Source organism: Lithobates pipiens, unplaced genomic scaffold (assembly GCF_037356315.1).
Source record: "Lithobates pipiens isolate NorthernLeopardFrog02 unplaced genomic scaffold, aLitPip1_a1.2 Scaffold_8, whole genome shotgun sequence".
In the NCBI taxonomy this organism is placed as follows: Eukaryota; Metazoa; Chordata; class Amphibia; order Anura; family Ranidae; genus Lithobates; species Lithobates pipiens.
Genome location: NW_027507903.1, coordinates 656,308,120 through 656,452,298, shown reverse-complemented (window position 1 = coordinate 656,452,298; position 144,179 = coordinate 656,308,120). Strand labels below are relative to the sequence as shown.

The 144,179-nt window shown below is 45.8% G+C and overlaps 1 protein-coding gene across 1 annotated transcript; it reads right to left on the bottom strand.

The window, feature by feature from the left end:
* Positions 1 to 26,767: 26,767 nt before the first annotated feature.
* LOC143961741 (asialoglycoprotein receptor 1-like) lies at positions 26,768 to 127,684 on the bottom strand. The gene is made up of 12 exons (XM_077471080.1): positions 127,600 to 127,684; positions 117,212 to 117,292; positions 112,595 to 112,711; positions 101,234 to 101,272; positions 54,902 to 54,982; positions 48,669 to 48,740; positions 46,603 to 46,674; positions 44,938 to 44,976; positions 40,269 to 40,337; positions 38,791 to 38,942; positions 30,298 to 30,404; positions 26,768 to 27,679 (listed from the first exon to the last, which is right to left on the bottom strand). Exons 1-12 carry the CDS (start codon positions 127,631 to 127,633, stop codon positions 27,532 to 27,534), a joined length of 1,011 nt encoding a protein of 336 aa, XP_077327206.1. The 5' UTR covers positions 127,634 to 127,684; the 3' UTR covers positions 26,768 to 27,531.
* Between the last annotated feature and the right edge of the window lie 16,495 nt (positions 127,685 to 144,179).

Sequence of the window (144,179 nt, the reverse complement as noted above, 5' to 3'; positions counted from 1 at the left end):
AAACGACAGACGGTCACTGGGAAAGGGACAACCAGTGACCACCTCAAATGATCTGTCCCATGCTAAGGTAAACAGGGTATTCACCCACCGGTCAACTAGAACACTCCCAAAAGAGAATGGATTCTCCAAACAACACGTAGCACAATTAATTGGAGGAAAATGCCTACTGTCATGTCGGATGAATGGTGTACCGGTTGACATGTTGATGGATACAGGAGCTCAGGTCAGCATTGTCGGGAAGGCATGCTTAGAAAAGTTTCTACCCAGCGTCTCCATTAGGCACATACAAGATTTACTTTGTGATGACAACTTATCCATTACAGCTGCAAATGGTTCTCTCATTCCATTCATCGGATGGATTGAAGTCTGCCTGGAATTCAAAAGTAGTGGACATGGAAACTCAGCCATTTATGTGCCAATGCTGGTGAGTGACTGCTGTAATGACAATCCAATTCTTGGGTTTAATGTTATCGAAGAATTGATCAGAGAAAACCGTGACCGACCAAACAGCACCCAAAACCTGACTATCTTGCTGAGTGAAGCTATGAAAGTAAGACAGAGTGTAGCGAATAACATTGTCAATGCTGTCAGTCAAGCAACTGACCCAGGAGAAATATTCGATAGTCGTATGGTCAAAGTGGGGAAGAAGGGACTCCAGATTAAAGGAGGCGAGCTCTGTGAAGTCAAATGTAGAATTAGAGCGTGGCCGAAAGGAGGAATCATGCCATTTGAACCACTTCCCAAATATCCAGTCGAGGAAGGACTTGAACTATTTCCTTCAGTGGTAGATGTGCCAAATGGGTTTTCTAAACTGGTGAAGATACTTATACTGAACCGTGCTCAACATGACATCTACCTTCCACCCAGAACAGTACTGGGTACCATTTCTCCAGCAGCTGAGATTCTACCATTGTCTCCAAACAAAGACGATGGAAAGAGAATTGACCAGAAGAAAGGGGTGTTTCATGTAAACCAGTTGAATCAAGTGGACACTGGAAATCAGCTACCCACTAACAAATCTGTTAAGTGGCACCCACCTGTCAATTTGGAAGATCTCTCAGAAGAAGAACAGGAGATAGCGAGACAAATGTTATATGATGAATCAGATGTCTTTGCTCGAGATGAGGGAGACATAGGATGCATCCCTAACCTGAAACTGAGGATAAATCTGAAAGATGAAACTCCTGTCCAGAAACGCTACAATTCGATACCAAAACCCCTATACAAAGAAGTGAAAGAATATATCCAAAACCTTCTTGACCGAGGTTGGGTAACAAAATCTTCTTCCGCATACTCATCACCAGTTGTTTGTGTTCGAAAGAAGGACAGTAGCCTACGACTATGTGTTGACTTTAGGGAGTTAAACCGAAAGACTATCCCAGATAGACATCCACTACCCAGAATACAAGATCTGCTGGATAGCTTAGGAGGATTTACGTGGTTCTCAATCCTGGACCAGGGTAGTGCGTATCATCAAGGCTTTGTGCATGAAGACTCCAGACATCTGACGGCTTTCAGCACCCCCTGGGGACTCCTGGAGTGGAACCGTATTCCATTTGGATTAACGAATGCCCCAGCAGCTTTTCAGAGATGCATGGAGAATGTATTAGAGGGCATCAGAGACAAATGTTGTTCTCCATACTTGGATGACGTACTTTGCTACTCCAAAACTTTTCAGGAGCATGTCAATGATATTAGGCAAGTGCTTAGTCGAATGCGTGAGCATGGTATCAAACTTAGACCGAAGAAGTGTGAACTCTTTAAACGACAGATTCGATACCTTGGACGAATGGTGTCAGAAGAAGGCATAAAAATTGACCCAAAAGATCTTGAAGCGGTATTACATTTGAAAAGGAAAGAACCAAAAACAATGGGAGGAGTCAGATCTTTGTTAGGATTCCTGAGCTACTACAGGTCCTTCATTCAAGATTTCTCTCGACTTGCTAAACCACTGTATGAACTTTTGCAGAACACTGAGAAAGAATCTGCTACATCCATCCCCAAAAACAATCGGATGGAATCTACAAAGAAAAACGGGAACAAAGCACAAGTGCCATCTAAAACACTGATTCAATGGACACCCAAACATCAAGCTGTAGCATCCAGACTGGTGGACATGCTAACCAATCCACCAATTCTAGCATACCCTGATTTTGACTTACCCTTCGTCTTACACACTGATGCTTCCAATGAAGGCCTAGGTGCTGTACTATACCAACGACAAGGAGAAAAACTTCGTGTTATTGGGTTTGGCTCCAGAACATTGACTCCAGCAGAGCGCAATTACCATCTTCACTCTGGTAAACTTGAGTTTTTAGCTCTCAAGTGGGCAGTCTGTGACAAATTCAGAGATTACTTGTACTACGCTCCAACATTCACCGTTTACACAGACAACAACCCATTGACATATGTATTGAGTACTGCCAGACTGAATGCTGTGGGTCATCGCTGGGTTGGCGAGTTGGCTGATTTCCACTTCGATATCAAGTGCAGGCCAGGTAAACAGAATGCAGATGCAGATACACTGTCACGATTTCCGGTGGAACTCACGAAGAATCTGAGTGAGTACACAGAGCTTGTACCATCTGAGGTTGTGTCAGCTATGTGGCAAGGGAGCAAAGCTGTTGACGAAGAAGAGGCATTATGGGTGGCTTCATTGACTCTTCACTCAGAAAGTGATGTGGCCGAAGAATTGCTGAAAGGACAGACAATCTGCCCAATGACTCAGGAGAATATCAGAGCATTACAACAAGACGATACCAACATTAGAGAAGTGGTCTGGCTTAAGGAGAACGACTGGATTCCAAACCACAAAGAAAAGGAGAGTATGACCAGCAAAACAAGACGTTTGATACATGAATGGAATAAACTCAGAGTCGATGAAGGAATCCTCTACCGACACTCTGGAACCCGAAAACAGCTAGTTCTACCAGAAAAGTTAAAACCATTGGTCTTAAGAAATCTTCATGATGACATGGGTCACATTGGTACTGACAAGGTAACCCACCTAGCACGTGAACGATTTTACTGGCCATTTATGCAAAGAGACATTGATGAATATGTGCTGAAGAAGTGCAGCTGCATCAAACAAAAGCGTCCAAATATCACAGAAAGAGCACCTATGGGTTCAATTACTACCAGTTCACCTTTGGAGTTAGTATCCATTGATTATCTTCACTTGGAGAAAAGCAAAGGAGGATATGAGTATATACTTGTAATAGTTGACCATTTCACACGCTTTGCACAAGCGTATCCAACTAAGAACAAATCTGGAAAAACGGCGGCAGAAAAGATCTTTCAAGATTTCATACCACATTTTGGCTATCCAGAGAAACTCCACCATGACCAAGGAAGAGAATTTGAAAACAACTTATTTCAGACATTGCAATGATTGGCAGGGATTTCTCATTCAAGAACTACTCCATACCATCCACAGGGTAACCCAGTGGAGAGACTGAACCGTACTTTGTTACAGATGCTTCGCACCTTAGAGGAAGAGAAAAAGTCAGATTGGAAAGAACATCTTCCACATATGGTTCATGCATACAATTGCACCAGGCATGAAGCCACAGGATACTCGCCATTCTTTCTATTGTATGGAAGATCTCCTCGTTTGCCAATTGACCTAATGCTCAACCTAAATTTGAAAAAGGAATCAGAAAGTCAACCAACATTTACTCAGAAATGGGCATCTAGAATGCAAGAAGCTTACAAAATCGCATCCGAGAATAGCAAAAAATCATCTGCTAAAGGGAAGAAGTACTATGACAAAAAGATAAAAGGAGCACCTCTTCAACCGGGTGATCGGGTCTTAGTACGAAATCTCTCTGAAAGAGGAGGACCTGGTAAACTTCGTTCATACTGGGAAGAATCAGTACACAAAGTGGTAGAAAGAATCAAAGATGGGCCTGTGTACAAAATTCAGCCTGAAAGTGGTAAAAAGACTATTCGAGTACTGCACAGAAATCTTTTACTACCAGTAAATGACCTACCAATTGAAGGACACATTCCAAGAGTACCGATGAAACAAAGACAATCAAGTAACAGAAAGGATGCCAGAATGGATGTGGACCAGGAGGAGGAATGTTCAGATGAAGAAAGATGGTATTATCCTTATATACCAGAGACTACAGAAAGTCATGATTGTATTGTGTCTCAACCAAACTCTCAAAACGTACAGAAAATCCCATTAAGAGTTTCTGCTGAAGAGTTCTATCCTACAACTACCACACCCAATCTTGAACAAGAACAAAATGATGGAACAGTAGTTGGCGACCAAATCTGGGCTACAGACATGGTGGGACTAGACACTGCAGAATTACCCTCATTAAGTCAAGACTTACCTGTGAACCAAGATATGCAAATGGAGAATGATGTTGATGGAGAAGACTCAACTCCTGTCAGAAGATCTACCAGACATGTTAAGCCTAAAGAGATCTTTACATATGACACACTAGGTCAGCCAAGATACATACCAAGTCAGATTCACACCATACAAACTCCTACAATGCTAGCTACTCCCATGACATGCCAGGTAGTTAACGTAGCTCCTTGGTGGCAACACGTACCTATTTGGGTTACTTAAATCAATAAATAGTGTTCAGATACCAATTGAGTTTAATGTCGGGAGCCATTAACTGAAGGAGGGGAGAGTGTGACAGACTGGGGTTTATATGGTCACAAAACAGACACCCCAAAGCAAAGTACATATTCATTTTTTTTTATATTTCTAAACATATCCCTTCTATTCTATTAATAACCAGTAGATGGCAGAGAAGGTACACAAACAGAGTCTATATAAGGCCACACACCATGTGACTGGAAATTAAACTACTTCCAGCCATAAAGTCAGTGGTCATATCTCATGCTGTTTGTGTGATTCTTTGCAGGTATGTACTCTAAATTGTTCCTAATCTGTATTAACCTGTGATAGAAAGATTCCTAAACATCTTGAGCAGATGCAGAAAAAGTCTCAGCAGATTTTATGCTATAGTTTTGCTGTAATTAGAAGTTTAGAACAGCATGTGTCAGAAACAAGTGAAAAGTGCATAAGAACATGAAAATACTGCATTAGTCAGAACAAATGTCTATGATAAACACTAAACCTTTCTAAATAGGTATATTTAAACCTGATTTATTGAAAATTGCATAGATTTATAGAAGCACATGTTTTCTGTTATTTAATATAGAAAAAACCTATTGTATGTAAAGCTTATGTATTGCATCATACAGACATGCAATGTGCACCATCTAGTGGTTAAAAAAAGAGTACTACCATGAAAATATTTGTATTAAAGCAATGCATTGCTAGTATGATTATTGCACACTTAAAGTGTACCAGAGAGATAAAGATAATTATCTATAACACTGAAATAACAGGGATATATATGTTATTAAATATAGTAATGTTCATTGTTATAACTACGTTTTAAAATACTTTAGTTAAAATCGGTATTATATATATTGTTAATGTTTATAAACATGTGACTATAAAAATGTAAAAGATGTATTGTTATGTAAAAATAAAACTACTTCCAGCCATAAAGTCAGTGGTCATATCTCATGCTGTTTGTGTGATTCTTTGCAGTCCACGCCAAGCTGATCACCTTATCTCATCGCGTCTACAATCATCGGCTCTCTTAATTCACATTTTGAGGCCGGTAACACTTACATGACATATATCCTCTTACTTTATGTTACAACCCCCCTCCCCCCACGCCCCTCCCATTTAGCATTTAAATTTGCCTCCATCATATGACTATTATCAAAGCCTGATGAAGGAGCATGCATGCTCCGAAGCGCCGCTTATCCCAGCCCGTCTCCTGAGGACACAGACTCCCCGAAGATTAGATCAAGGGCACTACAGTGACCAGCACTACCCCGACCACTCTGACCATCCCGAAGAATTCCATGGAATGGGCTAAGCCACTAACCATCGGCCAAAAAGTCAGATGCTGTGAACCCTGCACTATATCCCTGCGAGTTGTGCCTATGGACATACGGATGAAACATTGTATCTAAGATGTGCCTTTACACCACTCATCTAATGTGAATGTTTTTAAACCGTTTTTAATAAATTTGAGTAACTTTATTGCTGCACTTTAGAGGGCGCCGTCTCTTTCTCTATTCATTGTGCTCTCAACCAAGCCAATGGCTGATGTCATAACTGATCACATGTGCAGAATCAGGGCAGTTGTAGATTAAACAGAGGCCAAGATGGCGGCTTCCTTGGTTGAAAACGATTGGAGGATTTGCTTCCACTGTAAGGATTTAGTTTCAGCTACAGATCGTCTCTTCCAGTTTATCCTCTGATACAGCTGGTCATGACCGGCGAAATCAGTCAGGTTTCCATTCCAATCTGTTGGACCCCCAGCACTCCAAGGAACCTCCTCAAACTTTCCATGAACCGGATTGGATTGAGCCTATATCATGGCATTTACAAGTACTCTATGTGACTCTGCAACTTATTGAACTTACTATGGATGGCTATATTACCTTTATTTACTTGATGTGTGGGTATTCAGCTGGTGCCACTATGTATACATCATGCCTCATGGACTTTTATGTCTACAGTAACCTTTGATGAAAGCTTATACAGCTGCCTTTTGGGAAGTACACATCTAGAATTTGGCACATGGAGGAGTTATGTTCCTTCATATAACTTTAGGACACCAATAGTTACTTCTGGTGGAGTCTTCCAGCATTTTGTACCCTTACATATACAGAGCCCATGGAAATATATGCAATATTTGATGCCCAGGTCTGGGATTTTCTAGACTCTACCTTACAATATTGAGGATGTGGACTATGCGTATTGGTTATATCCAAGCCTATGTCTTTATGGACCTTGCTTTGTGACACTTTGCTTCCCCTCCTGGTCGTATAGGAAGTAGGTCCTGAGACCTGATTGACTGGAAGTCTGAAGACTCCCTGGCCAATCCTGTCTCAGGTCTCGCTTCCTGAATGGTCAACAGAAGAAGCAACTGCCCCCTTTTTTGAAGCCAATTCGATCCTCAGGCTCTAATCATGTGCTTCAAAAAAACAAAAAAACATTTGACATCCATGCGTTTTGCACCCTGCATTTAGATTAGGGGCCGGGCACATGGATTAGGAGGGCAGCACCCCCGCGCCCCTAATGGAGCGTCTGGCACTGTTACGCACCCTTTAATGTGATTTTGTCAGGATTCTTGCCTCCCTCTGTATTCATTATCTACAACCTATCTCATTCCATCTCCACATGTTTAGCTTCCCTCATTGCTGCGGACAAACACGATTCTACATGTTGTGTAATCTGCATCCTCAATATCTGTTGTTTTCTTCAGAATCTTCTTAGAAGGTTTCGCCCCCCTTACTGTATTTCAGTTTTAGGAACTTAAAAATGCCGCAACAAACAGGAAGTGTGTGTACTTCTATATATTATTACTGCTGACTAAACTAATATACTATTTTTTTTTTTAAACATTCTTTATGTTATTTTTTTCAAAAAATGATGTTTAGATTGAAACATAATGAAAATAATACTGCTCATGTACATAAAGGAACATCAATGAAAGTTCAATTAAGACAGACGCATGAATAGTGAAAGCTGCAGTATGAATACGAGAAAGTTGGTTGAGTATGTTAGAAATAATTAAACATTTGATAGAAAGCAAATTTTGCATGTTCGCGATTCGCCAAACTGGCGGACTTCTGCCGCTGTTTTCGCGGCGGACATATGCGTTTACATTGTGAAAGAACTTTGACCCATGATAACAGATCTATCATGGGGTACAGGACAGCCAATTGAGACATTTCAGCACATGGACAATTGGACATTCCCGCTATCTTATAAATAGACCTGATCTGGCGGCCATTTTACATTCTGTCTTTTATCAGTATAGAGAGAGGTTGCTGTGCGGAGCAGTGTGATTGACTGTAGTGACACAAATCACTAGCTATTAGGTGCACAAAAGTCCTTTAAGGACTGGTATAGGTGTACAGTATATAGGGTTCTGGTGCACTGCTGCTGACTGCTGTGCTGCTGTTTGCTGAGTGCACTGCTGACCGATTCTGCAGCTGTCTTTTGTCAATGTAGGGACAGGACGCTATGTGGAGCAAGGACAGTCAGTTTAATCACTAGCTATTACTATTTTAGGTCCACAAAGGTCCTTTTAAGGACTGGTATAGGTGTACAGTATATAGGGTTGTACACGTATAATATACTTTCTATCAAATATAGAAAGCCTATTATATTTGAATGCTGACCAATTCTGCAGCAGTCTTTTATCAGTGTAGGGACTGAGGGACAGTCTGCAGATCACTAGCTACTAGGTCCACAAAGGTCCTTTTAAGGCCTGGTATAGGTGTGATATTTGGTGTGCAGTATATAGGGGTGTAATACATGTATAAAATACTTGCACATATAGAAAGCATAGTATAGTGCATTTCCACTGTGCAGCATTGTGACTGCTGAGCGGTTCTGCAGCGATACTACAAAGAGTGACAAACGCAATAAAAAAAAAGTATTTTAACTGGTGTGATAGACCAGTGGCCCCCAAAAACGGACATATTGAAGCGGGGTGTTATATACCTTCTCCCACATACATACTGCACTTCTCTAGAGACTTTTGTAACAGGGTCATTTAAAAAATGACAGGCAGAGGAAGAGGCGGGCCCTTCCGCAGGGGTGGTAGGGGTAAGGCAGGAGCAACAGACTTGAGCCAAAGTGGCAAATTGCAGAAGGTGCGTTCGATTACGTCAAAGGACGCACCAGACTTTTTTTGAGTGGCTCACTCAGCCTTACTCTTCTGCACCCTCCTCATCCTCTCGATCTGCACCCTCTTCACTCTCTGCTGTGTGCACCCCCAAATACACTACCACCACCACCACTCCTACCACATACCTTCCGCTTGAGTCACAGGAATTATTTTCCGATCCATATCAATACATTTCCGATGCACAGCCACTCTTGGCATTGGATCAAGAAGAGGAGGTAGCAACAACCGCCACTCAGCAGTCTGACCACAGTACTAAGATCAGCCCAAGGAGGAGGTTGGTTCCCGGTGTTGCTGCCTACTCCGACATCTCTAATTATAGCGGTGGGGAAGGTGACATTGATGATGACGTGTCTAGTGATGTCACGTGGGTGCCCACAAGAGAGGAAGAGGAGGAGAGTTCAGAGGCCATCAAGCATGTAACCCGTGGCACCAGTGTAGATTTGGTTTTACCTCCACGCATTGCATGCAAGCCTGCCTCTTCTTCTCCTCCTCCTACTCCATCCTCCTACCTCTCCTCCTCAGCTGACTCCTCCTTTTCTGCTGCTAGCGTCTCTAATGCTGCGCCGCCCAAGCTCCCCAGAACCTATTTGACATGCCATGCTGTGCTCCATCTGTTGTGCTTGGAAGCCAAGAGCCACACTGGTCCTGCACTCCTTTCTTTTGTAGGTGCACAGTCCCAGGAACTCAGCACAGGGATGGTGGGAACCTCACATAAAGGGCACAGCAGGTGTACAGACCTGGGAACTAAGCAAAGGGATGGTCAGAGCCTCTCATAATGGGCACAGCAGGTGTACAGACTAATGAACTCAACACAGGGATGACAGGAACCCCTTATAATGGGCACATCAGATATGTAGACACAGGAATTAAGCACGGGGAGAGAGGTAACCCCCCATAATGGGTATAGCAGGTGTACAGACCCAAGAACTAAGCAAAGGGATGGTGGGAACCCCTCATAATCAGCACAACAAGTATACAGACCCATGAACTCAACACAGGGGTGTCAGGATCCCCTCATAAATGGGCACATCAGATATGTAGACACCGGAATTAAGCACAAGGATGGTGATAATCCCTCATAATGGGCACAGTAGGTGCACAGAGCTGGGGACCCAGAGTAGAGATGGTCATCATAAAGGCACTAACAATGTATAATATTGCTATATGAGTATAGAGTATATGTATTTCTATTTGAAGGAAAGGTTTGAATTAAGCCAAAGCAGGTGAGATTGAATTGCCCACACATACAGTAAATGGTTACTAATAATTATAATTATAATGCACTGGGATCTTATATCATCTATAGCCACTGATTGACTTCCATTATGGAAACCTGTTATCCCCCACTTACCAGATTGCTAGATCAGCACTGGAGGAAATGATGACATTACACAGATACTCCCAAGCCTGTCTGTGGTCATCTATCAGAGGAATCCACATCTCTTCCTCTAATCTGTGGTTAACCATCCTCATTAGTTATGTCAGAGTCCTGGCTATTTGCCATGATACTTCTATCTACTGCAATTGTGGAAGTATACCATTTAAATAGAATTGCATTAGAAGCCTGAAAGAAAAAACAACATGTGATACATGTAGAATAAAGATCTGGGGCCCCGGGCATGTACAGACATTTTATGGCAGTTCAGCATCGCAGAGTGTTGGACATTGTATATTATTGGTACAGATAGTAGTAGATGGTCACATTAAAGTGGACTTCTGTAATGTTGAAAACCTTTTGTGGCTTCTTCATGTCACTTCTTCAGTTCTAATGAGTGTCAGGAAGATACCCCAACATTTATATGCACACATGTAGCATCAACATCTTTATCCAATCACCATGGAATGTGTAGATGTTGATTGCCCAAGAACATGATAGAAAGCACGAAGGTGGGACAACCATCCTCCTCTAGTTACAGAATCCCATCTTTTGTGTCAGGAATAGGGGTGAGCCAAATATTCCTGGGTTTGGTTAAAATTATTTCTTCTATACCAGGCCCTTATCCTAGATGAAGGTCTACTATAGATGTTAATGAGAGACCCCTCACAGACAACAAAAAAAAAGGGAAAATGGAATCCAAAAGGATCAAAAGATCCAAGGGACCTCTAAAGAGGCAGGAGGAAAAAAATCAGACATGGAGTTTCCACCAGAGTCTGCTATATGATTGACTAAAGTCTTGCAGATGTGGTTGCAAGCAAAGAACATCCTCAGTTGTGTAGTAATGTTGGGCACACCCTTAACACCTTTGATGTGTTGCTTGAACATGACTGCCCACTTTACCCTGTCCTCCTTGAAGCCCCAGGTGAAGTTCAACACCGCTCAGTCAGGGCTGGCACAAGGGGTAGGCAGGAGGGGTGGCTGCCCTGGGCACTGTGGTATCATGTGAGGTGGGAGGGCACTGTTAGGAGTTTGAAAGGGAGGTTTTGGGGGGGGGGGGCAGCAGGGGGTAAGAATTGTCCTAGGAGGGGAAATGTAGGTGTGTGTGTGCTAGGAGTGCTAATTCAGGGGGATATGTTTTAGGAAGGGGGATGGGGAAAGAGGATTTGTGCTCAGAGGGGGAATGGGGGATTTTGTGCTAGAGGAGGTGATATGGTGGGGGGGTGGAATTATGCAAGGATGGGAGATTTTTTCAGGGGGAGGATTTGTGCTAGTAGGTATGATTGTGGAGAATTTGTGCTAGGAGGGGGGATTCTAAGGAATTTGTGGGGGATAGGAGTACTTGGAGGGGAAATTTTAGGGTTATAGGATTCGTGCTAGGAGGGGTGTTTTTTTTTTGGGGGGGGGGGATTCGTGCTGGAGGATTTGGAGGATTGAGGGCAAAGATTTGTACTGGGAGAGGAAATTTCAGCAGAGGGTGGATTTGTACTGGAAGGAGGGGAGTTTGTGATTAGGGGCTAATCATGCAGAATCATGCTCAGTTTTGAGCAATTGGGGATTTTTGCTGACACATAATGTTCATGCATCTTGGGGGGGTCAGTTTGGCATGTTCGCCCTGGGCTCTGGGTGACCTTGTCTCAGTACTGGCACAGGCATTGTCACAGGGGGCCAGGTCCTCGGCAAGGTGCTGCAACAGAGGGAGGATCTTGCTGCTGAGTACCTGAGTACCAGCTGAGTACCAGTACCTTCAAAGGTGAGTTTTCTGAGGCTCCACAGTGTGAATTTCTGGTTCATTTTATCAATTTCTTCTCCTAAAACAACATATGCCCTCACCTCCAAACCAGAAACCAAGGATTTTGATATAATATGCTCGGATGTTGAAAGTAGGGATGACCCGAACACCCCCCGGTTCGGTTTGCACCAGAACTTTCGAATGGAACGAAAATTTATGTGCACTTTAGAACCCCATTGAAGTATATGGGACTCGAACGTGCGAAATAAAAAGTGCTAATTTTAATGGCTAATATGCAAGATATTGTCCTAAAAAGGGTTTGGGGACCTGGCTCCTGCCCCAGGGGACATGGGTCAATGGAAATAATTTTTTTTTAAAATGGACGTTTTTACGAGAGCACTGATCTTAATGATGATTAAAGTTAAAAAAAAGTGAAATATTCCTTTAAATATCGCGCCTGGGGGTGTCTATAGTATGCCTATGAAGTGCCACGTGTTTCCCATGTTCAGAACAGTCCCTGCACAAATTGACATTTAACGGAAAAAAAAGTCATTTAAAACTGCTTGCGGTTTTAGTGCAATATGGATGAAAATCATTGAGAAAAATGGCATTGGTAGCCCCCCCTACCTATTCCCAGCCCCTTTGGGTCTTGTATGTATATTAAGGGGAACCCCGTACCCATATTAAATAAAAGGAAAGGCGTGGGGCCCCCAGGCCCTATATTCTCAGAACAGCAGTATACAGATGGTGCAAACAAGATAGGGACTATGTAGGTTTGTTATGTTAAGTAGAATCTGTTTGTAATTTTGAACTGGTACATTTTTAAAGTGTAGCTACAGTCAAAAAATCTATTATTAAGATTTTTGGAAAACATAGCGAAGGGTTATCACCCCTGTACAATTTTTTTTGGCGTCTGTCTTTTTTCATCTCACTTCCTGCTGTCTCCTTCCATTTGCCAGTAGGAGACGTTTGTAAGTTGGATGTTTGAAACTATGGGTCTGCCCTATATGCTCTGCAGAAATGGGGGCCTAAGGTGTTGTTGTTGCCACAACACTGTAAGCCCTCAAAATGACTCTTGGTGGTCGCTGGAGCGCCCTGCTGTGAAAGATTATATCAAGAATTGTAATTACATGCCATTATTGAAGAGTGGTAGAAAAATTGGGGCTTTGGTGGTTGTGGTGGTGGTGCTGGTGCTGGTGCCACAACACTATAAGTCCTCACAGTTACTCTTGGTGGACGCAGGAATGGGCCCTGCTGTGAAATATTATATCAAGAATTGTAATTAAACGCCCCTGTTAAACAGGGACTGAAAAATTGGGCCTTAGGCACTGCTTGCTGGTGCTACGACACTGCAACCTCTCCCAGATACTCTAGTTGGAGTGCAGGAATGAGCCCTGCTGCTAAGCATTGCATCAAGAATTGTAATTACACACCCCTGTTAAACAGTGACTGAAAAATTGGGCCTTAGGCACTGGTACTGGTGCCACGACACTGCAACCTCTACCATATACTCTAGTCGGAGTGCAGGAATGAGCCCTGCTGAAAAGCATTGCATCAAAAATTGTATTACATGCCCCTGTTAAATGGGGGCTGAAAAATTGGGCTAGTGGCATCACCCAGAACCATAAATGTTCTTCCAAGATATCAGTGGGATCATTGAGGAGGAAGAGGATAGTCAGTCAACATAACAGAACAGTCACTCAGCATCAGCATAGGCAGTCTTGAAGGGATGTGACATTTCCAAAAAAATGATTTGGTTACATCAGCTTCAGGTGCTTTGTAGCTGGTGGTGATCCAAGACTGATTCAACTTTATGAAGGTCAGTCGATCAACTGAGTCGGTGGACAGGCGCAAACTGTGATCGGTTACAAAGCCACCAGCAGCACTGAAACTGAAGGTGTGTTCCGAAAGAACGCTGGATGCAGGACAGGCCAGTAGTTCAGTTGTATACTGTGAAAGCTCTGGCCAGTGATCCATCCTCAAGACCCAGTAAGCCAGAGGAATTTCGATGGGAAAGGTGTCCAAGTCTGACCTTGCCCCTAGGTATTCCTGCACCATGTAAATCAGATGATGGCGATGGTTGCTGGAACCGATCATACCTTGGGGCTACAGACTAAAAAATTGTCTGAACGCATCCGTCAGACGGCCACCTTCTCCACCGCTCCTTCTGTGACTGACTGAAGCCTCAGCAACACGTTGTCCAGGACCAACCTTTCTGCAAGGCCTCCCAGAGATGTCTCATCCTTTACTCCCTCTGTGACGGAAAGATAAGGTCCTCAACCTTACCCTTGTACCGTGGATCAAGGAGAGGGGCCAGCCAGTAATGGTCCCTCTCCTTGATACGAAAAATACGAGGATCCTTCCGCAGGCTTTGCAGGATCAGGGAGGCCATGCAGTGTAGGTTAGATGAGGCATTCGGTCCGAAGTCCTCTGGGTCACTAAGGACAACATGATACGCAGCCACCTCCTCCCAGCCACATAGAAGTCTATGGGTTTCTTAGAACTGTAAATTATCCCTAAAAGACTGCTGCTGCTGATGCTGAGTGCCAGGCTCCACCTCCATGCTGACACAATCCTCCTCCTCCTCGTCCTCTTCCTGTGTGATGGGTGGGAAAGCAGGAACACTGTCTGGATAAAGAGGGCCTTGAGAGGAAAGAAAGTCCTCCTCTTCCTGCACTGTTCTGCCTCAAGTGCCCTGTCCATTATTCCCCGCAGCATATGCTCCAACAGGTGGACAAGAGGTACAGTGTCACTGATGCATGCACTGTCACTGCTCACCATCCTTGTGGCCTCCTCAAATGGTGACAGGATAGTGCATGCATCCCTGATCATGCCATATGTGGTGAGAAAAAACCAAGCTCCCTTGACCCTGTCCTGGTGCGGTAGTCGCACAAGTACTTATTGATGGCCCTCTGCTGTGTGAGCAGCCGCTGCAGCATGGCCAACGTTGAGTTCCACCTGGTGGGCATTTCACATATAAGACAGTTCTTGGGCAGGTTCAACTCCTTTTGGAGCTCAGCCAGCCGAGCACTGGCTTTAAATGATTGGCGGAAATGCACACAGACTTTCCTGGCCTGCCTCAGGACATCCTGTAAGCCCAGGTACCTGCCCAAGAACCACTGCACCACCAGGTTAAGGACATGAGCCACACAGGGCACATGGGTCAGTAGTCCCTGTTGGAGGGAGGAAAGGAGGTTGATGCCATTGTTGCAAACCACCATTCCTGGCTTAATATGGCATGGCATCAACCACCTCTTGGACTGCCCCTGCAGAGCTGATAAAATATCTGCCCCAGTGTGGCTCCTGTCCCCCAAACAAACCAGCACAAGTACGGCATGGCATCTTTTTACCTGTGTACTTGCGTAGCCCCTTGAATGCCTATGGAGCACCGCTGGTTCCGAGAACAGAGCACAGCACAGTATACACCTGTATCTACCCTTTATTGCTGGTGTTCTATAATAAATACATCCGCAGGAGTTAGTGGGTGTTGTGTGCCTCCAGCACAGCACAGTATATACCTGTATCTACCCTTCATTGCTGGTGTTCACTAATACAGCCATCTGCAGGAGTTAGTGGGTGTTGTGTGCCTCCAGCACAGTATACACCTGTATCTACCCTTTATTGCTGGTGTTCTATAATAAATACATCTGCAGGAGTTACTGGGTATTGTGTGCCTCCAGCACAGCACAATATTCACCTGTATCTACCCTTTATTGCTGGTGTTCTATAATAAATACATCTGTAGGAGTTAGTGGGTATTGTGTGCCTCCAGCACAGCACAGTATTCACCTGTATATACCCTTTATTGCTGGTGTTCTCTAATATAGGCATCTGCAGGAGAGACACAACACCCACTAACTCCTGCAGATGCCTGTATTATAGAACACCAGCACTACATTTTGTTTTCTGTATCTTGATATCCATTTTTCCACTGGAACTTAGTTTACTTTATAATTTTCAGTTTGTACATGCCAATGAACATGACTAATAGTTTGTAGCGCTAATAGGAACTGTATATATGATAGGTATAGAATTATCCTGTAGATATAGAAGTATACACCCGGTTCCAAAATATTATGCAAATGATATTTTTCTCATTTACCTAAATAATTGATGTAAACAATGTCTCCCACCCTTATAGATCTTTTGCTTGAGGATGCTCCAAAGGTTCTCAATAGGATTGAGGTCAGGGGAGGATGGAGGCCACACCATGACTTTCTCTCCTTTTAACCCCATAGCAGCCATTGATGGAGAGCTATTCTTTGCAGCATGATAACGAGCATTGTCATGCATGAATATGATTTCATTATGGAAAGCATAGTTCTTCCTTCTGTGCCAGGGAAGGAAGTGGTCAGTCAGGAACTCCACATACTTTTCACAGGTGATCTTTACACCTTCTGGGACCCTAAAGGGACCTACCAGCTCTCCAAAATCTGACTCCACCACTGCCTTGCTGTAGTTGCATCCTTGTTGAAACAGGGTGACCGTCCACCAGCCATCTATTACTACATCCATCTGGACCATTCAGGGTTGCACGGCACTCATCAGTGAACAGGACTGTTTGAAAATTAGTCTTCATGAATTTTTCTGCCCAATGTAGCCATTTATGCTTGTGAGCATTGGTTAGCAGTGGCTGAATGGAAGGTTTATGCACAGTTGCAAGACTCTGGAGGACTCTACACATTGATGTTTGTGGGACTCCAGAGGCACCAGCAGCTTCAAATATCTTTTTGCTGCTATATAATGGTGTTTTAGCAGCTGCTCTCTTTATGCGATGCTTGGAACTGGCAGAAATATTCCTCAATGTGCCTTTATCTGCATGAAACCCATGTTTGCTCTGAATCAGCTACAAATCTCTTAGTAGTGCGATGATCACGCTTAAGTTTTTGTTAAATATCAAATGTTTTCATACCTTGTCCAAGGCATTGAACTATTTCACTCTTTTCGGCAATAGAGAGATCCTTTTTCTTCCGCATATTGCTTGAAAATGGTGCTCTGCCTAATAATGTTGAACACCCTCCTTTAGTAATCTAATAAACACAGGTGTCCGAGATTGTCTTCAGTGATCAAAAGAGCCCTGAGACACAATGCCATCCATGAGTTAAACTGAAAAACTAAATATTTAATCTTTGTGACACTGAAATAGAATTTGCATAATAACTTGGAACATGGTGTAGACATCTTTCCTTTTGAAGGGTAGATAGAATAGGCTTAAAATGGTGGTGGGAGTAGATTTTTGTTTTGACTGTGCTTACACTTTAAGCCCTATTTACACCTGAGCGATATTTGGCTTGAAGATTGAAATTCAATGCTTTGTGCCCCGAGCCTACCCTTTTTTAAGCCAATTAGAGCCTCAGGCTCTAATCATGTGCTTCTACAAAAAAAATATGGAATCCATGTAGATTAGGGGCCGGGCACATGGACTAGGGTGGCTGCGCCCCATGTACCCCGCATGGATGGGCTGCCATTAGATTCCGCAAAGGTCATAACTGTTCTTAGTAATATGCAGTGGAAGGACAGTTACATTGCACAATCATCGGTTTGAGGCAGTTGACATTTTCCTTAGAAGGAATACCAGTTTGGTACCTTTTCAGAGAAATTTTGTTTTGCAACTAGTGCCATTTGCCATCATACATACTTATTTTTGGTTCTGTGGCTCTTTCTATTTACAGAATAAAGTAGTATCCATGGGCACAAAGTTTGCACCCAGCTTGGCAAATTTGTTCATGCCTAAGTGGGAGGGGGATATTGTCTTGGGTGCCATAGGCCAGAACATATCGCCTGGAGGAGGTACATAGATGATGTCCTCCTCTTGTAGGATGGTGATTTACAGTCATTGAATGATAAACACCTATCTAAATGAGAACACTTTGGGGATCATTTTACAGCAGGAGACCAGTAGTGTGAGAATGCACTTTCTAGATTTACATATAGAAGTGAGGGACAGTTCTATTGTTACTATCACTTACTTCAAGGAGACGGATTGTAAGACAGCTGTATTAGCCAAGGAGGTTGTCATCATCCCTCCTGGCTAAGGTCTGTCCTGAGGAATCAGTTCCTCAGAATCAGACATAATTGTGCTCTTAGGGAGGACTATCTAAAACAGCCCTCAGTATTAAGATCTAGATTTACTGATGGGGATATAGGATCAATGGGCTGGATAGAATAATTTCTGATGTAGGTGATTTGGATTGGGCCAGCATGTTGAGAGACAAGTCTAAGATAGGGAGATATTAACACCTTTGGGTTTTTGTTTATCACATCTTACTCCAATCAATACTATGACATTAAAACAATTTTCCATAGACAATGGATGGTTCTAAAGAATGACAAATGTTTGGGTCCTAAAATTCCTGATTCTCCCCCAGTGGCCTATGTAGCTCCCAATGTGATTGATAACCCAATAGGACCACCTTTCTTCAAGAATTAAAAGCCTATTTCCATTGTTGGAGATGTGTTGTCTCCAATAGATTGGTGTGCAACTTTCAGCCGTTGGTCACGCTCTACAACTTATGATATCAAAAACATTTACATTATTACTTAATTCTCCACAAATGTTGTATATCTCATTCAATGTCCTTGTGGCCTTCAATATGTGGGCTGCACAATAAGAACTATGCAAGTTTGGATAAAAGAACACATAGGAAATATCAGACATGGGTTCTCTGGACATAGTACGTCCAAACATTATGCATATTAGACATGTGCAGTTCATTTTGTTCCAAATGAATATTCAGACAAATTCTTTGTTATTCGAAAAAACACAGGGGATAGTGATGCTGTCACTTGGTATGAAATGATAAAAAAATGTCTATTCAAGCACGTCCTTGTCATAAAATTCTCAGTGCAGATGAAAAGGGTAAAAACTATAGGGAAATGGGAGAGAGAACGAAGAAACAACCTATATATTAATTAACAAGTCCGTGCACCAGGGCAAGCCTTCAGGAGGAAGTTGAGAGTAGACTCCAGAACATGCAAAAAGAACAGAAGAGGCTCCTCCAGGTTAGAGCCAGTTGCATTTAATATATATATACAGGTGCATAAATCCACTTACATGTAATAAAAGAGATTTCCAGCACAATGTCCTCTTAATATGGCCTCCATCCAGCGCTTTTTAGCCTGTTTGCAGAAAATCCATGTGTGAGGAGTCCTGTCCAGCAAGATTTCCTGGATGATCCATGGGAGCTGGGACCGAGGCTTGGCTCTGGTTAGCGGTGGAACGCAGGCATTCCACCGCTACTACTGCACGTGACATCTCCGCGCCTGACACCTGCGTTCCACCACTGACCAGAGCTAAGCCTTGGTCCCAGCTCCCATAGATCATCCAGGAAATCCTGCTGGACAGGACTCCTCACACATGGATTTGTGCAAACAGGCTAAAAAGCACTGGATGGATGCCACATTAAGAGGTCATTGTGCTGGAAATCTCTTTTATTACATGTAATTGGATTTATGCACCTGTATATATAATAAATTCAACTGGATCTTACCTGGAGGTGCCTCTTTGTTTCTTTTTCTTTGTTATTCAGAGATTCGGATATATTCAAATACCTAAATTACAGCATAAAGTAAGATTAGCGAATGTTCTGAATACCAAAACGAAATTTGTCTGAATTTCCAAGATTCAAATTGAAATTTGAATAGAATTTTACATTGCATTCCATTCAAATTCGAACTGTAAACATATTTCTGAAATCAAAGACTGTGTGTGTTATTTGAGTACAATTTTGAAATAACATTGTTTTTCTTAAGCCAAAGGTGTTTTAAATAGTCATTGGAATCATTTGATTAAGATTTTTCTTTTGCTTGTTCACTTTGCCGCATTCGAATTGAAAAAAAAAAAAATCAATTCAACCAATTCAAAATGTATCAATTTGAAAGTTTTGAATCGAAAAAAATTGGTAAGTTCGAAGAAAACTAAAAAAAAGACGAATTCCAAATACAATATACAAACGAAGCCTGAATACGAATTCAACAAATCAACTGAATTTAACGAAAATGGATTACTGAATCTAAACAAAGTTGATTTTTCTACAGTCTGCAATATCCCCAGAAGATGGCACTGCCTTCAAACAATTCATTGTTTATACCTGTTCTTTAATTATAGCCAAACACTCATGAAGCTGTTTCTGGTGGATATTTTTGCTTTATCTTTTAGTATAATTTGTTTATTTATATGATGTTTGGCTGTTAATCAGCTCCGATCTTGAGTGTTCCGGTTTTGTGACCAGTGGACTGTCATATTTTCTACCTATGGAGCACAGTGTGGGTCATGTGACCGGTAGTTTGTCACGTTTTCAGCCTATGGAGCGCAGTGTGGGTATCACGTACTTGGTGCTGCAGGCTAATAGAGAGAGGGCTTCCCTAAGTTCCAGAATCCCCTGAAAGTGAGAACAGGAGGAGTCAGGCTCAAAGTCTCTAGAAACGCTCTCTTGTGTTCCTGTTAAAGGCTTGCTTGGCTAACATTCATTTTGGCTCCAGATCCTGCTCGCTTTTCAAATACGCTAATCTCTGGCTCCCTGAAATGTTGGCTTGTCTGACTATCAATTACAGTTATTGAACTCTGGCTATGTTTTGACTATGTTTACTCTGTTTACCTTTTTTTTATTATTATTAAACAAGTGTGATTTAATTGTACTTCTGTCTCAGTCTGATTCATGGCTTCTGACAGTAGGCAAAGGCCATGAATTCAGAAGATTCAGTCAATCCACTTGTTGGTAATAATTTTTCCAGATTGGATGAGCAGGATCACTGCATGGATCAGTTTGCCATGGCGTTACAAACACCCCTGAGTTGTGCGGAGGGTCAGGAGGAACGCTCTTGGGTCTCATCCTCAGACATGCATGCCCCTGTCCTACTCCATGATTTTCATAGACATTTTCCCCTCAAGCCTAGTGGTCCTCCGAGGGGGAGGGGTCATTGAGGAGGGGGTACTATCAGGGCTGGGCTCAGCCCTTCCTTCTCAAAGCCGGCCACTCAGCTGTTGGCTAATTGCCAGCTCCTATCTCTCCACACTGACTGACCTGTTGATGATATCCTGATTGTCAGTCCTGCCTACTCAAGTCGTCCAGATGATCTCTGCCTTCGCCTTGGTCACATCTCTAGAGCTGTACCTTTTTTTTATTATTATTAAACAAGTGTGATTTAACTGTACTTCTGTCTCAGTCTGGTTGATGGTTTCTGACAGTAACTTGACATTTCTTTCCATGAGTGATCGGGGCTGCCCGAGAGTGGAGTGTGGAGGTGTGGTGGAGTCCATGGATAAGTTTCTACTTCAGTGCCCTTTAAATATAGAGGTGTAAAAGAGGGTGGAGAGTTATGCAGAGTGGGTGTATGGGGCATTCCAGACTTGTCAGGATTATGATTTGGAAACACTTTCTTTAGTTAGTCTAGTAGTCAGTTATTTCACGTGGAGTGCACAGTGTCAGTTAACCTTATGGAGTAAAATCCTCCCTGTCGAAGTGGTGATGCAGGACATTCTAGGTGAGGTTGGGAAGATTCAGGCTCCTCAGAAAGACAGGTGGCAGCAGGAGGCCTGGATAAGGGCGTTGAGGAATATCAGGACTCTGTAGCTGCTACCTGTTGATCTCGGGGTGTGTGGGCTTTCTTTCTATTCTAGTTTCACTCCCCTAGATTTTCAGATCAAATATATTGTTGATAAAAGGCTACATGCATGGTGACGGTGATGTTCCTTAGTCTGGCTCTCCCGTAGTGATTATGTTGTATGCAATTTGGTTTACACCATTTATTACATTCTTGTTTTTTGGGGGTTTTTTTCTTGCTTTTTTGTTTTGTACAGTATTCTGTAAATTTGTTTTATTTATTTATTATGGTTGTATTGTATATAAGTTGTTGTTTGTAAGATTTTTCAATAAACAAAATTAACCCCTCATAATGCGCACAAGGGATTTGCAGGCCCAGAAACTCAGCACAGGGATGATGGGGACTCTCATAATGGGCAAAGCAGGTGTACAGACCCGGGAACACAATGTCTAATATTGCTATATAATTATTATTCATTTTGGGAGAAGTTTCCATCAAGTCAAAGCAGATAAGATTGAAACTCCAGCACATACAGTAAATAGTTAATTACGATAGTAATGTATTAGGATCTTATATTATTCTTTCCAATAACAGCCAATGATTGACTTCCATTATGGAAACCCAGCCCTTCTGTAGACATCTGTCAGCAGAAGCCACATCTCTTTCTTGGGTCTGCGGTTAACCATCCTTGGCAGTTATGTCAGAGTTCTGGCACTTTGCCGTGATACTTCTAAAACCTTCAGTTGTGGAAGTTCAGAGATTACCGCAAGAAATAGAATTCTGACAAATATAACAACATGTGACACTGATATAGAATATGATTTCTTCCCTCTTTCCTTCCCCTTTTTTTATTTTATTTAAATGTGTGTATATTGAAAAAGTTTTTGCAAGACATAAAGAAAACAAATACGTTACAAACAATCATTATTGTCATCATAATCACAGCATAGCAATCATCCTTGAGTGGGCTTCATGTTACCAAAGGAAAAGAAAGGCACATAAAGATAACAATAAGGGGAAGGGGGGGGGGGGAGGTACACCACGGATCTGGATACAGTAACTGCATAGTGATAAAACATGCAAAGGAGGTAGGTGATATAAATACTGAGGTGTAACCGCAGTAAATTGCCCTAGGGGCAATGTAACAGGATATGGATTCCACTTTAAATGAGGAGTTGTCCCAGGAATCCCATATCTTAGAGAATTGGGGCAAAAAGTCCTGGACCACTGCCGTCATATGCTCTATCCTGCGTATCTGTGCAATGGTTGAGACTAATTGGGTTTGGGCAGGAGGAGCAGGAGACAGCCAGTGGGTAGGTATTACTCTCTTGGCAGCTAAAAGAATAAATGCCATCAGTTTCTTGGCATGTTTAGGTATACCCGGGACCGGGAGGCCCAATAAGTAGTGGGCTGGGTTCAAGAATATCTATCTCCAACACTGATTGGAGCAGGGATTGAACCGAGGACTAGAAAGGTATAATTAATGGACAATCCCAAAAGATATGGTAATGCGTACCCACATCGTGCAAACACCTCCAGCATAATCGGGATAGCGAGGGGTCATATTGTACCAAAACATCAAAACCTTGTAGGCTGTCTCTCTCTGCTCCACGCACCTAGAGGCTTTAGAAATGGAAGTCCAGATCTCCTTCCCTTTGAGGAAGAGATAAAGGAGTGGGTAAAGTCTTGGCCCACCTCCGCATGTAGAGATGAGATTCTAATTCTCTATTCTGGGTGGTGATGAGTCATGGAGGATCTTGTATATAGAGGATATGAGATCTTTCTGGTAATTCCTTCCCCTTCTTATTGGTAATAGTTCTCTTTTTTTTAATTTTGGTTCTACAGGGGAACAATGTCATACTAAAATGGGTAGCGCTCATGTCAATCCATCAACATATAACACGCGTTTATATAATTCCTCATATAAGTGAAAAAAGTCCAATCAAGTGGTTTATGTGAGGGAATCAAATTCCTTATAGGTAAAAGTTCCTTATATTTGTGCACCACACACCCAGGCTTGTCACCGCATCAGAAGAAACTTGTCCCTTTGGGGTTAAACTCACCAGAAATCTGGCGTCACAAACACATGTTACAGTATGTCGCCACTGCTCCATAAAGAAAATATGTCCCACCTTATTCATATTGTAAGGGATGTTTACATTTCTTGTAATAGGAATAAAAGTGATAAAAAATTTTAATAAATAAAGGGATGGTATAAAAAGAAAAACATAGAAATAAAATAAATAATAAAAAAAATAAAAATAAAATAAATCACCCCCGTCCCCTTGTGCTTGAATACAGAAGCGAACACATATGTAGTTTGCGGCTACATATGTAAACGGCGTTCGCACCACACATATGTGAGGTATTGCCATGAACTTTAGCTTGAGAGCAATAATGCTACCACTAGACCTCCTCTGTAATGCGAAACATGTAACCTGTAAGAAATTGTAAACCATAGCCTGTGGGGATTTACATATTGGCTACACTCCTGTATAATAATAATAATAATAGTAATATTGTGTTTTTATTGCATTTAAAGTGTTTTTTTTAATTGCGATTGAAAAATTGCTGCGCAAACACTCTGCGACATTTTATTCTTTAGGTTCTCTGCTAATATATATATATATATATATATATATATATATATATATATATATATATATATAGCACGTTTACTACAGTTTATATGAGTGCGTTATTATAGGTTTACTGCAGTAAATTTAAGTGCATTTTTGCATGTTTAACACAGTATAGACATTGGCTGAACGACCCCCGGTTTGGTTTGCGGCAAAACTTTCTAACATTGAAAGAGTTTGGAAAAGGATACTGAACCCCATTGAAGTCCTGAGGGACATGTATCAAAGAACACAAAGTTCGTAAAAAAAACTATTATTTTTAAATGAGCAGTGATTTACTATGTCTTAAAGTGAAACCACAAAAATGATAAATATCAATAAAAATGTAAAATTCCTTTAAATATACAGTAGTATAGTCTGGGGAGCCCCCTTAGTCTGCCTGTAAAGTGGCACATCTGTACCGTGTATAGTGTAGTGTATATAATTAAATTTTACCTGCCAGCTTTCTTTATTTTATAAGAAATGGCTTGAGGAGCCAGTCTGTATGATGAGGCCACAATGTAGTACACTCGGAACAAGATTAGAGATTTTTTGGATTAAGTCTGGTGTCTATTTTGCTGACTTTGGATAGAAGTAACAGGTAGGGAACAATGGGTGTGTTGGTGGTGCCTTCACACAGTAACCCTACAGAGGTACTCTTAATGAATAATTGGCCTTGCTGTCAAAAATTTAAATGGCATGCACCTATCAAACAGGTGTGGAAAAATTGGTACTTGGGTGTTAATTATGCCCATAAAACCTACACCAACAAATTCTTCCAGATGGCATTAACACCCACAAAACTAGGCAGCCTAGGCAGTCTTTCAGAGATTCCAGATTCAGAAAGCACTTAATCAGTGAAATCAGCATCAGGGGTTTACTAGCTGCTGCTAATACAGGACTGATTAATTTTGATAAATGTCAGCTGGACCATGGAGTCTGTGGACAGACGAGCTCTCTTACCTGTCACAAAACCTCCAGCAACACTGAATGCCTATTTGGAAAGCCCGCTTGATGCAGGGCCTAGCCTAGCAGCATACTGGGCACGTTCTGACCAGTGGTCAATTCTCATGACTCAGTAACCCAGAGGATCATCAACTGGAAAGCTCTCCATGTCTGTTTTCGACCCTAAAAAATCTCCCACCATATGATGCAGACGTTGCCGATGGGATGTGGAAGCTCACAGCCCTGGATGTTGAGGACTAAAAAAATTTAAATGCATCACTGAGGTGGTCCTCTTCTCTACCGCTCCTCTCTTGACCAACAGAAGCCTCAAAACTATGTTTTTCCACGAGACTGTAACCTACCAGAGTTTAGAAAGTCGTTACATAAACTCCTCTTTAAATCTGGTGCAGCTGTGCATGGTAGCAAATCAGCTTCTAATGTTGACTTGTTCAATTAAGCTTTGATAATAAAACCTAGAAGCCGAGATACATCAGATTTTGCACATCAGTTTTAGTAAATCAATTTCAGTGAGCCTTATACTAGGGTGAGCAAGCATCTAGTTTGATCATCATACCATGTCGTAAAGACGGGGGACTCAGTGGTGAAAAACCATCTATAACTAAGTATTATTGTTACATTTTCCAATATTACTAAATGTGTTATCTTTATATGTATGTAGATGGGGTGCAGCATGATGCCACGGTAATAACACACACAGTCTTAAGTGCGATGAAAAGAATTTGTATTGAGATAATGCAGAGACAGTTCACAATAAACCCAGTGGGAAGATGGCCCAACCGGGAACAGTCATGGGTCCCAACAGCTTGTAGAGAGCAGGTTACAGCCTTACTAACAGAACCTGTTAGGGGGGGCAGAGTCTCTTGCCCAAGTGGGAAGATGTCCAGAGACATCTACACTTTCCCTCCTCACCTGGAACTTTTTCCTGCCACTAGTTCTATCCCTAACCTGTCCCATCGCTATCCACTCTCAAATGAACGCCAAACCTGGGTGTCAGAGCCTAAAATAGGCTCTGCCTGACCCATGATGGCTGCTGGAGTCACATGGGGCAGCAGCATCCAATCGGGTAGCTTTCCCAGTGACCCAGGAAACCATAGAGGAACCATGTCCCTCTTGACTTCCTCTTTAGCTGCAATGCCATTGCGGGGGGGGGGGAGCGCCACCTGCAGAGGAGAAAATAGACTGCTGCACCTGCCTACATTTACTGCGGTTCACAATAGTAAACACTGAATAAATAGATTTCATTTACAAAAAAATGGTTGTTTAAAACAGTAATATTCACTGTTATAAGCAATCATAGTGTGTAAAAAAAAATCCCGATCACCTCCCAGAGTACTATAGTGTAACTATGGTAACACTGGGTTGTTCTGGTCACAAAAATTTTCTATGTAGTATGTAAAAATAAAAAAAAATTGTGATTTTTTTTTTTTTATTTCTTCATTTTCTCAAAAAGTTTTCATAAATTACAACTTCAAAAAACTTTCCATGCCTTTTACTAAATACCTTGGACTGTCTACTTTTCAAAAAGGGGTCATTTGGGGGGTATTTGTACTGTCCTGATGTCTTCAGGCCTTAAGAAACGAGATTGGCCATCATAGTTGCCATAGTTTGTGATTGTGAACTCTATAACTTTCCTATGGACTAAATAATATACACTGATTTGTGTTATTTTCACCAAAGAAATGGAGCAGAATACATTTTGGCCTAAATTTATGAAAAACGATTATTTCTTTGCAAAGTTTTATAACAGCAATGAAGAAAAACACATTATTTTCCAGAATTTTCCATCTTTTTTTTGTTTATTTAGATAAAAGTAGAAAACGCAGTGGGGATAAAATACCCCCAAAAGAAAGCTTTATTTATGTGAAAAAAATGATAAAAATTTCATTTAGATACAGCATTGCATGACCGCACAATTGTCATTGAAAATGAGAGAGCGCTGAAAGCTGAAAATCAGCCTGAGCAGGAAGGGGGTGAAAGTGCCCTGTATCAAATTGGTTAAAGACCTTGTCCCCTCTGGCAAGTTACCCCCCCCCCCCCCCCATGTTGATAACATGTGAAATGGTACGTCTCAAGAAGGAGGGTGACTCACTGGTTTGCATGCAGATCACCCTAGATAACACCCACATGTGATGCTGAGCCTCCATGTTTGAAAGAACTGAAATTCAGTGAATGACTTATGGTGGGTCAGGGACACTCAGGCTGGAGAGAAGAGACCTAGGTGACACTGGACCTCCTCCAGCCAAGAAATCAGGCAGGGCTCTATCTGACTCTTTGTAGCTTCTAATGCACATTGTGAGACGCTCATAGCATGTGGTGAAATACAAGACCCTATACAACTGTGCAGGACTAAAGAAAAGGTTGGAAAAACAGCAGATTGGACGCTCTGAGATCCGTCAATTCTAGAAGAACAACAAGTCCCAGCATATCCTGCAGCATTTTATTATACAGTAGTATATTCTATATGGCTGTAGTATGATGGAGGAGCAACAAAGGTACAGAAGATAAAGATATAAGGTGTCCTCTGGTGTCCTTCAGTCCATATCAGAAGATCTTCTTCTCACAGATGTACTTTATTTTTTGAAAACAGTAACCATCATTCCATTCATATCCACTCCTTAACTCAGCACAGTCTTCCCCTCCTCCGAAACCGTGATCCTGCCAATCATCGGGCTGATCCTTCTCCCAGAACCTGAAGGACAGAAGTGACAATAAGGGTTTAGACCAATACAGGAACTGAGCAGAACTGGGACCTCAGAAATGCTAAAAAATTAGATTTAAAAGGTGTGAGCCCAACAACTGTGATCGGCTGCAAGAGAATTGACCACACACTACAATTCAATGGTACAATCTACTAAGGTTAGATCAGTGGTGGCCAACCCCATTCATACATAGCCCCTAGCTATGTGATGTGTTCTTCCTTCCACCTCTTTCCCTGATTGAATATGTGAAGTTTTCTCCTCCAGGTCCTTCATGTGAGAAGTTCTTCTCCTTCACTCCTTTACCTATTGGTCTATGTGAGGAGTTCTTTCCCTCATCTCTTTCCTACATTGGCTATGTGAGGAGTAGGGATGAGCCAATAGTTTGGCTTAAACCTAGGCTGTTAGAGTGTTTGGAAGAATGGGCAAACGTTTGGTCCCCTCTGCCCTGGGAGCTGAGAATCATCTATAGAAGTGGTATTTCTACAGCTTCTATATATAACAGCTTCCTGCTGTCAGTGGTTCCTAAAGAAGCAGCAAGCGCTGGTGCCCGCTGCATCCCTAGCAACCATCTCTGGCATCTTACTCACATGGGTAACAGCAACTGTCATTGGCCATATTTTGTCAATGATGTCACTACTTTGCCCTCCCCTTCCCTTATATAGCTGATGACAGCTCAGGGAACTGTCATTCAGCAAGCAGTACCATTGGGATTAGTCATGTACATGAGGTCAAACCAGTTTTTAATTCTGACAAGCCAGCAGGCGTAGGGCATCCTGATTGATGATGGATTTACAAGGAGAGGCTCTTTTTTGGGTATTTTAATTTTTAAAAACAGTTAAACAGTTAATATGCACCACCTACTCATTGAGGGGAGGTGATATATGTATGCCCCCATATTTTTAACAGGCTTACAAATTCTGATGAGCTCCCCACACAGACCCCCACAACCATTGGCAACGGTCATGAGGAATAGACCCTTATCTTCATCAACATGAGGATTAGGTGCTTTTCCAGAGGGTCCTCCCTGGCATGGCATCCCTCCAAGTTAAGATCATGTGGTCTTGCATGGCTCAGGAAGGAGAGAAAAAACTGAACCGGGGGGCGTTCTGCCCATCCCTAATTAAGATAAAAAAGCCTTCTGTGTGCAGCAGCCTCCCTCAGCCCCCCTAATACTTACCTGAGCCCCATCTCCAACCAGCGATTTTGTAGGAGTGTTTTGGCTGCCTGGGACTCTCCCTCCTCATTGCCTGAGACAGATGTATGATGCTATTGGCTCCTGCTGCTGTCAATCAAAGTCAGTCAGCCAATGAGGAGAGAGAGGGGCGGGGATAAACAATGCCTCTGTGTCTGCCCCCTTGTGGGTGCACTCAACAAGAGGAAGGGGCCAGGAACGTTGATAGGGGACCCGTGAAGAGGAGGATCCTGATCTGCTCTGTGCAAAACCATTAAACAGGGCAGGTAAGTATGACATGTTTTTTATTTTTAAAGAAAAAAAATGAAACTTTAGTATCACTTTAAGGATATGAAAGCATTTCCAATAGGATCCACAGGTTTCAGGATACTCACCTTTCACTCACACAAAGAGGCAAGAGGGTGAAAATCAAGTACATCGATCAGGAGAAGAGGCGACACCCCGCTGGAACCTTTTATTACAGAGTCAGTCCCTCTACCCAGCCCCCCACTGGTATGTTCTGCTCAAAAGGGGTTCCTCATAAAGACTGACTCATAGATTATTAATAAACATGCACTGAGGCCCTGCCACTGGAAAAATGATTGAAAAACGGCACAGGGTTCACACATGTGCAGAGTGCGGGCCTCCGGAGTGTGGATTTTGAGCTGAGAAAACGATTTTTACAACTTTCCCGGGATTTTGGTATTCCTGAACGTTTGGAGATGTCAAAGTGCCTTGGGAGAGAAGAAACCTCCAACCCAGTGTCTGGGTTTTGTTGAAGACCAGCAGGGTGTGTGTGAAGGACTGAGAACATTTCAGGGCTCCAGCCAGGAGGGAGGTGCGCTCCCATTCTGGAGACAGGGCTTCACCTTAGGAGACAGGTGTGAGCCAGTATCTCTGTGTGCCTTAATGAGGAGCTGTGTGCCTTAATGAGGAGCTGTGTGCCTTAATGAGGAGCTGTGTGCCTTAATGAGGTGCTGTGTGCCTTAATGAGGAGCTGTGTGCCTTAATGAGGAGCTGTGTGCATTGATGGGATTGAAGATATGTGCATTGAAGAGACGTTGGTCTGAGGGACACATTACTAAGAGCAGAAGTACTGCTGAAGAAAGATCCAGGTGGCTTAATATTTTTTGCCTGTTTATGCTGTGAGCTGGGAAAGTTTATGGACTTTACATTAATCTGTTTTTATAAAAGTGGGCTACCAGGCCCTTAAACCTGGCATGGACTTCACTAAAAAAACACATCTACCCCTGATTCTTATCACTCCATTTCATTATTGTTTTCTGGGTGGAAAGTATTGTACAGCACTGGGTGGAGTGAATTAAAGTCTTAACAATGTGCTCAAGGATCCATCGGTGTGCCACCTTTTCAGATCATTTTGCCAGATCTTAGAGATATGTGAGAAGGATTCCGATATTTGAGGTTTCTATGTCTTACTTTGGAGTTATGTCATAAGGCGTTCCATCCACCCATCTCCAGGTTCCATCCGCATCTGTTAGACCGATCCACAAGGTTTGTTGGTTTGCGATCCCACGCAGAAAATTCTTAAGAAAGACAAAATATAGAAGTTGTTAGAAGATGAATTATACACACAATGGCTGATTAGGTCACATGACAGTTGGGCTACCTTTATATTTTAGGGTTTAGGTAGGAAACTGGGGAACCGGGAGGAAATCCACTAAAATGATGAGAACACGTCACACCCCAACACAAATGTAATCTTCCCCCGGAGGCAACGTCATGGTGGGAGTGGGAGAATTATCGTTTTATCTCTGGAGTTAATCCCCTTTTTAATGCCAATATTCTGTTTGCTTTGTTAGCAGCAGCTTGGCATTGCATGCCATTGCTGAGCCTATCATCTACTAGGACCCCCAGGTCCTTTTCCATCCTAGATTCCCACCAGAGGTTCTCCCCCCAATGAGTAGATTGCATTCATATTGTGGTGTTGAGTGTTTTTCATATATCTCAGCAGGTCATCATCAAGCGTGAAACCCAGAGGAAGCAATTTTTTGTGAAACGCGTCAGGTCTATATGCTTCTTTGTACAGTATTTTACAATTGCTACCTGTTTGATGTGACCAGTTTATTCTGTTGACTTGATTTTAACCACTTCCCACCCGGCCAATGCATATATACGGCCGGGTGGGAGCCGTCTACTCCTGACAGGCCGTTCAGGAACGTCCTTCAGGAGTAGCGGGATCGCGCGCGCGTGCGCTCACGCAGCGGCGCGATCCCGATGTGCTCGTGTCACCCGGACACGGCACATCTTAGATCGGCAGGAGGGCTCTGTGATTGGCCCTCCTGATCACATGACGGCCGTGTCCAATCACGGCCGTCATGTGATGTAAACAAACAGCCGGTTGCTAGGCAATCGGCTCTCCTCTCCTCACACGGAAGTCACCGCTGAGGAGAGGAGAGCAGAACGCTGCAGCCGGCTGATGATCAGTGAGTATGGGCTGCTTTTTACAGCTTTTTACTCACTGATCATCAGTGTAGTGTAAACACACAACCCACATATGTCCCCAAAACACATATGTCCCCAAAACATACATGTCCCCAAATAATAAAAACACATGTCCCTAATAATAAAAACATGTCCCCCACATATGTCCCACTAAAATCACATGTCCCAATGATTATCTGCACACATATGTACGTGATCACCTGCACACATATGTACATGATCATTTGCGTACATATGTCCGTGATCACACAAACCAATTATTATACACTTAACGAAATTTTTTTTACCAAAAACATGTAGCAGAATCCATTTTGGCTTAAATTTATGACAAAATTTGATTTTATTGGATTTCTTTTCAAATAGAAAAAAGAAAATATTGTTTTTTTTCCAAATTTCCGCTATTTTTGCGCTTATATCGCAAAAAAAAAAAAACGGAGTCGTGAATAAATAACACCAAAATAAAGCTCTATTTGTGCGAACAAAATGATAACAATTTCATTTGGGTACAGTGTAGCATGACCGTGCAATTGTCACTGAAAGCGCTAGAGCGCTGAAAGCTGAAAATTGGGCTGGGAAGGAAGGGGGTGAAAGTGCCCGGTATTGTAGTGGTTAATGATGGTACTATGGTTTTAAGGAATTTGATAATAAAATCAGTGATTGTACAGGCAGAAGGTGCATTCTATGCAACAATGTTGCAATAGTGTCTTTGCTGCCCAGGACTCCCCTCCTCATTGGCTGAGACAGCAGCGCAGCACCATTGCCTCCCTCTGCTGTCAATTAAAGGCAGTCAGCCAGCCAATGAGGAGAAAGAGGGGTGGTGCTGGGCCACGGCTCCATGTCTGAATGGACACACGGAGCTTTGGTTCAGTTTGGGAGCTGTCAGGAAGGCTCTGCCAGAAAACAGAATAATAGCAGTAGACAAATCCCTGTTCCCCGAATATCTGGAAGAAGAGGCGCATTAGTGCGTGGTAATGCACGAACGTATATGTGCATGTCCGGAATTTCAACAAATATGTGCGTGCGTGCACACATGTGCGCGGAGCATCTCGGGACAGGTAAGGGCGCCAAATGGGCTATTTAAGCTGGATCAGTACCCAGGATCAGTGCTGTCTCATCTACAGTGTTCTGTGATTTGTCCTGTTCCCTGTTATCTGCTTCTGCTTGAAATACAATCAGGTGAACAAGTTTGTTGCGCTTAAATGAAATGAACAGTAAATAAATAATATAAACAAACGAGTCCAAGAGTCACAAACGTGCCACGATAGTGAAAGTTTCAATGCTGTGCCACCACTTTGTGCGACCACCACCATTCATGCCCCCCATCCCCCATGGTAGACTCTAACACAATTAAAGGCATTCATTGACTATGGCCTCCTTTTCCACCCAGCTGCTCAATTCATCTATTCATAGAAGCTATACTACAGCTTCTATGAATGGAACACCAACTATGAATGGATGGGGCAGACCTAACAATCATCCACTTATCCTCCATTCAGAGATCATTTCCCATTCATGGAATAAAGAGGTTTTTTTTATTACTCAGGTGTATTGGTAATACTTGAACCATGAAGCCAGAAGGATATCCATAAGAAAGTTGTTTTTTTTTCCCTAAAGGAAACCTATAATTAGAGAAGAATGTAGGTTTTCCTTGCTGACCTCCTAAACATGCCAGTGGCCTGGCTAGAACTCCATCCAAAACCTTTTCTTTCTACTTTTTAATATACTGGGAAGGAACCAGAACCTCCATCAAGTCGTCATTGTAACACTAAAAGAGATGAGGAGCACTGGATTGCAGTGGCGGCCGATCCATTAGGGGTACAGGGGCACCGCCCCCCTAATCAATGCGCCCGGCCCCCATCTCCAATGTCTTCATGGACCTTCCTTTGTGCACTGGTCCAAATTATTTGGTGGAGTGAGGATTATGGTGTGGGGCTTGGCCCGTTTGTTCCAGTGAAGGGAACTCTTAAGGCGTCAGCATACCAAGACATTTTGGACAATTCCAAACTTTGTGGGAACATTTTGGGGATGGCCCCTTTCTGTTCTAACATGACTGCACACCAGTTCACAAAACAAGGTCCATAAACACATGGGTGAGCGAGTTTGGGGTGGAGGAACTTTACTGGCCTACGCAGAGTCCTGACCTCAACCCGATAGAACATCTTTCGGATGAAATAGAGTGGAGAATGCAAAACAGACCTTCTCATCCAACAACAGTGCCCGACCTCACAAATGCTCTGGAAGAATGGTCAAACATTCCCATAGACACACTTCAAAACCTTCTGGACATCGGAGACTGCAAGTCAAGCTTTCTCATCCAACATCAGTGCCTGACCTCACAAATGTGCTTCTAGAAGAATGGTCAAACATTCCCATAGCCTCCTAAACCTTGTGGCCAGCATTCCCAGAAGAGTTGAAGCTGCAAAGGGTTTGTCAATTCAATATTGAATTACGGACTAATGCTGGCCATACACTATACCAAAAATCGGCTGAGTGGGCTTTCGAAAGACGAACATACGTTCGTGGGAGCAAACGATCACGCCATCAGGTAAGTAACGATTTTCGAACAATAAATCGTTTGTGAACATCAATGTATCGTTTTTTCGTGCATTTTTTTTCATATAAAATGGAAGTGTCAAAATGTGTTTGACCTCTGCACTGTGGCTTCCTGAGGTTCACGTATACGCACACAGGATCAACGTACGTTCGTCAGAACGAACCCTGTGTGTAGTAGAGATCTACTGCCCCACTAAGGATGAGCCGAACACCCCCCCCCCCCCCCCCGGTTCGGTTCGCACCAGAAACTGTGAACAGACTTCATGTGAACTTTAGAACCCTATTAAAGTCTATGGGACTCGAACGTTCAAAATCTAAAGTGATAATTTTAAAGGCTAATATGCAAGTTACTGTCCTGAAAAGCATTTGGGGACCCGGGTCCTGCTCCAGGGGACATGGATCAATGCAAAAAAAGTTTTAAAAACGGCCGTACCTGGGGGGTGTGTATAGTATGCCTGTAAAGGGGCGCACGTTTCCCGTGCTTAGAACCCTGGATTACCACCGCTGGAATCTTTTTTTCATTTTTTTTTATTTTTAATAAAGGACTTTTTCAAAAGTGTGTTTGTCTTTTTTAACATTATTTTACACTTTCTTTGTGAAATGGTAGTGTCATGGTTATGCAATAGAGTTCGTCTGCTTACCTGTCTCCATGTGTTCATTGCTAGAGACCAGCTGACCCTCACCTGACCTGACCCTCACCTGACTACTTTTATAATCCATCCTCTGGCATGGCTCCACCCTAGCTCCTATCAGACAACTAAATATTAACCTGTGCACTACAAGCCAATCCTGCTGATCAACCTTTGTGTGTTAGCTTCCTGTTACCTGCCGTGTGCTCTTCTACTGTTTTCCGTTGCCGACTTTGGCGTGTCCTTGACTATCCCTGTTTGCCTGTGATCCTGACCTTTTGGCGTGTCCCCGACTATTCTTGTCTGCTTGTGGCCCCGACCTTGGCTTTGTCCCTCACCATCCCTATCCTCCTGTTGCCTACTGTGGGTGTGAGCTGGGGGTCGCGACCTGGAGCCAGTTGCAGCCAAGTCCATCCTCACCACTCGAGGCTCTGGTGAACACCTGCTGGCTCTTAGACTCCGCACCCCAGGGAATATTACGCTCTAACCCGGTGGGATCCATCTTGGTGTTCTGGCAGCCCTGCCTTCCTATCACCTTGACCCCCGTCCGCAGCAGTCAGCCGTAGGGTCCACAACCTTGCGGTGCACTCCTAAACCCTATGATGTGCATCTGTCACCTGGGCTCTAGGTGACCTGACAGGTAGGGGTAATTTTGTACCCCTTACCAATTCAAAAGGGGGGGGGCCGGGAAATGGGGGTCCCCTTGTTAAAGGGGGATTCCAGATTCTGATAACCCCCCCGCCCGCAGACCCCCACAACCAGGGCCGCTGATAGGGCAGTACAACCAGCCCTGTTGTACCAGGCCCAGCCAGCAGGGGGGGTCCGAGCAGATTTCTAGCTAAAAAAAACAATTTGCTAAATAACTTTATTAACCTGCTTCTACTTGATTGGCAAGGTATATAGTACCTTTCTGGGCCCCATCAGGTTAATAGAGGGGCCCAGGAGGTGAGAGAAGAAGAGGGACTTTTTCTCCATTTTCAGGTGGAGGCATACAATCCCTGCTCTGCATCTGTGTACCTTGTGCTCACGGTATGCTTTCCTGGGTGGATGGATTCAATTATAATGCGGCTCCCTTCTCTCAATAAGTGCCGGGCTGCTGCAGCCTGAAGGAGAGGCTGAAAGAGGCTGAAAGAGAGAGTAATCTACCTGGTCCCACAGGCAAGCAATTCCCCTACACACATCACATCACACACACTGACACACATCACACATCACACAGGCTGAGGCTTAGTCCCCTGACTCCCCATTGTGTGCTCATGGTCATTATGATGATCAGGGCACAGAAGGTTCTCTATGGCTCTGTCAGTGTAACATGCTGTGTGGTGGTGACTTTCTTAATATATGGCTGTACTGTGTGTTACACACTATATAACAGATCACAGCCATAAGAAAGTCAGCACCACACAGTCATGTTACACTGACAGAGCCATAGAGCACCTGCTGTGCTTTGATCATCATAATGACCATGAGCACATGGTGAGATGCTGCTTTACACATGTGATGGGGGGAAGGGACAGTAAAAACACGCAGCCAAGATGCATTTTTACTACCCCCAAATCACTCCCCTTTAAGATTTTTTTCACCCAAGCCTTGCAATCAGGTCTGCCTGTCAGTTTTTCCTGTGGACCAATGGGTACAGTAGCTGTGTATGATGGGCACAGTGGCTGCGTTTGATTGCACGGTAGCTAAGTTTGATGGCACAGTAGCTAAGTTTGATGGCACAGTAGCTAAGTTTGAGGGCACAGTAGCTAAGTTTGATGGGCACAGTAGCTAAGTTTGATGGCACAGTAGCGGCAATTGATGGCACAGTAGTGGCAATTGATGACACAGTAGCAGCAATTGATGGCACAGTAGCTATATTTGATGGCACAGTGGCGGAAATTGATGGGTACAGTAACTGCATATGATGGCACAGTGGCGGCAATTGATGGGTACAGCTGCATATGATGTTCATATGATTTTCAGTTTGTTTGCGCCCCCTCATAAATTTTGAGCACCACCTGCCACTGATGTGGAATGATTGAAAGCCCCATGTAGGTCTACAGGAGTCCAGATATGAATTGACTTATAATAATGGTTATTAAAGCGGAGTTCCACCCAAAAGTGGAACTTCTGCTCATCTTATTCCTCCCCCCTCCAGTGCCACAATTGGCACCTTTTGAGGGGGAAATGGGGGGGTAAGGTATCAGCTATTCTTTTCCACTTCCAGGATTCCCTGCCACAGAGCTGTGATGTCACCATGGGGCTCCCTCCTCCTCCCATGGCCCCTGGGCCAAAAGGGGAGAGAAGCGTGGTCTCGCGCATGTGCAGTAGGGTTTCCGGCGTGAAGCTGAAAGGCTACACTGCCGGGTTCCCTTACCCACAATGGTGGTGGAGCACCCAACAGCTGATGGAAACATCTGCTGCGGGTGTCGACATTGTTGGACTCCAGGACAGGTAAGTGTCCATTTATTAAAAGCCAGCAGCTGCAGTATGTGTAGCTTCTGGCTTTTAATGTTTATTTTTTGGGGGGGCGTAACACCACTTTAAAGGTTCACCTTTTGGAACATCTTACATGTTTCAGCTCCTGCCACCTTTCCCCCAGATTTCGTTACAGCATGGGGTCAGGGGCGGAGCCAGGTGTGGGGTTGTGGGTGGGGCCAAGGGGCCCTGTCAGGTACGCTGTATGGGGCCCCGTGATTTCTAACAGCGGCCCTGCCCACAACCACCAGCCAGGGTTGTGGGAATGAGGCCCTTGTCCTCATCAACTTGGGGACAAGGTGCTTTAAGGGGTCTGTGACCCCCAAAGCATCCTCCCAATGTTGAGGGCATGTGGCCTGGTACGGTTCGGGGGGGGTGATCTCTCGTCCCCCACCTCTTTTCCTGCGACCTGCCAGGTTGCGTGTTCGGATAAAGGGTCTGGTATGGATTTTTGGGGAGAACTCCACGCCAATTTTTTTTTAATTTGGCGTGGAGTTCCCCTTAAAATCCATACCAGACCTGAAGGGCCTGGTAATTAAATTTGGAGGGACCCCACGCATGTTTTTTTTTGTTTTTTTTTTATCAATGACTTTCAATGAGTGTTCTCTGTATTACGGGGAGCCGACAATTCATTATAGCCGCGAGTGATTTTAAATTACTTTTTTTCCTGCAGAAATGACACTTTGTGCAGGGACAGTTCTAAGCACGGGAAACATGCGCCCCTTCACAGGCATACTATACACACTCCCCCAGGTATAACATTTAAAGGAATATTACACTTTTATTGTTTCACTTTAATGATTATTAAAATCACTGCTCCTGAAAAAACTGCCGTTTTTAAAAGGTTTTTTTTGCATTGATAGGACCCGGGTCCCCAAACCCTTTTTAGGACAATAACTTGCATGTTAGTCTTTAAAATTAGCACTTTAGATTGTGAACGTTCGAGTCCCATAGACTTTAATAGGGTTCTAAAGTTCACACAAATTTTAGGTCTGTTCGCAGGTTCTGGTGCCAACCGAACCGGGTGGGGGGGGGTGGTCGGCTCATCCCTAGTGTTTAGACATAACAAGTCAAATATGTATGAACATTTTTAGATAATTTAATTCGTAACTTCGGATAAATTTGGATTTGTTACATTCACTAACAGACAAATTCGAAAGGAAATTCCAATACCTATAATTTAATAGTTAGTTATTATTTAGAATTAAACAGATTTTCTTTCTTTTTTACTGATTTTTGAATTTCCGAATTTCCGAAAAATCCGGAATTCCGAAAATCCGAAATTTAGAAATCCAAAATTCGAAAGTTCGGAAATCCGAGAAACAGAAATTCGGAAATTCAAAAATCCAAAATTCAGAAATCTGAAATTCAGAAATCCTAAAATTCTAAATTCGGAAATCCGAAAATCCGAAAATCGGAAATTCAGGAAATCTGAAAATTCTAAATTCAGAAATCCAAAAATTGGAAATTTGGAAATTCAGAAATTATAAATTTTTTGGAAATTCTAAATTTCGGAAATTCTACATTTCGGAAATTCTACATTTCGGAAATTCTAAATTTCGGAAATTCGTAAATTTCGGAAATTTTGAAATCCGGAAATTCAGAAATTTCACAAATTGAAAAATTCGGAAATATGGAAATTCTGAATTAATGAATTTGTAAAAATTTGTTAAAAAAACGAGTTTGGAATGAAAAGAATTGCACATGTCTAAACTGGACAATCTCTTCCCAGGGTGAGGCTGGGAGCATAATAATCAAATACTGCTGGCAGTGATGTGATCAGACAGTGGGACTAATACAATAGGAAGTGTATATCTGTGCATACCAGCTCTCCCTCGCCATTAATGACCACCAGGTGGGCCCCCTTGCTCTCGCAGTCTTCATTGGTGTCGTTCCATGTTTTTTTGTCTGAAGACAAGTAGTAACAGCTGAGTCCATAGTGTCTCCATCCCTCACTGCATAATGGATTAGAGGAGCCTGAGGGAGCAGGAAAGAGGATTAGGTGGGTGACGCTGGATTGTTATGGTTATAGCCGTACAGTTTAGCCAAGATGGTAAAATTATAATAAAAGGGGATCAGGCACAGCATGCAGACATACATTTTGTGGGGGCAATGGGGGTACTCTACTACATGCCAACATCCCTTTATCACTAAAAAAAATATGTAAATTTCCCTTAATGGGATTTTAAAGGACACTTATTATCGCAACACATTGATTTAAAATGATGTAATATTTTTATTAGTACAACATCATACAAAGATTTAAAAACATATAAGTACGGCATAAAATATTACTTTGTAAACGTCCTAGATCAGTGACGGTGAACCTTTTTTTTGAGCCGGAGTGCCCAAACTGAAATAATAAAGTTGGTTTTGTGTTGCAAAGTGCCAACATGGAGATTCATGAGAGGGGGTCTGAGCAAAAGAGAGGGGGGTGAGAGAGAGAGAGAGAGAGACAGAGAGAGAGAGAGAGACAGAGAGAGAGAGAGAGACAGAGAGAGAGAGAGAGACAGAGAGAGAGAGAGGTGAGAGAGAGGGTGAGAGAGAGAGAGAGAGAGAGAGAGAGAGTGAGAGAGAGAGAGAGAGAGACAGAGAGAGAGAGACGGAGAGAGACGATGTGAGCTGCGCACCATGTAGACCAAAAGAATCGGATAGGCTGCACACCCACACAAATGCATCGGTTCAATCAGTTTATTAAAGCATCATAATACCACTGGATGGGTAGAGGAACGAGGTTGAGACGTTTCACATGATTTTGGTTTTGACAAAGCACTTAAATCGTGTGAAACACGTCAACCTCGTTCCTCTACCTCTGCCTGTACCATGCAAGAAGTCAGGGGGCTGTGGGGGGGGGGGGGCAGTAAATAAAAAAAAAAAGTTTGTGGAACAGAAAAACACTGCAACAAAATATTTACAATGCTTTTTTTTGGTGAGTTTTTTTACCTGCATTTTTTAAATTGATAACAGGGTCTCTTTAAGAACCCAGGAAAGTAACTGGAACTCCCACTTAGAGGAGGCTCAGCTTCCCTTTACACTGGAATTACAGCATTGGGATGGACTTGTTCCAAGGTGAGGATCACCCCACACAACCCCCCTGATACAGGGCTCCACATATCATTTTGAGGTGAAATATTTTTGGAATTTTTTTCTGATCCTTTTTGTGATGTAAAACGTACAATTATAACTCTAGTATAACTTATTGAGGTTTTAATCTTTATCTGGACTTACAAAGGTGCGGCCATCAGTAGATGTATTGTGGACCCTTGGAATATTTTTGGATGAAATAATTTAAGATAAACTTACTTTTCTGGAGCTCTTCTGCCAATTTCCCCATAAATCCCAAAATCCTCTGAATGTCGCTGGAAAAAGAAGCTGAAATACACAAAATGTTAGGAGAGAGCTGGCCTCCTTTCATACCAGAGGTCTCCAAACTACAAGCTACTACAAGATTGTATCTAGGGGTTAGCGGTCCCTCACATTCCTACTGTCTTTATTTCTACACAACATCCACCCTTCCTGGTCCCCAGTGCAGGTTCCTCTGGTTACATTGTCAGTATACAGTCATTGGTTGCTAGGGCTGCTAGTGTCCTAACAACCAATAAAGTGCTTGCCCCAGCATTTACAGGAGGACCTTTGTTCCTCCATAGACCTGCTACATCCGCACTCCCGGGCTCTCAGGCTCCCAGCCACCCTGTAATTGTGTGAGGTTATGCAGTGTACACATGATCCGACTTTCCAGCAGACTTGGTCCTGTGGACTAGGTCTGACGGACTTCAGGCAGAGTTCCGACGGACTTCAGGCAGAGTTCCGACAGACTTTCAAAATAAACAGATTTGCTCACACACGGACTAAAGTCTGTTAATTTTAAACGTGACTCCAGGTACGGCGGGACTAGAGAAGGAAGTCAATCTCGTTGATTTCATCAGCGGGGTTGACACCTTGTGAGCCCCGTCGCCTGGTATGGATTTTAAGGGGAACCTCCTATACTGGAAAAAGGCGTGGGGTCCCCCAAAGTGTGGGGGTCACCTCAAAGTCCATACCAGACCCTTATCTGAGCATGCAGCCCCTTAGGAAGGGGGTGGGGTCAAGCGAGCGACCCCCCTCCTGAACCGTACCAGGCCGCATGCCCTCAACATGGGGGTGGATGCTTTGTGGAAGGGGGAGCCTTGTGGCCCCCCCACCCCAAATCACCCTGTCCCCATGTTGATGAGGACAAGGGCCTCTTTCCCACAACCCTAGCCGTTGGTTGTTGAGGTCTGCGGGTGGGGGGCTTTTCGGAATCCGGGAGCCCCCTTTAATAAGCTTCTATTTCCCTCCTTGGTCATCTATTGCCTTGACTACTGCAAATCTAACCTGCCAACCACTCTGTGTTTCGCTACTCCTCTCTGTCAATCCCTCTACTGACTCCCGCTCACCCAACAAATTCAATTTAAAATACTAACAACAACTTACAAAGCCATCCACAACTCTGCCCCCAGGTACATCACTAACCTACTCTCAAAATACCAACCTAATCGTTCTCTTCATTCCTCCCAAGACCTCCTGCCCTCAAGCTGCCCCATCACCTCCTCCCATGCGCTCATCCCCAGGACTTTTCCAAAGCATCCCATTCTATGGAACTCCCGACTCCAATCTGTCCGATTATCTCTTATTCTGTTTGCTTTTAGACAATCCCTGAAAACCTTCCTCTTTACAGAAGCCTATCCTGCCCACACCTAACAATTGTACTTTTATTTTCTCCGTCTGTTCATTCCCCACAGTTATTACCTTTTTGTATCACTTGACTCTCCCTCCTAGATTGTAAGCTCTAATGAGCAGGGCCCTCTGATTCCTCCTGTATTGAATTGTATTGTAACTGTACGGCCTGCCCTCACGTTGTAAATGGTTGCCTAAACTGTTGGCGCCATATAAATCCTAGTAATAAACTGAATGTATCTATGGACGTACTTACACCAACTCAGTGCTCTATTACTATTAAGTTAAAACAGGCAACTAACCAACAATCAATCAAAATGATCGTTAACATAAAAAAGCAGCCACTAAAATAATGAATAAAACCTAATAAACTAATAGTATCTAGTCCAGAAGCATTGAAAAAAGCACCTTCCAATATTAAAGTATCACTCCTGTCAATCCATATCTTGACCGGCATTCATATGTTAAAGCATATGAGAAACATTTGAATGGCATAAGGGGGTTAAAGTTTGGAGAGTAGATGGTGATCCTAGTTGATAATAAAGTGTGCACCGTACACCAAGATCTTCACCACGTGGGTCACTCGCCCCAAGGGTTCAAACTCACCAGCAAGAGCAAAATCACAAGCCTTGGTATAATCAGAGAAGTGTCATCCAAACGGCAGGTAGGTTAGGGATGCAGATCACTCCATGGATAGTCAGACATGATCTGCATCTCTAACCTACCCGCCATTCGACATTTCTCTGATTATTAGGGATGAAACTGATCACTGAACAGCGAAGATTGTGCGGTGTTCACAGCAAATTTGAAAGCCACGGAACCCCGTTAAAGTCTATGGGACACAAACATGAAAAACGAAAAGTGCTCATTTTAAAAGCTTATATGCAAGTTATTGTCATAAAAAGTGTTTGGGGACCCGGGTCCTGCCCCAAGGGATATGAATTAATGCAAAAAAAAGTTTTAAAAACTTCAGTTTTTTCAGGAGCAGTGATGTTTTTAATGTTTAACGTGAAACAATAAAAATTAAATATTCCTTAAAATATCTGTCTGGTGGGGACAGGGGGCGTCTATAGTATGCCTGTAAAGTGGTAAATTTTTCCCCTGTTATGAACAATACCACAGCAAAATTACATTTCTAAAGGAAAAAATGTCATTTAAAACTGATTGCGGCTGTAATGAATTGCCAGGTCTCAGCAATGTATATAGAACTCATTGAAAAATGGTTCCTCCCCCAGTCCATTACCAGGCCCTTTAGGTCTGGTATAAATATTAAGGGGAACCCCAAAACAAAATTTAAAAAAAAATTGTGTAGGGGACCCCCCAAAATCCGTAACAGGCCCTTCAAGTCTGGTATGGATATTAAGGGCAACCCTACACCAATAATATATATATATATATATATATATATATATATATATATACATACCAGACCCCCAACAGGGGTCCCCCTGTTGTAATTATTAAAAAATAAATAAATAAAAATGTCCCACAATTTAAATCCATCTCACGCTGCCCGACAAGCCAAAAAAAAACTGCAACAGCTCCGCTGGCCTCATCCCCACAACCCTTGCCCGGTGGTTGTGGGGGTCTGTGGGTGGGGGGGGCTTATCAGAATCTGGAAGCCCCCTTTAACAAGGGGACCCCCAGATCCCAGCCTACCCCCCTATGTGAATTGGTAATGGGTACATTGTACTCCCACCATTTCACCAAAAATAGTAAAAATGACAAGATCCACTTTGGGACAAGTCCTTTATTTAAAAATCAAAAAATAAAAGTGTCCCACAATATAAATCCATCTCACGCCACCCGACAGACTGAAAAAAAAAAAACTCAACAGCTCCGCCTCCAAAAATACTCAACAGCTCCGCCTCCGCCTCCACTCAACGAGAGCCTCCATGGGAGGCTCCCGCTGAGTGAAGCTTCTTCTCCATAACAGCTGTTATATAGCTGAGGGCGGGGCCATCCATTGACATAAATGGGTGACCCCACCTTCCTCTGATGTCGCGTGGCATCAGGGGGGGCGGGGTCACCTGTTTACGTCACCGGGTGGGCCCACCTCAGCTTTATAAGAGCTGTCATCGAGAAGAAGCGTGCAGTGATCGGGAGCCTCTCATGGAGGCGGAGCTGTTGCAGTTTTTTTTATTTTTTCAGTCCGTCAGGTGGCGTGACATGGATTTATATAGCGGGACATTTTAATTGTTTAGATTTTTTGTCCTAAAGTAGCTCTTGTCATTTTTACTACTTTTGACACTTTTTTGTAAAATGGTAGGGGTACAATGTACCCATTACCAATTCACATGGGGGGTGGGATCTGGAGGTCCCCTTGTTAAAGGGGAGCTTCCAGATTCCGATAAGCCCCCCACCCGCAGACACCCACAACCACCGAGCAAGGGTTTTGGGGAGGAGGCCCTTGTGCCCATCGTCATGGAGACCAGGTGCTTTGGGGGTGACTCAAAAGCACCCCCCTATGTTGAGGGCATGTGGCCTGGTATGGTTCAGGAGGGGCGCTCTCTCCTTCCCCCCTCTTTTCCTGTGGCCTGCCAGGTTGCGAGCTCAGATAATTGTGTGGTATGGATTTTTTTTTGGGGGGGGGCCTACTCCTTTTTTACTTATTTGGCGCAGGGTTCCCCTTAATATCCATACCAGATCTGAAGGGCCTGGTAATGGACTGGGGGGGGACCCATGCCATTTTTTTCAATGAATGTTATCAATATTGCCGAGACCCGACAATTCATTACAGCCGCAATCAGTTTTAAATTACAATTTTTCCTTTAGAAATGTAATTTTGCTGTGGGACTGTTCTAAACATGGAAAAAATGTTGCACTTTACAGACACACTATAGACACCCCCCAGGCACAATATTTAAAGGAATTTTTCATTTTTATTGTTTCACTTTAAGCATTATTAAACTCACTGCTTCCAAAAAAAACAGCTGTTATTAAAACTTTTTTTTGCATTGATACATGTCCCCTGGGGCAGGACCCGGGTCCCCAAACACTTTTTATGACAATAACTTGCATATAAGACTTTAAAATGAGCACTTTTGTTTTTTCATGTGCGTGTCCTATAGACTTTAATGGTGTTAGTCCAAATTTTTTGCCTGTTAGCAAATTCTGGTGCGAACCGAACCTGGAGGGTGTTCGGCTCATCCTTACTGATTATATCAAAGCTTGTGATTTTTCTATTGCTGCTGGCTATATAAATCCTGTATAATAATAATAAATTGTATCTATCTATCCATTCTAATATACAGTACATTGAGCATGAAATAATTACCCATGACTTCATATGGTAAATTAGGATTCTCGTCACAATCTGAGAAAGAGAGGAAAACCAACATCAATTAGTATGATCAGGTTTATCATTATACGCCTCTCTTATTCTACATACATTCGTTTAAGATGCACCCACTACATTGCCCATCTCTTTTGGGTTCACATTGTTTCTGCTAAAGAGAAAAATCCACCAGTTTGAACTTTGATCCTAGGCATTTAGTCATGTGACCATATTGGGATTCTGGAGAAGCGGTTTCTACACGTAATACAATGTTTCAGGACTGTTACCATTTATGGAACATGGTGGACCAGGCAGTAGAAATCCTATTTGATAAAAGGTCTGCTTTCAAGCCCAACTCTAGTTTAATATCAAAAATAAAATAAAATGAAAAGCATCTCTGGATATTTCCCTTGCAGTAATAATTATAGTTTCACAGTTTTCCAGATTGAATGATGTCCAGTGTCGCTTAACCCACTTCCTGTGAACTAAGGGTGTCAAAGTCCTACCCCTTAGTGGGTATGCCATCCATGGGTTCACAGGAGCATGCTGCTGAGGGCAACACCTTGTCATTGTAAGGTCTGCTCTCTGCAGCATTCAAGATTCACCCAGTGATGAGGACAGACTAGGAACCAAGAGGTCAGAACCCACCCTCTGCTGAGGATAGAAGAGGAACCAAGAGGTTAGAACCTACCCTCTGCTGAGGACAGAAGAGGAACCATGACGTCAGGACCTACCCACTGCTGAGGATTGAATTGGATCCATCATGTCATGGGTCTGTGACATCAGGACCCACCTACTTCTGAGGACAGAAGAGAACCCATGAGTTCAGGAACCACCTACTGCTGAGGAATGAAGAGGAACCATGAGCTTAGAGCCCACTTTCTGCTGAGGACAAAAGAGGAGCCATAAGATCAGAGCCTACTCTCTGCGGAGGATAGAAGAGAACCCATGAGGTTAGGACTCACCCACTGCTAAGGACAAAAGAGAACACATGAGGTCAGGGCCCAGCCACTGCTAAGGACAGAAGAGGACCCACCATGTAATGAACCCACCCACTTCTGAGGACAGAATAGGAACAATGATGTCAGGACCCACTTCTGATGACAGAAGAGAACCCACAAAGTCAGCCCCCAGCTACTGTTGAAGGCAGAAAAGGACCCATCATGTCATAGATCCATCACATCAGGATCCACCCACTGCTGAGGTCAGAAGAAGACCCATGAGGTCAAGACCCCCCCAATGCTGATTACAGAAGAGGAAGGAACTGTAATGTCATAGACCCATGATGTCAGGACCCACTAACCGCTGAGGACAGAAAAGGACCAATGAGGTCAGAATCCACCCACTGCTGAGGACAGAAGAGGACCAATGAGGTCAGGACTCCCCCACTGCTGATGACAGAGGAGGAACTGTAATGTCACAGAGCCATGATGTCAGGACTCATGAACCACCCACTGCAGAGGAGAGAAGAGGACCCATCATGTCATGGACCTGTAATGTCAGTTTTTTTGTTCTTAAAATTCCCCTAATGTGTTTGATATCTGGATATATCGTTCTACAAACAGACAGAGAGAGGCTTTGTGGTATCTACATCCCGTTTGCACACTGTGGTGAAAGGTGGTTTGATGGGTAAGTGTTCCAGTGATTGGAATAAGATAATCTTACTGGTTGCTGTCTGGACTTTCTCCAGGTTCCTCACAGCTCTCCGAATGCTCTGAACTTCACTGGAATGAGAACCTGTAATGATAACAATGGTGGCTCATCTCAGATTACTGCAGATCTACACCCCAATACACCCACAGAACATTACACAAAACTTCATAGGTGCCTGATAATATACAGTTAACCGCTAATAAAATGATACAAATGCATTCACAAAAATTTTTTAAAGTACAGCGCATGAGAACCACACCCGGCCTATTTACAGAATCCACAATGTAGAGGCAATAAAAAATCACTTGTTTCACAGTATAACATTGACTTTCCCACCCTAGAATAGATACCAACCAATCAGGAAACAGTTCCTGAGACACGGTTGGTCAGGGAATCTTAGGACTCTCTGGCCAATCGGGTCTCAGTTGGGACTAATTTCCTGTCCGGCCTGAAGGAGAAGCAATGGAGCGAGGAGCTTCAGCCCGGATCCATGTCTGCCTGATCTGCCTCCTTCCCAAGGTAAGATAAGGTTGTTAACGTCCTCAGGAAGCGAATGCTTATTAAAATCAGAGTGAAAATCAAATAGATGGTGTTGCGCTACCTGAACTAGATATAAATATAGAGAGCCTAATACTGGAAGAAATAAAATCTAGCTATAAATCAACTAGCCTATCTTAAATAAAAATTAAAGTGCCTTGTGCTATGAAAAATAGTGACCAGTGTATTAAAAACTTAAATTCCAGAAATCATGTGTTTATATATCAACATAGGTAACTCTAAGTAAAAGGGGAAAAATATTCCATAAAGTGCAAATGTCTTATGTTAAAACGTGCAATTCATAGTGCATGATTACAAAAAGTTGGTAAAATACAGTCTTTAGTGAAATTAAATAAAGTGCCAGTGATTATTAGTTCCGTAATCTTCTTAATAATAAAAAAAAAAAAATAATTAAATATTCTTAATAATAAGAAAAAAATTAAATATGTATATAAGACAGTCTATATATAAGCTGAAATAAGTGCTCAGTGACTTGTTCAGTGCTTCTCAAAAAGAAAAACAGGTGCCAGCAATCGTGTTGTAATTTCTGTGTCTCCAGTATACACGGCACACTAGGTAAAATGGCCCCTTACCTTACTGCTGTAAGGTAAACAGCAAATCAAGCAGCAAAAACAAGGGTCCAGGGACTCTATCCCAATTCCTAGCAGGTGGATATTGGTCCCCTCAGGTAGGTATTTTTCTCTCAGATAGTTTCCATATAGATCTTTGGCTTCAGTATAACTCCCAGAGGTCTCATAGGAAAGATAGAGGTACACTCGGATGGTGAAGTACGTTCGTAAAATTTATTATAACGATATATAAGAAGAGGTACTCACAAACATACGATAAAATACAGCTTTAAAACCGGACGAGCATTCCGCTCGTGTATGCGAACGTCACTTCCGGTATCCTCGTTCGGGAACGAGGATACTAATAATCACTGGCACTTTATTTAATTTCACTAAAGACTGTATTTTACCAACTTTTTGTAATCATGCACTATGAATTGCACGTTTTAACATAAGACATTTGCACTTTATGGAATATTTTTCCCCTTTTACTTAGAGTTACCTATGTTGATATATAAACACATGATTTCTGGAATTTAAGTTTTTAATACACTGGTCACTATTTTTCATAGCACAAGGCACTTTAATTTTTATTTAAGATAGGCTAGTTGATTTATAGCTAGATTTTATTTCTTCCAGTATTAGGCTCTCTATATTTATATCTAGTTCAGGTAGCGCAACACCATCTATTTGATTTTCACTTTTATTATCTGGGGGTTAGGGTTCATACCCCTGTCGGTAGTTTGCTGCAACCTATCCTTTTAAATAGCTTAGGCCCTTGAGGACAGCGCGGGGATACCTTAACCCAAATTACCTTATTAAAATCAGTATCACGCTATGGATCCTTTTGTATTTTTTTATATATACCGCCTGAGTCTGTGAAGGGGACGTATTATCCTGTGTATGAAAAAAAGTATATAAAATTCATTTGGGTAAAGTATTGTAATATTGTAATATATTAGAGATACTCACAGGAAATGAACATTAGGAGGATCCCCAGGATCAGTATCACCCGGTGAGGTGTATTCTTGGCAACCGGAATCTCTAAAGACAGAGAGGATAGTGAATAATCCTGCGTGTATCAGGCGGTATAATAATCCTACAGAATTCTTATCTCATGTAAAGACATTTTAAATTCATCCCGGATCATCTGTGTGCTCGTTCCCTGCATACAAATCTGTAATCTTCTATTATAACTGTATGTAGCGCTGGCTCCTGATGAGCAGGTTTTTTTCAAAGTTACATTTCTTGAAACCACAGTTGGGTTTTGGGACTAATTTGTTTTGGAACTAATTTGTTAAATTTCTGGTTTCGGTACCAGTCCAGCTGGGTTGCACTGGGTTCTCCTTGGCCACAGGTGTCGCTGTCACCGCCGGCAAGGTTAGAAGCGCAGTCTAGCTGGGTGTATTGAATGCCACTGATTTCCCTCGGATCCAGCCCAGTGGGAGTGTTCTCCTGCTGTGCATTCTGGGGGGTGGTATTTAAGGTACTGACATCACATGCTTCAGGGTTTCCGGAGATTATTTTCTGTCTGTCTCCTGACCAGCCCCCATGGCCCTCCTGGCCTGGGGTGCGGAGCCACTCATTTCAAGTCTTGGGGCTGGCAAGCCCGAGGTGACACAACTGCAGGGACAAGTCTGAATGAAATTCTGGGCCTATTGATCCAAAGGTGGTCGGGTGCCGTCTCATCTGAAGGGAAAGGCCTGGCAACTGGAAAACCCCAGGGGAGGACTCTCCAGGAGAAGGCCGTGCACAAGGCTGGCTTCTCTGAAGGAGTCTGGAGGCTAGGTTGAAGGACGCTACCTGGATCAACACTCATACGGTATCGCCGGATCGGCTGGGAGATACTGGAACTGTATGATAGCTTTTCCAATTTGTCTATGTCCCTCAGTAACGCTTAAGTGTGTATCATGAGTTTGTGGCAGAGACTTTGTCAAACATCCTACGCTCAAGTGTACTTCACAAGTCTGTGGCAGAGACTTTGTCAAACACCTTACTGGCTGCTAGGCCTAGTGAGAGGAGGTCTATCCGGGGGGTTGTATGATCCAGTTGTGAAACGGTCTTTATTCTCTGGATTTTCTATAAGGACTCCATTGTATTTTTTGCAGTCTAAAGTACCCGAACTCGCTCCTAACCCTCTATCCTTATTGAAAGACTCTGTTTCTGCTTCAAATAAATAACCCTAAAGAAGATTCAGTGTCAGTTTCCACATTCTTTGGGCCATCTACCATGGGAACCCCCAAGATGGAGAAGTAAACGGGAAGGTAACGGTAAGCCCAATAAAACCAGCAGCTCCTTCGGGGGTCAGTGCTACATGTATATATCTATATTTATATCACATCTATCATTTAATAATCTTCCACTATAACCGTATATTTAACTATCACCTCATGTTATTTCATTATCATGATATAGCCAAATGAGAGTGTAGGTTCTGGTTCATACCCTGATACTGTATGTCTACTACATGTCCTACTACTGTATGCCTAATAGATGTCCTAATACAGTATGTCTACTACATGTCCTACTACTGTATGTCTACTACATGTCCTTCTACCATATGTCTACTACATGTCCTACTACTGTATGTCTACTACATGTCCTACTACTGTATGTCCAAAAAAATATTGTCTTATGATGACTAAAAAATATTGTTCCACAATGTCTAAAAATGAATGTCCTGTGATTTCCAAAAATAATATCCTGCAATGTCCAAAAACAATGTCCCACTATGTCCAAAAATAATTATGTCCCATGTTGTAAACAAAAAATGTCCCAAGATGTTCAAAAAATTATGTCTATGATATCTAAAAGTTAATTGCCCTTAATGTCCAAAAATAATATCCCACAATGTCCAAAAATAATGTTTACGACGTCTAAAAGATAATGTCTCAAGATGTCCAAAAATAATGGCCCTTGATGTCCAAAAAGTATGTGTCCTGCAGTCCTACACAGTCTACAAATAGTCCCACGATGTCCAAAAATAATATACTAAAATGTTGAAAAAAAATTATGCACCAAGACATCTAAAAAATAACGTCCTATCATGCCCAAAAATAATGTCCAAAAGAAAGTCCCGCAAAGTAAATGTCCCAAAATGATTTTTTGCCACTGATCCTCTTACTGGGAATGACAGCAAAGCTTCAATGACATCATAGTGGTTCTTGGATGCTGGTGACCCCCGGTGTCCTAGCAAACAATGATGCATCCCTTTTCAGCTGAATGGAAACAGTGACGCAGAGGATGCTGGCTGACATCACTGAACAAATATTACCATGTGGTGATATTTGGTCAAGGACATCTACAAACATCCCCAGTCCAACTATCTACATTCAGATGAATGGGGGCAGGGATGCTCCATTGGTTGCTCAACCCCTGACAGCCACAGTGTCCTGGCAATCACAGACCTGGATGGGAAGCTGTCACTCATTAGTGGCAGTAGTAATACCGCTACTAATGAACACCTTCCTTGTGAATCAGGAGGTTCACAGCCATGGGTGAAAAAGTAATTTAGTTGACCTGTTAACTAAAACGCAAGGAGCTAAAGTTTGGGGCAAAACCTGCATTGCTACACACCTGAACCTGTATCTCTAATTGTGAGTGTCAGAAATAAGATCTCCCACAAGCCTGTCATTTGTAGGTGGTAGCAGCTTGGATATTAGTGTATGTGTGCATTGTGGGAACTTTGAGATTTCCACTGGGCTGGCCAATTTCCAAGGAGGAGCAATGGACGGCAATGCTTCCTGCATCGTTTTGCACCTCCTTCAACTAAGTATCCCTCAGGATCTAGGGATATATATATGTAGCACTGGCTCCTGATGAGCAAGCGCTATTGTTTTTCAAAAATTAAGTTGCCTGAAGCCACAGTTGGGCTTCAGGATAATTTCTCTAAATTTCTGGTTTCAGTACCAGTCCAGCTGGGTTGCACTGGGTTCTCCTTTACCGTAGGTGTCACTGTCACCGCCGGCAAGAGAAGAAAGTCTAGCTGGATGCATTGAATGCCACTTATCTCTCAGAACCAACCCAGTGGGAGTGTTTTCCTGTTGTGCATTCTGGGGGGTGGTATTTAAGGTACCAACGCCATGTTAGGGGGGATTATTTTCTGCCTGTTCCCAGCTCTGTGGCCCTCCTGGTCTGGGGTGTGAAACTATGCATTCTGTGTCTCGTGGCTGGCTGGCCCGAGGCGACGCAACTGAAGGGATAGGCCCGAGCGAATTTTGGAGCCTACTGATCCAGGGATGGTCCGGTGCCATCTTATCTGAAGGGAGAGGCCCAGCAACTGAAAAACCCCAGGGGAGGACTCTTTCAGGAAAAGACCGTGCGCAAGGCTGGTTTCTCTGAAGGAGCCTGGAGGCTTAGTTGAAGGATGCAATCTACACTCCTTTGGCATCGCCTGGTCGGCTGAGAGAAGCTGGTACTGTATGTCAGTTCTTTAAATTCATCCCAATCTCTCAGTAATGCTCAAGTGTAACTTACAAGTCTGTGGCAGAGACTTTACTGATCATCCCACCGGCTGCTAGGCCTAGTGAGAGAGGTCTATCCGGGGGTTGTTGAATCCAGTTTGTGGAACAGTTTTATCCTCTGGATTCTTCTAATACCTTCACCCTGCAATTGAAGTGCCTGAACTCACCCTTAACCCTCTACCCTTTATTAGGAGACGTTGTCTTTTTTCTAAATAAATAATCCAAAAGAGCATTCAGTGTCAGTTTCAACATTTTTAGGCCAGGAAGCAGGTGAGGTAACGGTAAGCCCAAATGAAACTAGCAGCTCCTTCAGGGGTCGGTGTTATATATATATATATATATATATATATATATATATAGTGACAGTATTACAACACTCTATCAAAGACTTTTTCTTGCCCAGGGTTCTTGCCCAGGCAGGTTGAGGCGATCCGAAGGGGTTTAGGTCATATGGAGGAAACTGGAGGAAACTGGATTGGATCCTGCAGCCCGGAGACTTTGTAGAGACTTATGAGGGATGAACTCTCCAATCCCGGCTCCGTGTGTTTTGAGCAACCAGCTTGTGCAATCCTATTTTGTTTTGGGAGAGACTGGCCTTCCCTAAGGAGTCCATATGACTGCAAGGGGGTAGCCAGAAACACGTGTCCAGTTTTAGAGGGTACTGTCTGGAGGAACAGATAAGAGTCTATGTTTGAGGCCACAGCAACAGAACTGCAAAAACAAACCAGGAAGCTGCTAATAATTGTTTGTTTGCTGAACAATTCCCAATACCCCCAACCAGGGTAACATCTGTGTTTTTAATAATAGTGGTCAGGAAGAAGCCTTATCAGAAGAGTCCTTATGATCTCTACACTTGAGTTCATTTCCCAAAAAATATGTACAGTGGTGTGAAAAAGTGTTTGCCCCCTTCCTCATTTCCTGTTCCTTTGCATGTTTGTGCCACTTAAGTGTTTCGGAACATCAAACCAATTTAAACAATAGTCAAGGACAACACAAGTAAACACAAAATGCAATTTGTAAATGAAGGTGTTTATTATTAAAGGTGAAAAAAAATCCAAACCATCATGGCCCTGTGTGAAAAAGTGATTGCCCCCCTTGTTAAAACATACTATAACTGTGGTTGTCCACACCTGAGTTCAATTTCTCTAGCCACACCCAGGCCTGATTATTGCCACACCTGTTCACAATCAAGGCATCACTTAAATAGGAGCTGCTTGACACAGTAAGGTCCACCAGAAGATCCTTAAAAGCTACACATCATGCCGAGACCCAAAGAAATTCAGGAACAATTGAGAAAGAAAGTAATTGAGATCTATCAGTCTGGAAAGGGTTATAAAGCCATTTCCAAAGCTTTGGGAATCCAGCGAACCACAGTGAGAGCCATTATCCACAAATGGCGAAGACATGGAACAGTGGTGAACCTTCCCAGGAGTGGCCGGCCACCCAAAATTACCCCAAGAGCGCAGCGACGACTCATCCAAGAGGTCACAAAAGACCCCACAACAACGTCCAAGGAACTGCAGGCCTCACTTGCCTCAGTTAAGGTCAGCGTTCATGCCTCCACCATCAGGAAAAGACTGGGCAAAAATGGCCTGCATGGCAGAGTTCCAAGGAGAAAACCACTGCTGAGCAAAAAGAACATCAAAGCTCGTCTCAATTTCTCCACTACACATCTTGATGATCCCCAAGACTTTTGGGACAACATTCTGTGGACCGATGAGACAAAAGTGGAACTCTTTGGAAGGTGTGTGTCCAAGTATATCTGGCGTAGAAGGAACACTGCATTTCATAAAAAGAACATTATACCAACAGTAAAATATGGTGGTGGTAGTGTGATGGTCTGGGGCTGTTTTGCTGCTTCAGGACCTGGAAGACTTGCCGTGATAAAAGGAACTATGAATTCTGCTGTCTACCAAGAGATCCTGAAGGAGAATGTCCGACCATCTGTTCGTGTACTCAAGCTGAAACGAACTTGGGTTCTGCAGCAGGACAATGATCCTAAACACACCAGCAAGTCCACCACCGAATGGCTGAAGAAAAACAAAATGAAGACTTTGGAGTGGCCTAGCCAAAGTCCTGACCTGAATCCTATTGAGATGTTGTGGTATGACCTTAAAAAGGCAGTTCATGCTCGAAAACCCTCTAATGTAACTGAATTAGGACAATTCTGCAAAGATGAGTGGGCCAAAATTCCTCCAGGACGCTGTAAAAGCCTCATTGCACGTTATCGCAAACGCTTGGTTGCAGTTGTTGCTGCTAAGGGTGGCCCAACCAGTTATTAGGTTTAGGGGGCAATCACTTTTTCACACAGGGCCATGATGGTTTGGATTTTTTTTCACCTTTAATAATAAACACCTTCATTTACAAATTGCATTTTGTGTTTACTTGTGTTGTCCTTGACTATTGTTTAAATTGGTTTGATGTTCCGAAACACTTAAGTGTGACAAACATGCAAAGGAACAGGAAATGAGGAAGGGGGCAAACACTTTTTCACACCACTGTAGATATATTGTATATCACCATGTATATCGTATTTAAGTATAAAATGTATACTAAATCAGGGCAACCAATGAGGTTCTGTTTTTTATTACCTCAATACAGATATAGTAAAAGGTGATTTCTGATTGGTAGAGCCATTATAGCAGTATTAGTATTAGTAGACATGTGTCCTATAAATGAAGACGCGGGTCCTCAGCTGTCCATAATAGATTAAGAGGATACCCCCTCATTATAATAACTTACCTTCGGCTGTTGATGCATTCTTCATCCTTTTTAAATGAAGATCACCCATATTGGCATATGTATTTTTCTCATAAAAGCGCCCTGAAGAAGAACACAGACCTTAATATACATATTGTAGATACCAGGGAGGATTTTCAGGTAATGTAATTCACATATAGTGACGCTCTACACAGCATTTTATCAATAAGAGATGGAGCTTTTCTGAAATATGATGCTATTGACATTTATTGTGACCTATCGGGAATTTATTCTTGGAGAATTGTAAAAGTTACTGACGCCAATGATAAATTCTATAATAAATCGACTTACATAACAATGTATAATTAAGCATTTTAAGCATTTAAATAGAAAAACCTTGGGATCATTAGAATTTAATTGTATTATTACTATCACGACTTAAGACTCATCTTCCACGAGGGTCGGAGTAGATGACCAGGACTGGTTGAGGCAGCGGTGCAGATGGGCCAAAGTCACAGAGCTGACACAGAATGTTTGGAGAATCTGCTTCTTTCGCTACAGCGAGAGCCCTGAAAAGGTCCATCTAGAGGTAGAGAGATCGTTCTACAGGTGATACTCAGGCTGTGGTCCTCTAACTCACCCAAGAAGATCACAACTGCACTGCCACAACTCCCTGGCAGTGTTGGAGGAGCACAGGTATCACAAGGCAGCAGATAAGGCTGAAGGAAATAGCAAGGCTTACTAAGGCATATTGGGAACACGTGGCTAAATGCAGTTAGGGACTCACTGGGATGATGGATCAAGCAGCTGGAAGTTGATAAGGACACACTGGGAACACAATGTGGAAAGCATGCGTGGGGTGCGCTCTGTGATAACGACCCCTTGCCTCGTGATCAGCTGTCAGCCAATGACAGTTGAGCACGCAATGTAAACAAAAGATTGATAATCTATATATTTTTCCGCAGTGTGAGGGGGAAAAAAAAACAGATCATTGACTTTTGTCAGAGGGACATCGCTCCCTCACACAGAGAGCCACGGCTGCCTCATCAGTGCCCACCATTGCCACCTATAAGTAGAACACACGAAGGGCGGTGGAGAACATGGGGAGGTGGAGCACACTGGGGGGGGAGGTGGAGTGAACTGGGGGGTGGCAGAGAGCATGGGGGAGGTGGAGCACACTGGGGGTGGCAGAGGGCATGGGGGAGGTGGAGCGCACTGGGGGAGGTGGCAGAGAGCATGGGGGAGGTGGAGCGCACTGGGGGGTGGCAGAGAGCATGGGGGAGGTGGAGCACACTGGGGGGGTGGCAGAGGGCATGTGGGAGGTGGATCGCACTTGGGGGGTGGTAGAGACCATGAGGGGAAGTGGAGAGCACTGGGGGGTGGCAGAGGGCATGGGGGAGGTGGAGCGCACTGGGGGGTGACAGAGAACATGGAGAAGGAGGAGTGCACTGGGGGGGTGGCAGAGGGCATGGGGGAGGTGGAGCGCACTGGGGGGTGGCAGAAGGCATGGAGGAGGTGGAGCGCACTAGGGGGTGCAGAGGGCATGGGGGAGGTGGAGCGCACTGGGGGGTAGCAGAGGGCATGGGAGAGGTGACCGCACTGGGGGGTGGCAGAGAGCATGGGGGAGGTGGAGCACACTGGGGGGTGGCAGAGAGCATGGGGGAGGTGGAGCACACGGGGGGGTGGCAGAAGGCATGTGGGAGGTGGATCACACTGAGGGGTGGTGGAGAGCATGGGGGAGGTGGAGAGCAAAGGTAGGGTGGTGGAGAGCATTGGGTAGGTGGAGAGCACAGGGAGGGTGGTGGAGAGCATGGGGGAGGTGGAGAGCAAAAGTAGGGTGGCGGAGAGCATTGGGTAGGTGGAGAGCACAGGGAGGGTGGTGGAGAACACAGGGAAGGCGGTGGAGAGCATGGGGAGGTGGAGTGCACTGGGGGTGGCAGAAGGCATGGAGAAGGTGGAGCGCACTAGGGGGTGCAGAGCACATGGGGGGTGGAGGGCACTGGGGGGTGGCAGAGGGCATGGGAGAGGTGGACCGCACTGGGGGGGTGGCAGAGAGCATGGGGCAGTTAGAGCACACTGGGAGGGTGGCAGAGAGCATGGGGCAGTTAGAGCACACTGGGAGGGTGGCAGAGGGCATGGGGGAGGTGGAGCGCACTGGGGGGTGGCAGAAGGCATGGGGAGGTGGAGCGCACTGGGGGGTTCAGAGGGCATGGGGGAGGTGGAGCACACTGGGGGGGTGGCAGAGGGCATGGGGTATTTGGAGAGCACTGGTGGGTGGCAGAGGGCATGGGGGATGTGGAATGCGCTGGGGGTGGCAGAGAGCATAGGGGAGGTGGAACACACCAGGGGGTGCAAAGGGCATGGGGGAGGTGGAGCGCACTGGGGGGTGGCAGAGGGCATGGGGGATTTGGAGCGCACTGGGTGGTGGTAGAGGGCATGGGGGATGTGGAGCGCACTGGTGGGTGGCAAAGAGCATGGGGGAGGTGGAGCACTGGGGGGGTGGCAGAGAGCATGGGGGGAGGTGGAGTGCACTGGGGGGTGGCAGAGGGCATGGGGGAGGTGGAACACACTGGGGGGTAGCAGAGGGCATGGGCGAGTTGGAGAACACTGTGGGGGTGGCAGAGGGCACAGGGAGGTGGAGCGCACGGAGGAGTGGCAGAGGGCATGGGGGATGTGGAGCGCATTGAGGGGTGGCAAAAAGCATGGGTGGGTGGAGTGCACGGGGGGGTGGCAGAGAGCATAGGGGAGGTGGAGTATACTTGCGGGTGTCAGAGGGCATGGGGAGGAGGAGTACACTGGTGGGGTGGCAGAGGGCATGAAAGAGGTGGAGCACACTGGGGGGGTGGCAGAGGGCATGGGTGAGGTGGAGCATACTGGGGGGGGGTGGAGAGCATGGGGGGAGGTGGAGAGCACAGGGAGGTGGCGGAGAGCATTGGGTAGGTGGAGAGCACAGGGAGGGTGGTGGAGAGCATGGGGAGGTGGAGCGCACTGGGGGGTTGGCAGAGAGCATGGGGGACGTGGAGCACACTGGGGGGTGGAGCACACTGGGGGATGGCAAAGGGCATGGGGGATTTGGAGTGGACTGGGGGGACAGAGAGCATGGGGGAAGTGGAGCACACTGGGGAGTGGCAGAGAGCATGGGGGAGGTGGAGCACACTGGGGGGTGGCAGAGAGTATGGGGGAGGTGTAATGCACTGGGGGGTGACAGAGGGCATGGGAGAGGTGGAGCCCACTGGGGGGGGGTGGCAGAGGGCATGGAGGAGGTGGAGCACACTGGGGGGGTGGCAGAGGGCATGGGGAAGGTGGAGCGCACTGGTGGGTGGCAGAAGGCATGGGGGAGGTGGAGCACACTGAGGGATGGAGCGCACTGAGGGGGTGGCAGAGGGCATGGGGGATTTGGAGCGCACTGGGGGGTGGCAGAGGGCATGGGGAATGTGGAGCACACTGGGGGGTGGCACAAGGCATTTGGGAGGTGGAGCACACTGGGGTGGTGGCAGAGGGCATGGGTGAGGTGGATTGCACTGGGGGGGTGGCAGAGAGCAAGGGGGAGGTGGAGTACACTGGAGGGGTTGACAGAGATCATGGGTGAAGTGGATTGCACTGGGGGGGTGGATTGCACTGGGGGGTGACAGAGAGCATGGGGGAGGTGGAGCGCACTGGGGAGTGGCAGAGTGCATGGGTGAGGTGGAGCTCACAGGGGTTGGCAGAGGGCATGAGGGAGGTGATTGCACTGGGGGGTGGCAGAGAGCATGGGGGTGGTGGAGCACACTGGGGGAGGTAGCAGAGGGCATGGGGGAGGTGGAGCACAGTCGGGGGGCAGAGGGCATTGGGGTGAGGTGGATTGCACTGGGGGGTGGCAGAGCATGAGGGAGATGGAGCACACTGGTGGGGTGGCAGAGAGCATGGGGGAGGTGGATCTCACTGGGGGTGGCAGAGGGCATAGGGGAGGAGGATTGCACTGGGGGTAGCTGAGGGCATGGGCGAGGTGGAGCACACTGTGGGGGTGGCAGAGGGCACGGGGAGGTGGAGTGCATGGAGGGGTGGCAGAGGGCATAGGGGTGTGGAGCGCACTGGGGGGTGGCAAAAAGAATGGGGTGGTGGAGCGCACTGGGGGGTGGTAGAGAGCATAGGGGAGGTGGAGTGCACTGGGGGGTTGCAGAGGGCATGGGAGAGGAGGAATTTACGGGGGGTGGCAGAGGGCATGGGGAGGTGGAGCACACTGGGGGTGGCAGAGGGCATGGGTGAGGTGGAGCATACTGGGGGGTGGTGGAGAGCATGGGGGGAGGTGGAGAGCACAGGGAGGGTGGCGGAGAGCATTGGGTAGGTGGAGACCACAGGGAGGGTGGTGGAGAGCATGGGGAGGTGGAGCGCACTTGGGGGATGGCAGAGAGCAATGGGGACATGGAGCACACTGGAGGGTGGATTGCACTGGGGGGTGGCAGAGGGCATGGGTGAGGTGGAGCATACTGGGGGGTGGTGGAGAGCATGGGGGGAGGTGGAGAGCACAGGGAGGTGGCGGAGAGCATTGAGTAGGTGGAGAGCACAGGGAGGGTGGTGGAGATCATGGGGAGGTGGAGCGCACTGGGGGATTGGCAGAGAGCATGGGGGACGTGGAGCACACTGGGGGGTGGAGCACACTGGGGGATGGCAAAGGGCATGGGGGATTTGGAGTGCACTGGGGGGACAGAGAGCATGGGGGAAGTGGAGCACATTGGGGAGTGGCAGAGAGCATGGAGGAGGTGGAGCACACTGGGGGGTGGCAGAGAGTATGGGGGAGGTGTAGTGCACTGGGGGGTGACAGAGGGAATGGGAGAAGTGGAGCGCACGGGGGGGGGGGGGTGGCAGAGGGCATGGAGGAGGTGGAGCACACTGGGGGGGTGGCAGAGAGCATGGGGAAGGTGGAGCGCACTGGTGGGTGGCAGAAGGCATGGGGAGGTGGAGCACACTGGGGGGTGGAGCGCACTGAGGGGGTGGCAGAGGGCATGGGGGATTTGGAGCGCACTGGGGGGTGGCAGAGGGCATGGGGAATGTGGAGCACACTGGGGTGTGGCACAAGGCATTTGGGAGGTGGAGCACACTGGGGTGGTGGTAGAGGGCATGGGTGAGGTGGATTGCACTGGGGGGGTGGCAGAGAGCATGGGGGAGGTGGAGTACACTGGAGGGGTTGACAGAGAGCATGGGTGAGGTGGATTGCACTGGGGGGGTGGATTGCACTGGGGAGGTGACAGAGAGCATGGGGGAGGTGGAGCGCACTGGGGGGTGGCAGAGTGCATGTGGGAGGTGGAGCTCACGGGGGTTGGCAGAGGGCATGAGGGAGGTGATTGCACTGGGGGGTGGCAGAGAGCATGGGGGTGGTGGAGCACACTGGGGGAGGTAGCAGAGGACATGGGGGAGGTGGAGCACAGTGGGGGGCAGAGGGCATTGGGGTGAGGTGGATTGCACTGGGGGGTGGCAGAGAGCATGGGGGAGATGGAGCACACTGGTGGGGTGGCAGAGAGCATGGGGGAGGTGGATCTCACTGGGGGTGGCAGAGGGCATATGGGAGGAGGATTGCACTGGGGGTAGCTGAGGGCATGGGCGAGGTGGAGTGCACTGTGGGGGTGGCAGAGGGCACGGGGAGGTGGAGTGCACGGAGGAGTGGCAGAGGGCATGGGGTTGTGGAGCGCACTGGTGGGTGGCAAAAAGAATTGGGTGGTGGAGCGTACTGGGGGGTTGCAGAGGACATGGGAGAGGAGGAATACACGGGGGGTGGCAGAGGGCATGGGGGAGGTGGAGCACACTGGGGGGTGGCAGAGGGCATGGGTGAGGTGGAGCATACTGGGGGGTGATGGAGAGCATGGGGCGAGGTGGAGAGCACAGGGAGGGTGGCGGAGAGCATTGGGTAGGTGGAGACCACAGGGAGGGTGGTGGAGACCACAGGGAGGGTGGTGGAGAACACAGGGAGGGTGGTGGAGAGCATGGGGAGGTGGAGCGCACTTGGGGGTTGGCAGAGAGCAATGGGGACATGGAGCACACTGGAGGGTGGATTGCACCGGGGGGTGGCAGAGGGCATGGGGGGAGGTGGAGAACACTGGGGGGTAGCAGGGGGCATAGGGGAGGAGGATTGCACTGGGAGGGTGGCAGAGGGCATGGAGGAGGTGGATCACACTGTGGGGGTGGTAGAGGGCATGGGTGAGGTGGATTGCACTGGGGGGCTTGCAGAGAGCATGGGGGAGGTGGAGCGCACTGGTGGGGTGGCAGAGGGCATGGGTGAGGTGGAGCATACTGGGGGGGGTGGTGGAGAGCATGCAGGGAGGTGTAGAGCACAGGGAGGGTGGCGGAGAGCATTGGGTAGGTGGAGCGCACTGGGGGGTTGGCAGAGAGCATGGGGGACGTGGAACACACTGGGGGGTGGAGCACACTGGGGGGTGGCAGAGAGCATGGGGGATGTGGAGCGCACTGGTTGGGTGGCAGAGAGCATGGGGGAGGTGGAGAACACTGGGGGGGTTGCAGAGGGCATAGGGGAGGTGGATTGCACTGGGAAGGTGGCAGGGGGCATGGGGGAGGTGGATTACACTGGTGGGGTGGCAGAGGACATGGAGGAGGTGGAGTGCACTGTGGGGGTGGCAGAGGGCATGGGGGAGGTGGAGCGCACTGGTTGGGTGGCAGAGAGCATGAGGGAGGTTGATCTCACGGGGGGGGTGACAGAGGGCATGGGGGAGGTGGAGAACACTGGGGGGGTTGCAGAGGGCATAGGGGAGGTGGATTGCACTGGGAAGGTGGCAGAGGGCATGGGGGAGGTGGATTACACTGGTGGGGTGGCAGAGGACATGGGGGAGGTGGAGCGCACTGGGGGGTGGCAGAGGGCATGGGGGGAGATGGAGAACACTGGGGGGGGTGGCAGAGGGCATAAGGGAGGAGGATTGCACTGGGAGGGTGGCAGAGGGCATGGAGGAGGTGGATTGTACTGGGGGTTGCAGAGGGCATGGGTGAGTTGGATTGCACTGGGGGTGTGGCAGAGAGCATGGGGGATGTGGAGCGCACTGGTCGGATGGCAGAGAGCATGGGGGAGGTTGATCTCACGGGGGGGTGGCAGAGGGCATGGGGGAGGTGGAGAACACTGGGGGGTTGCAGAGGGCATAGGGGAGGTGGATTGCACTGGGAAGGTGGCAGAGGGCATGGGGGAGGTGGATTACACTGGTGGAGTGGCAGAGGACATGGAGGAGGTGGAGTGCACTGTGGGGGTGGCAGAGGGCATGGGGGAGGTGGAGCGCACTGGCGAGTGGCAGAGAGAGAGCAGGACAGGAGGAGGGGTGAGGGTGGCTGCATATAGAACAATCATTCTCTCCATCTTCCTCCTGCAGTCTCCTGCTTCTCCTCTCCCTCTTGCAGGCATTCCGATACTGCAGGAGGAAGATGGAGAGAATGATTGTTCTATATGCAGCCGCCCCACCGCTCCTCATATCCTGGTTATAAGGGGGTGAGCGCAGAGCACGGCGGGACTCGCGTTTTGTTATCCGGTGTTCTGCCAGGACTCAGCGCAGGTGTCTGATCTGGCTCCTCCCCTTCACAGTCACGCCCCCTGGCAGGCTGCCACCGATGCCCGACCTATACGGGCAGCCGCGGAGAGGCCAAAGGCTTCTCATCTAGCTCCGCTCCCTCTATGTTTACATCCTCCCGACGCCGATGGGCAGAGTTTAGATGGCAGCTCGGCGGCCGCAGAGAGGCTACATGAGGGGCGCGGGCTCAAAGAGCCTAGTGCCCAGCATGTACTTGCAGCATGGCGGCCCCGGCGCCGCAGCCCACTGGGCAATCGCCCAGTTTGCCCTATGGCCAATCCGGGCCTGCAGTCATTCCATAAACACATACCACATACTCTGCATATATCATTTTAGGAAAATATGCTTATAAAATAGTTTACCATTTGCCAATAAATAAAAAAATATGTCCCCGGATTTCATTTTGAAAATCTGGTCACCTTACTCTGGGAGCACAAGGCTGGAAGAAGGGTGGGACACATTGGGAGCAAATTAGAAGATGGTGGGAATTACTGAAAGCACAGAAAAACTCTAGATGAGAAAACGGGTCCAGCGTGTCGACATGGACATGGTGCTCAAACAGTGCGCAACTCTCCGGCCGACATCATCAAAGTGGTCTTTCACTGGTCAACTGTGTCAAAGTGATCCCTTTCTGGTCACCTGAATAAAAGTGATCCCTCACTGGCCATCGGCATCAACGTAGTTCATTTGCTGGCCAACTATGTCAAAGTGACCCTTCTCTGGCCAACTGCATCAAATTTATTCCTTTCTGGTCAACTGAATCAAAGTGATCCCTCTCTAGTCAACTCTGTTAAAAGTGATCCCTCTCTTGTCAACTGCATCAATGTGACCCCTTTCTGGTCAACTGAATCAAAGTGATCCCTCTCTGGCCAACAGTGTAAAAGTGATCCCTCTTTGGCCAACAGTGTAAAAGTGATCCCTCTTTGGCCAACTGAATCAAAGTGATCTCTCTCTGGCCAACTGCATTAAAGTGATCTCTCTGTGGTCAACTGCATCAAAGTGATCCCTCTCTGACCAACTGTGTCAAAGTGAACCCTCTCTATACAAGTGCATCAAAGTGATCCCTTTCTGGTCAACTGAATCAAAGTGATCCCTTTCTAGCCAACTAAATCAAAATTATCCTTCCCTGGCCAACTGCTTCAAAGTTATCCCTCTATGGCCAACAGCATCAAAGTGATCCCTCCCTGGCCATCTGAATCAAAGTGATCTCTCTTTGGCCAACTGCATCAAAGTGATCCCTTTCTGGTCAACTGCTTCAAAGTTATCCCTTTCTGGTCAACTGTGTTAAAGTGAGCCCTTTCTGGTCAACTGAATAAAGTTATCCCTCTCTGGCCAACAGAATCCAATTGATCCTTCTCTGGCCAACTGCGTCAAATTTATTCCTTTCTGGTAAACTGAATCAAAGTCATCCCTCTCTGGCCAACTGCATTGGAGTGATCCCTCTCTTGTCAACTGCATCAAAGTGAGCTCTTTCTGGTCAAAGTGATACCTCTCTGGTCAAAGTGATACCTCTTTGGTCAAAGGCGTCAAAGTGATACCTTTATGGTCATCTGATACAAAGTGATCCCTCTCTGGTCAACTGAATCAAAGTGATCCCTCTCTGGTCAACTGCATCAAATTGATCCCTCTCTGGTCAACTGCATCAAAGTGATCCCTCTCTAGTCAACTGAATCAAAGTGATCCCTCTCTGGTCAACTGCATCAAAGTGATCCCTCTCTGGTCAACTGAATCAAAGTGATCCCTCTCTGGTCAACTGAATCAAAGTGATCCCTCGCTGGCCAACCACATCAAAATGACGGCTCTCTGGTCAACTGCATCAAAGTTATCCCTTCCTGGTCAACTGTGTTAAAGCGAGCCCTTTCTGGTCAACTACATCAAAGTGATCCCTCACTAGCCAAATGCATCAAATTAATCCCTTTGCTGGCCAACTATGTCAAAGTGACCCCATTCCTATCCCCCCTCCCCCCTCAATATTAATCAATGATCACATCTACAACCTACCTGGTTCCCTCTGCAGACAAACCCGATTCTGTGCTGCTCAGTCTGCCTCTTCAATCCCTGTTGATTTTATAGTTAGGTACTTCCTAAAATATGGCGTTGCCGCATACTACATTTCAGTTTTAGGAACTTAGAAATACCACAATAAAGAGGAAGTGCATGTATTTCTGTAATATTCTGTAGAAACGTGTGCCCGCTCATGAACTTGTTATTGAATCACAGTAATTTATTGACTATGATTGGTTTATAATATATTTGTTTGCACTACTAATCTACTACTCTGGAGGATGGGGGAAACAGTTCAATCTCTGTATTTGTGGACAATACTAAGCTAAGCAGGGCAATAACTTCTCCGCAGGATGTGGAAACTTTGCAAAAAAATCTGAACAAATGAATGAGGTGGGCAACTACATGGCAAATGAGGTTTAATGTAGAAAAATGTAAAATAATGCATTTGGGTGGCAAAAATCTGAATGCAATTTATACACTGGGGGGAGAACCCCTGGGGGGATCTAGGATGGAAAAGGACCTGGGGGTCCTAGTAGATGATGGGCTCAGCAATGCCAAGCTGCTGCTAACAAAGCAAACAGAATATTGGCATTAAAAAGGGGATCAACTCCAGAGATAAAACGATAATTCTCACCACTCTACAAGACTCTGGTCCAGCCGCACCTGGAGTATGCCGTCCAGTGCTGGTCAGCGGAACCCTCAAGGAATCAACACACGTTAACCCCTTTAATGCATACTATGTGGGAGCGCTGGGGTTTTTGTGACATCTATGAATATGCAAGCACCTGGCGCCTTAGTCTTGAGGACTTTCTATTTAGTAGAAATATAAGAGTTTTTTTCTATATGTCTTCATATGTCTCGATATAAGTCTATTCACACACACTATGAGATATGTAGTGAGGTTTATAACCGATTTATTTACAGATAGGTTATTAAGTGGTTGTTTCCGTTATATATATATATATATATATATATATATATATATATATATATATATGGGATTCATGTGTGACAAAGGGCCTTATCTCAACACTCACATACGGACAAGGGTACTTATTTATTTATTCAACTTTATGGATGTAATAGCACTCACTTAAACGATTTAATAATTTGTTAATTTAATTTATTAGTTTAATTCATTAGTTCATTCGCTTGTGATTAACATTTGAGTATTATGGGGGCGTGGCCTGGATGCGGCAGAAGATGGCAGCCTAAGCCTACAGCTCTGCTACTCAACGGCCCCTACATCCGCACCACGGGAGAATAAGCAAGAAGAAGATGGGCAAAACGGACCGGGATCCCTCCGCCACCCGATCCTCGCTCACTGCGGGACCCCGACACACAACTCTCCGGCAGTATACCAGAGATATTCAGGTTCAGAACGCGGGAGACAGCCGCAGCCATGCAGGCCTCCAGGGAGGTGAGCCACATCCCCACGAGGCAGCCTGGAATACCAGCATGTGAGCGCCAGCCTCCAGCTGCACACAGCCTGAGCATTGAAGACCTCAGAGCGGTGGCCACTGATATAAAAAAACACCCTGTCAGCTGCAATAGCTGAACTGAGACTAGATTTGCAGGCTGTTGCAGGGCGTTTAGAGGAGGTGGAAGAGATCACAGAACGCAGTGAGGAGGCGATAAACGCAGCACACCACTCCATAGGCACCCACTCCACACAAATCCGAGAGATACCGAGACATATCGAAGATCTAGACAACTGGGGTCGCCGTCACAAACATCAGAATCAAGAGACTCCCTGAATTGATCGATTCTGATCATCTTCCTCATGCCGTGACAAACATCTTCAATGATCTGCTAGGCCGCCCACCCGACACACCGGTGGAGATGGAACAACTACACCGTGCATTACGCCCTAGGGGCAGAGATACAGACCCCCAAGAGACATTATCGGATGTCTAACCAACTTCAGAATAAAGGAAGAAATAATGAGGCAAGCAAGACTCAGGAGACACATCTTATACCGGGGCACAGAAATTAAATTATATCACGACTTGTCCCAAATCACCTTACAAAAGTGCAGAGCTTTGCACCCGCTCCTGGATGTATTGAGAGACAGGAACATCCCCTATAGGTGGGAATTTCCTTTCTGTCTATAAGCGGGCTCAGGCGGCAGAGTTTGTCTCCTGCATCACCCAGAGGAAGCTAATGCATTCTGCGACTATTTAGGGATCCCAACAGTCGTAATCCAGGACTGGAATCACGACCTATGAGGTGAAGGCAGACAACAAGAGGAACCAATGGAAGCATCCCACAGAGAAACCCTACCCACAACCAGAAGACGCCAACTTTCCCCACGTCTCTCGCCTCCACTGGCTAACCGCCGGTCCCCAGGAGAAGGAAGGGTCCCAGCATCACCGGCACACAGGAAAGCCAGAACAGATTAAACAACGCAACCAGCTCCCCCAAATGCCATGAAGATCCGCAAAATAACTTTCCATGATACACATCCACCATGAAGTCGACGAGGAAACAATCAACACAATAACAACCACTTGGTACAGTATTGATACACAACCCTTCATGCAGAGGTAATAACAAAACCTGTAGCTCTCTTAGGAGATGGGCACCTCTGTACCCACATGTGCACCGAACGAACAGATACTCCTCCGCGCTGGCACGAACACCACATAGGCACCTGGAGAACGATCCTAAAAGAAGACTCCCTGAACTATGCAAATAAGTCTCAAGGACCCAAACCTCCACGTTCGATACACCATGGTCAGATAAATCCCCTTGTTGTGTCCTGACCCAGTTAGAACTGTAAGCCCAGCAGTGTGATATAGCCATACTCGCTTAGGCAGACACAGATAAGTAGTGTATATAGAATGAGCAGATATATCACACATGCTCTACGGTAGATAGCAGGGCGTACATCCTATCCATCTGCCGATTCCCAACTATATCTCCCCCTCAAACTATAGCAAATACAAAAGACACCCAAATAATCAATCATTAAGCCCATAACCACATACCTCCTTTAAAACAAGCTAAAAGACAGAAAGGATGTACCCCACACACCATTGTCTGACAAACACACCCAAACCAAGGTGGGATACTGACACACACACAGTCAAACACTATATGATCTCGAGAGTCATTGCGCTATGGTCAGACTGCTAACAAGGTGTATTGTGAGATTGTTTAGACACCTATGCCAAGGACAAACACTATAAGCAAAGGGACATGGACATAGAAAACGTTCACTACAAATACAGTACCTCACAAGGCTGACCAGCAGAATAAACAGAACACAAAACCAACTACCATGAACGATCCGCATATATCAAGGTAAAGAGCGGTAGAGACTCTAGCATAAGCGTCCGCATCTCCAGAGGCAGAGAAAGCCTCTATAAGAATACTACACCTGGATCCAGCAATCGTTTAAAAGGTGTCAAAACAAGGTCTGAAACATAACGTGGCCAGACAGCCTAGCTTAGGAATTCATACCATGTTCAGTGTGTGTATTTATAACAACCGGGTTTTTGTGTGCTGCAAGAAATATGTTCTACCCCTCCCCCACCAAAAGGTGGGCCCAGCCCAGTGCCTGCTGAACATATGAGCGGGACAGACCATCATAAGCATACCTGTAATTGACAACAATCCACTGCCCCTCGAGCACATAAAGGTTTATGTTAGAACCCCCAAACATTATATATAGATTTTTAGCAGAGACCCTAGGGAATAAGATGGGTGGACATTGCAATACTTTATCTCGCGCCCGATTTTTAGTTAGCCCAATTTTTTTTGTAATGTGAAAGATGATGTTATGCCGAGTAAATAGATACCCAACATGCTTTAAAATTGAGCACACTCGTGGAAGAGCGACAAACTGTGGTACTTAAAAAGTTCCATAGGCGACACTTTCAATTATTTAGTGGTTACCTGTTAGTGGTTACCTAGAGTTACAGAGGAGGTCTAGTGCTAGAATTATTGTTCTCACTCTAATGATCGTGGTGATACCTCACATGTGTGGTTTGAACGCTGTTTACATTTGCAGGCGTGACTTGTGTATGACTTGTGTATGTGTTCACTTTGCTGCATGAGCACGGAGGGATGGGGCGCCTTAAAAAAAAATTGTATTTATTTTAAAAAATATATATTATTTTTACACTGTCACTTTAATTTTTTTTATGACTTTTATTGCTGTCAGAAGGAATATAATAGATGGTAACAGGTACTCTTTATAGAGAGATCTGGAGTCTATAAGACCCCAAATCCCTCCTTTGCACTTGAAAGTATTCAAAACACCAAAATCGGCATTTTTGAATGCTTTAAATTTCTGAAAATTGGTGCCGTTGGCTCCCCAGTAAACCGGAAGTGACGTCGTGACAATGTGACGTCACTTCCAGGTTACTACATCCGAGATCCAAGCAAAGCTGCGCCGGCTTGTTGCTCGGGTCTTCCGGTGGGATGTGAGAGCCCAGGTGAGCGGCGGAAGGTGGCGGGAAGGGGTATACCCCCCGCTGCTTGTAATAACAGCCGAGCGGCTGCTTAGCCACATTGGTTATTATTACAGGAGAGCTGACCATCGGCCTCTAAAGAATGGTACCGGGGTGATACCTGCAGCTGAATATCATCACTCCGGTGCAACCACTTGAAGCCCATAATGTGCAGGTACGTAATTTAGCGGCAAGTGGTTAAGTGTGGACCATCACCTATACCAGTCACATGAGGGAGTGGGGAGAGAATCTTCTCAGGGTGAGGAGCAGAGCAGACACTGATCATGGTGGACGATGGGGTGGAGAGAGGAGGGGTAAATGGTCACAGAGCACTGGAAGAGAGTGTAACGACATCGGCCATTTAATGGAAAAGGGAAAAGTCCCAGAAGTTGCACATCTCTGCAAAACCCCATAAGAAGGTGTATAACAGCCTCAGCCCTGGGCTCCAACCAGGCCACGCCCCAACGCATTTCATTCCATCCAAAGAGCTTAGTCATGGCCCCCTATCTCTTTTTTTGAGGCCTTAAAATGTCAGGAGAGTGCAAATACCCCCCAAACGACCCCTTTTTGGAAAGTAGAAAGCCAAAGGTATTACATAGGAGTCATGGTGAGTTTTCTGAAGTTGTAATTTTTAAGAGACAGTTTTTGGGAAAATAAAAGTAATTTTTTTTTGTTGTTGCTTTTTTACATACAGTTACCAGTGCAGTTTAGTGTCAGCATATGACTGGTGTTGGCGGTGATCAGGGATTCTAACTGGCTACTGTATGTGAAAAATAAATAATAATAATAATAATAATAATAATCTTATATTTAATTTCTCAACATTTTTTTATTTTTTTTACTTTTTTTTATACATACTTCCATCAGAGTAGTCCAATGTCCCCATAGTGACATTGTACTACTCTGGGGGAGTGATCAGGATTTTTTTATTTATTTTTTGATAACCACTGTAACAGTAATCATTTGAACTGTTATGAATGAGTTTTCCATTCATGTCAGCTTGCTTTCTGTTGAGATGCTGTGATTGGCTACAGCTAATCACATGGTACAGGGTGCTGCGATTGGCCCAGATACCATATGATAGCTGTGGGCCAATCACAACACCTCTACGAGAAGCACAGCCCATTCATAACAGTTGTGTACACATTGGGATCATGGGATCTCCCAGCCGCTCAAAGAGGCCAGGTACAGGGAACTGTAATCCGGTGGACACAGTAGGTACTGGAGTGGTTCATTGAATGCCCCAGGGGCCACACAAGTGCACATGTGGGAAGCAATGTATTTATACGTTGCTGAGCCTGCCCATGCTGCCCATCCACAGTAAAAGTATTGTGGGCAATCTTAGGGTGGTTAGTGGTGCTATCACTATCCCTTCAAAATGAAAGATGTATGCAACTACAGCCTGCCTAGGAATGCCCACCCCTCTAGTATGACACCCACCCATCAAAGTGTGGGCGGGTGCCACCTGTTTTCTCCACTGCAAGTGCCACTCATCTACAGTGGCATTGCAGAAGGAGATGAAGTCAAGAGGAATATGGTTCCTCTATGGTTTCCTGGATCACTGGGGCAGTAATTCGGGTTGAATCTAATCCATGTGACTAATCTATGTGGCTAGGATAGATAGGTGATCCTATTGGATGCTTTGGAGGAGGGGAGGTGACACACAGCCACCGTGATGGAGGAAAGGAGACACAGGAATCGCTGCCCGATGCTCGCTGCCCGATTCCTGCTGCCTATTGCCTGATCTCTGATGCCTGCTGCCTGCTGCCCGATGTCCCATGCCTAATGCCTTATGTCCCATGTCTGCTGCCCAATGCCTGATGTCTGATACTTGCTGCCCAATGCCTGATGCCTGCTGCCTGATGCCCGATGTCCCATGCCTGATGCCTGATGTCTGATGCCTGCTTTCCAATGTCTAATGTCTCATGCCTGCCTTTTTTTATTGCATTGCATTTTGTGTTGCCTTTTAGTGTAAATATGAGATCTGGGGTCTTTTTGACTCCAGATCTTATATTTAAGAGGTCCTGTCATGCTTTTTTTCTATTACAAGGGATGTTTACATTCCTTGTAATAGAAATAAAAGTGACACAATTTTTTATTTTTTTTCAAAAAAATAAATAGAAAAGGTCAAATAAATAAGAACAAAAAAAAATGTAAACTCTTCGCGACCCACCAAGCTTGGGTGCAGAAGGGAACGCATACGTCAGATGTTTTCAGATAAAGACTTCTGAAGAAGATTTCCTCATACTGACCTTTTCTGGATCTCCAACCACAGGCCAGAGCGGAAAGAAACATTTTGACGAAGAAACAAAAATCAACATGTTGTCAGCACTAAAGGGTTTCATTAACCACTTCAGCCCCGGACCATTTTGCTGGCCAAAGACCAGACCACTTTTTGCGATTCGGCACTGCGTCGCTTTAACTGACAATTGCGCGGTCGTGCGACATGGCTCCCAAACAAAATTGACATCCTTTTTTCCCCACAAATAGAGGTTTCTTTTGGTGGTATTTGATCACCTCTGCGGTTTTTATTTTTTGCGCTATAAACAAAAATAGAGCGACAATTTTGAAAAAAACGCATTATTTTTTACTTTTTGTTATAATAAATATTCCCCAAAAATATATATAAAAAACATTTTTTTCCCTCAGTTTAGGCCGATACATATTCTTCTACATATTTTTGGTAAAAAAAATCACAATAAGCGATTATTGATTGGTTTGCGCAAAAGTTATAGCGTTTACAAAATAGGAAACAGTTTTATGGCAGTTTTGTTAATATTTTTTTTTTACTAGTAATGGCAGCGACCAGCGATTTTTATTGTGACTGCGACATTTTGGCGGACACATCGGACATTTTTGACACATTTTTGGGACCATTGTCATTTATACAGCAATCACTGCTATACAAATGCAGTGATTCCTGTATAAATGACACTGGCAGTGAAGGGGTCAACCAGTGGGCGGCAGTGTAGGGGTTAAGTGTTCCTAGGGGCGTGTTACTAACTGTTGGGGGCTGGGCTTTCATTTATTGAACACTGATCTCTGCTCCAATCACTTGGAGCAGAGATCAGCATCACTTGTTGCTAGGCAGAACGGGGAGATGCCGTTTACAACGGCATCTCTCCATTCAGCCGCCCCGCGAGACATTCACGGGTATGCCCACGGCGATCGAGTCCGAGGGACCCGCGACTGGACGCACGGGGGTCCAGGCGAGCACGTGAGCGTGCTCGCGATGGCAGGGCAGTAAAGATTGGACTACCTGTATGCCAATATGCCTGTCCGTGCCATTCTTCCGACGTACATCGGCATGCGCCGGTCGGGAACTGGTTAATGGGTCAGTCCTACCAAAAATGGGACTTTATTACAGGTGGAGCCTGGCTGGCTTCTTTTATGTCTTTTATGGTCAATTCTCCAGCAGTGAGATCTCTCAGTCATAATCCCAGCTCTGTTCTCACCCACCTTTGTAGGAAATAAATAGAAATCATGAAGGGATTGTGGGAACCCCTCATAATGGGCCCAGCAGGTGTACAGACCCGGGAACTCAGCACAGGGATGGTGGGAACCCCTCATAATGGGCACAGCAGGTGTACAGACCCAGGAACTCAGCATAAGGATATGGGAACCCAGCATAATGGGCACAGCAGGTGCAAAGACCCCGGAGAGCAGGACCCCTTCATCAGGCATATGCCTCACATGCCTAATGAAGGGGTCCTGCATGACTCCGAAACATTGCACTACAAGTACTGTAATGTAATCATGCTTCAATAAAAAATCGTTTTGACGCTACCTGTCGATCTGTTGTGTGGCAAATATCCTCGTTGAGTCTTTCATAATGTGCACAGCAGGTATGCAGACATGGGAACTCTGATCAGGGATAGAGGGAACCCTTTATAATGTGTGCAGACCCGGGGGCTCGGTGCATGGATGGTCCTCATAAAGGCACCCACAATGTATAATATTGCACAATATTTATTATTTTACTCTATTTATACTCTTCCACGGGTCTGCAGTCAACCATCATCGGTGGTTGTCAAAGTTCTGGGCATTTGCCATGATATTTCTATCATCTTCAATTGTGGAAGTTCAGCGCTTACTGCAAGAAATAGAAGTAACACTGATATGGAATATGATCTGTGGCCCCCGAGCATTACAGACACTTTAACCACTTGGGTACCGCGCTATTGCAAAATGACGGCAATAGCGCGGACCCACATTTCCGGGACTACGTCTATTGACGTCATCCCGGATACGAGCGGCCTGCGCGCCCCCTGAGGGGCGCGCGCGGCGCCCTCTGTGATCGGCGAGTCCGTGAGACTCGCCTGATCACCGATCCGTGTAAGGGGTCGATCCCGACCCCTTATCACGTGATCAGCTGTCAGCCAATGACAGCTGATCATGTGATAAAACGGAGCCGGTAATCGGCTAGTATTCCTCCTCGCGCTGTCAGCGCGAGGAGAAAAAAAAAAAGCCGATCGCCGGCGGCCGTGTTCGGGACATCAGTCCCGATCGCCGGTGGCCGTGTTCGGGACATCAGTCCCGATCACGGCCAGCAATTTAAGCGGACACCTGCCCCCTGCCAGTGCCCACCTGCCACCCGCAGTGCCATCCTGAAATAAAGTAAGTGCCTCCCTGTCAGTGCCACCCAGCAGTGCCCATAGTGCCCACAGTGCCACCCAGCAGTGCCCACAGTGCCACCCAGCAGTGCCCACAGTGCCACCCACAGTGCCACCCAGCAGTGCCACCCACAGTGCCACCCAAAATCTGCCTCAAAGGTGCTGCACCCCAGTGCCGCCCATCAGTGCCCAGCAGTGCCGCCCATCAGTGCCCAGCAGTGCCGCCCATCAGTGCCCAGCAGTGCCACCTATCAGAGCCACCTATCAGTGCCACCTATCAGTGCCCATCAGTCCCATCTATCTGTGGTACCTATCAGTGCCCATCCGTGCCACCCATCCGTGCCACTTATCCGTGCCACCCATCCGTGCCATCTTATCTGTGCCCATCTTTGCCCATCAGTGCCGCCTTATCTGTGCCCATCGGTGCCGCCTTATCTGTGCCTATTAGTGCCGCCTTAACTATGCCTATCAGTGCCCACCAGTGCAGCCTATCAGTGCCCACCAATGCAGCCCATCAGTGCCCACCAATGCAGCCCATCAGTGCCCACCAATGCAGCCTATCAGTGCCGCCTAATCAGCGCACTTCAATGAAGGAGAAAAATGACCCGTTTGCAAAATTTTATAACAAACTATTAAAACATGATTTTTTTTTTTTTTTTTTTTTGCATCTTTTTTTGTTTGTTTAGCAAAAAATAAAACTCCGAGCTGTAACTAAATACCACCAAAAGAAAGCTCTATTTGTGGGAAAAAAATGATAAAAATTTCATTTGGGTACAGTGTTGTATGCCCGCGCAATTGTCATTCAAAGTGCATCAGCGCTGAAAGCTGAAAATTGGTCTGGGACTGAGGGGGGTTTAAGTGCCCAGTAAGCAAGTGGTTAAGGCAGTGTTGTGCCGCAGTGTTGGGACATGAATTATTATCAGTACAGATAGTAGTAGTCGGTCACATTCCTATGAACTCCTTCTGTAATATGGAAGACCTCTGGTAGCTTCTCCAAGTCACTTCTAATGAGTGTCAAGAACATCCCTCAACATTTCTCTCCACACAGGGAGCGCCAACACCTCCAACCAATCACCATGGGAAGGTAGATGTTGGTTGTCCAATAACAAGGATGGGAGGTGTGAAGGTTATAATCCCATTCTTGGTGTCAGGAATAGTGATGACCTAAATGAACTTGGGTTTGGTTCCAGCAGCAGACATGACTAAAGTTCAGGTGTTGAACCAAACCCCACTTAAGTCAATGGAAGCTGAATGCTAATAAAAGGTTCTGCCCATTTTGTAGGTGGCAAGGGATTGTCAAACAACTGACACGGGGGTCGGAGAGGCTGGGCACTGCACTAAGGAACATATACCAGAGCAAACCTTTTTAGATTGCACACAGGTGGACATCATTTCACTAATTATGTGACTTCTGAAGGTAATTGGTGGCACCAGAGCTTTTTATGGGCTTCATAACAAAGGGGGTGAATACATACAAATAAGACAATTATCAATTTTTTATTGCTGAAAAATAGTTTTATGTATAAACTTTTCTAATTTTGCTTCACCAACTTAGACTATTGTGTTCTGATCCCTCACATCTATGCTATCTAATCTCTTTTAATTGTTGTCATGACTACGTTTATGTTTCTCTTTCCCTCCTGTGTCTACCAAGTCCCCCTTGCCGCTACCGCGCATGCCCCGTTCTTATGGAGTTTCCTCTGTCTCTGTTCCCATAGTCACTCTCGCTCCTATTGATCCGCCGCTACTGCGCATGCCCCATTCCCATAACTGCCCTCCCTCCTCTATCCTACGTAATGGAATGACGCACATGCCGCACAGGGAATCCCCGCCGTACGGCGCACTATAGCCACACTCGCGCCGCATCCCGGCGTGCTAGGCATACCCCGTGCACGCTCTGCAGTTAATCCACACACACAGCTAATACATACTGACATCTTTGTATATTCCTGCTTACATGACATATATCCTCTTACTTTATGTTACAACCCCCCTTCCCCCCACGCCCCTCCCATTTAGCATTTAAATTTGCCTCCATCATATGACTATTATCAAAGCCTGATGAAGGAGCATGCATGCTCCGAAGCGCCGCTTATCCCAGCCCGTCTCCTGAGGACACAGACTCCCCGAAGATTAGATCAAGGGCACTACAGTGACCAGCACTACCTCGACCACTCTGACCATCCCGAAGAATTCCATGGAATGGGCTAAGCCACTAACCATCGGCCAAAAAGTCAGATGCTGTGAACCCTGCACTACAGCCCTGCGAGTCCTGCCTATGGACATACGGATGAAACATTGTATCTAAGATGTGCCTTTACACCACTCATCTAATGTGAGTGTTTTTAAACCGTTTTTAATAAATTTGAGTCACTTTATTGCTGCACTTTAGAGGGCGCCGTCTCTTTCTCTATTCATTGTGCTCTCAACCAAGCCAATGGCTCATGTCATTAATGATCACATGTGCAGAATCAGGGCAGTTGTAGATTAAACAGAGGCCAAGATGGCGGCTTCCTTGGTTGAAAAAGATTGGAGGATTTGCTTCCACTGTAAGGATTTAGTTTCAGCTACGGATCGTCTCTTCCAGTTTATCCTCTGATGCAGCTGCTCATGACCGGCGAAATCAGTCAGGTTTCCATTCTAATCTGTTGGACCCCCAGCACTCCAAGGAACCTCCTCAAACTTTCCATGAACCGGATTGGATTGAGCCTATATCATGGCATTTACAAATACTCTATGTGACTCTGCAACTTATTGAACTTACTATGGATGGCTATATTACCTTTATTTACTTGATGTGTGGGTATTCAGCTGGTGCCACTATGTATACATCGTGCCTCATGGACTTTTATGTCTACAGTAACCTTTGATGAAAGCTTATACAGCTGCCTTTTGGGAAGTACACATCTAGAATTTGGCACATGGAGGAGTTATGTTCCTTCATATAACTTTAGGACACCAATAGTTACTTCTGGTGGAGTCTTCCAGCATTTTGTACCCTTACATATACAGAGCACATGGAAATATATGCAATATTTGATGCCCAGGTCTGGGATTTTCTAGACTCTACCTTACAATATTGAGGATGTGGACTATGCGTATTGGTTATATCCAAGCCTATGTCTTTATGGACCTTGCTTTGTGACACTTTGCTTCTCCTCCTGGTCGTATAGGAAGTAGGTCCTGAGTCCTGATTGACTGGAAGTCTGAAGACTCCCTGGCCAATCCTGTCTCAGGTCTCGCTTCCTGAATGGCCAAGAGAAGAAGCAACTGCCCCCTTTTTTGAAGCCAATTCGATCCTCTGGCTCTAATCATGTGCTTCAAAAAAACAAAAACATTTGACATCCATGCGTTTTGCACCCTGCATTTAGATTAGGGACCGGGCACATGGATTAGGAGGGCAGCACCCCCGCGCCCCTAATGGAGCGTCTGGCACTGTTACGCACCCTTTAATGTGATTTTGTCAGGATTCTTGCCTCCCTCTGTATTCATTATCTACAACCTATCTCATTCCATCTCCACATGTTTAGCTTCCCTCATTGCTGCGGACAAACACGATTCTACATGTTGTGTAATCTGCATCCTCAATATCTGTTGTTTTCTTCAGAATCTTCTTAGAAGGTTTCGCCCCCTTACTGTATTTCAGTTTTAGGAACTTAAAAATGCCGCAATAAGGAGGAAGTGTGTGTACTTCTGTATATTATTACTGCTGACTGAACTAATATACTATTTTTTTTTAAACATTCTTTATGTTATTTTTTTCAAAAAATGATGTTTAGATTGAAACATAATGAAAATAATACTGCTCATGTACATAAAGGAACATCAATGAAAGTTCAATTAAGACAGACGCATGAATAGTGAAAGCTGCAGTATGAATACGAGAAGGTTGGTTGCGTATGTTAGAAATAATTAAACATTTGATAGAAAGCAGAAAAAAAATATTACATGCATGGATAGGAGCTCCAATGTACTCGATTCTGCAAACACTGTACTGGTACAGGGACAATATTGTCCAAAGACTGTCCAATTGAGATTAAAGGATAAATTAATCTTTGGGAACATGTTACACGTAGAGATGGCCTTGCGGTTCGCCCGGCGGTCGGTTCGCGGCAAATTTTGCATGTTCGCGATTCGCCAAACTGGCGGACTTCTGCCGCTGTTTGCGCGGCGGACATATGCGTTTACATTGTGAAAGAACTTTGACCCATGATGACACATCTATCATGGGGTACAGGACAGCCAATTGAGACATTTCAGCACATGGACAATTGGACATTCCCCCTACCTTATAAATAGACCTGATCTGGCGGCCATTTTACATTCTGTCTTATTTCAGTGTAGGGACAGGACCCTGTGTGGAGCAGGGAGAGACTGTAGTGACACAAATTGCTAGCTATTAGGTCCACAAAAGTCCTTTAAGGACTGGTATAGGTCTACAGTATATAGGGTTCTGGTGCACTGCTGCTGACTGCTGTGCTGCTGATTGCTGAGTGCACTGCTGACCGATTCTGCAGCTGTCTTTTGTCAATGTAGGGACAGGACGCTATGTGGAGCAGGGACAGTCAGTTTAATCACTAGCTATTACTATTTTAGGTCCACAAAGGTCCTTTTAAGGACTGGTATAGGTGTACAGTATATAGGGTTGTACACGTATAATATACTTTCTATCAAATATAGAAAGCCTATTATATTTGAATGCTGACCGATTCTGCAGCTGTCTTTTATCAGTATAGGGACTGAGGGACAGTCTGCAGATCACTAGCTACTAGGTCCACAAAGGTCCTTTTAAGGCCTGGTATAGGTGTGATATTTGGTGTGCAGTATATAGGGGTGTAATACATGTATAAAATACTTGCACATATAGAAAGCATCGTATAGTGCATTTCCACTGTGCAGCATTGTGACTGCTGAGCGGTTCTGCAGCGATACTACAAAGAGTGACAAACGCAATAAAAAAAAGTATTATAACTGGTGTGATAGACCAGTGGCCCCCAAAAACGGACAGATTGAAGCGGGGTGTTATATACCTTCTCCCACATACATACTGCACTTCTCTAGAGACTTTTGTAACAGGGTCATTTAAAAAATGACAGGCAGAGGAAGAGGCGGGCCCTTCCGCAGGGGTGGTAGGGGTAAGGCAGGAGCAACAGACTTGAGCCAAAGTGGCAAATTGCAGAAGGTGCGTTCGATTACGTCAAAGGACGCACCGGACTTTTTTTGAGTGGCTCACTCAGCCTTACTCTTCTGCACCCTCCTCATCCTCTCGATCTGCACCCTCTTCACTCTCTGCTGTGTGCACCCCCAAAGACATTACCACCACCACCACTCCTACCACATACCTTCCGCTTGAGTCACAGGAATTATTTTCCGATCCATATCAATACATTTCCGATGCACAGCCACTCTTGGCATTGGATCAAGAAGAGGAGGTAGCAACAACCACCACTCAGCAGTCTGACCACAGTACTAAGATCAGCCCAAGGAGGAGGTTGGTCCCCGGTGTTGCTGCCTACTCCGACATCTCTAATTATAGCGGTGGGGAAGGTGACATTGATGATGACGTGTCTAGTGATGTCACGTGGGTGCCCACAAGAGAGGAAGAGGAGGAGAGTTCAGAGGCCCGTCAAGCATGTAACCCGTGGCACCAGTGTAGATTTGGTTTTACCTCCACGCATTGCATGCAGGCCTGCCTCTTCTTCTCCTCCTCCTACTCCATCCTCCTACCTCTCCTCCTCAGCTGACTCCTCCTTTTCCGCTGCTAGCGTCTCTAATGCTGCGCCGCCCAAGCTCCCCAGAACCTATTTGACATGCCATGCTGTGCTCCATCTGTTGTGCTTGGAAGCCAAGAGCCACACTGGCCCTGCACTCCTTTCTTTTGTAGATGCACAGTCCCAGGAACTCAGCACAGGGATGGTGGGAACCTCACATAAAGGGCACAGCAGGTGTACAGACCTGGGAACTAAGCAAAGGGATGGTCAGAGCCTCTCATAATGGGCACAGCAGGTGTACAGACTAATGAACTCAACACAGGGGTGACAGGAACCCCTTATAATGGGCACATCAGATATGTAGACACAGGAATTAAGCACGGGGAGAGAGGGAACCCCCCATAATGGGTATAGCAGGTGTACAGACCCAAGAACTAAGCAAAGGGATGGTGGGAACCCCTCATAATCAGCACAACAAGTATACAGACCCATGAACTCAACACAGGGGTGTCAGGATCCCCTCATAAATGGGCACATCAGATATGTAGACACCGGAATTAAGCACAAGGATGGTGATAATCCCTCATAATGGGCACAGTAGGTGCACAGAGCTGGGGACCCAGAGTAGAGATGGTCATCATAAAGGCACTAACAATGTATAATATTGCTATATGAGTATAGAGTATATGTATTTCTATTTGAAGGAAAGGTTTGAATTAAGCCAAAGCAGGTGAGATTGAATTGCCCACACATACAGTAAATGGTTACTAATAATTATAATTATAATGCACTGGGATCTTATATCATCTATAGCCACTGATTGACTTCCATTATGGAAACCTGTTATCCCCCACTTACCAGATTGCTAGATCAGCACTGGAGGAAATGATGACATTACACAGATACTCCCAAGCCTGTCTGTGGTCATCTATCAGAGGAATCCACATCTCTTCCTCTAATCTGTGGTTAACCATCCTCATTAGTTATGTCAGAGTCCTGGCTATTTGCCATGATACTTCTATCTACTGCAATTGTGGAAGTATACCATTTAAATAGAATTGCATTAGAAGCCTGACAGAGAAAACAACATGTGATACATGTAGAATAAAGATCTGGGGCCCCGGGCATGTACAGACATTTTATGGCAGTTCAGCATCGCAGAGTGTTGGGCATTGTATATTATTGGTACAGATAGTAGTAGTTGCTCACATTAAAGTGGACTTCTGTAATGTTGAAAACCTTTTGTGGCTTCTTCATGTCACTTCTTCAGTTCTAATGAGTGTCAGGAAGATACCCCAACATTTATATGCACACATGTAGCATCAACATCTTTATCCAATCACCATGGAATGTGTAGATGTTGATTGCCCAAGAACATGATAGAAAGCACGACGGTGGGACAACCATCCTCCTCTAGTTACAGAATCCCATCTTTTGTGTCAGGAATAGGGGTGAGCCAAATATTCCTGGGTTTGGTTAAAATTATTTCTTCTATACCAGGCCCTTATCCTAGATGAGGGTCTACTATAGATGTTAATGAGAGACCCCTCACAGACAAAAAAAAAGGGAAAATGGAATCCAAAAGGATCAAAAGATCCAAGGGACCTCTAAAGAGGCAGGAGGAAAAAAATCAGACATGGAGTTTCCACCAGAGTCTGCTATATGATTGACTAAAGTCTTGCAGATGTGGTTGCAAGCAAAGAACATCCTCAGTTGTGTAGTAATGTTGGGCACACCCTTAACACCTTTGATGTGTTGCTTGAACATGACTGCCCACTTTACCCTGTCCTCCTTGAAGCCCCAGGTGAAGTTCAACACCGCTCAGTCAGGGCTGGCACAAGGGGTAGGCAGGAGGGGTGGCTGCCCTGGGCACTGTGGTATCATGTGAGGTGGGAGGGCACTGTTAGGAGTTTGAAAGGGAGGTTTTGGGGGGGGGGGCAGCAGGGGGTAAGAATTGTCCTAGGAGGGGAAATGTAGGTGTGTGTGTGCTAGGAGTGCTAATTCAGGGGGATATGTTTTGGGAAGGGGGATGGGGAAAGAGGATTTGTGCTCAGAGGGGGAATGGGGGATTTTGTGCTAGAGGAGGTGATATGGTGGGGGGGTGGAATTATGCAAGGATGGGAGATTTTTTCAGGGGGAGGATTTGTGCTAGTAGGTATGATTGTGGAGAATTTGTGCTAGGAGGGGGGATTCGAAGGAATTTGTGGGGGATAGGAGTACTTGGAGGGGAAATTTTAGGGTTAGAGGATTCGTGCTAGGAGGGGTGTTTTTTTTTGGGGGGGGGGGATTCGTGCTGGAGGATTTGGAGGATTGAGGGCAAAGATTTGTACTGGGAGAGGAAATTTCAGCAGAGGGTGGATTTGTACTGGAAGGAGGGGAGTTTGTGATTAGGGGCTAATCATGCAGAATCATGCTCAGTTTTGAGCAATTGGGGATTTTTGCTAAAACACAATGTTCATGCATCTTGGGGGGGTCAGTTTGGCATGTTCGCCCTGGGCTCTGGGTGACCTTGTCTCAGTACTGGCACAGGCATTGTCACAGGGGGCCAGGTCCTCGGCAAGGTGCTGCAACAGAGGGAGGATCTTGCTGCTGAGTACCTGAGTACCAGCTGAGTACCAGTACCTTCAAAGGTGAGTTTTCTGAGGCTCCACAGTGTGAATTTCTGGTTCATTTTATCAATTTCTTCTCCTAAAACAACATATGCCCTCACCTCCAAACCAGAAACCAAGGATTTTGATATAATATGCTCGGATGTTGAAAGTAGGGATGACCCGAACACCCCCCGGTTCGGTTTGCACCAGAACTTTCGAATGGAACGAAAATTTATGTGCACTTTAGAACCCCATTGAAGTATATGGGACTCGAACGTGCGAAATAAAAAGTGCTAATTTTAATGGCTAATATGCAAGATATTGTCCTAAAAAGGGTTTGGGGACCTGGCTCCTGCCCCAGGGGACATGGGTCAATGGAAATTTTTTTTTTTTAAAATGGACGTTTTTACGAGAGCACTGATCTTAATGATGATTAAAGTGAAAAAAAAGTGAAATATTCCTTTAAATATTGCACCTGGGGGTGTCTATAGTATGCCTATGAAGTGCCACGTGTTTCCCATGTTCAGAACAGTCCCTGCACAAATTGACATTTAACGGAAAAAAAAGTCATTTAAAACTGCTTGCGGTTTTAGTGCAATATGGATGAAAATCATTGAGAAAAATGGCATTGGTAGGCCCCCCCTACCCATTCCCAGCCCCTTTGGGTCTTGTATGTATATTAAGGGGAACCCCGTACCCATATTAAATAAAAGGAAAGGCGTGGGGCCCCCAGGCCCTATATACTCAGAACAGCAGTATACAGATGGTGCAAACAAGATAGGGACTGTGTAGGTTTGTTATGTTAAGTAGAATCTGTTTGTAATTTTGAACTGGTACATTTTTAAAGTGTAGCTACAGTCAAAAAATCTATTATTAAGATTTTTGGAAAACATAGCGAAGGGTTATCACCCCTGTACAATTTTTTTTGGCGTCTGTCTTTTTTCATCTCACTTCCTGCTGTCTCCTTCCATTTGCCAGTAGGAGACGTTTGTAAGTTGGATGTTTGAAACTATGGGTCTGCCCTATATGCTCTGCAGAAATGGGGGCCTAAGGTGTTGTTGTTGCCACAACACTGTAAGCCCTCAAAATGACTCTTGGTGGTCGCTGGAGCGCCCTGCTGTGAAAGATTATATCAAGAATTGTAATTACATGCCATTGTTGAAGAGTGGTAGAAAAATTGGGGCTTTGGTGGTTGTGGTGGTGGTGCTGGTGCTGGTGCCACAACACTATAAGTCCTCACAGTTACTCTTGGTGGACGCAGGAATGGGCCCTGCTGTGAAATATTATATCAAGAATTGTAATTAAACGCCCCTGTTAAACAGGGACTGAAAAATTGGGCCTTAGGCACTGCTTGCTGGTGCTACGACACTGCAACCTCTCCCAGATACTCTAGTTGGAGTGCAGGAATGAGCCCTGCTGCTAAGCATTGCATCAAGAATTGTAATTACACACCCCTGTTAAACAGTGACTGAAAAATTGGGCCTTAGGCACTGGTACTGGTGCCACGACACTGCAACCTCTACCATATACTCTAGTCGGAGTGCAGGAATGAGCCCTGCTGCAAAGCATTGCATCAAAAATTGTATTACATGCCCCTGTTAAATGGGGGCTGAAAAATTGGGCTAGTGGCATCACCCAGAACCATAAATGTTCTTCCAAGATATCAGTGGGATCATTGAGGAGGAAGAGGATAGTCAGTCAACATAACAGAACAGTCACTCAGCATCAGCATAGGCAGTCTTGAAGGCATGTGACATTTCCAAAAAAATGATTTGGTTACATCAGCTTCAGGTGCTTTGTAGCTGGTGGTGATCCAAGACTGATTCAACTTTATGAAGGTCAGTCGATCAACTGAGTCGGTGGACAGGCGCAAACTGTGATCGGTTACAAAGCCACCAGCAGCACTGAAACTGAAGGTGTGTTCCGAAAGAACGCTGGATGCAGGACAGGCCAGTAGTTCAGTTGTATACTGTGAAAGCTCTGGCCAGTGATCCATCCTCAAGACCCAGTAAGCCAGAGGAATTTCGATGGGAAAGGTGTCCAAGTCTGACCTTGCCCCTAGGTATTCCTGCACCATGTAAATCAGATGATGGCGATGGTTGCTGGAACCGATCATACCTTGGGGCTACAGACTAAAAAATTGTCTGAACGCATCCGTCAGACGGCCACCTTCTCCACCGCTCCTTCTGTGACTGACTGAAGCCTCAGCAACACGTTGTCCAGGACCAACCTTTCTGCAAGGCCTCCCAGAGATGTCTCATCCTTTACTCCCTCTGTGACGGAAAGATAAGGTCCTCAACCTTACCCTTGTACCGTGGATCAAGGAGAGGGGCCAGCCAGTAATGGTCCCTCTCCTTGATACGAAAAATACGAGGATCCTTCCGCAGGCTTTGCAGGATCAGGGAGGCCATGCAGTGTAGGTTAGATGAGGCATTCGGTCCGAAGTCCTCTGGGTCACTAAGGACAACATGATACGCAGCCACCTCCTCCCAGCCACATAGAAGTCTATGGGTTTCTTAGAACTGTAAATTATCCCTAAAAGACTGCTGCTGCTGATGCTGAGTGCCAGGCTCCACCTCCATGCTGACACAATCCTCCTCCTCCTCGTCCTCTTCCTGTGTGATGGGTGGGAAAGCAGGAACACTGTCTGGATAAAGAGGGCCTTGAGAGGAAAAAAAGTCCTCCTCTTCCTGCACTGTTCTGCCTCAAGTGCCCTGTCCATTATTCCCCGCAGCATATGCTCCAACAGGTGGACAAGAGGTACAGTGTCACTGATGCATGCACTGTCACTGCTCACCATCCTTGTGGCCTCCTCAAATGGTGACAGGATAGTGCATGCATCCCTGATCATGCCATATGTGGTGAGAAAAAACCAAGCTCCCTTGACCCTGTCCTGGTGCGGTAGTCGCACAAGTACTTATTGATGGCCCTCTGCTGTGTGAGCAGCCGCTGCAGCATGGCCAACGTTGAGTTCCACCTGGTGGGCATTTCACATATAAGACAGTTCTTGGGCAGGTTCAACTCCTTTTGGAGCTCAGCCAGCCGAGCACTGGCTTTAAATGATTGGCGGAAATGCACACAGACTTTCCTGGCCTGCCTCAGGACATCCTGTAAGCCCAGGTACCTGCCCAAGAACCACTGCACCACCAGGTTAAGGACATGAGCCACACAGGGCACATGGGTCAGTTGTCCCTGTTGGAGGGAGGAAAGGAGGTTGATGCCATTGTTGCAAACCACCATTCCTGGCTTAATATGGCATGGCATCAACCACCTCTTGGACTGCCCCTGAAGAGCTGATAAAATATCTGCCCCAGTGTGGCTCCTGTCCCCCAAACAAACCAGCACAAGTACGGCATGGCATCTTTTTACCTGTGTACTTGCGTAGCCCCTTGAATGCCTATGGAGCACCGCTGGTTCCGAGAACAGAGCACAGCACAGTATACACCTGTATCTACCCTTTATTGCTGGTGTTCTATAATAAATACATCCGCAGGAGTTAGTGGGTGTTGTGTGCCTCCAGCACAGCACAGTATATACCTGTATCTACCCTTCATTGCTGGTGTTCACTAATACAGCCATCTGCAGGAGTTAGTGGGTGTTGTGTGCCTCCAGCACAGTATACACCTGTATCTACCCTTTATTGCTGGTGTTCTATAATAAATACATCTGCAGGAGTTACTGGGTATTGTGTGCCTCCAGCACAGCACAATATTCACCTGTATCTACCCTTTATTGCTGGTGTTCTATAATAAATACATCTGTAGGAGTTAGTGGGTATTGTGTGCCTCCAGCACAGCACAGTATTCACCTGTATATACCCTTTATTGCTGGTGTTCTCTAATATAGGCATCTGCAGGAGAGACACAACACCCACTAACTCCTGCAGATGCCTGTATTATAGAACACCAGCACTACATTTTGTTTTCTGTATCTTGATATCCATTTTTCCACTGGAACTTAGTTTACTTTATAATTTTCAGTTTGTACATGCCAATGAACATGACTAATAGTTTGTAGCGCTAATAGGAACTGTATATATGATAGGTATAGAATTATCCTGTAGATATAGAAGTATACACCCGGTTCCAAAATATTATGCAAATGATATTTTTCTCATTTACCTAAATAATTGATGTAAACAATGTCTCCCACCCTTATAGATCTTTTGCTTGAGGATGCTCCAAAGGTTCTCAATAGGATTGAGGTCAGGGGAGGATGGAGGCCACACCATGACTTTCTCTCCTTTTAACCCCATAGCAGCCATTGATGGAGAGCTATTCTTTGCAGCATGATAACGAGCATTGTCATGCATGAATATGATTTCATTATGGAAAGCATAGTTCTTCCTTCTGTGCCAGGGAAGGAAGTGGTCAGTCAGGAACTCCACATACTTTTCACAGGTGATCTTTACACCTTCTGGGACCCTAAAGGGACCTACCAGCTCTCTTCCCATGATTCCAGGCCAAAATCTGACTCCACCACTGCCTTGCTGTAGTTGCATCCTTGTTGAAACAGGGTGGCCATCCACCAGCCATCTATTACTACATCCATCTGGACCATTCAGGGTTGCACGGCACTCATCAGTGAACAGGACTGTTTGAAAATTAGTCTTCATGAATTTTTCTGCCCAATGTAGCCATTTATGCTTGTGAGCATTGGTTAGCAGTGGCTGAATGGAAGGTTTATGCACAGTTGCAAGACTCTGGAGGACTCTACACATTGATGTTTGTGGGACTCCAGAGGCACCAGCAGCTTCAAATATCTTTTTGCTGCTATATAATGGTGTTTTAGCAGCTGCTCTCTTTATCCGATGCTTGGAACTGGCAGAAATCTTCCTCAATGTGCCTTTATCTGCATGAAACCCATGTTTGCTCTGAATCAGCTACAAATCTCTTAGTAGTGCGATGATCACGCTTAAGTTTTTGTTAAATATCAAATGTTTTCATACCTTGTCCAAGGCATTGAACTATTTCACTCTTTTCGGCAATAGAGAGATCCTTTTTCTTCCGCATATTGCTTGAAAATGGTGCTCTGCCTAATAATGTTGAACACCCTCCTTTAGTAATCTAATAAACACAGGTGTTCGAGATTGTCTTCAGTGATCAAAAGAGCCCTGAGACACAATGCCATCCATGAGTTAAACTGAAAAACTAAATATTTAATCTTTGTGACACTGAAATAGAATTTGCATAATAACTTGGAACATGGTGTAGACATCTTTCCTTTTGAAGGGTAGATAGAATAGGCTTAAAATGGTGGTGGGAGTAGATTTTTGTTTTGACTGTGCTTACACTTTAAGCCCTATTTACACCTGAGCGATATTTGGCTTGAAGATTGAAATTCAATGCTTTGTGCCCCGAGCCTACCCTTTTTTAAGCCAATTAGAGCCTCAGGCTCTAATCATGTGCTTCTACAAAAAAAATACGGAATCCATGTAGATTAGGGGCCGGGCACATGGACTAGGGTGGCTGCGCCCCATGTACCCCGCATGGATGGGCTGCCATTAGATTCCGCAAAGGTCATAACTGTTCTTAGTAATATGCAGTGGAAGGACAGTTACATTGCACAATCATCGGTTTGAGGCAGTTGACATTTTCCTTAGAAGGAATACCAGTTTGGTACCTTTTCAGAGAAATTTTGTTTTGCAACTAGTGCCATTTGCCATCATACATACTTATTTTTGGTTCTGTGGCTCTTTCTATTTACAGAATAAAGTAGTATCCATGGGCACAAAGTTTGCACCCAGCTTGGCAAATTTGTTCATGCCTAAGTGGGAGGGGGATATTGTCTTGGGTGCCATAGGCCAGAACATATCGCCTGGAGGAGGTACATAGATGATGTCCTCCTCTTGTAGGATGGTGATTTACAGTCATTGAATGATAAACACCTATCTAAATGAGAACACTTTGGGGATCATTTTACAGCAGGAGACCAGTAGTGTGAGAATGCACTTTCTAGATTTACATATAGAAGTGAGGGACAGTTCTATTGTTACTATCACTTACTTCAAGGAGACGGATTGTAAGACAGCTGTATTAGCCAAGGAGGTTGTCATCATCCCTCCTGGCTAAGGTCTGTCCTGAGGAATCAGTTCCTCAGAATCAGGCATAATTGTGCTCTTAGGGAGGACTATCTAAAACAGCCCTCAGTATTAAGATCTAGATTTACTGATGGGGATATAGGATCAATGGGCTGGATAGAATAATTTCTGATGTAGGTGATTTGGATTGGGCCAGCATGTTGAGAGACAAGTCTAAGATAGGGAGATATTAACACCTTTGGGTTTTTGTTTATCACATCTTACTCCAATCAATACTATGACATTAAAACAATTTTCCATAGACAATGGATGGTTCTAAAGAATGACAAATGTTTGGGTCCTAAAATTCCTGATTCTCCCCCAGTGGCCTATGTAGCTCCCAATGTGATTGATAACCCAATAGGACCACCTTTCTTCAAGAATTAAAAGCCTATTTCCATTGTTGGAGATGTGCTGTCTCCAACAGATTGGTGTGCAACTTTCAGTCGTTGGTCACGCTCTACAACTTATGATATCAAAAACATTTACATTATTACTTAATTCTCCACAAATGTTGTATATCTCATTCAATGTCCTTGTGGCCTTCAATATGTGGGCTGCACAATAAGAACTATGCAAGTTAGGATAAAAGAACACATAGGAAATATCAGACATGGGTTCTCTGGACATAGTACGTCCAAACATTATGCATATTAGACATGTGCAGTTCATTTTGTTCCAAATGAATATTCAGACAAATTCTTTGTTATTCGAAAAAACACAGGGGATAGTGATGCTGTCACTTGGTATGAAATGATAAAAAAATGTCTATTCAAGCACGTCCTTGTCATAAAATTCTCAGTGCAGATGAAAAGGGTAAAAACTATAGGGAAATGGGAGAGAGAACGAAGAAACAACCTATATATTAATTAACAAGTCCGTGCACCAGGGCAAGCCTTCAGGAGGAAGTTGAGAGTAGACTCCAGAACATGCAAAAAGAACAGAAGAGGCTCCTCCAGGTTAGAGCCAGTTGCATTTAATATATATATACAGGTGCATAAATCCACTTACATGTAATAAAAGAGATTTCCAGCACAATGTCCTCTTAATATGGCCTCCATCCAGTGCTTTTTAGCCTGTTTGCAGAAAATCCATGTGTGAGGAGTCCTGTCCAGCAAGATTTCCTGGATGATCCATGGGAGCTGGGACCGAGGCTTGGCTCTGGTTAGCGGTGGAACGCAGGCATTCCACCGCTACTACTGCACGTGACATCTCCGCGCCTGACACCTGCGTTCCGTACAGGGCCATGATGGTTTGGATTTTTTTTCACCTTTAATAATAAACACCTTCATTTACAAATTGCATTTTGTGTTTACTTGTGTTGTCTTTGACTATTGTTTAAATTGGTTTGATGTTCCGAAACACTTAAGTGTGACAAACATGCAAAGGAACAGGAAATGAGGAAGGGGGCAAACACTTTTTCACACCACTGTATATCCACCTATATAGCTAGCTATCTTGCTCTTTTTAAATAGAGCTTGCAGTCAGCTGTAGGAGATTGTGCGTGCTGTCTGCGTTCCCTAACCGCAGAATACACCATTATATCCACCTATATAGCTAGCTATCTTGCTCTTTTTAAATAGAGCTTGCAGTCAGCTGTAGGAGATTGTGCGTGCTGTCTCCGTGCCCTAACCGCAGAATACACCGCTATATCCACCTATATAGCTAGCTATCTTGCTCTTTTTAAATAGAGCTTGCAGTCAGCTGTAGGAGATTGTGCGTGCTGTCTGCATGCCCTGAGCGCAGAATACACCGTTATATCCACCTATATAGCTATTTATCTTGCTCTTTTTAAATAGAGCTTGCAGTCAACTGTAGGAGATTGTGCGTGCTGTCTGGGTGCCCTGACCGCAGAATACACCGCTATATCAACCTATATAGCTATCTATCTTGCTCTTTTTAAATAGAGCTTGCAGTCAGCTGTAGGAGATTGTGCGTGCTGTCTGCGTGCCCTGACCACAGAATACACCACTCTATCAACCTATACAGCTAGCTATCTTGCTCTTTTTAAATAGAGCTTGCAGTCAGCTGTAGGAGATTGTGCGTGCTGTCTGTGTGCCCTGACCGCAGAATACACCGTTATATCCAACTATATAGCTATCTATCTTGCTCTTTTTAAATAGAGCTTGCAGTCAGCTGTAGGAGATTGTGCGTGCTGTCTGCGTGCCCTGACTGCAGAATACACCGCTATATCAACCTATATAGCTAGCTATATTGCTCTTTTTAAAGTGGAGTTGCCCCCCAAAAAATAAAACTACTTAAAATTCTTAAAAAAAAAAAAAAAAAAATAATTGGCAAAAAAAAAATTTTTTACTCACCTCTAAATACCGGTTGCTAGGGGGTCCCTCGTAGTCTGCCTTCTTCATTGCCCGGGCTGGTGACATCACTTCCCCTCGCGCCGCACATTCACCTGGGACCTGTCACGTGTCCCAGGTGACTGTACGGCGTATCACGGCGCCCTGCGCCGCTCGTGCATGCGCAGGGGGTGCCCGGCTGTGAAGCCACAGCCGGGTGCCCACAGTATGCATGACGGCGCCGCGAGCGGAGTGGGGAGCGAGGGGGGGGCTTCGTTCCCCCGCATCGCTGGAACCCGGGACAGGTAAGTGTCCGATTATTAAAAGCCAGCAGCTGCAGTATTTGTAGCTGCTGACTTTTAATTTTTTTTTTTTAGGGGGTACCCCACTTTAAATAGAGCTTGCAGTCAGTTGTAGGAGATTGTGCATGCTGTCTGCGTGCCCTGACCGCAGAATACACCGCTATATCCACCTATATAGCTAGCTATATTGCTCTTTTTAAATAGAGCTTGCAGTCAGCTGTAGAAGATTGTGCGTGCTGTCTGCGTGCCCTGACCGCAGAATACACCGTTATATCCACCTATATAGCTAGCTATCTTGCTCTTTTTAAATAGAGCTTGCAGTCAGTTGTAGGAGATTGTGCGTGCTGTCTGCGTGCCCTGACCGCAGAATACACCGTTATATCCACCTACATAGCTCTTCTCTAATTGAGCCATCTGCCATCTGCAGGAGTGGATGTTGTGTGTGCCTCCAACACAATATACACTACCCAATTGCTGGTTTTCCCATCTCCCTTCAGGCCATTACCATGTCCGGAAGGCCAGCAAGGAGAGGCAGACAAGCGCGAGCCGATAAAAGAGGGCAAGCAGGCTCTGTGTCTAGAGACAACAGTGCTGGTCGTGGACGCAGTGCATCTTTATCATCAGCACGTGGCCATGGGACACGCTTGTCCTTCTTTTCGGCAGCTGGACATGTTGAGCCGCAACATGCTGAAGACTTGGTAGAGTGGATGACCAAGCCCTCTTCATCCTCCTCATCCTCTCTCATCCAGGCTCAGGGTACTAGCAAAGCAGCTGCCAAAGCATCGTCTTCCCTCCTCTCAATGTCATCATCAGTGACTCCTTCCCTAGACCCACCACATCCTCCTGAGGAGTCTCCTGAACTCTTTGAGCACAGTGTTGGGTACATGCTCCAGGAGGATGCCCAGTGTTTTGTAGGCTCTGATGATGATACTCAGCTAGAGGAAGGCAGTAGCGTGAATGCAGAGAGAGGGGATGCTCAAGAAGGACAGCAATCTGGTAGTCATGTTCCACAAGCTGCAGCATACTGCAAAGTTTGCTCCAGCGATGAAGAGGGAGGGGATGATGAGGGCACTGACTCCACGTGGGTGCCTGGTAGGAGAGAGGAGGAGGAGGAGGAGGCACGTGTCCAACGAGGCAGGATGCCCTCCGGGGGCCATCTTAGGGGCAGCACACCGACTGAATCACACCGCAGAGCTCCGCCTGTGCAGGGCGCTGCCTCTGCGCATTATTCTAAAAGTTCTTTGGTGTGGGCCTTTTTTGAGACGAGTGCATCAGATCGCACCGCTGCTATTTGCAACATATGTCTCAAGCGTATCTCGCGTGGCCAAAACATCAGCCGCTTGGGCACCACATGCTTGACCAGACATATGTTGACCTGCCATGCAGCTCGTTGGCAAGCGTACCTCAAAGACCCACACCAAAGAACAAAGCGGACCTCTCCTTGCTCCTCATCAGCTGGGATCTCCAACCCCACTAGACCTTCAGTCCTCTCTGAAACCTGCTCTGAGAGGAATGAAGGTGTAGAATTAGGTGTGTCACAGCCAAATGCTTCCGGGCACTCTGCTAGCAGTACACCCACGTCCGATTATAGCAGGCAAATGTCCCTGCCCCAGCTGCTGGACCGTCGAAAGAAGTTCACTCTCAGCCATCCACATGCCCAGCGGTTGAATGCTAGCTTGGCTAAATTGCTAGCACTTTAACTGTTGCCTTTTCAGTTGGTAGACTCGGCCCCCTTCTGTGAGTTTGTACAATGTGCGGTTCCTCAGTGGCAGGTCCCCAAACGCCACTTTTTCTTATGGAAGGCGATTCGGGCTCTCTACCGGCATGTGGAAGGCAATGTCCTTGCCTCGCTGGACAGGGCGCTCAGTGGTAAGGTGCATATTACCGCTGACTCATGGTCCAGCAGGCATGGACAGGGACATTACCTGTCTTTCACGGCCCATTGGGTCACTCTTCTGGCAGCTGGGAAGGATGCAGGACAAGGTGCAGTAGTGTTGGAGGTTGCTCCACCACCACGCCTCCAAAATGCTACTATTGGTTGTGACACCCCTCTCTCCTCCACCCCCTCCTCTTCTTCTTCCTCCATGGCCTCTTCCAGTGCTCTGTCCTCAGAACCAGCGGTGCTCCATAGGTGTTCCAGGGGCTACGCAAGTACGCAGGCAAAACGATGCCATGCCGTGCTTGCGATGGTTTGTTTGGGGAACAGGAGCCACACTGGGGCAGCTTTGTCAGCTCTGCAGGGGCAGGCCGAGAGGTGGTTGACGCCACGCCAGCTTAAGCCAGGAATGGTGGTTTGCGACAATGGCACCAACCTCCTCTCCGCCCTGTCCGTGTCCTGTGTGGCTCATGTCCTTAACCTGGTGGTGCAGCAGTTCTTGGGAAGGTACCCGGGCTTACAGGATGTCCTGAAGCAGGCCAGGAAAGTCTGTGTGCATTTCCGCCGATCATTTAATGCCTGTGCTTGGCTGGCTGAGCTCCAAAAGGAGTTTAACCTGCCCAAGAACCTCCTTATATGTGACATGCCCACCAGGTGGAACTCAACGTTGGCCATGCTGCAGCGGCTGCACACGCAGCAGAGGGCCATCAATGAGTACCTGTGTGACTACGGCACCAGGACAGGGTCAGGGGAGCTTGTTTTTTTCTCACCACGCCAGTGGGGCATGATCAGGGATGCATGCACTGTCCTCTCACCGTTTGAGGAGGCCACAAGGTTGGTGAGCAGTGATAGTGCATGCATCAGTGACACTGTACCTCTTGTCCACCTCTTGGAGCATACGCTGCGTGGAATAATGGACAGTGCACTTGAGGCAGAACAGAGGCAGGAAGAGGAGGACTTCCTTGCCTCTCAAGGCCCCCTTTATCCAGACAGTGTTCCTGCTGTGCCACCCATCACACAGGAAGAGGATGAGGAGATGGAGGAGGATGATTGTGTCAGCATGGAGGTGGAGGCTGGCACTCAGCATCAGCAGCAGCAGCAGCAGCAGTCTTGTAGGGATGATTTACAGTCCCAAGAAAACCGTGGACTTGTACATAGCTGGGAGGAGGTAGCTGCGGATCATGTTGTCCTTAGTGACCTAGAGGACTCCGGACCGAATGCCTCAGCTAACCTATGCTGCATGGCCTCCTTGATCCTGCAAAGCCTGCGGAAGGATCCTCGTATTCTTCGGATCAAGGACAGGGACCATTACTGGCTGGCCACTCTCCTTGATCCACGGTACAAGGGTCAGGTTGCCGACCTTATCTTGCCATCGCAGAGGGAGCAGAGGATGAGACATCTCCGGGAGGCTTTGCAGAAAGGTCTGTGCAACGTGTTCCCAGAGACTGGGAGGTTACAAACTCCTGGTCCTGGACAATGTGTTGCTGAGGCATCGGTCAGAAGGAGCGGTGGAGAAGGTGGCCGTCTGACCAATGCGTTCAGACAATTTTTTAGTCCGCAAGGTATGATCAGTTCCAGCAACCATCGCCAACGTCTGATTTACATGGTGCAGGAATACCTAGGGGCAAGGTCAGACTTGTACACCTTTCCCACCGAAAATCCTCTGGCTTACTGGGTCTTGAGGATGGATCACTGGCCAGAGCTTGCACAGTATGCAATTGAGCTACTGGCCTGTCCTGCATCTAGCGTTCTTTTGGAACGCACCTTCAGTGCTGCTGGTGGCTTTGTTACCGATCACAGGGTGTGCCTGTCCACCGACTCAGTTGATCGACTGACCTTCATCAAGATGAATCAGTCTTGGATCACCCACATCTACCAAGCACCTGAAGCTGATGTAACCAAATATTTTTTTTTTTAAATATCACATCCCTTCAAGACTGCCTATGCTGATGCTGAGTGACCGTCCTGTTATGTTGATTGTCTATCCTCTTCCTCCTCCGCTGATATGTTGGAAGAACATTTTTGGTTCTGGGTGATGCCACCAGCCCAATTTTTCAGCCCCTGTTTAACAGGGCCGTTTAATTACAATTTTTGATGCAATGCTTTGCAGCCGGGCTCATTCCTACACTACAACTAGAGTATATGGGAGAGGTTGCAATGTCGTGGCACCAGCACCAGTGCCTAAGGCCGAATTTTTCAGCCCTTGTTTAACAGGGGCGTTTAATTACAATTTTTGATGCAATGCTTTGTAGCAGGGCTCATTCCTGCACCACAACTAGAGTATATGGGAGAGGTTTCAGTGTCATGGCACCAGCACCAGTGCCTAAGGCCCAATTTTTCAGCCCCTGTTTAACAGGGGCGTTTAATTACAATTTTTGATGCAATGCTTTGCAGTCGGGCTCATTTCTGCACTACAACTAGAGTATATAGGAGAGGTTGCAGTGTCGTGGCACCAGCACCAGTGCCTAAGGCCCAATTTTTCAGCCCCTGTTTAACAGGGGCATATAATTACAATTCTTGATATAATATTTCACAGCAGGGCCCGTTCCTGTGCCCACCCAGAGTAACTGTGAGGATTTATAGTGTTGTGGCACCAGCACCAGCACCACAACCGCCAAAGGCCCAATTTTTCTACCACTGTTCAACAATGGCATGTAATTATAATTCTTGATATAATTGTTGATAGTAGGGCGCTCCAGTGCCCACCAAGAGTCACTTTGAGGGCTTACAATGTTGTGGCAACACCAACACCTGGTTCCGCCATTTCTGCAGAGCATATAGAGTAGGCCCCTACTTTCAAACATCCAATTTACAAACGTCTCCTACTTGCAAATGGAAGGAGACAACAGCAAGTGAGATGAAAAAAGACGGATGGCAAAACAAATTATACAGGGTGATAACCCTTCCCTATGTTTTCCAAAAAGCTTAAAAATAGATTTTTTTTTACTGCTACACTTTAAAAATGTACCAGTTGAAAATTACAAACAGATTCTACTTAACACAACAAACCTACACAGTCCCTGTCTTGTTTGCACCGCCTGTATACTGCTGTCCTGAGTATATAGGGCCTGGGTACGGGGTTCCCCTTAATATCCGTACAAGACCCAAAGGGGCTGGTAATGGGCAGGGGGGGCTACCCATGCCATTTTTCTCAGTGATTTTCATCCATATTGCCAGAACCAGATATAACATTAAAACCGCAAGCAGTTTTAAATTATGTTATTTCCGTTAAATGTCATTTTGTGCAGGGACTGTTCTAAACATGGGAAACACGTGGCACTTCACAGCCATACTATAGACATCCCCCCAGGCACGATATTTAAAGGAATATTTCACTTTTTTTTCACTTTAATCGTCATTAAAATCAGTGCTCCCGCCAAAACGGTCATTTTTAAAAACATTTTAGGCATTGATCCATGTCCCCTTTGGTCCCCAAACCCTTTTTAGGACAGTATCTTGCATATTAGTCATTAAAATTAGCACTTTTAATTTCGAATGTTAGAGTCCCATAGACTTCAATGGGGCTCTAAAGTTCGTACGAAATTTGGGTCCGTTCGAAAGTTCTGGTGCGAACCGAACCGGGGGTGTTCGGCTCATCCCTACCCACCATGTAATGAACCCACCCACTGCTGAGGACAGAATAGGAACCATGATGTCAGGACCCACCCACTGCTGAGGATTGAATTGGATCCATCAAGTCATGGGTCTGTGACATTAGGACCCACCTACTTCTGAGAACAGAAGAGGACCCATGAGGTCAGGACCCCACCACTTCTGATGACAGAAGAGGAACTATAATATCACAGAGCCATGATGTCAGGACTCACAAACCACCCACTGCAGAGGACAGAAGAGGACTCATCGTGTCATGGACCTGTAATGTCAGTTTTTTTGTTATTAAAATTCACCTAATTTGTTTGATATCTGGATACATCATTCTACAAACAAACAGAGAGAGGCTGTGTGATATCTACATCCCGTTTGTACACTGTGGTGAAAGGTGGTTTGATGGGTAAGTGTTCCAGTGATTGGAATAAGATAATCTTACTGCTTGCTGTCTGGACTTTTTCTAGGTTCCTCACAGCTCCCCGAATGCTCTGCACTTCACTGGAAAGAAAGCCTGGAGCAAAAAAGAAAGAGAACATAGGCGGAGGGCGGGCATGACATGGTTAACTGGCGACTGGAGACAGGGGTGAGTGGGTGGTGCTTGGCTGAGACTGAGAGGGGAGGAGCAGAGTTAATGTGCAGAGATGGCAGGGCTCACTCAGGCCTGCCCGCGAAGCGTGCGGCGGGAGGAGGCAGCGTAAGAAGTGGCACTGGCCCTGGTCGGATGGGGGGTGGTGCTGGCAGTTCTAGGCTGGATGCTGGCATAGGCAGGAGGCCCAAGACTGTGAGGGGGGCCCCAGCTCTTGGCCTTGAGATGGCGGGGGCGGGGCTTGCAAAGATGGCGCCCAGGAAGATGGCCGCTGGGCTCAGGGGACGTTCAGCAAGTGGCACTCCTGGGGTGGATGGACGGTAGTTGTCCCCTGCTGTGGGATGGCAGGCTGTGGCGGATGTGGGGTTAAAGGGTTTTCTGGTGGGTTTAAAGGAGCTGGTCCATCGATTCGAGCCGGGTATGGGTGGGGAACAGGCTTCGGCGGTGGCATGGGTGGCCCCGGGCTCGGGGGTTGGGGGTGACGTGGGGGCGGGGTGGGTCGGGGGTCAATCGGTGGTGGCTGCGGAGCCGGCGGCACCTGCCAGCACGGTGGCTGCGGTGCCTGACCAAGGGGCAGAAAAAACGCCCGCGGGGGCACCCAATCTGCGTTCGGCGTTATTACACGCCGGGGTGGTATCTACAAAACTGGGGAAGGAGGTGTCATTGGGGCGCATGAGTGGCCCCTTCACGACCGCGCCCATTCCGAATTTGGTGGTGTCGCCCTTGGGTGTGGTGCCCAAGAAAGAACCTAACAAATTTTGTCTAATTCATCATCTCTCGTATCCAAAAGGGGGATCGTTGAATGATGCTATTGACCCGGAGATCTGGGCGGTGTCTTATACATCCTTTGACGCGGCTGTTTTTTGGGTCAGGAAGTATGGGAAGGGAGCATTGATGGCGAAGACCAATATTGAATCGGCTTTCCGTTTGCTCCTGGTCCATCTGGACAGCTTCCGACTGCTGGGTTGTCATTGGCAGGAGGAATTCTACGTCGATAGATGCCTGCCCATGGGGTGTTCCATATCGTGTGCGCTGTTTGAAAGATTCAGTTCATTCCTTGAGTGGGTACTGTGGGATGTCGCTGGACTGAATTCGATAATACATTATTTGGACGACTTCCTCTGCGTGGGCCCGCCTGCTTTGGAGTTGTGCGCGATACTGTTGGCTACATTGGAACATGTTGCGGAGAAGCTTGGAGTCCCATTGGCACCGGACAAGACGGAGGGCCCGCAGACGATGTTGAGCTTCTTGGGCATCGTGTTGGATTCCGAGAGGATGGAATGTAGGCTGCCGGAGAAGTTGAGGGTGCTCCAAGCGGAGATTTGTGGGATGATGGGATTACGCAAGGTTCATCTTAGGCCATTACTATTGCTGCTGGGTAAATTGAACTTTGCGTGTCGCATTCTGCCGATGGGGAGGGTGTTCTGTCGACGGCTGTCGGCCAGTAACGCTGGGGCCACCTCGCCCAAGCACTATGATCTGGTGACATGGCACGCGTTCCTGGCTAACTTCAACGGCAGGGCGTTGTGGATGTCGGGCCCTGTCAGAAACTTTGACCTGGAGCTGTACACGGATGCAGCGGGGGCATTGGGTTTCGGTGCCTTTTTTCAGGGCAAATGGAGCCGGATTCGTGGAAAGCAGCGGGCCTGGTTAAAAACATGTTGCTGTTGGAACTGTTTCCAGTGGTCTTGGCTGTCGAACTGTGGGGCGAGGCTTTCCGGAATTTGAAGGTGCGTTTTCATGGGGACAACTTGGGGGTGGTGCAAGTGATCAACAAGGTGTCAGCGGCGTCAACGCCGGTGGTCAAGTTGCTCAGGCACCTCGTACTGCACTGCTTACAGTTAAATGTTTTTATTTATGATGTTCATTTTCCGGGCGTAGATAACGTCTTCGCTGATGCTTTGTCTCGCTTCCAGTGGGACAGGTTTCGAGAGTTGGCACCGGGGGCAGAGCAGCAAGGGGTCCCTTGTCCGGAATGGCTGTGGAGGATTGTCTTGAATGAGTAGCGGGCTGGATACGACGGTCGGTGAGCAAGGCGACATAGTCAGCATACAGCAAGGTGTGGGAGGAATGGGGTGCCTTCATGCAGCAGGTCACAGAGGGTCAGGAGGAATGGGAAATGAGTTTATTGATTATCTATTTTGTTTCCAGGAACTTCGAAGCTGGGGTGTCTGTGTCCGGGCTTAATAAAAAGTTAGCAGGGCTGGCGTTCTGGTTCAAGTTTAGAGGTTTGCTGGACGCGACAAAGGATTTTTGGGTCAGACAGACCATGAAGGGTTACAGGCGTTCTCACGTCAGGAGGGATTCCAGGCACCCGGTTTCGTTCTAGCTGTTGGGCAGGTTATTGGTGCAATTAGAGGGTACATGTTCATCGCCATACGAGGTGGCCTTGTTCAGAGCAGCTTTGGCATTTTTTGGGGTTTTGCGGGTGAGCGAACTGGTTAGTCCATCGCAGAGCCGGCAGGGAGGTTTGGGCTGGGACGAGGTGGCGTGTGAGGGTGATAGGTTGTCTATCCTGGTATGCCGCTCAAAAACAGATCAGCAGGGGAAAGGGTAAGACGGTGCAGGTGTTTGCCTTGCCAGGTTCGCCTTTGTGCCCTATTGGGTTGGTGCAAAAATTTTTGGCGGTACGCCCGGCGGTAAGGGGGCCGTTCTTGGTATATCAGGATGGATGATTTCTCTTTAGATTCCAGTTTACAGCGATTTTTAAGCAGTGCTTGATGGCGTTGGGTTTGGGGGATCAGAAGTTTTCCTCACATTCATTCCGCATAGGGGTGGCCACTGAGGTGGTCAGGTGGGGGTTGGATGAGACGGCGGTGAAGCGGATTGGGAGGTGGGAATCCAGGCGGTTCCAGTTGTACGTTCGCCCACATTTATTGGTTACGTAAAGTGCCTGTGGGGGTAGGAGGCTACGTGTTTCTTATTTCCATTTGTTGGCTTATGTTCTGTATTGATGTTTGGGGTTATGTTTTTCTTCTCTTCCTTTCTTACAGGCGGCCGGCTGGGCGTGATGTGGATAGTAGGCCACTCCTACGTTTGTTGGGGCTAGACAGGGTGATGCCCGCCCAGAGGGTCGGCAACTTGGTTTTTCTAGGCAAGAGGCACTTATCAGATGGCTGGGGGCGCCAGGCATGCTGTGGGGCAGGGCGGTGTCAGAAGCACACCGTTTTGCATGCTGGGACGGGCCTCCGGATGTGCTGGTGCTGCACGTCGGAGGCAATGACCTAGGTGTCAAGACTATGCTGGATCTAGTCAAGGAAATCAAGTTTGATTTTTGGCAGCTCCGCCTTGCTTTTCTACACATGATCATTGTGTGGTCTGACATGGTGGCCAGGACAGCATGGAGGTTTGCGAGATCGGTAGATAATATTAACAGGGCCAGGAAAAAAGTAAACAAGGAGGTTAGTGCTTTTGTCGTCAGGAATGGGGGGTTGGCTATACGGCACCTTGAATTAGAAGTGGATACATGGCGCTACTTGAAGAAGGACGGGGTCCACCTAAATGATGTGGGGACTGATTTATGGTCCCTGGGGATTCAGGATGGGATCCAGCGAGCTGTGAGGGTGTGGCAGGGCGTGCAAGGGTAAGGTGTTGCCCTTGCGTGCTGTGGCATGTTGTTGGTCTGTGCGGATGAAGGATTTACCCCAGGGATGGAAGAGTTCGGGGCCTATCGGTGGTATAGTACCCGTCGGTGGTGATACAGCTAACGGTAGTTTAGCTAAAGTTGGTGATCAGGTGCATTGCGATCAGTGTTTGGCCTCTGAGCTGGTTTGTCAGCTTGAGGTCCATTATAGTTTGGGTACCGCAGAGCCATAATGGTTGATGGTGATTGGTGGGTTATCCTAGCACAGACCAACGGGAGGAGTTGCAATGGAGGAAGTGCCTTACTAAGTGACTTAGTTATGTTAATTTATGTTATTTATGTTAATTGTTTTTGAATATTTTTGATAATAAAGATAATTGGCTGCTACGGCCATGTTTACTCCAGATTGGTGTGGTCTCAATTTCTGGGGTTAGTAAGTGGGGGCGTAGCAGTTGGAGAAGGTAAATGGTGGGTTTAATAAGTCACATCTGTTATACAATAGTCAAGAGAACCTGTAATGATAACAATGGTGGCTCGTCTCAGATTACTGCGGATCTACACCCCAATACACCCACAGAACATTACACAAAACTTCATAGGTGCCTGATAATATACAGTTAACAGCTAATAAAATGATACAAATGCATTCACAAAAAATGTAAAAGTACAGCGCATGAGAGCCACACCCGACCTATTTACAGAATCACAATGTAGAGGCAATAAAAAAAAATCACTTGTTTCACAGTGTAACGTTGGCTTTCCCACCCTAGAATAGATACCTCCTTTGTTGTAGGCACATTAGATGACTTCAAGATCCTAGATGGCAGTAGCAGGGTGGATCTCATCCCTTATGCTGTGCCCTTGCCTTACCCAGGTAACACATATACTACAAGATGGTTTATTGGATGGTGAAAGGTTGTGATATGCAGCTATATAGCCTCTGTCCTCACTAAGGATCACCCACTATTGTGGGACAATAGAAGAGGGCTAATAGAATAGTATCCTTTTTTATTTTAAAGGGATAATCCCTGAGACCCCTCCAAGTGTTTCACAGATCCTGAGGAAGTGGAATATATGGAACCCATGAAATGCATTGTGACATGACCATTGAGACCATTGTACACTCACCATTCCTCATCTGTGACATTTCCTCACCAACATGTTTATCTGAAGAGGAAATAGAAAACAATGTCAGATAAGGTTCTTCAATGTTGGAGAACTCACATCAGCAAATACAGTTTAAAAAAATAAAAATAAAGATACGGTCCTTAGATTGCACAGACATGGTCTGGGTATTGTTAAATTTCACAGTGGTCATTATAAGGCCCCACTGAATCCCATTTAATCTTTTTGGAATTATGAAGATGACCGGTCATATATACTGTATATTGTGTATATTTCCATGGTAGGTGCACCATTCTACTAATTTATTAATTAATGTAACCCCTCCAGGTATTTATGACCTCTCACAGATAACACTAAACTTCCCCCGATAATGCCCTCAGCTTCAGAAGGACAGAGCCATCTTCGTTCAGACATCATCCAGGGTCACCAGCTATGTCTTAGACTAAGATGCCAGCTCAGAGATGGCACAGTAATTATATATTATTATCTGGTGCCTGTGTAGTCCTTGGATGTGTTCACAAATGTCAGCCACTAATTAGTTAAAGTCTATTAAACTGGAGCTCAAAGACAGAGCCTTTCTGAAATAATTATACTGCTCCTGTATATTATGATAAGTCAAGAATTTATTCATGGAGACTTACACTTCATATCTTCGAGTTCTTCAATATCACTGACAGGCAGTGGAGGCCCGTCCATAAGGAGTGCATGGGCACCACTCCCCCCCATCCATGCCTCTGGCCCCGCTAATCTACATGCGGGGTTCCAGACGCATGGATTTCAATGGGCCTGAGGCCCGAGGCTCTAATTGGCAGAGCACTGCGCCCCGAGCCCACCAACTTGTGTGACAATAGCAAATTAATATTCACTATTGCCTTCCTGATTCTCCTCCCAACCAATCAGGAAACAGTTCCTGAGACTCGATTGGTCAAGGAGTATTAGGACTCCCTGGCCAATCGGGTCTCAGTCGGGACTAATTTCCTGTTCGGCCTGAAGGAGAAGCAATGGCCCCAGAGAGAGGAGCTACAGCCGGGATCCATGTCTGCCTGATCTGCCTCTTTCCTAAGGTAAGAAGGCCTCTGATCAGCGATGCATTCCCGTCCATCTCCCGTGGTGTGGGGGAATCACTGCATCCAATCTGTCTCCCACGGGGGGAGGAGGGGATCAGGGTGATCGCTGCATTCCCGTCCATCTCCTGGGGGGGGGGGGTCCCTGCATTCCTGTCTGTCATAGGGGGATCAGTTCTAGTATCTGTGCCCCCTTCCCCCTGCTGTCTCTGACCCCACAGTACTGCAGTTTTCCCTCCTTTCCCACCAGCAAGTGCCAAGTGCACACAGTCGGGTTATTTCAAGTTGGTGAGTGGGGGGAGTCACCATTTTTTAGAGGCTATTTCTAGCGCTAAAACGCCTAAAAACTGCCCAGCATGAAGGGGGTCTTACAACCTTTTGTATCACTTGCCCAACCCTATTAGATTGTAAGCTCTTCTGAGCAGGGCCCTCTCAACCCTCTTGTATTTTCATTGTATTTTAACTATATTGTCTCCTTTTTATATTGTAATGCGCCATATAAATCCTGTATAATAATAATAATAATAATTCAGTGGAACCCAGAGGAGACACGTTGGGGTCTAAAAGATTAAAGAGAACCTGTCACCTAAAAATCATCACACAGGGCACGTTTTGTCCCCTATGTGATGACAAAAAATAAAAAAGTTAAGCAAAAAAAAGGTTAAACCAAAGCACATAAAGTAGCCAATAGCTTTGGTCTCGTAGTTTGATCTGAGCATGCGTGGCACTTTGTCCGATCGGAATTCTCTACAAACTATCGGACAAAGTCCGATCGAATTTTGTTGTCGGAAAATTTGAGATCCTTCTCTCTGCGATGTCCACAATGAGTAAGATGCCGGATGCAATGGTTTCACAGGAGGCCACCAAGAGTGGAGCAACGGGGGACAATTCTAACAGGACATTACCAGGCTGGTAGATGCCGCAAAGTGTAAGGTCTATGTCTGTTATGAGGGTCTGTTGGGGGCTCATTTGAAACAAGAAGTGAGGGAGAAGCTGTGGAAAGGTGGGTACGTGGAATTTTTTTCACTGCTGCAGTTGGAGAAGATTAATCTGGACAGGGTAAAACCAGATGAGGAGAAGCGTAGGTACAGACTTATCCCTAGGACACTCAACAATTGGCTTCAAGTGTTTGCCATTATGGCTAGTCTCATTGGGGAAAAGAACCCCGAACATTGTTCGCCATTATTCTGTTACCGGGATTCTATAGGAGAGGCGTATCGAGTGTATGGCGGGACGGCGTGGCTGCGCTATAATGAACAGTTTCGGCAGAGGAGGGCTGTTCGACCGGCATTGTGATGGAACCACAAGGATATCAGCTTGTGGATGCATTTGATGACAATGGCGAGGGCACCTGGGCAGTTTTTTCAAGAGGGGGGGTGGTGGACCTTCGGCCCAGGGACAACCGGCCGGAAATAAAAAAGGGGTTTGCTGGCAGTATAATTCAGGGACCTGCAAGTTCGGTGGTACCTGCTAGGGTTGAGGAGACACCTGGATGTTCGGGTTCGATGGGTTTGGCCGAACTTCGCAAAAAAGTTTGAGTTTGGGACCCGAACTTGACCCCGAACCCCATTGAAGTCAATGGGGACCCAAACTTTTGAGGACTAAAATTGCTCTATAAAAGTAATGGGAAGGGCTAGAGGGCTGCAAATGGCAGCAAAATGTTGTTAATAGCATGGCAAGTGATCTGCAAACAAATGTGGATAGGGAAATAACTTAAAATAACATAAAATACATAAAAATAAAAAATAATATGCTGGAGGCCCCCTTCTCATAAGAGGAACAAGAAGTCATTAAGAACCTCAAATCAGGTTCTGCTCCAGGCCCTGATGGTCTCCCTAACCCCTATTACAAGACATTTACCAACACCCTGACTCCACATTTGACAAAATTTTTGAACGCTAAGACACAGGGAATCCCACTTGATCCTCACCTAAACACAGCCTACATTGCAGTAATACCGAAACTGGATAAAAAACCAGAAGAAGTCAGTAATTATAGACCCATCTCCCTCATCAATAGCGACTTAAAAATCCTTACCAAACTCCTTGCAAATCGTCTAGCTTCCTTCATTAACCGATATGTTCATCCCAGGCAGACAGGGCCTTGATCAGATCAGAAGAGCAATAGACATAGTCTCCATACTGGCCAGGAGGTCCAAAACAATCAGGCATGCTTTTATCACTGGACCTTCAAAAGGTCTTCGATTCGGTCTCCTGGCCATACACCTTTACAATCCTTGAACGTTGGGGCCTTGGCGACAAGTTTATGGGCCTGATCCGAGCTCTTTAATCAAATCCTAAAGCCTATATTAGGCTTCAAGGCCACTACTCCAAACCAATGCATATAGCCAAAGGCACCAGACAAGGCTGTCCTTTATCTCCGCTAACCTTTGCAATAGCAATTGAGACACTCAGGGTGGGGACATCACCCGGCGATGTCGCTATATAAGTCGCCGCACGCCGCGTCCCTGTCATTGCGGCCAGAGACAGTGATGAGTCAACAGCTCAAGAAGAACAAAAAGAACAAGAAGAAGAGAAGGCAGCAGCGGCGGCGATAGAAGGCTGGGCCACCGCTTGTAAAAGAGCTGGAAGAAGGCGCAGAGGCCCGGCAAGAAGAACCAAAGAGGGGGCAAGACCCCCGAAGTCGGAAAAAGACCCCCGGGTGGTGGCGGCGACGAATGACGAAAGCCGGGCTCCTCCGCTAGTAAAAGAGCTAGTAAAAGAGCAGAAGATAGAGGAGAAGTACGGCGAGAAGACCCCCCAAGACGGAATAAGACCCCCGGAGCTGTGCAATAAATTATTTTTAACCCTTGTGTGTTGTGTTTTATTTACATTTATTCACAGGTGAATGGGTAGGGGTACATTGTAGATGCTGTGAAGATGGTTCCTCCTCCTCTATCTCCTCCTCCTCATCCTCCACCTTGTCATCCTCCAGAACTGTGCCCTTGTTGGACAATTGTGTACCTAGCATTTGTTGGTGCAGGAACCCACCCTCAGAGCCACTTGAATGACTGCCCTGAAAGCCTTGGAAATGATCCCTCTTCCTCCTCCTCCTCCTGTGCCACATCCTCTTTCATCATCGCCCCAAGCGTTTTTTCAAGGAGGCATAGAATAGGGATAGTAACGCTGAGAATGGCAACATTGGCACTGGCCATGTTGGTTGAGTACTCAAAACAACGCAACAAGGCACACAGGTCTCGCACGGAGGCCCAGTTATTGGTGGTGAAGTGGTGCTGTTCCGCAGAGCGACTCACGCGTGAGAAACTGAAACTCCACTATCTCCTGCTTCTGCTCGCACAGTCTGGCCAGCATGTACAAGGTGGAGTTCCACCTTGTGGGCATGTCACATATGAGGCAGTGAGCGGGAAGGCTGAAGTTACGCTGCAGCGCTGACAGGCGAGCAGCAGCAGGGTGGGAATGCCGAAAGTCTGCACAGATGGCCCACACTTTCTGCAGCAGCTCTGGCATATCGGGGTCATTTTTAAGAAACCTCTGGATAACCAAGTTCAGCACATGCGCCAGGCAAGGGATGTGTGTCAAACTGGATAGGCCCAGAGCTGCTACGAGATTTTGCCCATTATCGCACACCACCAGGCCAGGTTTGAGGCTCACTGCCACCAACCACTCATCGGTCTGTTATTCCATGTCCCTCCACAACTCCTGCTCGCTGTGGGGTTTTTTCCCCCAAACGGGAAAGTTTTAAAACTGCCTGCTTTCACTTCGCTGTTAGGGAGATATAATGTCCCCGACCATGCTTACTGGTCCACGTATCCATAGTTAGGTGGACCTTGCCAGTTGCCACAGATGGCTTTGCACAATGCACACCTGATTTTGTCCCCCACTTGTACTGTGGGACAGCCAATGCCATCAGGCTTTTAAAACTCTGCGTCTCCACCAGAACGAATTACAGCATTTCTAAGGCCAGGAATTTTTAAATGCTGGCATTCAGGGCCAGGGATTGCAGGTGGGTAGGGGGGTACTTCCCCTTCCGCTCCAGTGTTTGGGAGATAGAGAGCTGAACACTTCTATGGGACATTGTGGAGATGGTTGGTGACCCAGGTGGTAGTGTTGCTGGCAGATCCTCTGTTTGCAGGTTGGCAGGTGCCACTGTCACTACAGAGGTGGATTAAGAGAGACAGAGATTGCAGCAGAAGAGGAAGCAGGAGGAGTCAGAGAACCTTCTTGGTTTGTGAGGTGTCTATTCCACTGCAGATTGTGCTTTTCACTTAGATGCCTGGTCATGCAGGTTGTGCTCAGGTTGAGAACGTTTATGCCTCGCTTCAGGTATGCAAACCACTCGTGTCTTGTCATCAGCACATTGTCTGAAGAACTGCCACGCTAGGGAACTCCTTGGACCTGGTTTTGGTGTGCTCGGTCCCTTGCTGCATTGGGCAGTAGCAGGCGTACTCTCTAGGGGATAGACGTTCCGCTTTTGCACCCTGCTTCCTCTTCTGCTGTGCTGGTGGCTCTGTGTGACCACCGCCTCTTCCTCCGAACTACACTGGTCATCTGCATGATGTTGATTCCATGTGGGGTCAAGGACCTCGTCGTCCTCCACATCATCTTCCACCCAGTCTTCACCCCTGCCCTCCTTGTCGGTCTGCACAATTGCGTCATCATCCGAGATGTGCTGATATGGTGCTCCCATGTACTCATCATGAAACATAAGTGGTTGGGCATCGGTGCACACAATCTCTTCCACTTCTGGGGCAGGGCTAGGTGGATGGCCCTGGGAAACACTGCTAAGAGAGTCATCAAAAAGCAGAAGAGACTGCTGCATGATTTGGGCCTCGGCTGATTTGCAAGGAGGTGAGGTGAAAGACTGATGGACATCGGCTGCAGGTGCCAACTCTGATCTTTCAGCAGGAGACTGGGTGGGAGACAATGTAACGGAACCGGAGGCATTGTCAGCAACCCAATCTACTATCGCCTGTACTTGTCCTAGCCTCAACATTCGTACAGCCGCATTAGGACCAACCAAATACCGCTGCAGGCTCTGTCGCCTACTCGCACCTGAGGAAGGTATTTCACTTGTACGTATAGCTAGCACAGATCGACTAAGTCGCCTCCTTGCAACAGGAGCTCCACCAGCAGCACGACGACCGAAGCCACGTCCTTTCTTTGACATTCTCCTCATATTTCTCAAATTTAGGATCTTGCCCTAAATGGGCATTTTTTGAATAGCAGAATAGAAGAACAGTATCTAAAGTGTGTATCTCACATGTACAGATATGCAGGAAAAACGGCAAAATATATATTTTTTTGCCCTAAATGGGCGTTTTTAGAATTGCAGAATAGAGCAACAGTATCTAAATGGTGTATCTCAGACATACAGATATGCAGAGAATTCAATCAAAAAATTATTTTGCCCTAAATTATATTTTTTGGAATAGCAGAATAGAAAAACAGTATCTAAAGTGTGTATCTCACACGCACATATATGCAGAAAATGCTATTCAAGAAAAATAAAATTTGCCCTAAATTATTATTTTTTTGAATAGCATAATAGAAGAACAGTATCTAAAGTGTGAATCTCACACGTACAGATATGCAGGAAACACTGCAAAATATTTTTGTTTGCCCTAAATGGGTGTTTTTAGAATAGCGGAATAAAGCAACAGTATCTAAAGGGTGTATCTCACAGTAACATATGCAGTGCTGGTGCACTGAGCTTGCATAAAATGCTGGCCGACGCCAACCTAACTAACAGATGGATAAAAGTTATCTTTTCTCTGGCACTGGGCTCAGGGCAGTGTAAAAAGATTGTGCACTGCACCCACACAAGCAAATCAAGGTAGATGGCTGAGTAATTAGATTTCTGAAGCAGGACTCCTATCTAATTCTCTCCCTCAAAGCAGCAGCAGCAACCTTTCCCTACACTATCTAAAGCAGAGTGACGTGCTGTGCTGTGTGCCTCTAGCTTATATAGAGGCTGGGTCACATGCTGCACTGGCCAATCATAGCCATGCCATTAGTAGGCCTAGCTGTGATGGCTTCTAAGGGCACACGAGTTAAACAAATGTTGATTGGCTGCCCTGCAGCTGTTTAAAAAGTGCCATTACATTACTGAACACCGAACCCGAAAACGAACATACAGTAAATTGTTCAGATTCGGGTCTGGGACAAGCATGAATGTTCGGGATGCGGGGGATCCCATCCGGCAACCAGATGCTTCTAACAAGGAAAAGGACGTGCTGGAGAAGTTAGCAACAAGAGGGAGGATCCCGGTGATGGTGGGAGGGATGCTGCCATTCCTTGGTAGGTATCCGGACAGACAGGCGGCTCGGCTACTGGAAGAGGTTTTCACGGTAGGTTTTAAGATCCCATGTTCATTAGAAGTTATTCCCCCAGTGTCGCCCAAGTTGAAGTCTGCTTCACAACATCCAGAGGTGGTTTTAGAGAAACTATGGAAGGAGGTCGCATTGGGCAGGATGTATGGGTCGTTCCCTGCCCCTCCGTTGGATGATTTGTGATTTGGTGGTATCTCCATTGGGGGTAGTGCCAAAGAAGGAGCCAAATAAGTTTAGGCTCATTCACCATCTATCCTTTCCCAAAGGGGGTCGGCTAACGATGCCATTGATTCAGAGGCGTGCTCTGTGTCGTACACGTCATTCGATGCAGCTGTTCGCTGGGTGCACAGGTAAGGGAAGGGGGCATAGTTAGCCAAGGTGGATGTGGAATCAGTCTTCCACCTATTGCCAGTTCACCTGGAAAGTTTCCACCTGTTTAACCACTTGCCGCCCGCCCTATAGGCAATTGACGGCGGCAAAGTGGTTGCATAATCCTGATCGGACGTCATATGACGTGATCAGGATTATGAGCCGCTGCGTGCCCCTGAGGGCGCGCATCGCGGCGATCGTTGTTGCGGGGTGTCAGTCTGACACCCGGCAACTACGATCTCGGTAAAGAGTCTCCGACGGAGACTCTTTACCACGCAATCAGCCGTGTCCAATCACGGCTGATCACAGTGTAAATAGGAAGAGCCGGTGATCGGCTTTTCCTCACTCGCGTCTGTCAGACGCGAGTAGAGGAGAGCCGATCGGCTGCTCCTCTGACAGGGGGGTCTGTGCTGATCGATTATCAGCACAGCCCCCCCGAGGATGCCCACACTGGACCACCAGGGACGCCACCAGACCACCAGCGATGCCCAGCAAAGGTAATCCTCCCTAGACCACCAGGGATGCCAGTCAGTGCCACAATGGATGCCAATCAGTGCCCACAATGGGCATCACTGATTGGCATGCATTATTGTTTGGCACTGATTGGCATCCATTAATACAGTATAACAATACAATGCCACCTATGAGTGCCCACCTGTGCCGCCTTTCAGTGCCCACCTGTGCCGCCTATCAGTGCCCATCCGTGCCACCTATCAGTGCCCACACATGCCCACCTGTGCCGCCTATCGATGCCCATCTGTGTCGCCTATCCATGCCCATCTGTGCCGCCCATCCATGCCAATCTGTGCCAGCTATCAGTGCCAATTTGTGCCACCTATCAGTGCCCATCCGTGTCGCCCATCAGTGCCACCCATCAGTGCCGCCTATCAGTGCCCATCAGTGCCACCTATCAGTGCCACATATCAGTGTCCATCAATGCTGCCTCATCAGTGTCACTTCATTGGTGCCACATCATTGGTGCCCATCAGTGCCGGCTTATCAGTGCCCATCAGTGTAGCCCCATCAGTGCCCATCAGTGAAGGAGAAAACTTACTTATTTACAAAGTTTTGAAACTGAAACAAAAAAAAACATGTTTTTTAAAAAAAAAATCGGTATTTTTTTATTTGTAGTGCAAAAAATAAAAACCGCAGAGGTGATCAAATACCACCAAAAGAAAGCTCTATTTGTGGGAAAAAAGTGATAAAAATTTCATTTGGGTACCGTGTAGCATGACCGCGCAATTGTCATTCAAAATGCAACAGCGCTGAAAGCTCAAAATTGGTCTGGGCAGGAAGGTGTTTAAGTGCCCTGTATTGAAGTGGTTGAAGTGTTATTGGGATGGCGGCTTTTACGTTGACCAATGTTTACCAATGGGCTGCTCGATATCCTGCGCTCTCTTCGAACAGTTTAGCTCCTTCATGGAATGGGTGGTGCAAATGGGGCAGCACGGCTATAACTCTGCAGAGGCGCTTTGTGGTGGTTTTTAACTTTTTCTCGGCCACTAGCGGGCAGGGGGGGACCATCCCGCTGGCTGCCGAATAGCTCTGCAAATCCAACGGTAAAGTAAAAATAGTGGCGCTTTACCGCCAATGCACCCAACGCCCAGTGTAAAAGGGGCCTAACAGTAGTAGTAGTAACAGTAGTAAGTAGAAAATATGTTTTTTTTTCAATTTTTCATTCTTTTTGCGTTTAGCAAAAAATAAAAAAAAACCTAGTGGAGATCAAATACGGCCAAAAGAAAGCTCTATTTGCATGAAAAAAAAAAATATATAAAATGAATTTGGGTAAAGTATTGCATGCCTTCCCAATTGTCAGTAGTGCAGTTAAATAGCAAAAACTGGCCTGGACATGAAGGGGGGGGAAATCTTCCAAAGGTCGTGGTTAAGTTGATTTTTAAATGTAATTTTTTTTAATTGTTCTTTTTTTAAACAACATTAATTATTGAAGCGTTATTTCAACACATGTGAGAACAATTTACAAAAAAATATATTTAAAAATCGACTTAATGTATGTATGGGTAAAATATATTTTATATATATATATATATATATATATATATATATATATATATATATATATATATATACACACACTCATTTAATTTTTTGCTGTCAAGCCAGGCAGGGTTCATATTGATTTTGAATCGTATATGTAATATATATATTTTATATACATTACATATAAAATTCAAATCAATATGAACCCTGCCTGGCTTGTCAGCAAAAAAGTAAATGTGCGCTTCTGCAGTACGAACCACAACGGAGCCGCAGTCAGCTGTACACGTTGTAATGACATATTCGGCGACCTGTCGCAGTTTGCTACGGAAGTGACATTCCGTCGCTGCCATCTTGCTACACCCCACACTCGTCCACAGTAGGGATTCCTCACTGTGTTGTTATAAACTAGAGGTTGTCTGGTTATGGCAGGTACGACCATGGCAGGTATGTTCAGTTTTTACACTTATTTTTATTTATTTATGAATTTAAAAAAATATATATTTACTGTATATGCCGGTGTATAAGACGACCGGGCATATAAGACGACCCCCTAATCTTACTGTTGTATAAGCATTTTTTTCTTGTACTTACCGTATAAGACGACCCCCTTCCAAGGCTTCCGATGCTTGATATTCCATCCGTCCTTGCTGAAGCAGGAGCTGGCGCCATATCTTTCTTCCTGCTTTTGCTGGAACCAATCACAGTGAGCGATGTATTCTATTAATGAATACAAAGCCTGCTTGGATTGGCAGAGGCTGTATCATCATCAGCCCGCGCCTCTGACTCTCAAAGCCAATCCGAGCAGGCTACAGAGTAGCCTGCTCGGATTGGCAGAGGTTGTTGCTCCAATCCGAGCAGGCTCTGTATTCATTTGAATACATCACTCGCTGGGATTGGCTCAGCGGTATATACTGTATGTAGCCGAAGCTACATACAGTATTACCGAACCCTCAGCAGGCATCGGAGGGGCTGATCCGGCGTATAAGACGACCCCCGATTTTCGGCCAGTTTTTTTTAAGTGTAAAAGGTCGTCTTATACGCCGGCAAATACGGTATATCTTTTATTTAGAAATATGTTTTCTTCCTTCTAAGGGGGTCCCTGCACTGATCAAGCAAACATACTCAGGGGCGGCAACGCAACCTTGGCACTACTTTAGGCAAAAAATAAGTCCTAGGCCTCAGCACCACCTTGTCTCTTTCTTAAACCAGAAATGGTTCTTTACAAAAAAAAGGACAAATATTCGGAGACACAACTCAAAGAAGTGATGGGTGCAAGGATTGTACGTGAGATAGAGATATAATTAGGAAGATATAGGGATGTAGCGAGACATAGAGGGGAGGGTCTCCAACTGGTTGACAAGACCATCTCGAAAGATTAGAGAAAAACAGAATGGGGCTTAACCCAGGAGTGAGAGGCCAACAGTCTCTTGAAGTTAAAAACCAGACAATATCTCACTCAACTTTTCTTTTTAACATTATTCACGGATTTACGTTTTTTATATTTGCCTTTTATATATTTGTTACCTGATAGTTAGTGATGAGCTGGACATCACAGGTTCTGATTAAGAGGTAAGTTCATGAATTTAATCAAAGTTCAGATACCAAATCCAAACCCCAATACCCCAATATATTAGAGATACTCACAGGAAATGAACAGGAAAGTCGTGAGGGTGACCAAAGTAATGAAGACCAATATTAGGAGGATCCCCAGGATCAGTATCACCCGGGGAGGTGTATTCTTATTCTTGGTAGCCGGAATCTCTAAAGACAGAGAGGATAGTGAATAATGGTGCGTGTATCAGGCGGTATAATAATCCTACAGAATTCTTATCTCATGTAAAGACATTTTATATTCATCCCGGATCATCTGTGTGCTCGTTCCCTGCATACAAATCTGTAATCTTCTATTATAACTGTATGTAGCGCTGGCTCCTGATGAGCAGGTTTTTTTTTCAAAGTTAATTTCCTAAAACCACAGTTGGGTTTTGGGACTAATTAGTTAAATTTCTGGTTTCGGTACCAGTCCAGCTGGGTTGCACTGGGTTCTCCTTGGCCACAGGGGTTGATGTCACCACCGGCAAGGTTATAAGCGCAGTCTAGCTGGGTGTATTGAATGCCACTGATTTCCCTCGGAACCAGCCCAGTGGGAGTGTTCTCCTGCTGTGCATTCTGGGGGTGGTATTTAACCACTAGAGATCCGCGCTATAGCCAAATGACGGCTACAGCGCGGACTTCCTTTGCCGGGACTACGTCTATTGACGTTGTCCCATGCACGAGCGGCCTGCGCACCCCCTAAGGGGCACACACGGCGCTCTCTGTGATCGGCGAGTCTATGAGACTCGCCTGATCATGGATCCAAGCAAGAGGTCGATCCCGACCCCTTACCACGTGATCAGCTGTCAGCCAATGACAGCTGATCATGTGATACAACGGAGCCGGTAATCGGCTATTTTTCCTCCTCGCGCTGTCAGCAGAAAAAAAAAGAGCCGATCACCGGCGGCCGTGATTGGGACATCAGTCCCGACCCCAGCCAGCTTACCAGTGCCCATCTGCCCACTGTCAGTGCCACCTCAGGAATAAATAAGTGCCCCCTGTCAATGCCACCCAGCAGTGCCCATAGTGCCACCCAGCAGTGCCCACAGTGCCACCCATCAGTGCCCACAATCTGCTTCAACAATGGTGCTGCACCCCAGTGCCACATATCCGTGCCCATCAATGTCATCTACCAGTGCCCATCAGTGCCACCCATCAGTGCCACCTATCAGAGCCACCTATCAGTGCCCATCAGTCCCATCTATCAGTGGTACCTATTAGTGCCCCTTAGTGCCACCCATCCGTGCCACCCATCCGTGCCATCTTATCTGTGCCCATCTTTGTCCATCAGTGCCGCCTTATCTGTGCCCATCAGTACTGCCTTATCTGTGCCTATCGGTGCCACCTTATCTGTGCCTATTAGTGCCACCTTAACTATGCCTATCAGTGCCCACCAGTGCAGCCTATCAGTGCTACCTCATAAGCGCACTTCAATGAAGGAGAAAAATGACCTGTTTGCAAAATTTTATAACAAACTATTAAACATGATTTTTTTTTTGCATCTTTTTTTGTTTGTTTAGCAAAAAATAAAACTCCCAGCTGTGATTAAATACCACCAAAAGAAAGCTCTATTTGTGGGAAAAAATGATAAAAATTTCATTTGGGTACGGTGTTGTATGACCGTGCAATTGTCATTCAAAGTGCATCAGCACTGAAAGCTGAAAATTGGTCTGGGCAGGAGGGGGGTTTAAGTACCCAGTAAGCAAGTGGTTAAGGTACTGACATCACGTGCTTCTGGGTTTCCGGAGATTTTTTTCTGTCTGTTAGGTCCTGGTCCTCCTGACCAGCCCCCATGGCGTTCCTGGCCTGGGGGCGGAGCCACGCATTCCAAGTCTTGGGGCTGGCAAGCCCGAGGCAATGCAAATGCAGGGACAAGTCTGAATGAAATTCTGAGCCTATTAATCCAAAGGTGGTCCAGTGCCATCTCATCTGAAGGAAGAGGCCCAGCAACTGGAAACCCCCAGGGGAGGACTCTCCAGGAGAAGGCCGTGCGCAAGGCTGGCTTCTCTGAAGGAGTCTGGAGGCTAGGTTGAAGGACGCTACCTGGATCAACACTCATACGGTATCGCCAGATGGGCTAGGAGATACTGGAACCGTATGATAGCTTTTCAAATTTGTCTACGTCCCTCAGTAATGCTCAAGTGTGCATCATGAGTCTGTGGCAGAGACTTTGTCAAACACCTTACCGGCTGCTAGGTCTAGTGAGAGGAGGTCTATCCGGGTGGTTGTATGATCCAGTTGTGAAACAGTCTTTATTCTCTGGATTTTCTATAAGGACTCCATTGTATTTTTTGCAGTCTAAAATACCTGAACTCGCTCCTAACCTTCTATCCTTATTGAAAGACTCTGTTTCTGCTTCAAATAAATAACCCTAAAGAAGATTCAGTGTCAGTTTCCACATTCTTTGGCCATCTGCCACGGGAACCCCCCGGACGGAGAAGTAAACGGGAAGGTAACGGTAAGCCCAATAAAACCAGCAGCTCCTTCGAGGGTCAGTGCTACATGTATATATCTATATTTATATCACATCTATCATTTAATAATCTTCCACTATAACCGTATATGTAACTATCACCTCATGTTATTTCATTATCATGATATAGCCAAATGAGAGTGTAGGTTCTGGTTCATACCCTGATACTGTATGTCTACTACATGTCCTACTACTGTATGTCTACTACATGTCCTACTACTGTATGTACAAAAAATATTGTCTTATGATGACTAAACAAATATTGTCCCACAATGTACAAAAATGAATGTCCTGTGATTTCCAAAAATAATGTTCACGATGTCTAAAAGATAATGTCCCAAAATGTCCAAAAATAATGGCACTTGATGTCCAAAAAGTATGTGTCCTACAGTCCTACAAAGTCTACAAATAGTCCCACGATGTCCAAAAATAATGTCCCTTGATATCCAAAAAAATAATATACTAAAATGTTGAAAAAAAAATATTCACCAAGATGTCTAAAAAATAACGTCCTATCATGCCCAAAAATAATGTCCAAAAGAAAGTCCCACAAAGTAAATGTCCCAAAATGATTCAACATTTTTAGGCCAGCAAGCAGGTGAGGTAACGGTAAGCTCAAATTAAACCAGCAGCTCCTACGGCTCCTACAGTGCTACATATATATCACCCAGGGTTCTTGCCCAGGCAGGTTGAGGCGCTCCGGGGGGGGGGAGAGACTTTGTAGAGACTTATGAGGGATGAACTCTCCAATCCCGGCTCCATGTGTTTTGAACAACCAGTTTGTGCAATCCTATTTTGTTTTGGGAGAGACTGGTCTTCCCTAAGGAGTCCATATGACTGCAAGGGGGCAGCTATAAAAACATGTGTCCAGTTTTAGAGGGTACTGTCTGGAGGAACAGATAAGAGTCTATTTATAATGTTATTATAGGGCTTATATATATCATTTGAAAAGGAGTGCCATCTGGGTACCAACTACACAGCAAGGAGGTGGAAGTTTTCGATACAGGGCGTACACAGGTGGAGATACTACATGCCCGTAATCCCTTAGGGGGAGAGGAATCTGGTGAGTGGGGACCCAAAGGGGCATGAGCATAGAAGTCACTGGATTTATGTGAACACAAAAGTCACCTTTGCTCCCCTTTTGTTGAGGTATTCGGAACTTCATGAGACGTTTATTGAACTTTATATATACAGCTTTCACTGAGCACTTTTTGGGACATTACTGTTGTATATTTTAGCAAACTTTATAATTTCACCACTTATATTTGAAGGAATACTTATTTAGTTTACGCCCATTACCCACCTCGGGTACAATACATTTTGGGCGCACCACAGAGGTATTAATTGAAGGTAGGTGGGAAGTGAGCACGCAATAGCATTAAAGGGGCCTTTTGTTAGGGATTCTGTCTTCATATAAGATATTGATTCGAGCCTCCTTCCCCTTCCTTTTCTTCTTTTTTGGGTTGCTATGTCCTTTACAATAGTACAGTGCATATATGACTGGTAACGTGGTGTGTGGATAAGCTAATTCCATTGTTTATACACTGGTACGAGCACTGGGAAATATAACCTGGGTATTATATTATAGATAAATTAGTCATTCTGGTATAGGTAGTGCCATAAGCCCTATAATAACATTATAAATAGCTAAACAGCCATAGCTCCCTAACAGGGGCTGAGGGCTTAGAGGGTGGCAGCAGCCTTAAAATATTCTGCTTCCTAAGCACGGCTATTATATATTTTTTCTAATCAGATAAGAGTCTATGTTTGAGGCCTGAGCAACAGATCTGCAAAAACAAACCAGGAAGCTGCTAATAATTGTTTGTTTGCTGAACAATTCCGAATACCCCCTACCAGGGTAACATCTGTGTTTTTAATAATAGTGATCAGGAAGAAGCCTTATCAGAAGAGTCCTTATGATCTCTACACTTGAGTTAATTTCCAACAAAATATGTAGATATATTGTATATCACCATGTATATCGTATTTAAGTATAAAATGTATACTAAATCAGGGCAACCAATGAGGTTCTGTTTTTTATTACCTCAATACAGATATAGTAAAAGGTGATTTCTGATTGGTAGAGCCAGTATAGCAGTATTAGTATTAGTAGACATGTGTCCTATAAATGAAGACGCGGGTCCTCAGCTGTCCATAATAGATTAAGAGGATACCCCCTCATTATAATAACTTACCTTCAGGTGTTGATGCATTTTTCACCATTTTTAAATGAAGTTCACCCACATTGCCATATGCATTTCTCTCATGAGAGCGTCCTGAAGAAGAACACAGACCTTATATAGATATTGTAGATACCAGGGAGGATTTTCCGGTGATGTAATTCAGATATAACACTCTACACAGCAATTTATCAATAAGAGATGGAGCTTTTCTGAAATATGATACTATTGACATTTATTGTGACCTATCGGGAATTTATTCTTGGAGAATTGTAAAAGTTACTGACACCAATGATAAATTCTATAATATATCGACTTACATAACAATGTATAATTAAGCATTTTAAGCATTTAAACAGAAAAACCTTGGGATCATTAGAATTTAATTGTATTATTACTATCACAACTTAAGACTCATCTTCCACGAGGGTCGGAGTAGATGACCAGGACTGGTTGAGGCAGCGGTGCAGATGGGCCAAAGTCACAGAGCTAACACAGAATGTTTGTAGAATCTGCTTCTTTCGCTACAGCGAGAGCCCTGAAAAGGTCCATCTAGAGGTCAAGAGATCGTTCTACAGGTGATACTCAGGCTGTGGTCCTCTGACTCATCCAAGCAGATTGCAACTGCACTGCCACAACTCCCTGGCAGTGTTGGAGGAGCACAGGTATCACAAGGCAGCAGATAAGGCTGAAGGAAATAGCAAGGCTTAATAAGGCATACTGGGAACACATGGCTAAACGCAGTTAGGGACTCACTGGGATCAAGCAGCTGGAAGCTGATAAGGACACACTGGGAACACAATGTGGAAAGCATGCTAGAACACACTGGGAATGTTAGGTTCGAATCAGGTAGGGAGACTCTGTGAATACAAGGCTGGAAGCAGATTGGGACACGCTGGGAATACTAGACTGTAAGCAGACTGTAACACACTGGGGGCACAAGACTGGAAGCAGGCTGGGGCACACTGGGGACACAAGGCTTGAAGCAGGATGGGGCACATTTGGAGCAAAAGGCTGGAAGCAGGCTGCGAAACAATGGAAACACGAGGCTGAAAGAAGGCTGGAATGCATTGGAAACAAAAAACTGGAAGCAGGCTGGTACACGCTGGGAACACAAGGCTGGAAGCAGGCTGGTACACGCTGGGAACACAAGGCTGGAAGAAGGCTGGTACACGCTGGGAACACAGGGCTGGAAGAAGGCTGGTACACGCTGGGAACACAAGGCTGGAAGAAGCCTGGTACACGCTGGGAACACAAGGCTGGAAGAAGGCTGGTACACGCTGGGAACACAGGGCTGGAAGAAGGCTGGTACACACTGGGAACACAAGGCTGGAAGAAGGCTGGTACACGCTGGGAACACAAGGCTGGAAGAAGGCTGGTACACACTGGGAGCACAAGGCTGAGTGAGTGGCTTCAATATTTTCAACTACGCAATTTTTATAGAGAGCTGAGTAGGTCAAGTCTCTGTGGGGACTTAACTCATTCTGAGGAGTTGTACCTCTCTGACTCAAAATGCTCCCATGCTTTATCTATAACATAGGGCATTTTATTATCGCACACATTTCCTGACTGCCCCTTCTATGTCCGAGACTGGGAGCTAGGTAAAAATATGGCCCTTGGAGACTGGGATAAAGTGTTCTCTCTCACTTTTAACTACTTGCCACCCACGCTATAGCCAAAAGACGGCTAAAGCATGGACCTTAATTGCTGGGAGGACATCCATGGGCATCCTCCCGTGCGTGAGCTGCCTGCATGCCCCTGTGGGTTGCGTGGGGTACGCTCTGTGATCACGACCCCTTACCGCTATCCAATGACAGTTGAGCATGTGATGTACACAGAAGCTTGACAATCTGTATTTTTTCCCCTCACGTTGTCAGAGTAAGGGGGGAAAAAAAGCAGATCATTGACTTCTGTCAGAGGGACATTGTTCCCTCACACAGAGCCGCGGCTGCCTCATTAGTGCCCACCATTGCCACCTATAGGTAGCCACCAGTGCTGTCTACCAGTGCCCACAGTACCACCTACCTTTGCCCACCAGTGCCACTCATTAATGCCCACCAGTACCTCATCATCAGTGCCACCGATCAGTGCTGCCCATCAGTGTCACCTACCAATGCCCATCAGTGCCACCTAACAGTGCCACTTATCAGTGCCACCTATCAGTGCCCATCAGTGCAACCCATCAGTGCCAGCTCTCAGTGCCACCTATCAGTGCTGCCTCATCAGTACTTATCAGTGCCCAATCGTGCCACCTTATCAGTGCCACCTATCAGTGGCACCTATCAGTGCCCATCAGTGCAGCTTATCAGTGCCCATCAATGCAGCCTCATCAATGCACATCAATGAAGGAGAAAAATGACCTGTTTTCAAAATTATATAACAAACCATTAAACAGTTTTTCAAAATGTTCAGTCTTTTTTTTTTTTTCTTACCAGTGATTAAATGCCATCAAAAGAAAGCTCTATTTGTGAAAGCTGAATATTGGTCTGGGCAGGAAGGGGGTTTAAGTGCCCAGTAGGCAAGTGGTTAAAATAACTTTATCCTCTTATTCACAGGAACGCAACTATAAGGTCCTATTAAACAAAATGAATCCAGCTATGTCTGATCTATGTTGGAGATGTTGTGAATCGAGAGGCACATTATTACACTTGTGGTGGTCTTGCCTGAATATAAAACCATTTTGGTCGGCTATATTTAAATGAAGTCATGTGGTCTCCGGAAAAAAAGTGTCAGGAGTCTTCAGAGGTAGCGCTTTTCTGATCAATGAAATCAATTTATAAAGGGAATATTTAAATGTTTCTTGATGGCGGGAAGAGCTTTAATTCCAAGACATTGGAAATCTCCAATAACAGCAACAATATTGGAATGGATAGTAGAGATGAACCACATAATGCAGATGGAAGAGCTCATATCCACAGCAAATAATAATGACTTTAAAGGGGTTGTAAACATTTGTGTTTTTTCACCCTAATGTATCCTATGCATTAAGGTGAAAAAACACCTGACAGTGACCGCCCCCCCCAGCCCCCCATTTTACTTACCTGAGCCCTGGAACTTGACCCGACGGGGACACGCTGTCTCTCTGCCCGGGGTTCTCGGCTCTTGATTGGATAGATCGATAGCAGTGCAGCCATTGGCTCTCCCTGCTGTCAATTAAATCTAATGATGCGGGCGCAGGGGGGCGGGGCCGGGTCCAGCATTCGGCTGCTATGGAAACAAAATGCTGGAGCGCGCCCGCAAGGCAACCCCTGAGAGAGCGCTTCTTCCTAGGGGATTATGAGACACGGGGAGGAGCCGCGAGAGCCTCCCGGGGGGAACCCCAGAAGGTTCGGGGCCACTCTGTGCAAAACAAGCTGCACAGTGGAGGTAAGTATGACATGTTTGTTATTAAAAAAAAAAAACAATAATACGAACCCTAATGCCCTGTACACACGATAGGATTTTCCGACAACAAAATCCATGTTTTTTTTTCGACGGATGTTGGCTCAAACTTGTCTTGCATACACACGGTCACACAAATCTTGTTGGAAATTCCAAACGTCAAGAACGCGGTGACGTACAACACGTACGACGAGCCAAGAAAAATGAAGTTCAATAGCCAGTGCGGCTCTTCTGTTTGATTCCAGTGTGCGTCGGAATTGTCTACACACGATCGGAAATTTACAACACCTGATTTTGTTGTCGGAAAATTTGAGATCCAGATCTCAAATTTTGTGTGTCGGCAATTGCGATGGAAATTTCTGATGGAGCCTACACACGGTCAGGATTTCCGACGACAAGGTCCCATCAAACATTTTCTGTCAGGAGAAATGTCGGGGCATTGTAGTCACTTTAAGTTTAGGGAAGTCTGGGCACCGTGGGTGAAGTTTCTGGAATCACCTCAGCTGTCATCTTTCTTGTGATTGTTAGGAGGCTATAATTTTTCCTAATTTTACTTCATTCATCTATTTATTTACTTTATTTTTTCTCTTCTTTCTCTCCTTTTTTTTTATTATGTAAAAATTGGCATTGATAGCAAATATTTCAGCACGTTTCATTTGTGCAGTCTCTTGTTTCTCAGTTGCCGAAGCACAAGAGGGCATGTGGTAATACAAGTATTGGCAATAAGTGTGAATTTGTGTATTTGTGGGAGGGGTCTGAGAGACTACTTAACCCTCCTCCTCTGTCAGGGCCAGGGTGGTGTTTTCTGGGTTCCCACCCACCCGCTTCCCCCAGTTTTGTCATACATACTCATAGTAATTTCTTATTCTTACATTCAGGGTATGCCCTCTTTTCAGGCATATTGACCAGCCAGGCCATGGCACACCTCAGGCCTTGATCTTAGTAATATCGCATTTCCCACTTGCAGACTCCGATTACAAGTATTGTTATTTCCTTTAATTTCTTTCTACAATGCCATTCTTCTCAATATTAAACCAAATAACACAAGACTGGAAGCAGATTGGGACACACTGGGAGCACAGGGCTGGAAGCAGACTGGGACACACTGACAACACAAGACTGGAAGCAGACTGGGATACACTGGGATACACTGGGAGCAGAGGTGGCTCTTTAATTAGACAAATTAGGAGGTCGCCTGAGGCCTCGCGCTCAAAGGGGCCTCGCGGGCCGCCTAATTTGCCTACTGGAGGAGAGAGAACACTGGAGTAGTTTGGCAGCCGCTGGACCTGCATTGTCCCTGGGTCCGATGCCCCAGCCAACAGCGGGAGCCGCAACATTACTGACAGCGCAGCACTGAACATGGTGTGAGATCACTGCAGTGGGCTGCCCCATTATCAGACAAAGTCTCCTGTCAGGCGGAGTCATCTGAGCCGGACATGTCACATTGAGTGTTGGTACAGGAGAACAGGACCTGCGGGCGGGTGTAGCAGGACTCGGGAGCAGCCCTGGAAGAAGTACATGCTCGGTGAGTGGAGGGCTCAGCTATGTGTAATAGAGGTGGAGGCGGGGGGCGGGATAGCCGTGTCTGTGTGCCCAATTGTGGAGGGGAGTCTGTGGGAGTGGGACTACAATGTCCAGGATGTCTGTGGAGGACGAGCAACTAACTTGTGAGGCTGGAGGGGGAACAGAGGCGGCTCTCCAATTAGGCAAATTAGGCGATCGCCTTAGGCCTCGCGATCACAGGGGCCCCACAATCGCCGAATTTGCCTGATATGTGTAAGCGGGTGCCACGGATCCCCATTCCGCTTGCTCTCCCCACCGGCCGCCGCCGGTAAATGACAGGAGCGGGTCCGAGAAGGAGACCTGCTTCATGCCCCCTGCTCGAGCCGCCGCTAAAAGACTGGATGTCTCTCTCTCTGTGCTCCCTGCCCATTCCCCTCCTTCCTCCTGTCAGAGGAGAGAGCAGAGCAGCAGAAGATCGGAGCGATCTTGTCTGTGTAGAGAGAGAAGTTGCTGCGGGCTCTTCTCCCCCCCCCCCCCTCTCCTCCTCTCAACACTGTACTAGTTTTTTCTTCCCTCCTCCTTATTGGACAAATAAATACTAAAATGAAGCAGAGAGGAGGATTGTGGGAAATGTAGTCCCGAGGGCTGGACATGCAGTACTAAGGGGATAAACTGCAGCTCTATCCTCCCTCCTCCCTCTCTCTATCCTCTCTCCCCCCTCCCTCTGTCCACTCTCTCCTCTCTCCCCCACCCTCTATCTATCCTCCCCCTCCCTCTATAATCTCCCCCTCCCTCTGTCTACTCTCTCCTCCCCCTGTCCCTCTCTCTCCTCTACCCCTCCCTCACTCCCCTCCATCTATCTATCCTCTCACCTCCCTCTCTATCCTCTCTCTCCTCCCTCTCTCTATCCTCTCCCTATCCACTCTGTCTATCCTTTCCCCCTCCCTCTCTCTTTCCTCTCCCCCTCCCTCTCTCCCTCACTCTCTCTATCCTCCCCCCTCCCTCTCTCCCCTCCCTCTCTCTATCTCTCCTCCCTCTCTCCCCCTCTTTCTATCCTCTCCCCCCCTCTCTCTCCTCCCTCTCTCTATCCTCTCCCCCCCCTCTCTCTCCTCCCTCTCTCTATCCTCTCCCTATCCACTCTGTCTATCCTCTCCCCCTCCCTCTCTCTTTCCTCTCCCCCTCCCTCTCTCCCTCACTCTCTCTATCCTCCCCCCTCCCTCTCTCCCCTCCCTCTCCCTATCTCTCCTCCCTCTCTCCCCCTCTCTCTACCCCCTCCCTCTCTCTCCTCCCTCTCTCCCCCTCTCTCTATCCTCTCCCCCTCCCTCTCTATCCTCTCCCCCCTCCCTCTGTCCTCTCTCTCCTCTCCCCTCCCTCTGCCCCCCCACTCTCTCCTCCCTCTCTCTCTCTCTCTCCTTCCCCTCTCTATCTCTCCCCTCTCCCCTCCCTCTGCCCACTCTGATCTCCCCCACACCTTCTCTCTATTCCCCCTCCCTCTGCCCACTCTCTATATCCTCTCATTCTCCCTCTGTTCACTCTCACCTCCCCCTCTATCGTCTCTCCTCTCCCTCCCCTCTCTCTATCCTCTCCCACATCTCTCTGTCCGCTCTGATCCCCCCACTCTCTCTCTAACCCCCCTTCCTCTGTCTACTCTGCCCTCTCCCCATCTCTTTATCCTCCCCCCTCCCTCTGTTCACTCTTACCTCCCCCTCTCTACCCCCTCTCCTCTATCCTCTCTCCTCTTCCCCTCCCTTCCCCCTCTTTGCCCCCTGTCTACCCCCCCTCCTTCTCCCCCCCCCCCTCTGTCTACTCTCTGCCCTCTTTCCCTCTCCCTTTCTCTTTGCTCTCTCCCTCCCCTCCCTCTCTCTGTTTCCCCTCTTTTCTCTCCCCCTTTCTGCCCTCTCTCCCCTCCCTCCCCTCCCTCTCTCCACTTTCCTCCCCTCCCTCTGTCCTCTTTCCCCTTCTCCTCTACTCCCCTTCCTCTGCCCCCCCCTCCTCCTCCAGGATCATGTATTGTGTAAAGACCTCTACACCGGAAGCATGGGGCCTCATGGACACTATGAACAGCAAGGTCTAGAGGGGTGGCCAGGACACTTGGAGTTAGTTCAGCTTTTCATTTTGTGTGAAATGGTGGACTTACTCTTTAAGCCTTCCAAACTATCTCAGGGCATGAAAAAATGCCCGATAGGTGCTGAATTCCTCTTACCTACCTGGTGGAAAAGTCCCCAAGAACTCTATCATATACAGATGTAGACTAGCCAGAGGAAGTGGTAAGGCTCCAATAGTTGCTATTGGCTTATAACTTTGATGGATGGCCTCCTTTACCAGTAAGGTGGAGTGCAGGCCCAAGCGTTCTACAACAGTGGCTGGTCCAGATTTGCATAATGGAGCACCTATGGTTTAGGGGTTCCGAAGTACGTGACCATACTACCGCCAACAACAGATGGCACATGGGAACCTGTGGGTGATTTCACTGCTCCAGGCATTACCAGTGATTGTCAAGTGCTCTCTCCTCTCCCCTGCAGCCATCACTGATTGACACAGTGGATCATGTGACCAGATCGGAGCTAAAAGGCCATGGTTAGGGGACTCCAATTACTTGCCTTGCCCTGAACACTGACAACCCACGCTATGTCACTGGAGGGAAGAGCCCAGCATCAGGAAGAAGGATGGTGCTGCCACCTCGAGCTGTCAATGTTATCTCTATGTGCCGCTCACAAATGGCAATCTTCTGACAATACACTCCCAGGGGAGAGCAGAGCACAGCCTGGGAAAGGGGGGGACCTTCTGGGTGAGCTCGCTGGTGTGATATGATCCAATAACAAGAATCTTTGAGAACTGGCCATGGGTGGATTACTATCAGTTAAGTGTACACTGTATATCGCAATGTAGTATTCATTTTTATGGGTTGAATTATTTTCCAATTATGGGCGTGAGAAAGCCTCATGTCTGAGTTTTGCCTAATGGCGCATACACACAAGTGGATTTTCCATCAGAAAAATCTTGGATGATTTTTCCGATGGAATTCCGCTCAAGCTCGGCTTGCATACACACGGTCACACAAAAGTTTGCTGAACTGGAGGGGGGGGGGGGGGGGGGGTTGTAGAAACTGGGGGGGGGGGGGGAGTATTGTGCAGACTGGGGTGGGGTTGTGCTGATTGGGGGGATTGTGCAGATTGGGGGGATTGTGCAGATTGGGGGGATTGTGCAGAGTGGGGGGGTTCTGCAGACTTGGGGGGGTTGTGCTGGCTGGGGGGTTGTGCAGACTGGTGGGGATTGTGCAGACTGGGGAGGTTGTGCTGACTGGGGGGGGGGGGATTTTGCAAACTGAGGGGGATTATGCAGACTGGTAGGGAATTGTGCAGACTTGGGAGGCTACACAGTGCTCTGGACGATGGTCTGAGAGGAGGCCTGCTGTAATGTACACAGTGCTCTGGTCAGTGATATGAATGGAGGCCTGTAATGCGCTCTGGACGGTGGTATTTCTTTTTTTATCTCATGGACGAAATGTGAGAAATAATGTAGATATCATACAGTCATTCCATAAACACATACCACATACACTGCATACATCATTTTAGGAAAATATGCTTATAAAATAGTTTACCATTTGCCAATAAAAAGAAAAAAAAAATATGTCCCCGGATTTCATTTTGAAAATATGGTCACCTTACTCTGGGAGCACAAGGCTGGAAGAAGGGTGGGAAACATTGGGAGCAAATTAGAAGATGGTGGGAATTACTGAAAGCACAGAAAACAGGAGTCCAGCGACTAGCATGTCAACATGGACATGTTGCTCAAACACTGTGCAACTCTCTGGTCAACTGCGTCAAAGTGACCCCTCTCTGGCCAACCAAATCAAATTGATCCTCTCTGGCCAAATGTGTCAAAGTGATCCCTTTCTGGTCATCTGAATTAAAGTGATCCCTCTCTGGTCATCTGAATTAAAGTGATCCCTCTCTGGCCAACTGCATCAAAGTGATCCCTCTCTGACCAACTGCATCAAATGTATTCCCTTCCAGTTAACTGAATCAAAGTCATCTGTCTGCTAGCCAACTTCATTGAAGTGATCCCTCTCTGGTCAACTGCATCAAAGTTACCCCTCTCTGGCAAACTCAAAAAAGTTATCCCTCTCTGGCCAAGTGCATAAAAGTGATCCCTCTTTGACCAAATGTGTCAAAGTGAACCCTCTCTAGTCAAGTGCATCAAAGTGATCCCTTTCTGGTCAACTAAATCAAAGTGATCACTCGCTGGACAACTGCACCAATGTGATTCCTCTCTGGCCAAAAGCATTAAAGTTATCCCTCCCTGGCCAACTGAATCAAAGTGATCCCTTTCTAGCCAACTAAATCAAAATTATCCCTCGCTGGCCAACTGCTTCAAAGTTATCCCTCTCTGGCCAACAGCATAAAAGTTATCCCTCTCTGGCCAACAGCATCAAAGTGATCCCTCCCTGGCCAAATGAATCAAAGTGATCCCTCTTTGGCCAACCACATCAAAGTGATCCCTTTCTGGTCAACTGTGTTAAAGTGAGCCCTTTCTGGTCAACTGAATCAAAGTGATTCCTCACTAGCCAACTGCACCAAAGTAATCCATTTGCTGGCCAACTATATCAAAGTGACCCTTCTGTGGTCAACTGAATCAAAGTGATCCCTCTGTGGTCAACTGCGTCAAAGTCATCCTTCTCTGGCCAACTGAATGAAGTTATCCCTCTCTGGCCAACTGCGTCAAAGTGATCCCTCTCTGGCCAACTGAATCAAATGTATTCCTTTCTGGTAAAGTGAATCAAAGTCATCCCTCTCTGGCCAACTGCATTGGAGTGATCCTTCTCTTGTCAACTGCTTCAAAGTTATCCCTTTCTGGTCAACTGAATCAAAGTAATCACTCTCTAGTCAACTGTGTTAAAGTGATCCCTCTCTTGTCAACTGCATCAAAGTAAGCCCTTTCTGGTCAATTTAATCAACTTGATCCGTCTCTGGCCAACGGTGTCAAAGTGATCCCTCTCTTGTCAAGTGAATCAAATTGATACCTCTCTGGTCAACTGCGTCAAAGTGATCCCTCTCTGGTCAAAGGCGTCAAAGGAATCCCTCTCTGGTCAACTGCATCAAAGTAATCCCTCTCTGGTCAACTGCATCAAAGTGATCACTCTCTGGTCAACTGCATCAAAGTGATCCCTTTCTGGTCAACTGAATCAAAGTGATTCCTCGCTGGAAAACTGCACCAATGTGATTCCTCTCTGGCCAAAAGTGTCAAAGTGATCCCTACCTGACCAACTGAATCAAAGTGATCCCTCTCTGGCCAACCACTTCAAAATGACGGCTCTCTGGTCAACTGCATCAAAGTTATCCCTTCCTGGTCAACTGTGTTAAAGTGAGCCCTTTCTGGTCAACTACATCAAAGTGATCCCTCACTAGCCAAATGCATTAAATGAATCCCTTTGCTGGCCAACTATGTCAAAGTGACCCCATTCCTATTACCCCCCCCCCCCTCAATATTAATCAGTGATCCCATCTACAACCTACCTGATTCCCTCTCCCGATTTTTAGCCCCCTTCATTGCAGGCTGCAGACAAACCCGATTCTGTGCGCTGCTCAGTCTGCATCTTCGATATCTGATGATTTTATCTTCAGGTACTTCCTAAAATAAGGTGTTGCAACATAATGCATTTCAGTTTTAGGAACTTAGAAATAGCACAATAAAGAGGAAGTGCATGTATTTCTGTAATATTCTGTAGAAACGTGTGCCCGCTCATGAACTTGTTATTGAATCGCAGTAATTTATGGACTATGATTGGTTTATAATACATTTGATTTCAGTACTAATCTACTACTCTGGAGGATGGGGGAAACAGTTCAATCTCTATATTTGCGGACAATACTAAGCTAAGCAGGGCAATAACTTCTCTGCAGGATGTGGAAACCTTGCAAAAAGATCTGAACAAATTAATGAGGTGGGCAACTACATGGCAAATGAGGTTTAATGTAGAAAAATTTAAAATAATGCATTTGGGTGGCAAAAATATGAATGCAATTTATACACTGGGGGGAGAACCCCTGGGGGGGATCTAGGATGGAAAAGGACCTGGGAGGTCCTAGTAGATGATAGGCTCAGCAATGCCAAGCTGCTGCTAACAAAGCAAACAGAATATTGGCATTAAAAAGGGGATCAACTCCAGAGATAAAACGATAATTCTCACCGCTCTACAAGACTCTGGTCCAGCCGCACCTGGAGTATGCCGTCCAGTGCTGGTCAGCGGAACCCTCAAGGAATCAACACACATTAACCCCTTTAATGCATACAATGTGTGCGCGCTGGGGTTTTTGTGACATCCATGAATATGCAAGCACCTGGCGCCTTAGTCTTGAGGACTTTCTATTTAGTAGAAATATAAGAGTTTTTTCTATGTGTCTTCATATGTCTCGATATAAGTCTATTCACACACACTATGAGATATGTAGTGAGGTTTATAACCGTTTTATTTACAGATAGGTTATTAAGTGGTTGTTTCCGTTTTATATATATATATATATATATATATATATATATATATATATATATATATATATATATATATATATACACACATATATATGGGATTCATGTGTGGGGAAAGGGCCTTATAGTAACACTCACACACGGACAAGGGTACTTATTTATTTATTCAACTTTATGGATGTAATAGCACTCACTTAAACTATTTAACTATTCCTTAATTTAATTTATTTAATTCATTAGTTCATTTGCTTGTGATTAACATTTGAGTATTATATGTTGAAATCTCTCTTTTTCTACAGTAAGCTAAGCCATGAAATTTACTCTTTTTGGTTTATTTAATAATTTACAGCATAATAGATTTCTATTTTTCACATATTTTCTTATCACCAGTGTTGGTCATCTTACTTTAAAAAAAAAAAAATTAGTTAAGTTACAAATTACTTCTCCCAAAATGTAATTGCGTTAGTAACTCAATGACTATATTGGAAAAGTAATTAGTTACTCAGCAAAGTAACTGTGACTTTTTAAAAAAATATTCTATAATGCAATTACCTTCTATAACATCTTTAATATCAAAGATGTTTATATTAACTGACTGAAGAATAAAAACACTATATACAGTATTTTAGAACATGTGGTATTTATTTGAACCCAAATGTTGAGGGGGGTGACAGCGGTGGTACTTGAGGGGTAGCAGCAATGATACTTGAGGGGGTGGCAGCGGTGGTACTTGAGGGGTGGCAGCAGTGATACTTGAGGGGGTGGCAGTGGTGGTACTTGAGGGGTGGCAGCAGTGATACTTGAAGGGGTGGCAGTGGTGGTACTTGAGGGAGTGGCAGCAGTGGTACTTGAAGGGGTGGCAGCGGTGGTACTTGAGGGGGTGGCAGCGGTGGTACTTGTGGGGGTGGCAGCGGTGGTACTTGGGGGGGTGGCAGTGGTGGTACTTGAGGGGGTGGCAGTGGTGGTACTTGAGGGGGTGGCAGCAGTGGTACTTGAGGGGTGGCAGAAGTGGTACTTGAGGGGATGGCAGCAGTGGTACTTGAGGGGTTCGGCAGCGGTGGTATTTGAGGGGTGGCAGCAGTGGTACTTGAGGGGGTGGCAGTGGTGGTACTTGAGGGGGTGGCAGCGGTGGTACTTGAGGGAGTGGCAGCGGTGGTACTTGAGAGGGTGGCAGTGGTGGTACTTGTGGGGGTGGCAGCGGTGGTACTTGGGGGTGGCAGGGGTGGTACTTGAGGGGGTGGCAGTGGTGGTATTTGAGGGAGTGGCAGCGGTGGTACTTGAGGGGGTGGCAGCGGTGGTACTTGAGGGGATGGCAGCAGTGGTACTTGGGGGGTGGCAGTGGTGGTGGTGTACTTGGGGGGCAGTGGTGGTACTTGGGGAGGAGGCAGTGGTGGTGGTGTACTTGGGGGGGTGGCAGCAGTGGTACTTTGGAGGGTGGCAGTGGTGGTGGTGTACTTGGGGGGGAGGGTGGCAGGCAGCGTAGTACTTGGGGGGATGGCAGCAGTGGTGGTGCCATCTTCTTCCACCACCTCCACCTCTGCCTCTTACTGATCCCATCCCCCACCACCACTGATCTCATCTCTACCATATCCCCCCCATCACCTCTGTTGTAGAAGTGATGGTGGGTGGGTAGGGATGGGATCAGTAAGAAGCAGAGGTGGTGGAGGACTTGGTATGGATCGATTGCACTGCAATTCGAATCATCAGTCACTTACTTGAATGCCTCCAGGGATGCCTTTCCTCATGGGGAGAGAGAGAGAGACCCTCCCCTTCACTCGATTGGTGTCAGCTGGTCAGCTGACTTCATTTTTCAGTGTCAGCCCCGCCTCCCTACATTCTCTCTCTGGATAAGCGGGGGCGGGACTGGGTGGTCCAGACAGTCTCTCTGAGTCTCAGCCTCCCCTCCCCGTGGCAGAACGAGCGGCCAGGCAGCGCGGCCATGGCACGGCTTCCCGGGCGGTAAATGTAATTGAGGTAACTCCGCCCAAGTAATGGGAACTGAGTTGCCATGAGGGGAAGAGTAATCAATTAAATTACTCTTCACCCTCTAAAGTAACTGCCGTTTTATTTGAACTGATACTTACATCACTGCTTATCACTCATATATTTTCATTTCTCACACAATCACATCTGTTCATGTGTTATCACACATTATTTGGGGATAGATGGTTTATTATTAATAATATACTAGATTTATATTTTTCACTTATTCACATTTGCATTTTAAGATCATATCCATTAGATTTTCCCTTAAAAATTATGTTTTTTTTTTATTTATGTATTCACTTATTCATTGACTATTGTGTTGTGTGGGTTTTAATTATTTAATTATTTAATTAATTATTTAAATTGTGTAATTAGACACGGTATTTAATACATTTTCTGTGGTGTGATTGTTTGCTATGATTAAGCACTACGGCCAGTGTGCGAAACGTCAGCGTTTTCCTTCTTTGCTGTGCTTGTTGAGCTGTGATGTGATCCTTCAATAAAGTAAGATGGTTCTTCTGAGGAGTGCGGCAGGTCCAGAGCTTGTTTTTTCATTTGTTACCTCAGGAAGGATGTGCTGGAAATGGGGCGAGTACAAAGAAGGGCAACAAAGCTGATAAAGGGTCTGGAGGATATTAGTTATGAGGAAAGGTTGTGAGCTCTGAACTTATTCTCTCTGGAGTCGCTTGAGAGGGGATATGATTTCATTATATAAATACCGGACTGGTGACCCCACAATATATAAATACCGGACTGGTGGCCCCACAATATACAAATACCGGACTGGTGACCCCACAATAGGGATAAAACTTTTTCGCGGAAGGGAGTTTAACAAGACACCTGGCCACTCTTTAAAATGAGAAGAAAGGAGCGTGTATGACTTGTGTATGTGTTCGCTTTCGTGCGCAAGCACAGAGGGATGGGGCGCTTTTAAAAAAAAAAAAATCGTATTTATTTTTAAAAAATATATATTATTTTTACACCGTCCCTTTAATTTTTTGTTTTTTTTCATCACTTTTATTGCTGTCAGAAGGAATGTAATAGTTGGTGACAGGTACTCTTTATGGAGAGATCTGGAGTCTATAAGACCCCAAATCCCTCCTTTGCACTTGAAAGTATTCAAAACACCAAGATCGGCATTTTTGAATGCTTTCAATTTCTTAAAATTGGCGCCGTTGGCTCCCCAGTAAACCGGAAGTGACGCCGTGACATTGTGACGTCACTTCCAGGTTACTACATCCGAGATCCAATCAAAGCCGCGATGGCTGGTTGCTCGGGTCTCCTGGTGGGATGGGAGAGCCTAGGTGAACGGTGGAAGGTGGCAAGGGGGGAAGTCCCCTCCCGCTGCTTGTAATAACAGCCGAGTGGCTGCTTAGCTGAATCGGTTTTTATTACTAGAGAGCTGACCATTGGCTTCTAAAGAATGGTACCGGGGTGATACCTCATCGGTTGTTATTACTAGAGATCTGACCATCAGCCTCTAAAGAATGGTACCGGGGTGATACCTCATCGGTTGTTATTACTAGAGATCTGACCATCGACATCTAAAGAATGGTACCGGGGTGATACCTCATCGGTTGTTATTACTAGAGATCTGACCATCGGCCTCTAAAGAATGGTACCGTGGTGATACCTCATTGGTTGTTATTACTAGAGAGCTGACCATTGGCTTCTAAAGAATGGTACTGGGGTGATACCTCATTGGTTGTTATTACTAGAGAGCGGACCATCTGCCTTCTTCTATACAAGTCACGTGAGGGATGGGGGAGAGAATCTTCTCAGGATGTGGAGCAGAGCAGACACTGATCATGGTGGATGATGGGGTGGAGAGAGGAGGGGTAAATGGTCACAGAGCACTAGGAGACTGGCCATTTAATGGAAAAGGGAAAAGTCCCGGAAGGTTGCACATCTCTGCAAAACCCCATAAGAAGGTGTATGACAGCCTCAGCCTTGGGCTCCAACCAGGCCACGCCCCAAACGCATTTCACTCCATCCACAGAGCTTAGTCATGGCCCCCATCTCTTTTTTTGAGGCCTTAAAATATCAGGAGAGTGCAAATACCCCCCAAACGACCCCTTTTTGCAAAGTAGAAAGCCAAAGGTATTACGTAGAAGTCATGGTGAGTTTTCTGAAGTTGTAATTTTTTAGGGACATGTTTTGCCAAAATAAATGTAAAATATGTTTGTTTTTTTTGCATACTGTCACCAGTGCAGTTTAGCGTCATCATATGATCAGGGATTCTAACTGGCAACTGTATGTGAAAAATAAATACCGTATTTATCGGCGTATAACGCGCACTTTTTCCCCTTAAAATCAGGGGAAAATCGCGGGTGCATATTATACGCCGATCCACCACGATTCTCTTGCGATTTTTGGTCTCTGGGCAGCTTTAAGCCGCCTTCGGCCCTTCTCGGCGGTTTTCGAGAGCAGCCGAAAGCCTCCGAGTACGGCCGAGGCGGCCAAAAGGCTCAGAGTACGGCCGAGGCGGGCAAAAACCGGCGAGAAGTGGCAAGAGTGGTCGAAAGCCTCCGAGTATGGCCGAGGCACTTCCGGGCGCCATCTCGGCGGCGCCATTTAAAAAAAAAAAAAGCTGAGGGGACAAGGGTTCAATGATGGGCAAACTGCATGACGCACAGGCTGCAATGACAAGGCTGCAATGACGGACAGGCTGCAGGCTGCAATGACAAGGCTGCAATGACGGACAGGCTGCAATGATGGACAGGCTGCAGGCTGCAATGACAAGGCTGCAATGATAGACGGGCTGCAGGCTGCAATGACAAGGCTGCAATGATGGACAGGCTGCAATGACAAGGCTTCAGATGGACACTGATAAGGTTGCATTTTCCTTAAATTTCCCTCCTAAAAGTTTTTTTCCTTAAAATTCCCTCCTAAACTTGGGGTGCATGTTATAAGCTGGCGCGTGTTATACGTCGATAAATACAGTAATAATATTAATAATAATTTTATATTTAATTTCTCAATTTTTTTATGCATACTTCCATTAGAGTAGTCCAATGTCCCCATAGGCCGCGTACACACGGGCGGACTATCCGTCCAACTAAGTCCGTCAGACAATCCGACAGACAGTCCGTCCTACTTTTGAATGAACGGACTTGACCACACACGACGAACAGACAGTCCGCTGAAAGCGTGCGCGATGACGTGTACGGCACGTACGACGGGACTAGAAATTCGACGTCCAATACACTGCAATGCAACCTTCGGCCGTGTAAATCCTTTCTGAGCATGCGCCATACTTAGTCCGTCGAACTAGCCTACTCACGAGCGGACTGTCCGCTGAAACCAAGTTTGGACGGACAATATTACGGAAATTCCGAAAGACCTAGTCCGCCAGACTGTCCGCTGAAAAAGTCAGCTGAAGCCCACACACGAGCGGATTGTCCGCTGAAACACGTTTCAGCGGACTAAGTTGGACGGACAATCCTCTCGTGTGTACGCGGCCATAGTGACATTGTACTACTCTGGGGGAGTGATCAATATTTTTTTATTTATTTTTTGATTACCACTGTAACAGTAATCATTTGAACTGTTATGAATGGGTTTTCCATTCATGACAGCTTGCTTTCTGTTGAGATGCTGTGATTGGCTACAGATAATCACATGGTACAGGGTGCTGTGATTGGCCCAGGTACCATGTGATAGCTGTGGGACAATCAAAACACCTGTTGACATGCTGTCATTGGCTACAGCTAATCACATTGTACAGGGTGCTGCGACTGGCCCAGGTACCATGTGATAGCTGTGGGCCCATCACAACACCTCTACAGGAAGCACAGCTGTTATGAATGAAAACCATTCATAACAGTTGTGTATACATTGGGATCATGGGATCTCCCAGCCACTCAAAGAGGCCAGGTACAGGGAACTGTAATCCGGTGGACACGGTAGGTACTGGAGTGGTTAACTGAATGCCCCAGGGGCCACACAAGTGCACATGTACGAAGCAATGTATTTATATGTTGCTGAGCCTGCCCATGCTGCTCACCCACTATCCCTTCAAAATGAAAGATGTATGCAACTACAGCCTGCCTAGGAATGCCCACCCCTCTAGTATGACACCCACCCATCAAAGTGTGGGCAGGTGCTGCCTGTTTTCTCCACTGCAAGTGCCACTCATCTACAGCGGCATTGCAGAAGGAGATGAAGTCAAGATGAATATGGTTCCTCTATGGTTTCCTGGATCACTGGGGCAGTAATTTGGTAGGATACTAATCCATGTGACTAATCTATGTGTCTAGGATAGATAGGTGATCCTATTGGAGGGTTAGGAGGAGGGGAGGTGACACACAGCCGCCGTGATGGAGGAAAGGAGACACAGGAGTCGCTGCCCAATGCTCGCTGCCCGATTCCTGCTGCCTATTGCCTGATCTCTGACGCCTGCTGCCCGATGCCTGCTGCCTGATGCCCAATGTCCCATGCCTGCTGCCTGATGCCCGATGTCCCATGCCTGCTGCCTGATGCCCGATATCCCGTGCCTGATGCCTGATGTCCGATACCTGCTGCTCAATGCCTGATGTCTGAAGCCTACTGTGCTATGCCTGATGATGGATGTCCCATGCCTGCTGCCCGATGCCTGATGTCATATGCCTGCTGCCCGATGCCTGATGTCCCATGCCTGCTGCACGTTGCTCACTGTACGATGCCTGCTGCCTATAGCCTGATCTCTGATGCCTGCTTTCTGATGCCTGATGTCCCATGCCTGCCTTTTTTTTATTACATTGCATTTTGTGTTGCCTTTTAATTTGGTGTACATATGAGATGTGAGGTCTTTTTGACATATTTAAGAGGTCCTGCCATGCTTTTTTTCTATTACAAGGGATGTTTACATTCCTTGTAATAAAAATAAAAGTGACACAATTTTTAATTTTTTTTTTTGAAAAAAAAAAAAAAAAAAAAAGGTAAAATAAATAAGAAAAAAAAAAAAGTAAACTCTTCATGACCCGCCAAGCTTGGGTACAGAAGGGCACGCATACGTCAGATGTTTTCTGATAAAGACTTTTGAAGAAGATTTCCTCATACTGGCCTTTTCTGTATCTCCAACCACAGACCAGAGCGGAAAGAAACATTTTCTCGATGAAACAAAAATCAACATGTTGTCAGCCCTAAAGGGTTTCATTAATCGGTCAGTCCTACCAAAAGTTGGACTTTATTACAGGTGGAGCCTGGCTGGCTTCTTTTATGTCTTTTATGGTCAATTCTCCAGCAGTGAGATCGCTCAGTCATAATCCCAGCTCTGTTCTCACCCACCTTTGTATGAAATAAATAGAAATCATGAAGGGATTGTGGGAACCCCTCATAATGGACACAGCAGGTGTACAGACCCAGAAACTCAGCACAGGGGTGGTGGGAACCCCTCATAATGGGCCCAGCAGGTGTACAGACCCAGGAACTCAGCATAAGGATATGGGAACCCCTCAAAATGGACACAACAGGTGCAAAGACCCCGGAGCGCAGGACCCCTTCATCAGGCATGTGCCTCACATGCCTAATGAAGGGGTCCTGCGTGACTTCGAAACATTGCACAAGTACTGTGATGTAATCATGCTTCAATAAAAAATAGTTTTACCTGTCAATCTGTTGTGTGGCAAATATCTTCATTGAGTCTTTCATAATGTGCACAGCAGGTATGCAGACATGGGAACTCTGATCAGGGATGGAGGGAACCCTTTATAATGTGTGCAGACCCGGGGGCTCGGTGCAGGGATGGTCCTCATAAAGGCCCCCACAATGTATAATATTGCAAAATATTTATTATTTTACTCTATTTATACTCTTCCTCAGGTCTGCAGTCAACCATCATTGGTGGTTGTCAAGGTTTTGGGCATTTGCCATGATATTTCTATCATCTTCAATTGTGGAAGTTCAGAGCTTACTGCAAGAAATAGAAGTAACACTGATATGGAATATGATCTGTGGCCCCGAGCATTACAGACACTTTAAGGCAGTGTTGTGCCGTAGAGTGTTGGGACATGAATTATTATCAGTACAGATAGTAGTAGTCGTCACATTCCTATGAACTCCTTCTGTAATATGGAAGACCTCTGGTAGCTTCTCCAAGTCATTTCTAATGAGTGTCAAGGACATCCCTCAACATTTCTCTCCACACAGGGAGCGCCAACACCTCCAACCAATCACCATGGGAAGGTAGATGTTGGTTGTCCAATAACAAGGATGGGAGGTGTGAAGGTTGTAGTCCCATTCTTGGTGTCAGGAATAGTGATGACCTAAATGAACTTGGGTTTGGTTCCAGCAGCAGACATGACTAAAGTTCAGGTGTTGAACCAAACCCCACTGAAGTCAATGGAAGCCGAATGCTAATAAAAGGCTCTGCCCATTTTCTAGGTGGCAAGGGATTGTCAAACAACTGACACGGGGGCCGGAGAGGCTGGGCACTGCACTAAGGAACATATACCAGAGCAAACCTTTTTAGATTGCACACAGGTGGACATCATTTCACTAATTATGTGACTTCTGAAGGTAATTGGTTGCACCAGAGCTTTTTTATGGGCTTCATAACAAAGGGGGTGAATACATCCACACATGTCAATTATCAATTTTTTATTGCTGAAAAATAGTTTTATGTATATATATTTTTCTAATTTTACTTCACCAACTTAGATTATTGTGTTCTGATCCATCACATATAATTCAGAATAAAAAACATAGAACTAAAGGCTGTAATGTAACAAAATAGGTAAAAAGCCAATGGGGGGGTGAATACTTTTGAAAGGCACTGTATGCACCGCCCGTACCAATGGATATAGGGGGCATAGATATTCAGTACTCCTTCCACCATCCTATATACAAATTGACTAACAACGGGGAGAATTTAGCTCCCATAGAGGCCCCACATCATTGTACATAGAACGTATCATGTAAAATAAAGTAATTATTCTGTAGTAAAAAAATAACCGCCAAGATAATGAATTTTCTCAAATGGGAGTCATATATGCTATATTTGGATAGGTGGAATCTCAATGCATCCAAGGCCAAGTGGTGTGGTATGCAGGAATAGTGTGACCCATGAAAAATGGTCTGCCCATTGAACTTCATTCACATGTTTAAGGATAGAAGTCGTATCTTTAATGTAGTCCGGTAGCCGCGTCACCAAGGGTTGTAGGTATTGGTCTACCCATTCTCCTAATTCTTGTGAATTTTGGGAAGGTGGTGGAACACCGGGACAACCGGAGGGTCTACTAATAAGTGCTCCACCACCTTCTTGGTGAGAACCCCCATTTATACTCCTGTGTCTAAGAAATGTATCAGTTTGTTCTTAAAAACCCGCGTAGGTTTAGATCTAAGAATGCGATAGGTGAGAGGATTCGGCTTCATAATTCCGATCATTGAGAACCACTTCAGCACTGCCCTTGTCCGCTTCCCGAATCACAATATCTTTGTGGGCTTAAAGATCTACAAGTGCTTGTCTCTCAGACATGCTAAGATTGTGAGATGACCGAGGTGTTATGGTATTCGTTTTATCTTTCAGGGACAAGAGTTCTTTTTCAACAACATATTGAAAGATATCAACAGCATTGTCCCTCAAGTGTATAGGAAAAAATTATTTGTTACCTTTATATGTAGTATCACCTAGTATGGCATACATGCCCCTGTTGGACTTATTGATAGTCTCTTAAGCTTCTTTTTGTGGCCTTCGCCTCATCCTAGGATAGGTATAAATACTTTACAAGAACCACTGGAGCAAGGAGGTCTGGCATCACCCGATCTCTATAAATATTTTCTGGCTGTATTTTTATACTGTGCTGTAATTATATTCTTTTACCTGGTTCTTTACATACCTGCTGATGTCAACCTTTATGTAACCAGTGATTTCTTTTGATTAAAAAAAAAAATATATATATATATTCTGTCTGGACAAATGTTTTTTTCTAGGCGTTGGTTGCTCAGAGATGATGAAGATGCAGCCATGGTTCTAGAGGCAGCTATCCTGGAATAATATGAGGATCTTTCCAATCTGGAATACAAAGGCCCCCAAGTTTCGTTGACCTTGATTGGCTCCATGCGGCCAACTCTCCAGGCTTGGGATAGAGTGCATGTGATTATGTAACCAGAGGGGATCTCCTTTCTCCGTATTCTCCCTTATGGTTCAATCCCAGACTTCCTCATTTGGGTGACATCCCAGATCCTGTACTATGGGCCAGAGTTGGTGGTAAACATGTAAAAGAAATAGTGGGAAAGGGGAAACTGTCTACTTTTGATCAACTGAAAAACCGAATTCAATGTACCAAACTTTTACCTATTTCGATACCTACAATTGAGACACACATTTGTTACGCAGTTTGGTTTAGTCGCCCTGGTCACCAAATCCTCCAGTTTTGAACAACTTCTGGGTGCGGAATCTACAGTTAAGCCATTGTCCAAAGTGTATAAGGAAATATTCACAGTCCGTACAAAAGCTCTTCATAGGTCCAAAGATACTTGGATGCCCCTTTTTCCCAACTTTCAAGGTGATGATTGGGGCAATATGTGGGATGGATCTGCTTAAAGCGGAAGTAGACCCATTCATTTAACAGTTGAAAAGGAACAGTTTAATTTCCGGCATGTGCCAGATATATAACACTCCCATTGGTTGTGCTCTCAACCAAGCCAATGGCTGATGTCATAACTGGTCACATGTGCAGAATCAGGGCAGTTGTAGATTAAACAGAGGCCAAGATGGCGGCTTCCTTGGTTGAAAACGATTGGAGGATTTGCTTCCACTGTAAGGATTTAGTTTCAGCTACGGATCATCTCTTCCAGTTTATCCTCTGATGCAGCTGGTCATGACCGACAAAATCAGTCAGGTTTCCATTCCAATCTGTTGGACCCCCAGCACTCCAAGGAACCTCCTCAAACTTTCCATGAACCAGACTGGATTGAGCCTATATTATGGCATTTACAAGTACTCTATGTGACTTTGCAACTTATTGAACTTACTATGGATGGCTATATTACCTTCAGCTGGTGCCACTATGTATACATCGTGCCTCATGGACTTTTATGTCTACAGTAACCTTTGATGAAAGTTTATACAGCTGCCTTTTGGGAAGTACACATCTAGAATTTGGCACATGGAGGAGTTATGTTCCTTCATATAACTTTAGGACACCAATAGTTACTTCTGGTGGAGTCTTCCAGCATTTTGTACCCTTACATATACAATACAGAGCCTATGGAAATATATGCATTATTTGATGCCCAGGTCTGGGATTTTCTAGACTCTACCTTACAATACTGAGGATGTGGACTATGCATATTGGTTATATCCAAGCCTGTTATTGCGCTTTCTGATATACACAATGTTACCAAAAGTATTGGAACACCTGCCTTTATACACACACATGAACTTTAAAGCGATTGTAAAGTAAATTTATTTTTATTTTTTTAAATAACAAACATACTTACCTCTACTGTGCAGCTCGTTTTGCACAGAGTGGCCCTGAACCTGGTCTTCTGGGGTCCCTCGGCGGCTGTCTCTGCTTCCTCCCGCAGGTACTTCTCACGTTCATGCAAGCTCCTTTTGCATTGTGTGAAGCACCTGCGGGTGCGCTCCCGTGATACAGCCGGCGGCTATAGCCACTCGCTGTATCACACGGCCCCGCCCCCCGGCGCTCCGCGTCAGTGGATGTGATTGACAGCAGCACTAGCCAATGGCTGCGATGCTTTCCATCCATCCACTCCAGCCAATCAGCGGCCAGGCTGAGTGGTGAAGAGGACGTCGGGGGCGAGTGCAGGATTTTTGAGGGGTGAGGTGAGTAAAACGGGTGGACTGGGGGCTCAGGTAGTGTCAGATGTTTTTTCACCTTAATGCATATTTACCTTTACAACCCCTTTAATGGAATCCCAGCCTTAGTCCGTAGGGTTCAACATTGAGTTGGCCCACCCTTTGCAGCTATAACAGATTCAACTATTCTGGGAAGGCCGTCCACAAGGTTTAGGAGTGTCTCTATGGGAATGTTTGACCATTCTTCCAGAAGCGCATTTTTGAGGTCAGGCACTGATGTGGACAAGAAGGTCTGGCTCGCAGTATACTCTCTAATTAATCCCAAAGGTGTTCTATCGGGTTTAGGTCAGGACTCTGTGCTGGCCAGTCATGTTCCTCCACCCCAAACTTGTTCATCTATGTCTTTACGGACCTTGCTTTGTGACACTTTGCTTCACCTCCTGGACGAATAGGAAGTGATTGGCTGGGAGTCCGAAGACTCCCTGGCCAATCGGGTCTCAAGTCCCCGCTTCCTGAATGGCCAAGAGAAGAAGCAACTCCACCCTTTTTTGAAGCCAATTAGATCCTCATGTGCTTAAAAAAAAAAAAAAACATTGAAATCCAAGCGTTTTGCACCCTGCATGTAGATTAGGGGTCGGGCACATGGATTGGGGGGCAGCACCCCCGCGCCCCTAATGGAGCGTCCACCACTGTTACACGCCCTTTAATGTGATTTTGTCAGGATTCTTGCCTCCCTCTGTATTCATTATCTACAACCTATCTCGTTCCATCTCCACGTGTTTACCACCCCTCATTGCTGCGGACAAACACGATTCTACATGTTGTGTAATCTGCGTCCTCAATATCTGCTGATGTTTTCTTCAGAATCTTAGAAGGTTTCGCCCCCTTTACTATATTTCAGTTTTAGGAACTTAAAAATGCCGCAATAAAGAGCAAGTGTGTGTCTCAGTGGGTTCTGGACTCTGATTGGTATATAAATATATATATATATATATTGTGGTAGTACGGAATCTCCAATCCTGGGACCGGGTTTTGGGAACAGCCAGCTGTCTGGCTGGATGATTGCACAGGTGGGTCTTGGGCTTAAAACAAAGCCAACACCATGGTTCTGGGCTCCACCCTCCCGAGGAGTCCAGGCGTGTAAGGGAGAAGAAGTGTGCATGTCTGCACAGGTCGGTCTGTCAGAGCAGACAGAGGGTCCAAGCTTGTGGGCTGAAAACAAGAAGCTAGTAAAGAGTGCTGAGGTACTGGGTGTACAGGAACTCTGTTAAAGAGCCAAGAGGGCTGCAGCCGAAGTCTGAGCAGCAGTGCTGCTAAAGAGAGCCAGGTGGCTTGGTATTTTTGGTTCTACGTACATTATTGCTGTGGAAAGCTGAAACCCCTGTGTGGGCAACTATTTTGTTATCGGACTTTTCTTTCTTTAATAAAAGTGGGCCTACAAGCCCTTAAAACGGCATGTCTGGCGTGGACTCAGCTCACTGGTAAGCTTAGGGTTGCCACCTTTTCTTCAATTCAAACCCGAACACTTTAGCGGCGCACAGCAATTTTTTTTTATAGTATAAATTATACATATATTTTGCTATGAAATAACATTTCTAATCATATGAAGCTAATCACAAGAGTTCCCCTTTACATCAGAGTCCACAGAGTTTCCCTTTTACATCTGAACTCGCAGAGTTCCCATTCACTGTAAGGGGACTCTGCAGACTCTGATGTAAGGAAGAACTCTGGGGCCTCTAACATAAGGGATGCTCTGGAAACTCTGATTTAAGGGGGAACACTGAGAACTCTGATGTACAAAGAAGACTCTGATGTAAGGGGAAACACTGTGGCCTCTGGTGTAAAGGGGAACTCAGATGTAAGGGGTGCTCTGAGAACCCTGATTGTCCTTAGTGTACTTACTCAGAGGCAGGAGAGAGAAGGAGGGAGACTTCAGTCACAGGCAGGGATGGATGGTGAGCTCACTCACCCCTTGGCAGTCAGCACCTCTCATCCAGATGTATCTGAGACTGCTAGACTTCAAATTTCCAGCCCGCCCGTTCCTTTTCTGAGGCACAGCACTGGGGATTGGAGTGTGGGCAGATACAGGGGGGTTGGGGTGGGAGGAAGAGGTGCAGATTGAGCCCTCTCTCCTCACCAGTTTGTGTGTTTTTTTTTTTTTTGGGGGGGGGGGGGTGTTAGTGCTGGCTTTGGGCAGTGTGAAAGTGTGTAAAAGATAATCTCAGCTTAGACAACTGCAGCCAGAAACCGTGCTGTGAAGCCATAGCCCAGTCTAAATAATGTGTCCGGGTCTCGACAGTCTGAAACCCGGACACATGATTCCAAACCCGAACTGTCCGGGTGAATCCTGGACAGGTGGCAACCCTAGGTAAGCTCTACCTTTAAGCTAAAATAACCCCCAAATATTACAAGTGGTGTTCAAATGCGGGCACAAGACGGTGGAATCCGGGTCCTTGCTCTACAGTAAGTTCAAGTCAGGAACTATTGGCTGTGTGTGGAAGTGCAGCCAGGCAAAAGGCATTGCGTGTTGCAGGTGGTGTACTTGTGAATGAAAAGTCTAATTTTTATTTATTTTTTCTCTTGCTATGAACTGTGTTTGTGTGCATGAGACAGCACAATCAAGTGTGTGCAATGTGCAGGTGAGGAAAGCTTGCATGAAGAGAAAAGCAACTTGCTTTAAAAGAGACAGAGCTCTGTGGTTGGAGGGGTTGTTACCGCCCGAACGAGCCCCATACATACCTGATCAGAGTGTATCAAGGAGAAAAAGGGCTGGGGTTGTCCCTAGCAACACTGGTGCAATGAGTGCACAGGTGACTGCTGTTATGGAGAGTCCACCAGCATTTGAATCTGCAGTGGATTGGTGCAAGCGGCACCTGGCAGGAATTAATCAAGCTACAGAGGAAAGGAAGCCAACCCTCAGTGCAAGGGGAAAGCTGCTGGATGTCCATAACTGTAAGAGGGCTGTTGTTGCCCCTGGCAAAGCTGATGCAGTTAAAACAGCTAATGTGAAAGATGTGAATGTGTCACAGCATGAGACGGGATCCAGCAGAGAGAAGCCCATGCTATATGCAAGGAGCGAGGCTGATCAAAGGCTGAGGATGAGAGTGGTTGCCCATAGCAACGCAGAGGAAGCCAGTCGGGCTGTCTCTGTACCATGGGCTATGTCTAATAAGGATCGTGGAAAGTGGCTTAACCACTTCAGCCTCGGACCAATAAACACCTTAACCACTACAATACAGGGCACTTTCGCCCCCTTCCTTCCCAGCCCAATTTTCAGCTTTTATCGCTCTAGCGCTTTCAGTGACAATTGCGCGGTCATGCTACACTGTAGAAAATAAAAAACTGCGCCAACCCTAAAGTAAAAAATATCAAAAAGTAATATCAAAATAAATAGACATTGACCTTAAATGATTATGACAATGAAAAAACACCTTAAGTGCATAAAAAACAAAGCAATGTGTAAAGTGAAAAAACAATATAAATCAAAGTCCATTCAAGGAAAGTTCCTGTGTGGATCCAAATAAGAGTTGGTGTCACCACGGTGTTTAAATCACCGTGGTGACACCAACTCTTATTTGGATCCACACAGGAACTTTCCTTGAATGGACTTTGATTTATATTGTTTTTTCACTTTACACATTGCTTTGTTTTTTATGCACTTAAGGTGTTTTTTCATTGTCATAATCATTTAAGGTCAATGTCTATTTATTTTGATATTACTTTTTGATATTTTTTACTTTAGGGTTGGCGCAGTTTTTTATTTTCTGCATATTTGTTTGGTGTTATATCACATCTATTGCTGCTGCCTGTTTCACATTTTATTTGTTTTCATGTTTCTTTCCTAGCGCGGAATAATTTTTTCCATGCTACACTGTACCC

Excerpts from the sequence above, each read along its gene's own strand:
- LOC143961741 (XM_077471080.1), bottom strand. The coding sequence starts at position 127,633 with ATGAAGGGGGCTAAAAATCGGGAGAGGGAATCAG. Across the intron at positions 46,675-48,668 it reads CCTCCTAATGTTCATTTCCT|GTTCTCATTCCAGTGAAGTT; the intron begins GTGAGTATCTCT and ends TTATCATTACAG. Across the intron at positions 38,943-40,268 it reads GGCAGAAGAGCTCCAGAAAA|GCTCCTCTAATCCATTATGC; the intron begins GTAAGTTTATCT and ends CTGCTCCCTCAG.